General features: G+C 42.2%; 6 protein-coding genes across 6 annotated transcripts; 2 read left to right on the top strand and 4 right to left on the bottom strand.

Moving 5' to 3' along the window:
* Nucleotides 1-8,022: 8,022 nt before the first annotated feature.
* LOC139447473 (monocarboxylate transporter 3-like) lies at nucleotides 8,023-13,007 on the top strand. The gene is made up of 6 exons (XM_071228863.1): nucleotides 8,023-8,578; nucleotides 9,665-9,808; nucleotides 11,359-11,604; nucleotides 11,745-12,134; nucleotides 12,503-12,628; nucleotides 12,817-13,007. The coding sequence occupies exons 1-6, from the start codon at nucleotides 8,023-8,025 to the stop codon at nucleotides 13,005-13,007; spliced, it is 1,653 nt and encodes a 550-aa protein (XP_071084964.1).
* Nucleotides 13,008-16,882: 3,875 nt separating this feature from the next.
* LOC139448917 (uncharacterized) lies at nucleotides 16,883-56,942 on the bottom strand. The gene is made up of 33 exons (XM_071230431.1): nucleotides 56,794-56,942; nucleotides 55,228-55,387; nucleotides 54,582-54,681; nucleotides 53,515-53,624; nucleotides 52,973-53,093; nucleotides 52,685-52,754; nucleotides 51,599-51,802; nucleotides 50,789-50,924; nucleotides 50,359-50,478; nucleotides 49,600-49,743; nucleotides 48,699-48,836; nucleotides 48,207-48,359; nucleotides 47,540-47,689; nucleotides 46,816-47,004; nucleotides 46,358-46,504; nucleotides 46,030-46,124; nucleotides 38,155-38,305; nucleotides 37,618-37,720; nucleotides 31,716-31,828; nucleotides 29,651-29,771; nucleotides 29,283-29,352; nucleotides 28,934-29,137; nucleotides 28,689-28,824; nucleotides 27,860-27,982; nucleotides 27,567-27,710; nucleotides 27,184-27,258; nucleotides 25,811-25,951; nucleotides 25,148-25,312; nucleotides 24,295-24,420; nucleotides 20,071-20,346; nucleotides 19,726-19,866; nucleotides 18,646-18,768; nucleotides 16,883-17,753 (listed from the first exon to the last, which is right to left on the bottom strand). Exons 1-33 carry the CDS (start codon nucleotides 56,815-56,817, stop codon nucleotides 17,644-17,646), a joined length of 4,383 nt encoding a protein of 1,460 aa, XP_071086532.1. The 5' UTR covers nucleotides 56,818-56,942; the 3' UTR covers nucleotides 16,883-17,643.
* A 777-nt stretch (nucleotides 56,943-57,719) lies between these two features.
* LOC139448916 (uncharacterized) lies at nucleotides 57,720-59,159 on the bottom strand. Its single transcript, XM_071230430.1, has 3 exons — nucleotides 59,049-59,159; nucleotides 58,255-59,008; nucleotides 57,720-58,159 (listed from the first exon to the last, which is right to left on the bottom strand). The coding sequence occupies exons 1-3, from the start codon at nucleotides 59,157-59,159 to the stop codon at nucleotides 57,720-57,722; spliced, it is 1,305 nt and encodes a 434-aa protein (XP_071086531.1).
* Nucleotides 59,160-83,931: 24,772 nt separating this feature from the next.
* On the top strand, nucleotides 83,932-115,276 carry LOC139448038 (conserved oligomeric Golgi complex subunit 3-like). Its single transcript, XM_071229538.1, has 21 exons — nucleotides 83,932-84,093; nucleotides 86,469-86,606; nucleotides 87,044-87,105; nucleotides 87,436-87,601; nucleotides 88,135-88,209; nucleotides 88,928-89,020; nucleotides 89,350-89,478; nucleotides 90,064-90,185; nucleotides 90,501-90,627; nucleotides 90,906-90,997; nucleotides 101,716-101,855; nucleotides 102,324-102,484; nucleotides 103,030-103,180; nucleotides 104,286-104,395; nucleotides 104,484-104,694; nucleotides 107,731-107,775; nucleotides 109,974-110,056; nucleotides 110,877-111,011; nucleotides 113,075-113,281; nucleotides 113,568-113,666; nucleotides 115,055-115,276. Exons 1-21 carry the CDS (start codon nucleotides 83,932-83,934, stop codon nucleotides 115,085-115,087), a joined length of 2,541 nt encoding a protein of 846 aa, XP_071085639.1. The 3' UTR covers nucleotides 115,088-115,276.
* LOC139448915 (protein IWS1 homolog) lies at nucleotides 115,248-116,152 on the bottom strand. Its single transcript, XM_071230429.1, has 2 exons — nucleotides 116,149-116,152; nucleotides 115,248-115,882 (listed from the first exon to the last, which is right to left on the bottom strand). The coding sequence occupies exons 1-2, from the start codon at nucleotides 116,150-116,152 to the stop codon at nucleotides 115,248-115,250; spliced, it is 639 nt and encodes a 212-aa protein (XP_071086530.1).
* Nucleotides 116,153-116,586: 434 nt separating this feature from the next.
* Nucleotides 116,587-126,659, bottom strand: LOC139447410 (rhomboid-related protein 4-like). The gene is made up of 6 exons (XM_071228743.1): nucleotides 126,489-126,659; nucleotides 124,597-125,113; nucleotides 124,115-124,264; nucleotides 119,495-119,575; nucleotides 118,996-119,205; nucleotides 116,587-117,693 (listed from the first exon to the last, which is right to left on the bottom strand). Exons 2-6 carry the CDS (start codon nucleotides 125,039-125,041, stop codon nucleotides 117,629-117,631), a joined length of 951 nt encoding a protein of 316 aa, XP_071084844.1. The 5' UTR covers nucleotides 125,042-125,113; nucleotides 126,489-126,659; the 3' UTR covers nucleotides 116,587-117,628.
* Between the last annotated feature and the right edge of the window lie 4,046 nt (nucleotides 126,660-130,705).

Here is a 130,705-nt window from a genome sequence, read left to right as displayed (position 1 = left end):
TGGTTGTGTCCTGTGTGGCGGTATGTGGCATGAGTGGTTGTTTCCTGTGTGTCTCTGTGGTCGCAAAGACCACGTACCACTGCAGGAAATTACTTTCACAGTCCACTTGCCACAACATGAGTGATTGCTTCTTTCGTGGTGGTGTGTGACATGGGTGGTTGTTTCCTGTGTGGTGGTGTGTGACATGGGTGGTTGTTCCTGTGTGGTGGTGTGAGACATGGGTGGTTGTTTCCTGTGTGGTGGTGTGTGACATGGGTGGTTGTTTCATGTGTGGTGATGTGAGACATGGGTGGTTGTTTCATGTGTGGTGATGTGAGACATGGGTGGTTGTTTCCTGTGTGGTGGTGTGAGACATGAGTGGTTGTTTCCTGTGTGATGGTGTGAGACATGGGTGGTTGTTTCCTGTGTGGTGGTGTGTGACATGGGTGGTTGTTTCCTGTGTGATGGTGTGAGACATGGGTGGTTGTTTCCTGTGTGGTGGTGTGTGACATGGGTGGTTGTTTCATGTGTGATGGTGTGAGACATGGGTGGTTGTTTCCTGTGTGATGGTGTGAGACATGGGTGGTTGTTTCCTGTGTGGTGGTGTGTGACATGGGTGGTTGTTTCCTGTGTGGTGGTGTGTGACATGGGTGGTTGTTTCCTGTGTGATGGTGTGAGACATGGGTGGTTGTTTCCTGTGTGGTGGTGTGTGACATGGGTGGTTGTTTCCTGTGTAATGGTGTGAGCCATGGGTGGTTGTTTCCTGTGTGATGGTGTGAGACATGGGTGGTTGTTTCCTGTGTGGTGGTGTGTGACATGGGTGGTTGTTTCCTGTGTGGTGGTGTGTGACATGGGTGGTTGTTTCTTGTGTGATGGTGTGAGACATGGATGGTTGTTTCCTGTGTGATGGTGTGAGACATGGGTGGTTGTTTCCTGTGTGGTGGTGTGTGACATGGGTGGTTGTTTCCTGTGTGGTGGTGTGTGACATGGGTGGTTGTTTCCTGTGTGATGGTGTGAGACATGGGTGGTTGTTTCCTGTGTGGTGGTGTGTGACATGGGTGGTTGTTTCATGTGTGATGGTGTGAGACATGGGTGGTTGTTTCCTGTGTGATGGTGTGAGACATGGGTGGTTGTTTCCTGTGTGGTGGTGTGAGACATGGGTGGTTGTTTCCTGTGTGTTGGTGTGTGACATGGATGGTTGTTTCCTGTGTTATGGTTTGGGACATGAGTGGTTGTTTCCTGTGTGGTGGTGTGTGACATGAGTAGTTGTTTCCTGTGTGATTGTGTGAGACGGGTCGTTGTTTCCTGTGTGGTGGTGTGTGACATGGGTTGTTGTTTCCTGTGTGGTGGTGTGTGACATGGGTGGTTGTTTCCTGTGTTATGGTGTGTGACATAAGTGGTTGTTTCCTGTGTGTTGGTGTGTGACATGGATTGTTCTTTCCTGTGTGGTGGTGTGTGACATAGGTTGTTTCCAGTGTGTAGGTGTGTGACATGGGTTGTTGTTTCCTGTGTGGTGGTGTGTGACATGGGTTTTTGTTTCATGTGCGGTGGTGTGTGACATGGATGGTTATTTCCTGTGTGTTGGTGTGTGACATGGGTGGTTGTTTCCTGTGTGTTGGTGTGTGACATAGGTTGTTTCCGGTGCGTAGGTGTGTAACATGGGTTTTTGTTTCCTGTGCGGTGGTGTGTGACATGGGTGGTTGTTTCCTGTCTGGGTGTGTGTGACATGGATGGTTGCTTCATGTGTGTTGGTGTGTGACATGGGTGGTTGTTTCCTGTGTGGTGGTGTGTGACATGGGTTGTTTCCTGTGTGGTGGTGTGACATGGGTGGTTGTTTCCTGTGTGGTGGTGTGACATGGATGGCTGCTTCCTTAGTGGTGGTGTGTGACATGGGTGGTTGTTTCCTGTGTGGTGGTGTGTGACATGGGTGGTTGTTTCCTGTGTGGTGGTGTGTGACATGGGTGGTTGTTTCCTGTGTGGTGGTGTGTGACATGGGTGGTTGTTTCCTGTGTGGTGGTGGTGAGACATGGGTGGTTGTTTCCTGTGTGGTGGTGTGTGACATGGATGGTTGCTTCATGTGTGTTGGTGTGTGACATGGGTGGTTGTTTCCTTAGTGGTGGTGTGTGACATAGGTTGTTTCCTGTGTGGTGGTGTGACATGGGTGGTTGTGTCCTGTGTGGTGGTGTGACATGGATGGCTGCTTCCTTAGTGGTGGTGTGTGACATGGGTGGTTGTTTCCTGTGTGGTGGTGTGTGACATGGGTGGTTGTTTCCTGTGTGGTGGTGTGTGACATGGGTGGTTGTTTCCTGTGTGGTGGTGTGTGACATGGGTGGTTGTTTCCTGTGTGGTGGTGTGAGACATGGGTGGTTGTTTCCTGTGTGGTGGTGTGTGACATGGATGGTTGCTTCATGTGTGATGGTGTGTGACATGGGTGGTTGTTTCCTAAGTGGTGGTGTGTGACATAGGTTGTTTCCTGTGTGGTGGTGTGACATGGGTGGTTGTGTCCTGTGTGGTGGTGTGACATGGATGGCTGCTTCCTTAGTGGTGGTGTGTGACATGGGTGGTTGTTTCCTGTGTGGTGGTGTGTGACATGGGTGGTTGTTTCCTGTGTGGTGGTGTGTGACATGGGTGGTTGTTTCCTGTGTTATGGTGTGTGGCATAAGTGGTTGCTTCCTGTGTGTTGGTGTGTGACATAAGTGGTTGTTTCATGTGTTGTAGTGTGTGACATGAGAGGTTGCTTCTTGTGTGGTGGTATGTGAGATGAGTGGTTCTTTCCTGTGTGGCGGTGTATGATATGAGTGGTTCCTTCTCTTGTTTTGGCGTGTGGATATGAGTGGTTGTTTCCTATGTGGCGTTGTGTGTCATGACCAGTTTCTTCAAATGTGGTAGCTTCATGTATGCTTCTATGTAATATACGTGACCTCTTCCTTTTTAGTGGTCTGTTTGGGTATTTCGTCGTTTCCCAATTGCGTGGATCGATGTTCATGATGTCACTCACTGGAATGTCTGTCGCCTTTGTCCTTCAAGAATAGACTGCTGAAGGCACTCCCCATCTGTGACATGTGTGTTGAATAATTGATTAAAATTAATATATTTTATAAAAAATGGTTATTTTTTGGTTTAATTTGTTTCGAGACACAAGAATAATATATTCATAACTGATGGTGGTTGATGATGATGATGATTAATAATTTTAACAGTTTTAAAGATATCATGGAGCTTTGGTTGTGTATGTTTGTGATACACGATGTGCATTTAGTTACCTATGTTCGAATGAGACTCTCTATCCTTTACTTTGAAAATTTGAACTCCCCCTGATGAATGTAAATACTCAAATGTACCTGACAATGTAGTCTACGAAGGAAACGGACCTTATCATTTGCGTGCGTGCGTGCGTGCGTGCGTGCGTGCGTGCTTGTCTGTGTGCAGGTTATCGAATTTCAGGCGAAATATAGAGCCACAATTGTGAAACAAATGATCACATGAGAGGAGACTGAAACAGGAGAACGTACTGGATAAACAGTATATGTGTGATTCTGGTGGAAAAACGAGGAAATATTGAAGAAGTTGAGGGGGAAATACAGCCAATACAGGAACCTGCTTGACAATTGTGATGCAGAGCTTCAACATATAGCCGCAAAGAGGCATCTGTAGTATTACCAGGTCAGAAATGTTTGTAAAACAGCAAGCATATCAAAACAGTCCCTTCACTTTGCACTACACAGTACACTTCAGTATGTCAACTAATCACACTCTACTTTCTTACTGGCCGTTTAAATCGGTTGGAAGTGAAGGTGAAGTGAGTTGGTTACAATCAGTAATGGGAACCTGATCAGTTTGACATAACTGGAACTCACGCCCTCACTATTGTGTATTGTACACAAGGCGAGCTTCATTTGTTTAAATGCTGCTAAAGCAACACAAAAGGTTTTGAGTGTTATACTATTGTAATAAGACCTGCTCAAGTTCTCACCTAAGTCCAGTTCTCAAAACAAATTACGATAACTTCGTAAACATTTCTTAGAAAATCGAGTTTTGTTCCAAAAACGATCCTTACCAAATTTATATGAAGTATTGGTAACTCAAAATCTGAATTATAAATATTGAAGCAGGAAGAGAAAAAGAATGAGGTATCATTCTTTGATTACATATATCACGGAAAGAAGTTTTTATCCCTTTTACGGTAATAAAAATAACCCATTCCTCAAGCAGAGTCAGCAAGATATTGACAATTCGGTTACTCTCGGTGAATAACGTACAAAGTTCATAGTTATTCCTTTATATGATTTCATTGTCACTCTCTTTTAACAACAAAAAACAAACGTTTATAATAATTGACTTTAAAAAAATTAAATTTAAGCTAATTTAAGGTAATTGTTTCAATTCATATTAAACGATACTTCGTCTTTGTATTGAAAGAAGCGTCAATAAACGCACCATTCACTGCCCAACACATCGACGATGGAACTGGTGTAAGGTCAATACAAAAGCGTTCAATCCAATATGGCGATGCCATATAACGTCATGGAAAGTCGATTCGAAATTGACGGGCATCTGAAGCCGCTCCAGTATGCAAAATTTGAAGCCATCACACTACAGAGCAAGCTGCTGGAAAAAATCGCGTTCAGTTGTTGTACGGAAGTGTAGTAATTGTATTACATTGAGATTCAGTTGAAGTTTATAGCAATGCGTTTTGACAGTAATTAGTTGTCAGGAATGTAGTACTGTGTAATGTAAGCAGTGGTTTGGAAGTTACTATACACAGATGCTTTTGGAGTCAAGTGCAATCTCATTAAAATCATATCTAAGTTCTCGCTGCCGCTAAAACAAAGATCTGCGGACATCCCATTACGGGTCACGTCAGAACGACCTTTCGCGAACTTTGAGCGACCACTGAAACGACTAACAAGGAGTCGATATCAGCCAATTAAAAAGCAACTTTCTCGAGCTTTACGACACTCGTTTCAACCTAGCGACTTCTATTTCAGACTATGCTTGAAAAATATGTTGACACAGTTCTCGATCAACATTCCGGAATGTCTAATATATGGTTGAGATTGTATGGCACTGCTTCCCACATACTGTGCAACGCCTCCTCTATTCAAATGTTTGTCCCACGGAAGCGAGAGATAGGCGATAATGTTGACGGATCAGTCGTACGGGCCGTAACTGTCGTTCGGAATACCCCCGTGTTAACGTTTTCGAAGTTGCATGATTAGAAAACACATTCCAACTGTCACTTTCATGATCTGGTAAGCTTACTTTACTGATAACCATTTACTAAAATGTTGGCCCACTTTATTTCCATCATATACCCACACGCAAAAGAAACGCAAGTCGAGTATGCAGTATACATGTTATTTATTTTCAAGAGTAAAGACAAGAATTCTATTAGGGCAAGATTGACCAAAATTTGACTGCAGACAGTTTAATGGATTAAAAGGCAGATGACATAATTGTTTTTTTTCAAATGTTAAGGGCTAACACAGTTTCGGGTCAATACCCAAAATGTCAGTCAATACCTGGTGTGACCACCATTAGCATTGATCGCTGCCACACACCTCCTGTACATTGAGTGGATCAGACGATTTGTGAAGGCCCTAGGGATCCTCCTGCATACATCCAGAGCAGCTGTGCGTAGGTCATCGGCAGTTGTAGGGACTGGGCGCACATTGTGCAGACGCCTTTGAACCTCATCCCACAAGTGTTCGATGGGGTTCAGATCAGGGCTGAGGAATGGCAACGCTAGAACACGGATGTTGTGTTGTTGCAGAAAGGCCATGGTACCTCTGGCAACGTGTCATCAGAGAAGATGACACGCCGCAACTCGCGATGACGCCAATTGTGATGACCCTGTGCCCACTGAAGTCGTGCTTGTCGATGCCGTGGTTGGAGAACAGGACGACGTGCTGGTCAGCGACATCTGAGGTTGTTGGAATGGAGACGTCGGATCACAGTGTCCCGGCTAAAGTGTCGCTTATGTGTTCCTATAGTCTCTCGAGCAGTTTCACTTGCAGTTTGGAACGGATGTCGCTGGTGTTGACGGGTAATCTGCCGATCTTGTCGAGATGTGGTGACCCTAGGACGACCGCTCCGAGGAAGGTCATCTGTGGTCTGTGTTGCATTGTATCGAGGAGACGGTAAAATGTGGTTATGTTAACGTTGAAATGACGGGCAACATCTTGGACAGACTCTCCAGCTTCCAAACGTCCGTTAGCCTGGTTTCTCTGAATTTGAGTTAGGCATGGCATTGTTGACCAAGGAGTGGTAGGTCCAAGAATCGGCCACAGTTTTATACCCACTACAGTTCGTGAGAGTTCGTGCATTTTCGATTTCGCGAGAAATGGGTGCTTGATACCCAAATATTCATTGTAATGGTGTGTTTTGGCGATTCGTTGAATTAGTTCTGATAATCAATTTCTAAGATGTGGGCCCACTTCTTACGTCATATGGAAACAGGTGTGCCCACATTTGTAAATCGCTAGGCTTCATTGGTTTCACAAAGTCATTTAGTGGGCTCACAAAAAATATTTTGTATGGATATGTAGCAATATATTTTATTCTCATTTTGTTATATTGATTGGAAATGCCTTTTATAAATTATTGAGTGTGACGTTACCTCCACGATAGGTACACAAAGTCTATCAAGTTTGAATAACGTCATTATAGCTGATTGCAAAAATAGTTGCAACGCAAATAAAATTAAATTTGAAAGGCAACACCTTTCAATCTACATTTTCCAGTATAACACATCAATAAAATCATGAACCTGTAAATAATGTCTACATTTAAATCGAACTCGGACATGATAGAAGCCTATGACCTCAAACTTTTCCGGGAACTTGTTCCATAAAAGGAATAAATATTAATGACCCCACCTAGTTTTGCGATGTTCGTTTCTACGAATTTGTACTTTCTAATCCAATTAAAAGTCATAGGGGTTTATATGCGAAGTACTAAGTCTCTACAACAAGTGCGCTTTTGTTCGAATGTAGTCCCACCTCGAACTTTCGATTAGTCAAAGCTATATTAGCGCCCTTCTAGCTCGCTTCTCGAACCCCGAGGTAATGTAAGTCCCCATGATCTCAAACGAGGTGGCCTAGCTTTGGTTACTGGTGGCCTGTAGTCCGTGTTTTAAAACTGTTTACATGATATTGTTAAGCTCAAATATGTTTCATGAATTGTTTTTAAATATAACTTTGCATAAATGACTCAATTGTTAATATATTAACTTGGTCTCGTCGCTATATGGCTGTAATAATGCCGATGCAACGTTAAATTTTAACTGACTCGCTCACTCACCCTTCTCGAACCACTGATAATGCGGTTTCGCTGAAAATGAGAAAGGAAATCTCAAACTGCGTCGCACTCTCGTTTCCATCTATTACGTACATGTCAAAAATAAAATGCGAGGCAAAAAAATTATACACTTGAAAATTGGATTGCACAAAAGGCAACACACGTTATCGAGTTGTTACTAGGCTAAAAACAGTCGCCAATAACAATGCAAACTTAAGATCCAAATCATAACTCTGATACCATACCAAATACATCTCCATCAAATAACCACTTCTTGTTTGTTTCATTATTATTATCCCCAAACATGGGTGTATATTTCCCTTTGAACGGTAGTGTATCACCTGATATGAACCGTCAATGTGACACTGCATTTTAGCCCCGCGTTGATCGTATTTCTCTCTTAGTAAACATGTTTGTGTTTAATAGTATTAATTAATCTCTGCTCACATACTAGCATGTCTTCACATACACTATACACTAAGTACATCTACTGGGCAAGCTAAGCATAGTAACTGGTCGTGCCATTTCAGTCAGCAACTCATTTTGCAAGCAGTCCTGCCTATATAAAAGGGCAAAGCTTCGCTACGACATAGTTAAAACGCGATTTGAGGTCGAATGAGCGACAGATGCTGTAGAAACTAACAATATTGCAGTTCCTTAAGAACCCACAGAACACATTAGAGGAAACATTGGAGGAACCCATCTTGTTCTCTTCAATCTTCATCCAAACTTTCGAACGTCATCATGACCTCTGTCTACATCATCTCACTCTCATCATCACGCGACTGCTCCTACACAGAGCAAACCTCTCACACCTCAGAAGCCTCCCAGAGCTGTCAACCTCCTGCTGTAAAACATCAGCTCACAGCCAGTTCACAAGAAGAGTTTGATGTTTCTCTGGGTAACGGTTCATTTCTTGACAAAGATACTCACAGTGGCAGAGTGGCCCAGGTCGACATATATGAGGCACATCGGAACAAGTCACCATTTCAAGGTCATGACAAAACTTGTAGCCATAGACTCGAGGATGTTGACGTTTCCTCCTGTGACAACACGTTTGCCGATATTGAGAAGACAATCAGCAGCATGTCCCCCAGGAACCACCCCATTGCTCGTTTCCCCTCCATATCAATTCAGGACGTGGGGCTAGTATTTGCCGGGTTTGTGCTCCACCTTTTTCCCCAGGGGCTTGGGAACAGCTACGGCGTGGTTTACACTCACCTGAAGGAAATGGACGGGTACTCAGACTATCAGATGTCCTGGATTGGCTCGCTTATGGCAGGGATGTTGGGCGTCGGAGGTATGATCGTCAGACATGTTGCAGGCTTTCAATTTATGCTTTTATGTTGTGTTTTCTATGTGCTTGAACCAGACACACACTCTCAGATCAACTCTATTTTGCCACGTTTCTTATGCAAGTCACACCCTTATATCATATGTACAAATAAGACTATTCATCGTATTGCCAAAAGTCGTTACCATAATGCTAACCTTTGTTTATCATTAGCTCATTTATCAGCACTCGTTTCAATAATGCCAGATATAAAATATAGCACACAAATAATGACTGTCTTCTCGTGTTAGGTTTCATGTGATAGAATGTTCAGTGATAAGAGTTGAACGTAACACATGTGAAGTCTTTGTGGAGGGTTCTAAGAGTGTGTTCTGGGATTCCATCAGCGTCTGAAACAGGCGTGGAGTTTCTGAACAAAGTTTGATTATCATTTTGTTTTGCTAGAGGATGCTTCTACTTGAAATGGTGGACCACAACAACACACAACGTTTCATCGTCGTTGTAGCTATGGTGACAGTATTGATGAACTAATAACGTGATCATATAATTAAATACTTCGAATGAAAATAGACAAATTTAAATCTCGTTTACTTCTCTCGTTAATAGCTATAAAAAGTTCTTAACAAATTCAACTTCCAATTGATGTAATCATTATCAGCCGTAAGCTTTAAACTACATCTTTTAGATAATGAAACTTGCACAATATAGAACCTTAGAATTGCAAGTTAAATCTTCAATGCGTTCACAATTCACAATCCTTTATGAATTACCTATATTGTCAGTCTTCTAGAGGTATTGTCAATACAGATTTAGACAAAATATAGATTTTTCGAAAATATATTACCTTGCTTGAAGACTTGCTAAGTTCTAAAATTGTACTAATGGGGTTTAACAGGTTGGTTTGAATACTCGTAAACAGATTAATACGAGACTTCTTACGTAATATGAACATTTGTTTTGTTGATTGTGTATATATTTTTTCGTTGTAAGGATGAGCAATGTGTACGTATTGAAATAGCAGAAAGGAAACCACAATGTGTTTTATTTATTTGTCACTGTGTGTCATTTAAGAGAGATTTTTTTTATTTTTAGCTATTCTAGGTTCATACCTTATAGAGGGTGTGGGATGGCGTCTGACAAGCGTCGTTGGAGGCCTTTTTTTAACGCTAGGGATGGTCCTGAGTGCAATGGTTACGAACCTGTATCTCCTCTACCTGTGTCTCGGTGTGATGCCAGGTAAGCTTCATGGTACTCTGTGTTCCGTCATATTAACCTCTGATGCCAGGTAGGCTTGTAATGTCCCTGGGATTTCATAGGATATTCAAGTCATATTTGCTATAATATCCCAGAGATTTTATATAACGTAACTTCCGTTCAGATTGTAACATGTAATGAAATGTAAAATCAAACGACAAATGTTTTTCTTATATTCCCGAGGATCGAACTTGCAACCTTCATATCTGTAGACCAGGGAGTGTACCACGAGGCTACAGAGGTGTTGATATGCCACACTGGTTTTTAGAAAGCCTTTTCAAGATCCGTACGCCAGCAACAGATATTTTACGCGCGTTTCCAAAGGTTCATGGAAAGTATGTTCGAAACATAAAAATGTTGATAAATGTTGTTTTAAGTTTCTTTTTTTGGATGATTTTGGTAGACAGAGCATGCCCCCTTGGTTTTTCCCTCTCCCCAGGGCATGCTCTGTCTCGTAAGCGTGTTGTCTCCAATACTTAACCTCTGATGCCAGGTAGGCTTCATGGTACTCTGTGTTCTGTCATATTAAGCTCTGATGCCAGGTCGGCCTCATGGTACTCTGTGTTCCGTCATATTAACCTCTGATGCCAGGTAGGCTTCATGGGACTCTGTGTCCTGTCATATTAACCTCTGATGCCAGGTAGGCTTCATGGTACTCTGTGTTCCGTCATATTAACCTCTGATGCCATGTAGGCTTCATGGTACTCTGTGTTCCGTCATATTAACCTCTGATGCCAGGTAGGCTTCATGGTACTCTGTGTTCCGTCATATTAACCTCTGATGCCAGGTAGGCTTCATGGTACTCTGTGTTCCGTCATATTAACCTCTGATGCCAGGTAGGCTTCATGGTACTCTGTGTTCCGTCATATTAACCTCTGATGCCAGGTAGGCTTCATGGGCCTCTGTGTCCCGTAATATTAACCACTGATGCCAGGTAGGCTTCATGGTACTCTGTGTTCCGTCATATTAACCTCTGATGCCAGGTAGGCTTCATGGGCCTCTGTGTCCCGTAATATTAACCACTGATGCCAGGTAGGCTTCATGGTACTCTGTGTTCCGTCATATTAACCTCTGATGCCAGGTAGGCTTCATGGGCCTCTGTGTCCCGTAATATTAACCACTGATGCCAGGTAGGCTTCATGGTACTCTGTGTCCTGTCATATTAAACTGCGATGCCAGATAGGCTTCATGGTACTGTGTGTCCCGTCATATTAACCTGCAATATATAGCAAGCTCCTGCGTCCAAATAGATTTATTTTAGATGTCCCTTGTGTTAATGACTATCTTTGTGCAGTCAGCAATTTTGCATGTATTTACTAATGAAACAAATCTATCTCATGGATTCGATTTCAAAATTATTCGTGTTTTATTCTGTCAATAGGACGGCCACTGTCCATGTACATCTTTTCCTTATGCAGCAAACGTATGTAGTCTTTTGTGTATTAGGAGTCACTCGTTAATGGGTTAGATGATGCTGTTGATAAATGGCACAGTTATATTTCCTGTCTTGATTATTCGTCATATGTTCCCAGGTATTGGTGCAGCTCTGTGCCAGCTCGCAGCTATTGTCTGCATCAGTCATCACTTTGGAAAAGGGTTGCCACTCGCGCTGTGTTTCATGGCGACTGGTGGTGCGGTGGGAATGCTTGCTTTTCCGATTCTTTGGAGCCTCGTTCTTGAAACCTTTGGGTGGCGTCGCGCTCTGCTGATTATAGGCGCCATCGCTCTCAACAGCGTCTGGTGCTCCCTCCTCCTGCAGCCGGGTCCCTCCCTCCCAGGTACGTGTGTTCACGTCAGTCACTGCCGTCAGTTTAAATTTACATGTGCAGTATTCACATAACAATTACAATTTCAGTAGTGCATACCCTTGCCTGTTATGAATCATGTTGTAAAGAGAGATTTCATATTTTTGTTTTAGAAAAGAAAGCGATATCGGCAAGCCAAAAGAGTCGTTGCTACCCTGACCGTGCCATCTTCAAGCAGCGTCCACTCTTCGTCTTTTTTCTTCTGTCAGCCGTGTTCAGTGGCGTTAGTCTCTTCATTTATGGATCTTACATTCCGGAACACGCCATAACAGCTGTACCAGATGTCACGTCCACTGAGATCGCAATATTGGTGTCAGCCATTGGTGGGGGCAGTTTCTTTGGGCGAATCCTTTTTGGCAGCCTTTCCATGACATCGCCTAGAGCTCCACTGATTCTCTTTACTACAGCTTTGGGCTTGTGTGGAGTTTCTGACATACTTGTACCCATCTGCAGATCCTACATTAGCCTGATGTTAAACAGCACACTGCATGGTCTTTTCTTAGGTAAACCGATGATTATTAGGTCATATTTTAAATCAAGATTGTCTTTCATGTAAGGGGATTTCAACTCGTTTAGGTCGAAAACAATAAAGGAAATTCATTGTTGTACTAGCTCTTTCCCGCGTTGTTTGAAACATTTTTATAGGACTGACAAATCAGTTAATATCTTATGAGATGCCAATGAAATCTCTTCTTTTATGAAAGTTAACAGCAGCCTTGTGGTTGATTATTTTTACCTGCAATAATACAATAATTGAGGCAAATCTTGGTGTCCCCTGATCTGCTGCAATATATAATGCTAAAAGTTGTATAAACTCAACTCACACATCACGAAGATAAGCATGAATAGCAATCATAATTTGTTACCACAGGAGGATGGACAACTATTATCTCCCTTGTGACCGTGAGCTTATACGGCGCAGAGAAGCTGTCTTTAACTCTCGGGCTGATCTTCCTATGTCAAGGCCTCGGGTGTGTGGGAGGACCCCCGCTTGCGAGTGAGTCATTGTTTCACTTAATCACCCTAAAGTCATGTCATCATAGTGAATCTTCATGCAATTAATTATTATGAATCGAGGCAGAAAATATATTCCATGTGTTCATTGCACAATGTTGTTGCATAAGTTATAACATTTTGACAGCCCCCATGACATTGCTCTGTGTTATTTTTCACCTTTCCTTCCAGACATGCTTGTGCAGATGACGATGAGCACGGAGGTGTTATTCTACTTTGCTGGCTGTGGATTCCTTCTTAGTGTACTTTTTATGTTGCCTTTGTTCACCGTCAAGGCTTACACCAGTAATCACATGACCAAAGATATCAAAGAAGGGGAGACAACTGGAGAAACAAACCTTGCTTTTGTGGAAGGTGGTTAACCTTGGGTCAAATTCTGGCCTCAGTGGATGGATCTCATTACCAATGTATAGACAAATACTAATATATATTGATATACATCTTTGAATACTTTACATGTTAATAAAGGTTATCCCCTCTATGTTACATTTGTTATTTCAGCTGTGACATTCTGTCAATGTCACATTATATACATCAACAACGTACTACTAACAAGCACTACAGTGATATATGTATTTTATGGGTGTTAATGTATCTGTTTATGTGAACAGTCACTTACAATGTTTGCTGTAAAATAAACTGAATGACACTATTGTGTTAGTTGTTCGATCCATGTTCTCTCCAATACTGAGTTTCCTCAACAATTCCTACATAAGGTATGTTTTATTAAAGTGTAGGACTCAAGTTAAACGAGAAAAAAGTTGTTCTCTTAATCCAGAACGTAATAAGGGTCTGCTACTTGTCATGTTATAGGGTGCCGTGAAATTATTTCTAAGAACGCGATGCGAACAATTTCGAAGTTGTGAGTTTGCGGATAAAGAATTCAGTGGATCTTAATTACTACTTTATTCGAAAATAAAATATTATGCTACTGTGAAACCTATAAGTGAACCACAGATACACATTGCAACAGCCACATACAATATAGCTAAACATATTTCTATGTTTCTAACAACAGTTTGGGCCTTAAACAAATATAAAACATGGAATTATGTGTCACCTTCCCGCCTTGGTGGTCCTCCTATGGTTTTGAAGTTCAGTTCGATTGAAGAGGGCTTCTCAAATGTTGCTTCCTATCTGCTATTTGGCAACGGCCTTGTAGTCCCATAAGAACATGCATACATGTATATTGTAACAGAACAACTGTATAGGTGCAGCCCTACAGCGGATCTTTCATTGTGTCTAGGGCATGACATCACATACAAATGAAACATATCTCCATGTAAGTGAATACATCCTCTGCGCATGCCCTATGACCTGCAGACGTTACATGACCTCTGGCAGTGACGTAACATGTAGACTGGATTCGTAATGCAGTGATTGGCTCTACCCCAAACCGAACATAAATACTGCTCGTCTCGACAACCTGTAATTGCAATGAATAACAACATTAGGCAAGCATCAATATATCACAAACAAAATGTCACCTTTACTTAAAGGTGTGTTGTTTTGCCGCATGGACGGTAGCAGAAGTCAAATGTGTACGATCAGGGGTACATTTGTGATGATTTTTATTTTTGCCTTTTTCCATCGGCTGCTTTTGTCACATTCATAAACAGCTATAGTTCATCCACAACTAAGTCATTTAACGTTTGGCTATACTTTTATGTTTAGTTCGGTTTACAGTAACGACCGACCGAAGCCCAGGAAGTGGAAAAGAATAAATCTAAAGCACAACGCAATTGTGCCCAGATAACGGCATTACAAACAGGTGGTAACATAGTTATAGTTTGATAGCTTTCATAACAGTGTCTACTGGTTTTGCTAATTTCTTAAATCATGCATTTCCGTGGCCCAGAAAGAGGCCTTATCATTCTTTGAAAGTTTAAGAAGAATGGCAAGTTTTCCTTGATAAAAAAATAATAATACCAATTTCTCTATTATATTATCAATTATATGTTTCAAAACCGTTCGGCCCAAATATATTAAAACTTAATAAGACATAAAATATTAACATCCAACATCTGTATTTATGATCGAGTGGTGTACCCGACGACACAGTTCGTAAGATCCCATACACTGCGCCATTGACACATGTGAAAGAATTATCATGACTAGTTCACAAAGACAAAGTTCCAAAGAGTTAGGTTTGGTGAAACAGAGTTGTGTTATATCCACCTGTTCGGACTCTCAGAACTGAGTGACGTCACAAGGAGGTGACGTCATGACTTGAATGTCAGCTGACGTGAATGTTTTTTTACAAGACGGAAACAATCACGTAGCTGAGTTTACATATCACTGACATAGAGAATCTCACCCAAGTGTCTTTTGATATCAAATATATCAACACGAGTTGATAAAAGTGGAAAAAATCCGAGGCTTGCCGAGGATTTTTGCCACTTTTATAAACGAGTGTTGATATATTTGATATCAAAAGACACGAGGGTGAGATTTTATTTATCATCCAACATCATTCTTCCAACTTTTTCAATTTGTAGACAGTAATTAGCAGTGTCTTTAGTGAAAAAAGTACTGCTAACAGCTTCAGTAGCAGAGCCATTAGTGATGTCATTTGATTGTGACGTCATGGTAACCAGTGACGTCACAATGGTCTGCAAAGCATTGTGATGTAATTTCATTGCAGCGATATCTACAGTGTAGATAACGCTTGATCTCATCCAAGCGATATCTCCTGTGGGAGCCAGTTTTGGATGATAAAATTGGTTAATACTGTCCCGATGTTCTTAACACCACATGCAATATGACGCGACGTGGCTAAGTGTTCAGCGTTGATCTGCTAACCACATTTAAACTGTTACCTTAGCAGATTAAGATAGACAAAACATCCGAAAGCAATATCCTCACCGTTGCAGTTGTTGCACGACTTCTTGCAGTAGATGAGGTTGTATCCGGGGTTGCTCTCACAGAAGCCGTACTTTGCCCAGTTCGCGCATCCCCCATCTCGGTCGTTGCACTGGGCTGTTGAACATACATCAGTTAAATGATCAGACTCCGCACACGTCCCATCTATCTGAACTGAGCATTGCGAGAAACAGTGAGAGAACCCCTCGAGCTATACGGCGGATACACATCAATGGAGGATGGTATATTTACGAGTCTGTGGATGGGGGGATATCCTTGGAATAGCGAGGTGTAAGATGAAACATATATGCAATCAGGGAAGAATGTTGTTTGCAATAATTACATCTGCTCACATGATTGTCTCATTTGGCCAACATGGAGCATACTATATATCGTAAACTTGTCATATAATATATTCATTTACACTTGCATCGATCATACAATTAGTTATAGACAATAATCTATGTTATGTAAATGTGGGCCCTTGGTGAAACGTTTGTGTGTTTGTTGTTTAACGCCGCACACAGCAATATTCCAGCTGACGGCGGTCTGTAAACAATCGAGTCTGGGCCAGACAATCCACTTATTGACATCACGAGCATCAATCTGTGATGCATACTATAGTATAACACATGGGTGCTATTGTGGTATCCTGTGATGCATACTACAGTATAACACATGGGTTCTCTTGTGGTATCCTGTGATGCATACAATAGTATAACACATGGGTTTTCTTGTGGTATCCTGTGATGAATACTACAGTATAACACATAGGTGCTCTTGTGGTATCCTGTGATGCATACTATAGTATAACAAATGGGTTTTCTTGTGGTATCCTGTGATGCATACTATACAATACCACATGTGTTCTCTTGTGGTATCCTGTGATGCATACTATAGCATAACACATGGGTGCTCCTGTGGTACCCTGTGATGCATACTATAGCATAACACATGGGTGTTCTTGTGGTATCCTGTGATGCATACAATAGTATAACACATGGGTTTTCTTGTGGTATCCTGGGATGCATACAATAGTATAACACAGAGGTGCTCTTGTGGTATCCTGTGATGCATACTATAGTATAACACATGGGTTTTCTTGTGGTATCCTGTGATGCATACTATAGTATAACACATGGGTGTTCTTGTGGTATCCTGTGATGAATACTATAGTGTAACACATTGGTTCTCTTGTGGTATCCTGTGATGCATACTATAGTATAACACATGGGGTCTCTGTGGTATCCTGTGATGTATACTATAGTATAACACACGGATGCTCTGTGGGTGCAACTACCACACCCAGTTAGTCGAAGCATCACAAACACATATAAAACATCGTCATGTATTAAAAAAGTATTTATTTGCGAACTGTTAAAATCATTCAATATACATGACAAAAATTATTACATATAGTGTAAAACATGCGTCATCGCCCGCGATGAACTTCATGTTAAATACAAATAGGCAAAAGATAAATATTCAGTAACACATCAAGGATAGTTCCCCTAAAGATCGGAAAAGACTGGGTCCAACCTTTTTCAGGTGAGATACAATGGGCTTAAGGTCGCACTCAAGATTATTGCACTTATAAGGTTCAAAAGATTTACGACGACTTAACAGTGTTATTCCATTGATAAACCAAGCCGCAGCTTAGCATTGATACACCACTCAGACACAGTATACCTTGATTTAGCCCCTCAATGCCGTGTGCCAGGCAGGGTAACAACAAGTACCATCTTTAGACCTATTTTGGTGTGACGGAGACAGGGGATAGAAACGCTCTCCGGGCAGACGCTCTATCCACAAGACTACATGGCGGTTCAACCTATTTCAATAAACATTTATCTACACTATTTGTATTCAAAATAAAATATTCAAGTTGAAATTTCCTTTTGTGATGGATGTATTGTATTACATTGTTCATATTTAATTGTCACGATAACCAGTACCTAGTCAATAAACAAAATGAATTGAGTTCAGAATAAGGGAGATAATTCATACATGTAGAATGTGCAAAAGGTTTCCTTAAATCCATATTTCTTCTCATCTGTTTTAGTTGAGTGTCCCTGGAAACCCACATCTCTCACTGACGAGTCTATAATGAGTGGTGCATTTGATATGTTCAAGAACTTAGAGACATTTCAAAACGTAATGAGCAATGGCTGGCAGGACGACTGTTAGGGCTGACAGAGTTGCACATCCACTTGTAGGGCGGCCGGTTGTTGTGTCTCCTGTCTCTCCTGCAACATACACAAGTACCGTGTTTAGGTGCTGGTTTAGTTGAAGCAAAGGTAGGTGTGTGTTTGTGTTAGTCAATACCTGTAGTGGACAGTGGTGGAGTTTACCGGTCTTTATGCCTTGAAACAATACAATGTGTACAATGATAACCACTATTGCTTTTCAAAAAATAGATCCTCAGTATAAACAATCTCATTAAAATCAGATCTTAGTTCTCGCTACCGCTAAACAAAGATCTGAGGACATCCCATTACGGGTCACGTCAGCCCGACCTTGCGCGAACTTTGAACGACCAATGGAATGACCAATCAGAAGGCTGCTTTCTCGTGCTTTACGGCACTAATTTCAAATTGGCGACTACGCTTCGAAACATATTTTGACATATTCTCGATTACAAATTTGAAACCTGATCAAAAGAACATTCTGTAATGGCTAATAGATGGTCTAGATTGTATGGATTCAGTCGTTAAACCCGTAACTATCGTTCGGAATATCGTGTGTTAATGTTTTCGAGGTTGTATGATTAGAAATCACATTCCGACTGTCACTTTCATGATCTGGTAAGTGACACTCTGATTGGTCGGATGAAAGGTCGTTCTGACGTGACCCCTAATAGGATGTCTTCAGATCTTTGTTTAGCGGTAGCGAGAACTAAGGTCTGATTTTATTGAGATTGTCAGTATAAAAGGCTGCTGAATAAATCGTCTGAAATGATGATCGAGTGGAAACAATGAGTGACGTGGCTGACTATGGTATACAGTATACCGACGACGTGGATTGTCTTGAGTAATCGGGTGCAGACACTTAGTAGTCTGTTGTGATATATCTGTAACATTGCTGGATGACAACATGCCCCATCTCACAGCTACCCAGGTAACTGCGTTAATTCTGTACCTTCGTCCACAGTGCAGACTCTACACGACTTCTGGCAGTTGGTCAGCATGTACCCGGGGTTGATGTCACAGTGGCCGTGTTTAGTCCACGTGCTACACAGGAAGTTCTTGTTCACGCATGGCCCTGAAAGGGAAATAATTCCTGTTCAACTCTATCGTATGTTTTTAGTATTTGCACAACGTTAATAACAATAACAACTGTCTCGTTTGGAGGAAGAAATATACATTCACATTGACACATTTCTTTTCTCTTTCTTCTTTCAGAGAAAATAATGTAAAATCGTGAAGAGAATGATAAATATGTGCTTTATTCAAATGGGAGTTATAGGTTAAACTGCTCACAATAAAATCATTTTTCATGCAAAAATGTGAACTTAATTCCGGATTACCTTTAAGTGTCTTCGTTCGTTGACAGATGAGGCAGTGAAGCGGTGGTTTGTTAGTAGCGAGATATTATCTTGAAGCACAGTTCCCAGGAAATCAACCGCTTTTACATAAATTATTAGTATGGCATTTAAATGTTAGACGTTATCAATCTCAAGGAATTAGCAATAGACTTCAATATTGTTTGTATGTATGAGGTATGGACGTAAGGACCGGTGTACACGGTGTAAATCCGCGTAGCCAATTAGGAAACAGTAGTCCGTTTGTGGGCGTGGCCTAATCTCTCTTTTTTCGGAAACATAAATGCAAACATAACTGCTTGGTTAGCTAATCAAATGCCACGGAATCACTTGCAATTTATTTACTGTGACTTAAATGATAAGTGTGTGATGGTTTACTTTACATACTTCTTTACATACGTCATAGGCATGTGATGGTAATGAAGACGTGTGATGTCACATGCAAGACAATTCATCATGTATGTTACAGGACAATACAGAAATATAGTAGTAATGCATCAAAAGTGTAACCAGTTATATCAGGTATCCCGTGTAGCATTATTTTGCAGGAAAGACATCAGGTTGTCAAATGTATCGGTACATACTGACGAGTTAGTCGCTGTACTACTATTTTTCTGTTATGATGTGTTGGCAGCTAGTGAGTCGTGGTGATATTAACGTCCACAGTGTTGACTTACCGTCCGGGACGATTGTCTGCGTATGACAGACTTTACACGCCTTCCGACAGTTGGTGAGCATCCAGGACGGGTTGATGTCGCAGTGGCCGTTCATTGCCCAAGTCCTGCACTCCACATCATTATGACTGTTTCTACATGTCTCTGTGGAAAGATGCAACTGACGTCATCGATACTGGTACACAGTCAGTAACATTCCGTGACTTATTCAAACCTTTTTATTGTTCTTATTCTTCGCTATAGTATTAATCAATTTTCACATAAAATTAGGTGATGATACCATTGTCGCTACGTATCAAATATACCAAAGAGCATAGAGTAACTACTTGATAGATAAACTTTACTTACTGTCTGTTCCATTTGTTCCAGTTCCGGTTCCGGTTCCAGTTCCAGTTCCAGTGCCCGTACCGGTTCCAGTTCCAGTTCCAGTTCCAGTTCCGGTTCCGGTTCCGGTTCCGGTTCCGGTCCCGGTCCCGGTCCCGGTGCCTGTTCCCGAACCAGTTCCTGAACACTTGTTACACGATACGGCACAATTGTTTGCCATCCAGTTCGGATTTTTCTTACATTCGCCTTCAGACGACCAGATGTCGCATTGGCGATCCTCATACACATTTTTACACGTTCCTGCAATATAAAGTATTAGATTCGATGTAGTTTGTTTACCACATATTTTGATATTTAATGTGTGTGACATGATGACCAACTCATCCAATCATTTGTGATTTAAAAGTGCGCATGACCTGCACAAACAGCTTGAACAAATAAGACTTCCTCGACACTTACTTTCTTCCCAGAAACACTCTGTCATAGATACACTGAGGGGCAAAGGAAACTTTAACATCCAGTTGAGTTTATTATATGTTTGATTTTCAATTGCAAATATCTTAAGTTAGCGATATTTTATCCCCAAAACGAACTGTACTGGCGCTCAGTCAGCACTAAAAGACTACTTCTACAAGGTTTTAATTTTTAAGATAAAAACTTTAATTTAAAAATAAAATATTTATTCGCATAATACACAACTGCTAGCAGGTGTCTTAGACATCTTATCTTTGAAAATCAATAAATTTGCTTTTTTTCGGCATAATGTAACAACATTCGAACATGGCAGAGGTCATGTGGTTGCAAATTCATTGCTTACCCCCAGTCTTCTTTAAAACCAGTTTATGTTGACGGTGTACGTATAGTATTACATTATTGACAGCATCGTGTTTTGACATTGTATGCAATGCATGATGATTGAGGGCAGTGTGTGTTGACATTATATTTAATGCATGATGGAGGGCAGCGTTGGTTTAGATTGTATGTAATGTATTATGATTGGGGCAGTGTGTGTTGACATTGTATGTACTGTATGATTGAGGGCAGTGTGGGTTGAAATTGTATGTACTGTATTATGATTGAGGGCAATGTGTTTTGCCATTGAATGAACCGTATGATTGAGGGCAGTGTGTGTTGACATTGTATGTACAGTATTATGATTGAGGGCAGTGTGTGTTTACATTGTATGAACTGTATTTTGATTGAGGGCAATGTGTGTTGACATTGTATGAACTGTATTTTGATTGATGGCAGTGTGTGTCGACATTGTATGAACTGTATTTTGATTGAGGGCAATCTGTGTTTACATTGTATGAACAGTATTTTTATTGAGGGCAATGTGTGTTGACATTGTATGAACTGTATTTTGACTAAGGGTAGTGTGTGTTGACATTGTATCTACTGAATTTTGATTCAGGGTAGTGTGTGTTGACATTATATGTAATGCATGATTGGGGGTAGTGTGTGTTGACATTGTATGTAATGCATGATTGAGGTCAGTGTGTGTTGACATTGTATGAACTGTATTTTGATTGAGGGCAGTGTGTGTTGACATTGTATCTACTGTATTTGATTCAGGGTAGTGTGTGTTGACATTATATGTAATGCATGAGTGGGGGTAGTGTGTGTTGACATTGTATGTAATGCATGATTCAGGGTAGTGTGTGTTGACATTATATGTAATGCATGATTGAGGGCAGTGTGTGTTGACATCATATGTAATGCATGATTGAGGGCAGTGTGTGTTGACATTGTATGAACTGTATTTTGATTGAGGGCAGTGTGTGTTGACATTGTATACACTGTATTTTGATTGAGGGCAGTGTGTGTTGACATCATATGTAATGCATGATTGAGGGCAGTGTGTGTTGACATCATATGTAATGCATGATTGAGGGCAGTGTGTGTTGACATTGTATGAACTGTATTTTGATTGAGGGCAGTGTGTGTTGACATTGTATCTACTGTATTTTGATTGAGGGCAGTGTGTGTTGACATTGTATCTACTGTATTTTGATTGAGGGCAGTGTGTGTTGACATTGTATACACTGTATTTTGATTGAGGGCAGTGTGTGTTGACATCATATGTTATGCATGACTGAGGGCAATGTGTTTTGACTTGTGTCTACTGTATTTTGATTGAGGGCAGTGTGTGTTGACATTGTATCTACTGTATTTTGATTGAGGGCAGTGTGTGATGACATGTGCCTACTGTATTTTGATTGAGGGCAATGTGTGTTTACATTGTATGAACTGTATTTTGACTGAGGGGAGTGTGTGTTGACATTGTATGTAATGCAAGATTGAGAGCAGTGTGTTTTGACATTGTATGAACTTTATTTTGATTGAGGGCAGCGTGTGTTGACATTGTTTGAACTGTATTTTGATTGAGGGCTATGTGTGTTTACATTGTATGAACTGTATTTTGTTTGAGGGCAATGTGTGTTTACATTGTATAAACTGTATTTTGCCTGAGGGCGATGTGTGTTTACATTGTATGTAATGCATGATTGAGGGCAGTGTGTGTTGACATTGAATCTACTGTATTGTGATTGAGGGCAGTGTGTGTTGACATTGTTTCAACTATATTTTGATTGAGGGCAGTGTGTGTTGACATTGTATCTACTGTATTTTGATTGAGGGCAGTTTGTGTTGACCTTATATGTAATGCATGATTGAGGGCAGTGTGTGTTGACATTGAATCTACTGTATTTTGATTGAGGGCAGTTTGTGTTGACCTTATATGTAATGCATGATTGAGGGCAGTGTGTGTTGACATTGTATCTACTGTATTTTGATTGAGGGCAGTTTGTGTTGACCTTATATGTAATGCATGATTGAGGGCAGTGTGTGTTGACATTGTTTCAACTATATTTTGATTGAGGGCAGTGTTTGTTGACATTGTATGTAATGCATGGTTGAGGGCAGTTTGTGTTGACATTGTTTCTACTGTATTTTGATTGAGGGCAGTGTGTGTTGACATTGTATCTACTGTATTGTGATTGAGGGCAGTGTGTGTTGACATTATTTCTACTGTATTTTGACTGAGGGTAGTGTGTGTTGGCATTGTTTCTACTGTATTGTGACTGAGGGCAGTGTGTGTTGACATTGTATCTACTGTATTTTGATTGAGGGCAGTGTGTGTTGACATTGTTTCTACAGTATTTTGATTGAGGGCAGTGTGTGTTGACATTGTTTCTACTGTATTTTGATTGAGGGCAGTGTGTGTTGACATTGTTTCTACTGTATTTTGACTGAGGGTAGTGTGTGTTGGCATTGTATACAATGTATGATGATTGAGGGCAGTGTTTGTTGACATTGTATGTAATGCATGATTGAGGGCAGTGTGTGTTGACATTGTTTCTACTGTATTTTGATTGAGGGCAGTGTGTGTTGACATTGTATCTACTGTATTGTGATTGAGGGCAGTGTGTGTTGACATTATTTCTACTGTATTTTGACTGAGGGTAGTGTGTGTTGGCATTGTATACAATGTATGATGATTGAGGGCAGTGTTTGTTGACATTGTATGTAATGCATGATTGAGAGCAATGTGTGTTGACTTTGTATGTGATGCAAGATGATTGAGGTCAGTGTGTTTTGACTTTGTATGTGATGCAAGATGATTGAGGGCAATGTGTGTTGACATTGTATGTGATGCAAGATGATTGAGGGCAGTGTGTGTTGACTTTGTATGTGATGCAAGATGATTGAGGGCAGTGTGTTTTGACTTTGTATGTGATGCAAGATGATTGAGGGCAGTGTGTTTTGACATTGAATGTGATGCAAGATGATTGAGGGCAGTGTGTGTTGACTTTGTATGTGATGCAAGATGATTGAGGGCAGTGTGTGTTGACTTTGTATGTGATGCAAGATGATTGAGGGCAGTGTGTGTTGACTTTGTATGTGATGCAAGATGATTGAGGGCAGTGTGTTTTGACTTTGTATGTGATGCAAGATGATTGAGGGCAATGTGTGTTGACTTTGTATGTGATGCAAGATGATTGAGGGCAGTGTGTTTTGACTTTGTATGTGATGCAAGATGATTGAGGGCAGTGTGTGTTAACATTGTATTGCTGTATTATGATTAAGGGCAGTGTGTCTTGAAATTGTATGCATCGTATTGAAAGATTGAGGGCAATGTGTGTTGACATTGTTTGTATTGTATTGGACGATTCAGAGAATCATGTGTTTGCATCCTCCAGAAGGATGAGTGTTTCAAGTATAACCTGCTGCTGCGACTGTCCTCACCGTCCTCGCACTTGTTGCAGGACTTCCTGCAATTGGGGATCATCCACACTGGGTTGGCGCTGCACTCCCCCTTGCTGGCCCAGCGCTTACAGGCAGCCTTGTCACTGTGGCGGTCCAAACACACACCTGTACACCATAGTGAACGATTATAGTCGCTGTCGTACATATACCCTGACACATGTACGCACAATACCTAAGTGTCTATTTGACACATCTTTATAATCACCTTTCAATGATCGGACAACTGATCAAAGATGACAAACACATAACCGCCACAGCTTCATCAACAACTTCGGAAATCTCTCTCGTCACGTTTATCGTGTGGGCCATCTTGACTTCTTGTACTTGATGTACATGTATTAAGACGTGTTGTCACTGTGAGAGACTTATTGAGGTAGTTATTATTTAAATACTTTTCTTGGAAACAAACTACAGCAGATGTTCCTGTAAAGTAAGTTGAGCATACATACGCTCATGTCGACTCTCTATTTGGGGAACTATTTCAACCCGCGAAACAGCTGGTTGTTGCATGGCAGTCGATGTAAACATGAACTCACGTAGAACTACATCCCTCGAGATATAAAATAGTGAAAAATTAAGAATTGAGTTTCACTTTGTGTGAGTTCATTGGAGTAGGAACCTTGATTGGGTAAGTGTCAAATAGTGTATGATCGCTGACGCAAGCTCCGACGTTCATACAGCGTGGCCCTCTCCTTCTATGAAGGTTCCAACTACAGCGAACTCACACCAAGTGAAATCAATTCTAAAATAAATAACTTTGATGGTGTTTGTTTGGTAATATGTCTGACATGTAGCCTTGAAATGATAGCCGACAAAAGATGGATCTAATCACCTTCGTCTTCGTTCTCCTCCTCGTCGTCGTCGTTGTTGGTGGACGTGTGGCACACCTGACAAGATCTCTGACAATGTTTGGCCATCCATTTGGGGTTGATCTGACACTCGCCCTCCACCGCCCACTTGTCACACTCCACACTGTTGTGCTTGTTGTTACACTTAGCTGAAGAAACAACGTCATACTGTTGTATGTATGCACCTATGTCTTATGTCCACCCTGTGTTGTAACAAATGATCCATCAACACATCAAGGCGCAGAACCAAATATTTTTCTAGGCCCGGTTTCACGAAACGATCGTAGCGTAACGATTGCTTTCTGCAACGGAGCCATACTAATCAAGTACATGTTCCCTTAATCACATAACTAATCCAGACCCCACCCATTCCCCTAATCTACTTGTCTAAATCCACACCACAATATCAACCGTTCAAATTGTGTCCACTTGTGTCCATCTCTAGAACTATACGTTCACGTCGTCTCATTCCTTCTCTGAAGCCTACGCTACTGAAATAATTTGTTACTCTTTACTTAACCCCAAACCACTCAAGTCCAACCCACCTGCCCCAGTAGAAACAAGGTACCTACTCTCAGGCCGGGTCCCTTTACTCATCCCCCACCACTGGTCACACTCGCCCGTCCCAGTAGAAACAAGGTACCTACTCTCAGGGCGGGTCTCTTTATTCCCACAGGCGTTGCACGTCTTCTTGCAGTTCCGGGACATCCACCACTCGTTGGTGGCGCAGTCGCCATGTTGCCTCCACTTGGCACACTTCTCGGCAGAGTAGATATCTTTACATATACCTGGTTATGTAAAACATTCTGTTACGTATTTGCACACGAGAAATACAAGTGAGGTCAGACGAAAAGCATACAGTCCAACCACCACGTGTTTTTAGCCTTCATATGTCAGGGCTATTTACAGACATCATACTTGCATTGATCATAGAATAAGGTTATTGACAATAATCTTTATTATGTAAATGTGGGCCCTTGGTGAAACGTTTGTTTGTTTGTTGTTAAACGCCACACTCAGCAATATTCCAGCTATCTGACCGCGATCTGTAAATAATAGAGCCTGAACCAGACAATCCAGTATTTAACATCATGAGCATCGATCCACGCAATTGGGATACGATGACATGCCTCAACCAAGTCAGCGAGCCTGACCACCCGACCCCGTTAGTCGCCTCTTACGACAAGGCGTGTGGTTACCATCCAGATGTTACTGAAGTCATGTGTACAACGCAGTCTTGGTAACAGTAGTCAGGTCTTCTCAGTAATTTACTAAACTGTGCAGACAGGTATGTTTGCTGCAGGTACTTCGACAAAGGCTATCAGCAATGCAAGATATACGTTGATCTGTATCAACTGGAGATAATGACAATCTAAATGCTGATTTATTGCAATAAGTAGGCAATCAAGTTCTATTGTGTATGTAGAGAGGTGCACGGACATGTCAGTGCTGTCAAACACAGAAGAGAAAAGTATAGTTCAGACCATGCATGTATGTGTACATTCAACACGTGATGGCGGGCTAGGTGACATGCAGTCTCGCTACAAGCATGTTCAACAAGGCTACTGGGTTAGCTGCCCAGACTGTTTGCATGCATTGGAAGTGTATAGGGGTCTGCGGCAGACACGTGGCACATACATCAGTCAAGTGCGGATCCAGGATATGTTCAAAGCGGGACATTATCTTTGAATATACTGGTTTGGAGGGGTGAAGATCGGGGTGTTTGTTGTGATTTAATACCTTCTGTACCTGCATCTATCAGTTACTTTAAACTGAAACTTTCGCATAGCTATCACAGAGACACACGTTCTTCAAACACGGATGTCCCCCTGGATCCGCCATTGTCATATAACAGATTACACAAACACAGTGTACCAGGCAAGAGTAAGGATCAATCCATAGAATGCGGACGGGATTTTTATTATTAAATGTTACAAAAACCCTCCCCGAACCCTGTGGCGGGTATTGTGTGTGCGAACATGCTTGGGACACAAAACCAGGAAGTTCAGGCATAAAACACCTATGATCCAGTCCTTTGGAACAATATTTGTAAAAATCCCAAACCACTGCCACGCCCATGTGGTGAAATGGTTCTCTGAAATAAACAGCGGGTTTGTTTATTTAACGTCAATGTGTTCATACGTAATCACTGATTCCAGAAACAGATGTAAATTCTTCAAATATCAGACTGATAAGTATATATATTCATGTCATAGTTGAATCCGTTTTCTGATTCTACATCATACATGATAAAATAAATGGCATGCTTCATGGATGGATATGACCTTTAAGTGCAAATAGCTTCACCTCATTGGTGAAGACTGATTTTATCTGAACATGTTTCTCCTACACTGCGTTCTTCTTCTACCCAGACCCAGACTGCCACAGCATACATCGACCTACCTTCCTCCGCCCCGTCAGTCCTCGGCCCGCACAGTTCACAGGCTTTCTTACAGTTCTTGGTCATGAATTTGCTGTTGCGGTCACACTCCCCGGAGTTCGCCCAAATCCAACACTGCCAGTCGTCGTACACGTTGCTGCAGGTCTCTGAAATGTCCACGTCGCCTATGGTTGGTCTTCTTTATACTTATATATGGTCTATTTTTTGCAAGCTTGTAAATTTCTGTTTTTTATATTGTTATTTGCTACTATTTTCTTTCAGGCGTTTTAGATTAAATGCTGGTGGGTAGACATACCATCATTGGCAGCTTGTGTGGTCTTGCCCTCCTGGCAGTCACGTGACCCGTCGGGGCAAATACAGCGACATGTCTGGTCCAGGAAGCCGCCATCTTTACACCGGATGTTGGCCGGACACCCCTCTGGAACATAATGCAACTCGTCATAGCAAGGTAAGCCGACACTTTGAGAGACAATAGGGCACAGAGTGCATGAATGCATGTTTAAGAGGTGCATGCATTCATAACTAAATAAAGTAGTCTGTTTCACGTGTGACTTGAAGGTCACATGTAAACTTGATGTAACTACCTGTATGTCAAGAAGTAGTTATACGTGCCTGGACACAGCTTTTTACAGCTGCCTGATCGGACTGATGCGTCTTCGCAGTTATGGTCAAAATATTCACCAACAAGTACACGCTTTCTGGTAGGCATGTGCATTGTACGTTTAGAAGTTTTAAGACACGAAATAAAAAAGAGAATAAAAGTAGCAAAACCATTTCCGTAACAGCACAGTCCTCGGTACGATTCCGACTGTATGATGACCATGTGTGTATGAATCATATTTGTAACGCGTGTTAATGACGTCAATCACGTTGTCTATCACGGTGAATACAGTGCACTGCACCGATTTCCTCAGTTAATCATTGCGGCCTGTCAGTTATCGAGCCAGGCACACATGTGGTTGAAAGCATGCGCCACGATCAACGCCGTCGGGACACACACACATTGCATGGTTCCACCCGGTCCTCCCATTGTCAGCACTTACGACACGTATGGATACTGCTGATCTGTTGTCTATAAGAAGTAGCATATTGAATACTTTATGCAGTATACGAAGGCCGCCCACCTCCACACTTGTACATGAGATTGACCGTCTTGATGTCAGAGAGGGCCAACTCCTTGAGGAACACCTTGCCAATCTCCTCCTCCCTATCGGCGTCCAGAGCCTGGATAGTTTGGGCCCGCCCGTTGTACGAAAACGCCTAGAAATGCAGGGTAGAGGTGTCAGGTCAGTTGCCTTTGTAAATAATATTATATATACGTCGTGCAGCAACTCGGACATCTGAATGAAAGGCAACTGTGTGTGCTCACCGTGATACCATAGTGCATGATAGAGGAGTATTGGTAGTCGACGCCGTACAGGTTCACCTTGGCTCGAGAGTACGTGTTGAACCATACACGCATGTGCGGAGCAACGTTCTGGAAAAGGATGCGAATGTGGTCGTCTCTGTCTGGGCGCTGGTGCTCGTGGACAAGGCCGATGGCATGACCAATCTCGTGCAGGTACAGTCCTCTCTGTGGGTATAGGGAACATCAAAGTAGAAACCATGGCAACATCCGCCAGGTAATCAACGTAAGGAATCCCCCCAGGGGTTATGGTTAGTGAACACTGACCTCTTGATAGATAGTCCTAGTTTGGGCAACATTCATAAATACTTACAAATCTGCATCCTGGCGCTTCTAGATTGAGTGTCTGAACTCCTCCGACCATCCCCAGCTGGGAGCTACACCTGGAGTGGAAGGTTACATCAGATATAGTATATACATACATTATATCACTTTTGTGTTACAGCAAGATTAACTGGAATACGGTCTTCGGGGAAATATCTGAAACTAATTTCAGATTTGGCAAAAAAAGATCTTATGTCAGTTTGTTACAGATGAAGATACATGTCGAAAGACTGGCCTGTGTGAGCATAGATGTATTTAACCTACTCACAAATACCAATCATCTGGGGAAAATGTTTAGCAGAATGTATTTGGTGTAACAGCTTGTAGATCAGCCTGGTATCTTCCTGAGAGACTCACCCTTCTCCATTCTGGAAGCGGACAACGTTAGGATCTGCGGCCTGAGCGGGTCGAAACTTGAGGCACGTGTACCGCTCCCACTCTGTCATCGCCTGCTTGATCATGAACCTTTCCTTCTTATCTGGCACAGAAGAGACAGGTACTCACCGTGGATCTCATTGCAGGTGTATAAACAACGAGGTCAGGGAACTGTTCCACAAAGCGATCGTAGCAGTAAGACGATCGTAACTCCCATACTTTAACATAGACCTACGACAGTCTTAGCGCTAAGATCGCTTTGTGAACGGTACCCAGGTCTAGACACTAACCTTAAGGTTAAGATTGACATTTCAAACAAAAATTTCAATGTCTGAAACGTTGGTGCCGCAATGGAGATTAATATGAGCATTAAAGTGTATTAATTAAAAATTACGACACCTTACCAGCTTTACTGTGGTACCTTCATATTTTTTCTACTGCCGTTTTTTAGCTCTCGGGTCGCTTTCAACAAACTTCCAGTCATGTCACGACGGCTTGGAGTGCAGCGTATCCGTGGCTGATAGCATTAAGATGAATCTGCGTCCTCGTGGTATAAAGTTGCACAAATCCAACCAGGCCAGTTAAACGTTAATCTGTTTGACCATGTGAGAAGCGTAGGACGCTATAACATATATTAAATGTTGGTTGAAAAAACATTCTGGCGAGACGAAGGATGACAATTGTCAACATTCCCTAAGTCACTGTAGTCCATGTTCGCTATTGTTCCACGTCACTACTCCACAGACGTCCCGAATATGGATATGTGCAGGACGGGACACATCTGCCCGAGGCAGGCGTGCTGCTAGCCTATTTCAAAGTCCAGTTTTCACCCTTGCCATTATCTGTCCAAACATGTGAGAGTTCTATCACACATATCGATAGTCCATTCAGAGAAAGTCTTACAAAATCAAGATCCGGGTTCAGAAAACGTGGTCCCCGCTGTTATGGCCACAGCCGTCGCCTGTGGAAACTGCGCTGACATATTTCCCAAAATTAAGCGAAGACAAATATTTTCGTACTGGTTCACAGATTTCAATCAACTCGCAACTGACAACTTGTTTGTCAGCGATGAAATCTCGAATCCTTTCGTTATCTTATTGACCGCTATGGTAGTCGTCTCTGTAAAACCATACGAAATAAGGACAACAATCTGATTGGACGTCGCATTTTCATCACAAGGGACACTACTCGTGTTCTACAGGGAGTGGTGCCACGATCGAGCCAAAACAGGCTTTAAATGGCACGGGTGGAGAGCGTAGTGTCTGATGTAGTCTAGTGGACACGTTTGCCTCGGGAAGCAGGACACGACATATTCGTTTTGTCAATATAGGTTTAGTTGACTTAGTGTCAGTTACAATACACCATGCTTATGTTTGTTATTTTACAGTTAACCAGACCCTAGTTTTATCCCTGCGGCATCTTAACATTCTAGACTGCAATGATATACCAGTGACTGATATCATGAGCAATGTCCCTCACTGTCGGGGTACATTGACACGCAATCAACCAAGTCACCGAGTCTCAGCACGAGATCAATAGTCGCAACGTACGACCAGCAGCAGTGTCCTGTGTACCTATATTAACCCAGGTTCTCGTGGGGAATGTTTTATATTTCTCCCGGCTGATTTATTTTTCAATGAATAAATATTCACACGGAGTTTGTTTCTGCGATGTCCATTAGCATTCATTTTGTAGAATACGCAAACTGTTCAGTTACAAGGCGTGACAGTTACAAATGTAACACATCGGAAACAGATATCACATATCAGCTATGCTATGGCTATATCTGTTTGGGTGTTATAAGTTTGATATCGGATAGATAAAGCTTCACAGCATATGAGGACGAAATGCTTCAAATGTAGAAAATATGTGTATCAGCGACACGGACGGAAATAAGCATGAGCGCATCGGTGTGGGGTGCAGATTTCCATCCACAGATGTGCAAATTCCGTCCATTGCTCGTCCGCCCTGCATACAAAGGGCATTCTATGTGGCACAATGATGAGTACAGTGATACAAGTGTTTGGAACTCGGTATATGGCCTTACCGAAGTGACCCTGGGCAAATGTATAGGGTATCTCGGAGCTGGTCCATCGCAGTAAGACATCTCTGGCCGCCTTCCGCTTCTCCCGGCCTGATGTAGAGTGCATCTTCTTGTCACTGCAAGACACAACATAATAATCCAATACATACCAGCGTATCAGCCGACCTCGATGCGTTCAAAGATATATAGTGTTGGGTATTTGTGCGTTGGTTTTTTCTATTATACAAGTTTGTAAATATTCAGAAACTGTTTACTCGTTTAGATGACAATAACACACCAAATGCCTCCCACAAGTTTAAGAGCGTGGACCAGGGGTTCAAGGGAAAGGAGATACATGAAGAATGGACAATCTGACTCCGTTATAGAAATGATCGGACCTGCTGATATGGACGGACAACAAACCTTTCGAGAAGTTCTAACTGTGACAGAGTCAGTGATCCGGGTTGTATTGCTCTCCATGTTTGTACTTTCGTTACGTTAATAAATAATGGAGAATTCAGCCTATTTTATGTAGCTGTCTTTTGATGCGGTGATATTTATAAGTCCAAAACCAACAAGTGCTGAAAAAGTCAATCTCTAATTCTCATTCGCCCATGATAACCTTCACAACGATTTCAGGGTTTATCTTGTCTTCTGTCCTGTAGTGGATCTGCAAGGTTCTGCATTATACATCCCTCTTTGGGGACTTGTCTCAGCCAAGTCTGCTGACCTGTTGAAGTCTGCATGTGTTATTACGTTTTATGTTACAAAAACACGACCTGCAGATTGTTATGTCTTATAACAATCTCTTCTTCTAGATAGTACATTAACAGAACAAAGAGTATATTCAGTAATGTGGGCCTAATAGTTAATTAGTCCGTGGAACATGTGACGTTGTTAAGGAATATCTTAGCATATCCACAAAATAGCAAGTGTTCCCACACTGTCAAATATTTCAAAGTATTTCAAAAAGACCATTATTAGAAACAATATTTCTGACATTAACAGCGCCCAAATATATGACACGAACTGTCAAATGGTTAAAACATTTAAACCCTTTGTTTCAGAACGATGTTATGTCGAGGAGAAATAGCATTATAGGGTAGTTACAAATACCCGAACATATCCACCGTCCATTGCCAATAGAAAAACATAGCATTGTAACATTGTAAAGTTTATTTCAAATTTATACCACTGTAAGACTTTCTTAAAATCTAGGTATTCATTCATGAAATATAGTATCAATATTGATCTACACACACACCTCTGAATGACACCGGTCGAAATATTAAAATTAATGACCATATATGGAATCGCTATCATCGTCATAGTTTTCCGTAGAAGTGTGCCTTGTGTTGAATGTCCCGCATTCCACCAATCAACTCACCTGAAACGTGTGACCGACGCAGTAAGAAAGGTATTGTAAGCAACTCCTACGCTGATTGGCTGGTAACATCACACGCACTGTACATACCTGTCCTCGCGTTACAACGAGGGGTTTATTCATAGGTAGAGCCCACAAAGAGTGACATTCCTAGTCAGTTGGAAGGTTAGTGCATCCAGGTACTCAATGTCTTAACGTTTCCATATAAAAAGTGATGTCCGGCCATACCCATTTCTAGACATGTGTTTACTCACAATTTACGTTAAGGTTGGGTTTCTACAGGGGTGTCGTCTACCGCCACCAGCAAACCCATAGACATAGAAGCTGGTGAAACTTTCTCACATGCAAAGTAAAGGAGTTTCCCTTCATGTACTGACGAGTGTAGATGACAGAAGTCGTTACTTTAGTCCTTTACAGCTTTATCGTCGTTTACAAAAAGTAAGAAATAGGTTTTGTAGTAGTAGTTTGTTGTTGAGAACGCTGAAGTAAGATGAGCATACTGTAGATCACATGTTTGCAATCAAAGGAAACGTATTGGTTGTTGAAGAGACTTTAACTGTGTGTATATATAACGCGATTTGCCCGTCATTCAAGTAACAACAAATCTGCAGCCTGAAATCACGAAAGCCTGTGAATCGTGATATAAATATTCCATTTGAGTGGAGAGCGAACACTCATCAAATACACATAGAAAGGGAACGATGTTCACATCGTCGATGTCGACCTCTGTGTTGAAGCAACAACCACAAGTCGGTCTGTATAGAAACAGGCAACGTGACTCACCTATCAGGGACAATGCCAGGATGTCGGATGATACTGTAACTAAACCTACGAGCGTATCGTGGTGTCACCATTGTCCCTTCCTCGCAACGGGTAGACCTTTGTTGTGCATCCACATCAGGAAACGCAGGAGACATCGATAGAAAATCGGTTCTCACGAAACATACATTCCCCATTTCCACATCCTGACCCAGTGCGGTCATCTACGTCAAAAAGATCATCAGGCAAAATCTCAGTTACCTATACTGGCCACCAGTGTACATCCCTCAGTTACCTATACTGGGCACCAGTGTACATCCCTTAGTTACCTATACTGGGCACCAATGTACATCCCTCAGTTACCTACACTGGGCACCAGTGTACATCCCTCAGTTACCTATACTGGGCACCAGTGTACATCCCTCAGTTACCTATACTCGGCACCAGTGTACAGCCCTCAGTTACCTATACTCGGCACCAGTGTACATCTCTCAGTTACCTATACTCGGCACCAGTGTACAGCCCTCAGTTACCTATACTGGGCACCAGTGTAATTCCTCAGTTACCTATACTGGGCACCAGTGTACATCCCTTAGTTACCTATACTGGGCACCAATGTACATCCCTCAGTTACCTTTACTGGGCACCAGTGTACATCCCTCAGTTACCTACACTAGGCACCAGTGTACATCACTCATCTACATGGGCACCAATGTACATCCCTCAGTTACCTATACTGGGCACCAGTGTACATCCCTCAGTTACCTATACTGGGCACCAGTGTACATCCCTTAGTTACCTATACTGGGCACCAATGTACATCCCTCAGTTACCTTTACTGGGCACCAGTGTACATCCCTCAGTTACCTACACTAGGCACCAGTGTACATCACTCATCTACATGGGCACCAATGTACATCCCTCAGTTACCTATACTGGGCACCAGTGTACATCCCTCAGTTACCTATACTGGGCACCAGTGTACATCCCTCAGTTACTTATACTGGGCACCAGTGTACATCCCTCAGTTACCTATACTGGGCACCAGTGTACATCCCTCAGTTACCTATACTTGGCACCAGTGTGCATCCCTCAGTTACCTATACTGGGCACCAGTGTACATCCCTCAGTTACCTACACTAGGCACCAGTGTACATCACTCATCTACATGGGCACCAATGTACATCCCTCAGTTACCTATACTGGGCACCAGTGGACATCCCTCAGTTACCTATACTGGGCACCAGTGTACATCCCTTAGTTACCTATACTGGGCACCAATGTACATCCCTCAGTTAACTATACTGGGCACCAGTGTACATCCCTCAGTTACCTATACTGAGCACCAGTGTACATCCCTCAGTTACCTATACTGGGCACCAGTGTGCATCCCTCAGTTACCTATACTGGGCACCAGTGTACATCCCTCAGTTACCTATACTGGGCACCAATGTACATCCCTCAGTTACCTACACTGGGCACCAGTGTACATCCCTCAGTTACCTATACTGAGCACCAATGTACGTCCCTCAGTTACCTATACTGGGCACCAGTGTACATCCCTCAGTTACCTATACTGGTCACCAGTGTACATCCCTCCTATACTTGGCACCAGTGTACATCACACATCTACATGGGCACCAATGTACATCCCTCAGTTACCTATACTGGGCACCAGTGTACATCCCTCAGTTACCTACACTGGGCACCAGTGTACATCACTTAGTTACCTATACTGGGCACCAGTGGACATCCCTCAGTTACCTATACTGGGCACCAGTGTACATCCCTCAGTTACCTATACTGGGCACCAGTGTACATCCCTCAGTTACCTATACTGAGCACCAATGTACATCCCTCAGTTACCTATACTGGGCACCAGTGTACATCCCTCAATTACCTATACTGGGCACCAGTGTACATCCCTCAGTTACCTATACTGGGCACCAATGTACATCCCTCAGTTACCTATACTGGGCACCAGTGTACATCCCTCAGTTAACTATACTGGGCACCAGTGTACAACCCTAAGTTACCTACACTGGGTACCAGTGTGCATCCCTCAGTTACCTACACTGGTCACCAGTGTACACCCCTCAGTTACCTATACTGAGCACCAATGTACATCCCTCAGTTAACTATACTGGGCACCAATGTACATCCCTCAGTTACCTATACTGAGCACCAATGTACATCCCTCAGTTACCTACACTGGGTACCAGTGTGTATCCCTCAGTTACCTATACTGGGCACCAGTGTGCATCCCTTAGTTACCTATACTGGGCACCAGTGGACATCCCTCAGTTACCTATACTGGGCACCAGTGTGCATCCCTCCTATACTTGGCACCAATGTACATCACTCATCTACATGGGCACCAATGTACATCCCTCAGTTACTTATACTGGGCACCAGTGTAATCCCTTTGTTACCTACACTAGGCACCAGTGTATATCCCTCAGTTACCTATACTGGGCACCAGTGTACATCCCTCAGTTACCTACACTGGGCACCAGTGTACATCCCTCAGTTACCTACACTGGTCACCAGTATACATCCCTCAGTTACCTATACTGGGCACCAGTGTACATCCCTCAGTTACCTATACTGGACACCAGTGTATATCCCTAAGTTACCTACACGGGGCACCAATGTGCGTCCCTCAGTTACCTATACTGAGCACCAGTGTACATCCCTCAGTTACCTATACTGGACACCTCTCCTATACTACTTATCATTGAAGTCGTATGCTTGGCATCTGGCTTGGCCGCTATAAGACCTGCCAGCTGGGCATCTGGTAACAGTCGCTATAAAAGACCTACCCGCTGGGTATCTGGTAACAGTCGCTATAAAGAACCTACCTGCTATGCATCTGGTAACAGTCGTTATACGACCTGCTTGCTGGGAATCTGGTACAAGTCGCTATAAGACCTGCCTGCTGGGAATCTGGTAACAGTCACCATAAAGGACCTACCCGCTAGGTAACTGGCACAAATCGCAAAAAGACCTACCTGCTGAGCATCTGGTAACAGTCGCTATAAAGGACCTACCCGTTGGGCATCTGGTAACAGTCGCTATAAAGAACCTACCTGCTATGCATCTGGTAACAGTCGTTATACGACCTGCTTGCTGGGAATCTGGTACAAGTCGCTATAAGACCTGCCTGCTGGGAATCTGGTAACAGTCACCATAAAGGACCTACCCGCTAGGTAACTGGCACAAATCGCAAAAAGACCTACCTGCTGAGCATCTGGTAACAGTCGCTATAAAGGACCTACCCGTTGGGCATCTGGTAACAGTCACTATAAGGAACCTACCAGCTGGGCATCTGGTAACAGTCGCTATAAAAGACCTACCCGCTAGGTAACTGGCACAAGTCGCAATAAGACCTACCTGCTGAGCATCTGGTAACAGTCGCTATAAAGGACCTACCCGTTGGGCATCTGGTAACAGTCACTATAAGGGACCTACCTGCTGGGCATCTGGTAACAGTCGCTATAAAGGACCTACCTGCTGGGCATCTGGTAACATTCGCTAGGAAGGACCTACCAACTGGGCATCTGGTAACAGTCGCTATAAAGGACCTACCTGCTGGGCATCTGGTAACAGTCGCTATAAAGGACCTACCAACTGGGTATCTGGTAACAGTCGCTATAAATCACCTTCCTGCTGGGTAACTAGTAACAGTCGCTATAAAGGACCTACCTGCTGGGTATCTGGTAACATTCGCTAGGAAGGACCTACCAACTGGGCATCTGGTTACAGTCGGTATGAAGGACCTACCTGCTGGGCATCTGGTACAAGTTGAGGAACTGTTCCTGTGTCAGCATCATGTCTAACTCGGCAAGGATGTGCTCCCCTGGGGCGACCATCCTGTGGGCGGCAACTGTAAACATACAACAATACTTCAATATCTAGCGTCAATGATATCAACGAAACGAATCTTGTAATAATATGCTAGACTTACGATTGCCTTAGAGCTAAGTACTGTTGACAAGATCCACTCGCAGGCCTTCCTTTACATATCTGTCATTGACCTCTAAAGTATGGTAATTTAAGGACACACGATCACAACATTGATGTTTGTCATCAATGTAACAATAGCCACACAAACATTGAGAGTACTGCTGTACGTATATTATCGTCTAGGAGCCAGCAACTAGATATGGTCGTTGGGTGAGGTTTGGTCAGGCGTTTGGACATGTTTGGCTAGGGTTACTTCAAAACTATATCTGATGAATCCCTAACTATATACATCTGCTCTAAATAATGTTCAACACTAATAGAGTGTAGGGCAGTCACTGCCCGTGCACCACTCACCGTCAATGCCACCCAACTGTTTGGTCAGAATCTGGTCTATGGTGAGGTTTGTCGGGGGGTCGAGGGTCTTGAAGCTCCCAGGAGGTGGGTACTTCTTCTTTGGGGGTGTTTCTTGCCGGGGACGGGCGTGTGTTGCGACCCCCAGACATACCTGACAACAGTGTACACGTGATTAGCTCGCGGGATGATGACGGTACGAAATGTAACACAAAGGTGTTTCCAGTTTTAAGAACAAGGAGGGGATCTCTCGACAACATTGTGATACAGCTGTAACTTTTACAAAGAGAGTCAGGCAACATGTGCAGGATCGCTGATTGCTGGAGCTTCCTGTCAGCACATAAATACAATACTGTGATCCGATCATCATAAAGTTGCAATTCACATGGTAATACATAAATAAATAATGTATAATAATAAATAAATGACAATCATTATTTGATGTAAATCTTTCATTCCACGACTGTTGATGTTACATCATAGTAAGGAAATGAAAGACAAGTGCTTACTCTCAGTGATTTCAGGGAGCCATTGAAAGATCGCAGAGAAGGATTAACGACTGTTGCTATGGTTATTGAGGGAAGGAAGTTGGGATTTTATGAAACACCTAGACATTTTCGAGGGTTTTTCATAAGACCATGTATATTGTTAACAGAAGCATGACCTGTCTGCCTGCTCGGTACGCTGTGTCAGATACTACAGTTTCAAAGTATTACATAATGGCCTGGACTACTTAATATCATGGAATCGGATAAGAAAGGTCAGCGTTTCTTTCAAGACTGAACGTAACTCTTTAATGAAATATTATACCCCATCATACTTGCATTGTAGGCCGAAGCAAAGCCGTACTTTAACATTTTGCACAATGGTATCGTATTTGATTTCAATTACACACTAGAGTTGAAACCGAGTTCATTATGAGGGGATATTTCCCGGCAGCAGACCTGCTCAGCTCGAAGTATGCCCGACAATGTTATGTATGTCCTTTTTGTCTCGAGGTCAAGTCTGTGTCCTATTTGTGTGTATTTGTGTTGCTAGACTTTAATGTGTAATTGATTTACTTATATTCGGATTCCGAAGCAAAATGTGCCCCAGTTTCACATCCTTCTCGTAAAAGTCGACAGTGATCTGTCTGAGTTTGTCTTATCCTACTCCAACAACACAATTCGTTGCCCATCCTGACTGTATCGTCTTCCCAATCTTTACATAAGTCAGAACCCACTATCGTATTGATTACAACCTCCAGTCGAGCCTGCCTGATATAAACATTCAAATAACTGAAGCGTGTTGATATACATATTACGTATAATATATACAGATGATGTGAATATACAAAACAACCATTTAAGGGCCGATATGTCACACGATTAAGGCAATAGTCGAGTGGTAGAGGCTTGTCGTATGGAGGCTTGACGTGAACGGCAGTTTGCTTCCCAACATTGACAGTCAACACCAGGCGCATCTGCAGTCAGCACCTGCAGCGACTACTATCCTATTGACCGTTACGTCATGAATGTGTACACATGCAGTGCGTTAGTGAAGCTAACTAGTGATACCCGTGTGCCCGTTACCGTATATAACTTCCTGGTCACTGTTCCTATTCTGTTGTACACACGATTCATGCATTGTCTTCAGCATGTCTATTGTTGTTGTTGTTTTAATATTGAAACTGTCGCATTTACGTGGCCGTTCAAGGGAATCGGAGCAACCTTTTTAAGGGGCATTTTGTTTTGAGATGAGCATTTTTGTTAAAAGTCTAGGAGCTCGTTTTTTTCGAACAGAAACAAGTGCTCTTTTTTTAAATAATCAAAATACCGAACGGTATTCTTTTTAGACCCTTGACTGAAATAGACGAACACATCATGATGATCTATAACTTTACATAGTAACTCACTTACTTATATACAAACACAGCATGTTAACTACGTATGGCTCGATCCTCTTACGTCCAGTTCTACAACCGCAGCATATGTGGGATAACTGTGTTTGTTTGCAACAGAACCTGCCTACATGTTATTGTAAAACTACATGGCCTACCATGAGGCGAGTTTCACGAAGAAAACATGAATTCTATACATGAATGAATTTCCAATTGAATCATATTATATATTGGCAACATTGATCACTGTGGAATTGTAGGCGCGCCATATACCCGTCTCAAGAAACTGTTTCGTATGAAACTGCATGAAATAACAAGAAAACAAGTGAACATTAAATTGAAAACACGGTATGTTGTTCTAAAGCGTGGAGAAAAACAGTCGCCACTTAATACTGTATACTACACGTGACCTCGCCGGCCAGACCATTTCCGTGCTGGCTCTGCTGGCCTCTTAAATACCTCGCGTATAACTGATACAAACCTAGCACGGGCTCCAGTACATATAATATTCCTACCAATCAGCATTATGTTGTATATCTTAAACCACAGCTCAACCTTGTGCCCTTGCCTTGACAATGTTAACATATCAACACATATAAGTTCAAACCAACTTTGACGTCACTCATATATCCATGGACGACACGTGTTTTTATATTGCAGTACCACTGTAGTCAGTTGAATTTGTATAAAAAATTAAAATACAATTTGAAAATACAAGCGGGAAAACTGGTATACATTGTTTTCTTCCATTTTTCGCACACGGTGACAAGTCTACAATCAATGTCATGCCTAGCATCGTGAGAGTTCTCTTAATAGATAAAGCATAGTTATGACAGAGTTTTGTGATAATTACTATAACATGCAGATGTCACTGACCACATTTTGAAAAATGAACTCCCCAGTACTTACCACCAGCGCGATCGAGACCAACAACTTGCTCCGCATGTTAAAACTTTTAAAAGCCAATTTCGTCTGTTTCCGTGTTATGTTTTAATGTTTACAGTGTGTGTCGTGGTGTGAATGAAGACTCCGACATAACGCCACCTATTTATCCCAGTGAGGAGGTGCGTCAACAATGACCTGTTTTCCTCAACCCATGGAGCGGAACAACGAGTCATCGTGGGCACATCGCGTTATAACAGGGCAAGCAGTGTGACGTCACTCACGGGGTTTTCATTCATGATCATTTAAGCACAGGACATTGAGAACAAAACCTTCACATCAACCTACATATGTTTTATTTTGGACGACGAAAGAATCTCTTCATTACATGTACATGATACGTCTACAAACAAACTAGAATTCTTCTTCCTGGCGATGAACTGTGGTTGTATTTTCTGCCGTCTCCATGACAGTACATCTGAAATTTTCGTTTTTAGTAAGAAAGAAAGAAGAAATGGAGTGGCTCGATGATTTTATTACCGTCTTCGCCATACTTGTGGTCCTGCGCAGATACCAATCCATGGTACGACAAAGAATATGTAGAAGGCATAATCGAAAAGAATGATAAATACAAAATTCTTTGGAATAGGCCCGTATACAGCCTTGGACCTATCCAGGCCAACAAACCTCATCTTGTCCTTTTTTGATAAATTCAATGAAATCATTTATATCATTGAACTTTCTGTACCTTTGGACGTTTATGTGATTGACAAGATTCAGGAAAAAATGTGCGGACCTCGCTTTCGAATTGTCACGCTTGCATCCAAAGTACCAAGTTGTCTGACTCCCCATTGTTCTCGGTGCCTTAGGTTTGGTACCTCCCAATCTGTTGACTGACATTGGCTGGAGGCTGAAGGCTCGAGTCTACATATTCTCCGAAAAGTTGTGGGTGGGTTCCATTAGACAGTACTTCCTGGGAGAAGTGCCATTCGCTGTCCGGGTTGTGTGTAATAAACATAATAATAATAATGTGTGCATTTATAATGCGCCAAATCCTCACGTTAGGCTTTGCTAGGCTACCCTCCTGCAAAGCCTACCAGAGATATTGAAAAACAGTGAAACAAAGTACTGACATCCACTGATACAAGGACGTATGTTCCTGAGATCCATTTCTTCACCCGAGTGTCAGGCCCCATTGCCATGTGATATGTAGAACAACGTATGCAAAAGAGACCTCAGTACAAACAACTTCATTTTTACGCTAATCAACACGAGAATTAAATTTTAAGCAAAATATACGTATTATCCTGGCATTGTTATTCATATATTCATATATATATATATATATATATATACTTATTACGTTGATTGGCTCAAACGTGGTCGAGTACATAAACAACAGAGCCATTCCTCCATAAACTCCCACAACATTTATTTAGTCACATCATACGCCCACAATTAATTATCCTCACAGTCTAAATTTATTAACTGTGAAGGATGTTCTTCAACTATTACAACACTTCACCCATCTGCACTTCGGTTGGCAGTGCGCATGACGTAACGCCACGACCTCTGACCCTGACCCTCGACATCAGTCAGTGCACAGACACCGCCAAAGGGGAAGAACAGACACCGCCACAGCAGGACAGACACCGCCACAGCAGAAGGACAGACACCGCCACAGCAGAAGGACAGACACTGCCACAGCGGAAGAACAGACCACGAGACCATGCTCTGTAGTCGTTACTGGGAGACAGTCTCAAAACACCTGTAGATGTAAATGCCAACAAAATCATCGGTAATGAATCAAATATACTCGTAAACTCTCCACATTTCCCCTCTACAGCGTCTGTGGAGAGTTTACGATTATATTTGATTCATTACCGATATGTTGTTGGCAGTGTATACAGACACCACGAGGCTGCTGTGTACAGACACCACGAGACAGCTGTGTACAGACACCACGAGGCTGCTGTGTACAGACACCACGAGACAGCTGTGTACAGACACCACGAGACAGCTGTGTACAGACACCACGAGACAGCTGTGTACAGACACCACGAGACAGCTGTGTACAGACACCACGAGACAGCTGTGTACAGACACCATGAGGCAGCTGTGTACAGACACCACGAGACAGCTGTGTACAGACACCATGAGTCAGCTGTGTACAGACACCATGAGGCTGCTGTGTACAGACACCACGAGACAGCTGTGTACAGACACCACGAGGCAGCTGTGTACAGACACCACGAGGCAGCTGTGTACAGACACCACGAGACTGCAGTGTGTACAAACACCACGAGGTAGCTGTGTACAGACACGAGGAGGCAGCTGTGTACAGACACGAGGAGGCAGCTGTGTACAGACACCACGAGGCAGCTGTGTACAGACACCACGAGACTGCAGTGTGTACAGACACCACGAGGCAGCTGTGTACAGACACCACGAGGCAGCTGTGTACAGACACCACGAGGCAGCTGTGTACAGACACCACGAGGCTGCTGTGTACAGACACCATGAGTCAGCTGTATACAGACACCACGAGGCTGCTGTGTACAGACACCACGAGACAGCTGTGTACAGACACCACGAGACAGCTGTGTACAGACACCACGAGACAGCTGTGTACAGACACCACGAGACAGCTGTGTACAGACACCACGAGACAGCTGTGTACAGACACCACGAGGCAGCTGTGTACAGACACCACGAGACAGCTGTGTACAGACACCATGAGTCAGCTGTGTACAGACACGAGGAGGCTGCTGTGTACAGACACCACGAGACAGCTGTGTACAGACACCACGAGACAGCTGTGTACAGACACCACGAGGCAGCTGTGTACAGACACCACGAGACTGCAGTGTGTACAAACACCACGAGGTAGCTGTGTACAGACACGAGGAGGCAGCTGTGTACAGACACGAGGAGGCAGCTGTGTACAGACACCACGAGACTGCAGTGTGTACAGACACCACGAGGCAGCTGTGTACAGACACCACGAGGCAGCTGTGTACAGACACCACGAGGTAGCTGTGTACAGACACTATGAGGCAGCTGTGTACAGACACCACGAGGCTGCAGTGTGTACAGACACCACGAGGCTGCAGTGTGTACAGACACCACGAGGCTGCAGTGTGTACAGACACCACGAGACTGCAGTGTGTACAGACACCACGAGACTGCAGTGTGTACAGACACCACGAGGCTGCAGTGTGTACAGACACCACGAGCCAGCTGTGTACAGACACCACGAGGCAGTGTGTACAGACACGAGGAGGCAGCTGTGTACAGACACCACGAGACTGCAGTGTGTACAGACACCACAAGGCTGCAGTGTGTACAGACACCACGAGCCAGCTGTGTACAGACACTATAAGGCAGCTGTGTACAGACACCACGAGGCAGCAGTGTGTACAGACACCACGAGGCAGCTGTGTACAGACACGAGGAGGCAGCTGTGTACAGACACCACGAGGCAGCTGTGTACAGACATCACGAAGCAGCAGCTGTGTACAGACACTACGAGGCAGCAGTGTACAGACATCACGAGGCAGCTGTGTACAGACACCACGAGACAGCTGTGTAGACACCACGAGGCAGCTGTGTACAGACACCACGAGGCAGCTGTGTATAGACACCACGAGGCAGCTGTATACAGACACCACGAGGCAGCTGTATACAGACACCACGAGGCAGCTGTGTACAGACACCACGAGGCAGCTGTGTACAGACACCACGAGCCTGCAGTGTATAGACACCACGAAGCAGCAGCTGTGTACAGACACCACGAGGCAGCAGTGTACAGACATCACGAGGCAGCTGTGTACAGACACCACGAGCCTGCAGTGTACAGACATCACGAGGCAGCTGTGTACAGACATCACGAAGCAGCAGTGTGTACAGACACTACGAGGCAGCAGTGTACATACATCACGAGGTAACTTTGTCTACAAACACCGTGAGGCAGCTGTGTACAGATATCACGAGGCAGCTGTGCACAGACACCACGAGGCATCTGTGAACAGACATCACGAGGCATCTGTGAACAGACATCACGAGGCAGCTGTGCACAGACACCACGAGGCATCTGTGAACAGACACCACGAGGCTGCAGTGTGTACAGACACCACGAGCCAGCTGTGTACAGACACCACGAGACTGCAGTGTGTACAGAGACCACGGGCCAGCTGTGTACAGACACTATAAGGCAGCTGTGTATAGACACTACGAGGCAGCTGTGTACAGACACCACGAGACTGCAGTGTGTACAGACACCACGAGGCTGCAGTGTGTACAGACACCACGAGCCTGCAGTGTACAGACACTATAAGGCAGCTGTGTACAGACACCACGAGGCAGCTGTGTACAGACACCACGAGGCAGCTGTGTACAGACACCACGAGGCAGCAGGGTACAGACATCACGATGCAGCTGTGTACAGACATCACGATGCAGCTGTGTGTACATACATCACGAGGCAGCTTTGTACAGACACCACGAGGCAGCAGTGTACAGACATCACGAGGCAGCTGTGTACAGACATCACGAGGCAGCTGTGTACAGACATCACGAGGCAGTTATGTATACAGACATCACGAGGTGTCTTCACGACGCACTCGGTACACCTTACACAGTTGTTCTTCTCGCAGAATGCAATTTTATCATTAACACTATCTTAATACTAGGTTCATGAATAACAAAAAAATCTTAATATATCAAAATAATTTATTTTTTGAAATATAGAAAATATTGAACATCCCACATACACATTTTCAATAATGTATATTATCGGTGAAATACATCAAGTTGCAATAAATACAGTTTCCTGGTGGGACAAAAGTATAAAATATCACAGGCATTTTTTCTCACATTAACAATATAACATCCACCAGGGGTGCACACGTACACACTAAAGGTATATTGACCGTAGTAAAAACACCAACGGTGAACAGACCGACAGACAGAATCTCCCTTCGGTGCCAGTATAAAACTTGTATGTATAAGAACACTTGTATTGGACACTAATATGATAATGACGTTTGGTAAGTCTTGTTACAATTATTCGACCTGTAGACTGTATAAAATCTTCGCTTCTTAGTTTCTCAGAGATGACTGGACGCGAGGACGAATAGAAGTGTGAAACACGTCAGTAGCGTGAAGGTCGGTGGTCGCATGACTCCAGATCCACTGTTTTTACATGTGCAATCTGAAATGAAAAATAACTTCTGCTAGTGATTGGAAAATCAACAGTACATGTTTGTGATGTAATAGTATAAACCCTCAAGCATGGCTGCAGCAACATCTCAAAGTCGATCACAGACGTAGTACAATGCGCTGATGTTTGTACCTTGTGCGTCCAGTTTGAATACCAAAAAGGTCTTCATGTTAAAACCTATCTATATCACTTAAGCGATTAATAAACGTTTATTCTATGCCCACCTGGTGGTGACGGTGTGGCCTTGACCTCAACACACAACCGACATGCTTTGCGGCAGTTATGGTGCATCCAATCTGGGTTTATCTCGCAGTGTCCCGTGCTGGCCCACACTCCACACTCAGAGTCGTCGTGAAGATTAGTGCAGGGAACTGAACAAAAACATGCTTACTCGTACATTTTTCATAACATAATTGTTATACATCATACGTTAAGATGAAATACCGGACAACCCATTAAACATAAGACCATACCAACTGTTTCCAAATAACAACCGAACCTAAAGAACAGCCCGAATGTTTTTAATGAAGTATGTCGCGCATCTTTTTGTTTAACTTCTTGTGCACTTTGGCGTGTATACGTAAAGATATATTGTTATACAACACATTTAATTAATGTACTATATGACATGCGTTAACAAATATCTCGACCAGATATATCATTAGTAACAAGCAATGTTTACCTTGCGGGCCAACGGTAGGGTGGGTGATGTCGGGGGTGAAGGGCGGGGTGAAGGGCGTGGTGACGGAGTCGGGTACACAGACGTCGCAAGACACGGCACAGTTGTCAAGCATCCAGTTGGGGTTCTTCAGACATTCGCCAGTGGCAGCCCACGACGAGCAGCGGAGGTCGGTGTCCACACACTTCACAGCTTAAATACCAACACACACACCTTGGTCACAGAACACCACTTCACGTCAATTCCTCATTGCACAAAGGATGAGGAAGGTTTTGTCGACCTTTATCAAGATTAATGCTAGCCAATGTGTAGTTCCTACTTGCCCACCCTCTGACGCCATGACTGAGACGGCTGTACGAATGTCGTTTTAGCATAGACCTACGGTAGTCGTAGTATTTAAATCTCCTATTTCAACGGAGCTTGAGTTTCAATATTTTCTTCTTGGGACAACCCGATTCCGGCATGGGTGCAATAAAGCACTATGGCATGTGAATACTGGTTTCCCCTTCTATAGTTTAAGCGCCAGCGTGAGTAGCAATATCAAAGGTTCGAGTCATACCAGCAACTACTGTTTTCAACTGACACAAACAAGTGTGTTACATTATGGTCGACTGTTTCATTACTTGCAATCGTGATAGGTTCAAGCTAGTTCCACGTCACATTGCTATAATAGGTATAGGCGTGTTGCTTTACACTGCTCGGGTGTGAGGACAGAAGAGCTACTCACGTTTGGTCGTGACGACAGATCCACCACCGCTACAGATGCCACACGACTTCTTACAGTTGACTTGCATCCACGTGGGGTTCGCCTTGCACTCCCCGGCCCTAGCCCAGTCAGCACACGCCTGCTTGTCAGTGTGGATGTCCACACAGTTTCCTGGCAATACATAAGTGTGGTTGTGAACTATCTCGTCAGTAACAGGAACAGCAGAAATATTTCTCTAAGATATTCTCCATATTGTTGGAAATAGAGATCACGTTAGTTATACATTCATCTAGAATGGTGGGATTCTGTAGAGCCAGTTGCTCTCATGTCAGTCAATCATGATGTATCTGTAGGAGACAGTCTTCAATGGATTTTTTGGACGTAGCATCGGGTGTTTTCCCATTATAAGAATTGATCTTCAGCAGCTCATACTTGTCGTAAGAGGCGCCTAACGGGATCGGGTGGTTAGGCTCGCTGACTTGGTTGATGCATGTTATCATATCCCAATTGGGTAGATCGATGCTCATGATGCCAATTACTAGAGTGTCTAGTCTAGACTCGAATATTTACAGACCACCGTTACTTAGCTGAAATATTGCTGAGTGCGGCGTTACACAACAAACAAACAACAATCTCCCAATGTAAACACCCTGACATGTGGCAATTCATTTTATGGGGAATATCCTACCTTTAGTTTCGTCAACGACTGGAGGGGTTTGGTCACATGTCTGACATGACTTGCGGCAGTTGATGAGCATCCATGCAGGGTTGATCTTACACTCGCCGTCAGCCGCCCACTTGTCACACTCGGAGGAATCACTGAACTTATTCTCACACTGAGCTGCAGGGGAAACAAAATAGTGCCATCAGAATCAAACACGTCAGCGACAGGTTGCAGCTCCGCGTGTGATTTGACATATATGATTATGTACCCCAATACTGCCTCTGATATAAACTACTACTACTACTACTACTACTACTACTACTACTACTACTACTACTACTACTACTACTACTACTACTACTACTACTACTACGTTAAACGTTAAAACATGTATGGTTGTGCAAGACGCCGATATAATGGGCGAGTGGAGTTTAAATAATATAAGGATTTGAGATGGATTTGAAGGATTTTAGTAAAGGATGATGAAGAATTTACATTAAGAAGGCGTTTTCTTACTCTCTGATCTCTGGCTTTTGTCAACACAGGCGTTGCACGTCTTTCGGCAGTTCAGGGACATCCACCACTCGTTGGCAACACAGTCGCCATTCTTCTTCCACTTGGCACATTTCTTGGGATACAGATCTTCACAGCCCACTGTAATCAACATGTGTATGTGTGACGAAGTGTACTCACACTAAATACGTCTCTGATGAAGTGTACTTACAATACATACGTATTTGATGAAGTGTACTTACAGTAGATACGTCTTGGATTAAGTGTACTCACAATATATATATATGTCTCTGATGAAGTGTACTCACAATAGATACGTCTCTGATGAAGTGTACTTACAATAAATACGTCTCTGATAAGTGTATTTACAATAAATACGTCTCTGATGAAGTGTACTTATAATAAATACGTCTCTGATGAAGTGTACTCACAATAAATACGTCTCTGATGAAGTGTACTTACAATTAGTACGTCAGTAACGAAGTGTATTTACAATAAGTACGTGTGTGTCGAAGTGTATTTACAATAAGCACGTCAGTGACGAAATGTGTTTACAATAAATACGTCAGTGACGAAGTGTATTTACAATAAGTACATCAATGACGAAGTGTATTTACAATAAGTACGTCACCCGTGAATGTAGATTCGCATGCATGCCGTAAAAGGCGACTATGCCTGTCGTAATGCATGTAAGGGTTGATGCATGTCATCGTATACCTATTGCGTAAATCGATGCTCATGATGTCAGTCACAGGATTGACTGGTCCAGCCGTGTCGGTGGTTTTTTTTAGCAAGGTACCTGTTATATATCTGAAACATTTTCCTTGATTGATTTCCGACTTAGAGTCAGTTAGGAGTATCACTCTGAACCTTTTGCTTTACAGCAATCTATGTAACTACTTACCACTTGCAGTCGGCGCCACGGTGTAGGAGCACAACTGGCACGCCCTCATGCAGCCCGTTCTCATGAACTTGTTGTTTCTGGTGCACTGGCCGGAGTTGGCCCACACGGCGCATTGCCAGTCGTCATAGGCGTTGCTGCAGTCACCTACAACATGCACTGTGTTGAATTCCCGTCTGAACGTGTTTCTACTCAAATGACAGTCGATGAAATTAGAATAATAGTGATTGATAACCTTGACTGGTGTGTTGACGTAACATAATCTCACACATTTGATAAATTCTCCTTCCCGAGAAATGGAATACAACCGAATTTACTGCAATACATCAAAGTGATAATCTGACATAAAAACATGTTCTAACCAACACATGCTAAGATGCAAGATACACCTGCTAATTATTTAAAGTATCAGAATGACTCCAATCGCTTCAGTTTAATGATGTGTGGATGCCATGGGTTCTGATTGGGTGAGTGAGTGAGTGAGTTGGGTTAAACGCCGCTTTTAACAGTATTACAGTTATATGAAGCAGATGTCAGATTACCACTTCAGTGAAACCCACGAGCACAGGTAAGGTGCTGATAGACCTAGAAACATAATCGGGGCGAACGAGGATTCGAACCCACAAGCATAGGTTTCTGGCGGGCCCAAGGGACACAGCTTAGACGACTGGGCCACCCATGGACATCTCCCATAAGGTATAATCCTAGCCTTGTAACAGTTATACTACTCGACTGTGAAAACAAGCGGGAGTTGGGCCCCACCATCAGTCTCGGGTGCCTTGTAGCCCACTTCACAGTCACGTGTTCCGTCCGGGCACACACAGCGGCAGGTCTGGTCAACGAAGCCGCCATCTTCACACTTGACTGTGGCGGGACAATTTCCTGTAATGCACAGTGAGGTCATGTGAGCCAACGTTAGAAATTACTGCACACTGATTTGATTTATTAGGGCTAAATCAAACGAATCACTATTCAGTGACACCTGTTATGATGGTTTTGTTCAGGCGATACTTTTTAACATGGAAGCAATTTCTTTGAGAAGACTTCTTTGATAATCTTACAGTTTAATCAGAACCCCCTGTGAGAGTTGCACCCCGCTGAATGATCCGACACGCCATTTAAGGATCCATTGATTAAGATCTGGTCGTGAAGTAAATGGTATGATGCTTTAACAGAAATTCCACCGTTTTACCTGCACAGTTGTACATGTTGTTGACGGCCAGCACATCATTGAAGGAGAGCTCCTTCAGATATACTTTCCCAATCTCCTCCTCTCGAGCTGGATCCTTGGGACGAAGCGTCTTCAGTTTACCATCTCTAGAGAACGCCTGAGGATTGAAAAAAAACATCATAATTGGAAATGGAATATAAGAAGTGAGGCTTTATGAAAAATAGGACAGAGCGTGTTTATGCATGTTTACAATCGGAATATGGAAGGTTCATGGAAACCTTAATTAGGATTGACAATAAACAAGTAGTCCAGCAAGATGTTGCATAGATAAGCGGCACTGTCCAATTGGAATTTGTAGCAAGTTTAGGTCAACTCCGTAAATCCACTGTGATAGTCTACGAACTCAAAATGTATTGTATAGATCAATTTAGGAGAGACAAAATCTCAGATTCATACCTGGTACTTATTACAATATCTAAATTTATTTGTTTGTTGTTTAACGCCGCACTGAGCAATATTCCAGCTTAAGGACGGCGGTCTGTAAATAATCGAGTATGGACCAGATAATCCAGGGATTGACATCATGAGCATCGATCCACGCAATTAGAATACGATGACATGCATCAACCAAGTCAGTGAGACTGACCACCCGATTCCGTTAGTAGCATCATACGACAAGCATAGTCGCCTTTTACGGCAAGCATGGGTTGCTGAAGATCTATTCTACCCCGGATCTTCACGTGTAACAATGTCTAGGCATTGAATGGCAATGGGCACGACACTGATCGTAGTGTCCCGCTTGTTCCCGGGAGCCCCTGTCTGTGTGCTCACCGTGACACCGTAGTGCATGATGGAGGAGTACTCGTACTCGGTGTTGACAAGGTCAACCTTATCCCTGGGGTACTTCGTGAAGGAGAATCGGAGACTCGGGGCGACGTTCTGCAGGGAGATGTCCACGTAGCTATCCCTGTCTGGACGCTGGTGTTCGTGGATCAGGCCGATAGCGTGGCCGATCTCGTGCAGGTACAAGCCTCTCTGTCAACACAGAGGTCAAAGTGAGGTCAAAGTGAGGTCAAAGTGAGGTCAATATGAGGTCAAGGTGAGGTCAAGGTGTGTGTGTGTGTGTGTGTGTGTGTCTGTGTGTCTGTGTGTGCGTGTGTGTGTGTGTGTGTGTGTGTGTGTGTGTGTGTGTGTGTGTGTGTGTGTTTTAACTTCTTTGGTATGACGCGGCCGAGGATCGAACTCGTTTTCCCGGCAGACGCACAATCCACTAGACCACGGATGCGGTTCACAGAGGTCAAGGTTAGGGGTAGCACGCAACAAAGGAGTATATAGAGGTAATGTGGAGGCAGCATCACCTTCACTTGAATGTATATGCAGGCACGTCGGCTGAGCTGCAATTTACTTGACCTCTTGGTAACTTACACCGACGGAAATGCAGGGGCACTTGTTTTGAGCGGAAAACACGGAAGTGCTCTTGTTCTGTCTTAGGAATTACGTCCGGGGGGGGGGGGGGGGGGGGGATGGATGGGGTATGTATGTTCACGTTATCTATGCTATTATATGTATCTTCACATAAAACAACAGATGTGCTGCGGCGTGTGACTGGAATTTGAGTGAGTGAGTGAGTGAGTATGGTTTTACGCCGCTTTAAGCACTATTCCAGCAATATCACGGCGGGGGACACCATAAATGGGCTTTACGCATTGTACCCATGTCGGGAATCGAAACCGGGTCTTCGGCGTGACGAGCGAACGCTTTAACCACTAGGCTACCCGACCGCCCCTTGAATTTGAGGACTGAACGACAGACAAAAACTACCAATGTATTTGGTAACAAGAATGCGATCTTAAACATTATTACATACATATTACAACGTATAACATACATAGGAAGCAACACACAATTTCTACTTACGAATCTACACCCGGGTGCATTCAACATGAGCGCCTGCCTGCCCCCGACCATACCCAACTGGGAGCTGCACCTGTAGCACACAATCACGTGAGTCACACTTGCTGTGTAACGGTTAATTACGGAAGTAAATTAACAATAATTTCTTTAGTTTATTCGTACCAAGACCGACTGTACATATCAGGTACCTGTCCAGCTTAGATACATAATAAGGTTTTGTAAGAATCCACCTGATTTACGTATGAACTTGTAGTTTCATCCGACGTCATTAACTGATGAAATCCTACTCACGAGTCTCCGTTAATGAAGTCCACGACGTTGGTATGAGAGGGCGTAGCTGCCTTGAAGTTGAGACACGTGTATCTCTCCCACTCCGTCATGGCCTCCTTGATCAACACCGTGTCTTTAGCATCTGGAAAACAAAACATTTCAAAATCATTTGTCATATACTCAGCGTATTTATACAACGACTGAGTGCTCCATTTCATTTTTAATAGGAAATATTGAACATGATCAGGTGTCAGGCAACTGCAGTCGAGTTGTAAGGGGCCTACCATTTAATATTCGGGGTGGGGGTAGGGGGGTTTGAGGGGTAGGGGGGCTTTCCCTGACAATTCTAGAAAAAATATAATTATGCTGCAGAGTCTTGAAAGGAAAAGGAAATTGTCTGCAAAATTTACATTATTGCAAGGTGTTATTTTTACAACAAAAATACTCAGGCTCATGGTATTAATTTTAAACATATCTGGTTTTGCAGTTCCATCTACAGAGAAAATCCAGGTATAGCATTACAGTCTAGATATGTACTAATGACATTAAAAGTATAAACTTACCGAAGGTGTTTTCCGCGAACGTGTACGGGATCTCTCCATGGAACCATCTTAACATGGGGTCTTTGACCGCCTTCCGCTTGGAGCGTCCTCGCGAGCCAGCTGTCACAACACTGCAGTGGAGAACAGTTGATGCACCACTAAACAACCACGTCACATCATATTTACAAGAACAATATGCAGAGAAATTGAAAGTTTCCCCGATACAGAATATTTACTTGGCGTGGTCCTGGTATGAGATACACTGTCTGTAGATAGATCACTGATCGTACGTTCCAGGAGCTTACAGAAGATATAAATACAGCCCAGTTGTCAAGCCTCGTATCCACTACAATAGAGTTTATACCACCTAGTAATGTCACAGCTAAAGCTGTACAACATAGCAGTTGGTGCCTTATTATGTCATCGCACGCGTCATCACACATTAAGCACTGTCAACATCTGTCAAACAGGTTTTATAGATAAATTTTCTGTTTGTACACAGGTGGAACAATGGTGTATGAATGAATATGTTACCCGTTGGAGTGATATGTTAAGAAAGGAAGAGGGGAGAAATGGGCTTAATAAATTGAGAATGTACCGATGCTACAAACAAGTATATGGGACAGAATACTATGTTCCAAATAAGATGGCCAGAAACTATAGATCGGCACTAGCCAAGTTTAGATGTGGCGTGGCTCCTATTCGAGTGGAAACCGGTCGGTACGTAGGTGTACCTGTCCACAATAGAAAATGTTTTCACTGTAATGACAGCGTAGAAGACGAGGTCCATGTTTTGTTCAACTCATTCATGGAAGGAAAATGGTAGTTTATGTGGTTTATTCTCCCATCAGTGTTCATGTACGATACACAACGACCACGAGGCGTATATTTCTCTTCAGACTCTTCAGGTATAATGAAAACTTTAACGTAGTGATAGGAAAATTATGTCGCTTATGTCTGCGTTAAAGGTTTCACGTTAAAGGCTTAGACCTGAAGAGCCGTTGAGCGGCGAAAGATCTTGTGTGCATAAAGGAGTTTTGACAAGTGGAATCGTGTACTCGGCGAATACGTAGTGAAAGTGTATGTACCTGTCTGTGCCGTAGAATGCAGCATACTGCTCTGGGGTGAGTCGAAGGTCTAATTCTGCGAGAATCAGGCCGCCAGAGTCCATCATTTTGTTTCCAACGTCTGAAATAGACACACCGCTGTTCAATGAAGGTAGCCACATCCTCTGTAAGTATCAGCTTATCTACATCCAGGTTTGAGTTTACTAGAGACGATGATTACATATTCTACCACTATGTAGTGACAGGAACTACAAGTTCTGTTTTTAGCCGAACTTTCTAAATCATAGGATATTATTAAATTTCTAAGAATGAATCACGATCCCTTATAGTTCATTAAATTATCAGACATGAACAGATCATATATGCTACAGCAGTGAGGGGGGCGGTATACTTGAAATCCACCCCGTGAAGATCCGGGGAGAGAATAAGGCTTCAGCAACCCATGCTTGCCGTAAGAGGCGACTATGCTTGTCGTAAGAGGCGACTAATGGGATCGGGCGGTCAGGCTCGCTGACTTGGTCAATGCATGTCATCATATCCCAACTGTGTGGATCGATGCTCATGATATTAATCACTGGATTGTCTGGTCCATACTCTATTATTTACAGACCGCCGTTACTAAGCTGGAATATTGCTGAGTGCGTCGTTAAACAACGAACAAACAAACCTGAAATCCCCCCGAGTTGCTGGGTCATTATCTGGTCCATCGTCAAGTTGGTCTCGGGGTCAAGTGATCTAAACCCGCTTCCATGAAGGGGAAACTTCCTCTTCGGTAGCCCTCCAGATCCGGGGTTAGGACGCGCCAGGGTCAGCACCACACACCATGTCTGAACAGACATTGACATTTAAGCCATGAAACATCAGTATATTTAACTAACGAACATACAGGGTCAGTTGGATGATATCACAAAGTACAGTTAATGAGTGAGTTTGGTTTAACGCCGCCTTGGGCAGTATTCCAGTTATATCACGACGTGTCAGCTTGATGGGGGAGGAATGCCCGAAGTGATGCAGTTCTCAGACGTTTACCACTTCGGTGAAACCAACGAGCACGGGTATATGGTGTAAGTTGCCATACACAGACACACATGATGTTATGTGAGTAAGGTTTTAAGCAATATTTCAGCCACATCCTATTTGGGTTTCATATATATTGTACCAGTAGCCAACGCTTTTATCACATGGCTAGCCATACAGACAGACAGATAGATAGATTGATTGTCATCTTGCAGTTCACAATTTATGCCGATAATGCCAACGAATGGAACAACGCCAAAATGTCGCCAACATATCGCTGGCCAGTCAAATGTCCATTCAAAATAACCAAATCAGTTCGTCTGACATGTTTAATACCATCCCACACCATGACACCACCGCCACCATAACGATCTTAGCCAAGAATTGTTGCCCTGGCATACATCTCGCCGCTACGTTGCCGAGAAAGTTTTCTGCCATATCTGAATCGCAAACTAAACCTTGATTCGTCCGGAAACATGGTGAAACGCCATTGGCGCACAGTCCGTGCTGGTCCTGGTTAGCCAACTCCAATCTTTGAGGCCTATGGTAAGCTGTTAGGGTCACAACTTTCACAGGGTACAATTTTCTTCCTGTTATTGTACGGAATTCTCTATTGATAACAGGAGCAGATTTGCATCTATTGCGTAGTGCAATTAATGTAATGAAACAATGTCGTTTATTAGGCCTGCCATACCCGGGTCTCATTGTGAACCCGGCCGTTTCACGGTACTTGTCCCACAGTCGAAAAATAACACTTTTTGATTTGTCAAACATTTGGTCCACTTGGGATATTGACGTCTCCACTCTATCGTGCCCACAATTCAACTTTTGTCTGTTCACTGAGGTAGTCTCGGAATTATCTTTAAGCGTGTTCGTAGTTCAACTGCATTACTTGTTGTCAGAATACATTACAACAGACGCACACGCTTTGGCTTCTATGTGCACGCGCACCACGTGCTATTCACTCATGACGTGAAATTTCATTGTGATAAGATGTTGCGTTCAGATGCAACGCTACGGTATTACAAATGTACACCTCAACAAATACCTACATTCAAATCATAAGTTCCCTTATTTTATGTGTCGATGGTATATATAGTACATACATGAATATATATAGACATATATACTGACACATTGTAGTATTTGTACATATATTGTAACTTGCAAATAAAGTATAGATAGATTAAGCCAGAATATATAAGTGGAGACTTACCAATATACCAATAGCTTTGATCATGGTTGAATCTCTCTTGGATATAAGATAGTCAACAAATACCAACACGTAATGTAAATTACACAATAAATAAGTAGTTACGGCTAGATTCGTTGGTTGTCGGTGGCCAGTATTTCATTGACATGACAAGTTCGCGTCAGGTTTTATATAACACGAGCACGGAAATGGGAGCAACGGTGACTTGGTGACTGTTAGTCAGAACTCCGGAAGCTATGGCCAGAACAAGTCCGGAATATACATCGCCGTGTAATGAACGCCGTGCGTGTCACTGAAGTTGATTGTATCAATGAATGAAGTGAACTCGTGAGCCACGGTACACAGCTGAAAGGTCAACATAATGCGATTTGTATACATTTATTTTCAGATGGCCACTGTCAGAAACAATCGCCGACAATGCCTGCATGTTATAATTATACTCATCGATTTAATGGTACTTAGTTCGTGATTCACAGATATATATAAAGACTCACTGAGTATTCTGATACCCAATGTATGCACCACTTTTGCTATAAACATTTAAGGTGGTGTAATCAACTGAATTGGGTTCAACTGTGCGATATAAATCGATGCATTACAGAATACTGGACACCACAAAACAAATCATTGCCAGAGAAACTCTTTGAGTTAAATATTGGACAAAAACAGAATGACCCTTTTTAATTGTGTCGTTGACTGACGAAAAGTAGACATGAGTCATATAGGCCGATGTGTAGTGAAGAAACGGCCTCCTCTTACTCTCCTTTTCCCGCTTGCTTATCTCTGCTTTGCCCGCAGCGGCTGTCAGTGTTCCTATTTCCTCTCCTCTAGACCAGTTCGATGTTCTTCACTCTCTTCTCGCATCTCGCCACTTGCATCTCTGCTGTCATCACTGTTGACTTCTCACTGCTGTCATCTCTTCCCCTTTTCTAGCTGTGCCCGCTGCTCCCTGTCCGCCTCTCGCTGCTTTCCTCGCTGTGCCCGCTGCTCCCTGCCCGCCTCTCGTCGCTTTCCTCGTTATGCCCACTGCTCACTGTCCGCCTCTCGTCGCTTTCCTCGCTGTGCCCGCTGCTCCCTGTCCGCCTCTCGCCGCTTTCCTCGCTGTGCCCACTGCTCACTGCCCGCCTCTCGTCGCTTTCCTCGCTGTGCCCACTGCTCCCTGCCCGCCTCTCGTCGCTTTCCTCGCTGTGCCCGCTGCTCCCTGCCCGCCTCTCGTCGCTTTCCTCGCTGTGCCCACTGCTCACTGCCCGCCTCTCGTCGCTTTCCTCGCTGTGCCCGCTGCTCCCTGCCCGCCTCTCGCCGCTTTCCTCGCTGTGCCCGCTGCTCCCTGCCCGCCTCTCGTCGCTTTCCTCGCTGTGCCCGCTGCTCCCTGCCCGCCTCTCGTCGCTTTCCTCGCACTCGCTGATCCTTCCCGCCTCTCGACGCTTTTTTCGCACTCGCTGCTTCCTGCCCGCCTCTCGTTACTTTCTTCGCACTCGCTGCTCCCTGCCCGCTTCTCGTCGCTTTCTTCGCACTCGCTGCTCCCTGCCCGAGGCTCCCCGCTTTCTTCGCACTCGCTGGTCCATTCCCGCCTCTCGCCGCTTTCTTCGCACTCGCTGCTCCCTGCCCGCCTCTCGTCACTTTCTTCGCACTCCCTGTTCCCTGCCCGCCCCTCGTCGCTTTCTTCGCACTCGCTGCTACCTGCCCGCCTCTCGTCGCTTTCTTCGCACTCGCTGCTCCCTGCCCGAGGCTCGCCGCTTTCTTCGCACTCGCAAGTCCATGCCCGCCTCTCGCCGCTTTCTTCGCACTCCCTGCTCCCTGCCCGCCTCTCGCCGCTTTCTTCGCACTCCCTGCTCCCTGCCCGCCTCTCGTCACTTTCTTCGCACTCGCTGCTCCCTGCCCGAGGCTCGCCTTTTTTTTCGCACTCGCTGCTCCCTGCCCGAGGCTCGCCGCTTTCTTCGCACTCGCTGCTCCCTGTCCGCCTCTCGTCGCTTTCTTCGCACTCGCTGCTTCCTGTCCGCCTCTCGTCGCTTTCTTCGCATTCGCTGCTCCCTGCCCGAGGCTCGCCGCTTTCTTCAAACTCCCTGCTCCCTGCCCGCCTCTCGTCGCTTTCTTCGCACTCGCTGGTCCCTGCCCGCCGCTCGTCGCTTTCTTCGCACTCGCTGTTCCCTGCCCGCTTCTCGCCGCTTCGCACTCGCTGATCCCTGCCCGCCTCTCGCCGCTTCGCACTCGCTGATCCCTGCCCGAGGTTCGCTGCTTTCTTCACACTCCCTGCTCACTTCCCGCCTCTCGCCGCATTCTTCGCACTCGCTGATCTCCGATCTCTTCTTGTCGCTTGTACTTCTCCCCTTAAAGAACCTTTCTCTAAGATCAGAGTATAGCTTCGTCATTTTTATCAATAAATACACTATTTGGCTCGAACTCTGCTCTGGAAGTTTTGTTCATTGATAAACTGAAAATAGATATATCTCAAGACATGCTTATCTTTCTCTGGTATTGAATAACTGCTCTGAAGTCATACGGAAGTGATCGTTTGTTTGCTGTTTCTTGATGCATTTGTCCACAATAAAAATGTCATTTTGCTTGGCTTTATTTTTGTCACCTATTCCTTTGATACACGGAATAAAAAATATGAAACCTTTATTAAATAATACACCTGCCTTTAACACAGGGCAAATAACCTCAAGCAGTGTAATATGAACAAGATGGACACATGTTATGTAACTCAACGTTGATATTTTGTTGCACATTTTTACTGGAAGATATGAACCATGTGTGTGACAACGTTCATGTAAGAAACATGTTTAATATTTATACACGTTGCAAAACAAGTCTTACCACAAGTTACATGTTTAATACGTTTGCACAGCACATTGAAGTTGCATACTTCTACTCCATCTACACTGTAAAACTTTAACACGCTTCTTGTCCCATAGTTTTGACATGTTTTTTCTTGTCCCACAATTTTGACATGTTTAAGTCTATATGCCTATACACCCTTGAAATTCATTGTAGGTAATTTGAAAAAGAGGTCCATATACCCTCGTTTGGAGTCCACAATCCTCTCTGAGGGCTGATTTATGTAAAGTAGATATAGACGGCGTATTTCGGCGACACCTGCCTGTCTCGTATCATGCCTTCGTGGAACATCCTATGTCACCACTAATACAATACAGATCTCAGTCTACTCTGATTGTGTGTCTAGGTTTCTTAGCACCATGTCTGCGGGTTTTACAAAACTTTCAAATGTTCAACACTTGTACCTCTTCGAGCTTTGCTGCCACATCAACCTGACACGCCATGACATGTCTGAAAGAATATTCAAACGGACATTAAATCAGTCAACCACTCTCTCCCACACTGTAACAATGTGTTTAGAACACAAATCTTAACACGTTCCATTTCCCATAATGTTTACGAGTTTAAGTGTGACCATATTTAGGAGCAAACGTGTTTTTGGTCTAAATGTGGAAAAACAACTGTGACCCCCCATCCCGACCCTACTCCAAAAGGGTCTCCTTCTTTAAAAAAATAATTTTCGCGTTTAGTGGGGATATAGAAGTACCAGGGGTCGTTCAAAAGGGTTAAGGACTATCTTATTAATCATACCTACTTTTCGTATTTATTATTAAATCCCCAATCATCATGATACGGCAACCGGAAAGTGCATGTTGTACCAAGATGCTGCCGTCGGTTGATATAGTCAGTCGCTCATCGTGACAGTGAATATGAGTATCATATTTGTCTGTGAAACAACTGAACCAGTTCTTGGTGGGAAATGACTACAAGACTGATCGGGTTGCCCAAATACACGTCAACATGCAGGATTCGCCCGATCCGGTCCTTTGTTGATGGACTGAAGGGAATCGTGTGGTTTTTTGACTGTCAACATCATGTAATTAGTTATGAACATGATGTTTCATCCATATATAGTAATGTTGAATGGAGCAAGTCTTCAGACTGTCGCATCATATCCTTGTCGTGTGTGTACAGCTACCACGGTTGGTGAATCACGGGGATCTGTCTCATCAGGTCTCTCCTAACATGGAAACTCTTCCTAAACTTGACATCCCCCTACGTCACAATACTAAAATAATCAATGTCTCATCACCCTTCTCAATGGGATACTATGAGAACATGGTGGCCCATAACATGTTGAATGTAATCAGGGTTTTTTCCAAGACCTCAGTGACGATTATTTCTGCGCCGAGACCATAACCAGACACGATATATATGTGGTCGTGGTAGGGATTAGGTTTTTGTTTGTTGTTTAACCTCGCACTCAGCAATATTCCGGCTACACTGTAAAAATGTGTTTAAATCTAAACACAAACTCTTGCCCCATGATTTTGACATGTTTTCCTTGTCCCATAAGTTGGATATATTTAGGTCTAAATGCGTAAACCCCCTTGAAATTCATTGTAGGTAATTTGAAGAAGGGGCTCATGGACCCTCGTTTGGAGTCCCCAATGTTATCTAAGAGCTGGTTTATGTAAAGTGGATATATGACGTGCTGACAGCACACACCCTCGGCGTATTCCTTGTTGTAAACCAGCGAGAGTGTATACCCCCTACTTAATCGAGCCCTCCATGTCCTGATACAGATTGTCAATAACAGTACACAGATTTCCCCTCACGCCGCCATTAAACTGCTTCTTCTACGACCATCATGTGAGACATTATCAAAGGCACTATCAGACATTACCCACTTCAGTATAGTGGTACACACTTTCTTGTAGACTACACAAAAGCCTTCTTTGTATGCCATCAGTGTTGCCAGGTGTGGAGTATTATCATGTCATCACTTTTCTATTACATGGCTCAAAGATATTCATCTGTATGCGTCCGTGTCTTGTCTAGAGTGTCACATCCTTCATGAATAGGCAGCATTTCACTTCGTTTTCATTCTCGTTTACCTGGTGAGATGCACGTAGTCTGTAAGTAGGTTCATCTATCGGGGTGATGCACGTAGTCTGTGCGTAGTTTCATCTATCGGGGTGATGCACGTAGTCTGTACGTAGTTTCATATATCTGGTGTGATGCACTTAGTCTGTGCGTAGTTTCATATATCTGGTGTGATGCACGTAGTCTGTACGTAGTTTCATCTACCTGTAGTGAACAAGTGGGGTCATCTGAATCCAAACCCGCAACATTACCGTAGTTGCCTCAAGTGTTTACCGTTGTTGTCTCAAGTGTTTTGTGTCTGCGCAGTTTCCAATCTGAATCTCAGATTTTTTGGGCGGATTACTCCACACGAAATGCAGTTGCATGCCAAGTGAACTGTATAATTAGCATACTATCTACAGCTTAAAATAGTTGGCTAAACACGAAAAGAGAAACAAATAAGTTTGATCTGAACGTAGATGGTTTCATACCTATCCTTAGGTCCCATGGCGTGAGTGGCGTTGTAGCCAAATCTGGCACCCAATATATTTAACGCGCTTACTAACATCAGGAGGAATGAATAGGAATGAGCTAATGTCAAGGACTGGTAGGATTGGTAATCACCTAACGTCGTGGATTCGTATAATCAGCAATGAGCTAGTTCTGGACTAGTAAGAATAGGAATGAGCTATTCATGCACTAGTAGCCAGTGGTAGGTTTAGCTATGAGCTAGCCAATGGACCAGTAGGGTTGGCAATGGGCTAATATATTGGACTAGTCGGGTTAGCAATTTGTTAATGTCATGCACTAGTAGGAGAAATCATTGTTCTCATTGAATCAAGAAGGTGTGAACTTCTACTCCATTGAATGATAGCTGGGTAATCTCGGTCACTGGGACACCGCGTGCACTTGATGGTTATCAATTGAACCAGAAGTAAACACGGTAGGACGTGCGTTAGGACTGTGGTCATTCATGACTTGTCAACAAATCCTTGTGGAAACCCTGAGTCACAACCCCTTTCCTATGACGCTGGGGTTCGTCTAGAACGTTTCAATGTGATTTCATACTTTCAACATGCTCTCGGTTACATGCGTTAAGGAAGCGAAATATAGACATTTCATTAGTCACTAATGATCTGCAAAACAGAGAATACTTAGAAACATATCTTACATAGCACATTGAATATCAACATGAAAATTTCTTCACCGCATTTGAGACGACCCCTGCGAAACTTAAAAGAAAGTAGTAAATGCGTAATTCCTGTATACTATGAACTCGCGGTAGAAAGGCATCCTCTTGTGAATGGGTTACTGGAGCGGGGGTCCTATCAATGACCGGAAAGTGTGCAATAATTGTACAATTTGGAAGAGATCAGGTTCTTGCACTAAATGTTAATTCAAAAACTAAAAATGAACGCAGTGACATCTTGAGAGTGCAGAGCACTAGCAAGGAGCTGTGCAGACATATAACAAGACGGAGCCAAACTGTATTACAACACACGGCCAATTCAAATAGTATATTGAAAACAAAATTCTTAATCTTAACGAATATTCATATTCAATAAAGGAGTTAATATCTGAACTGAACACAAAGCGTTAACGATCATGAATAGTTTTTTTTAATTTTCTTTATGACATTATGTCTTCACAACAAATAACATCCCCAAATATATGCACGATCCTTAAACAATTGTTCAGTTTATACTACAAAGTAATTCATTTTATAAGACACACATGTTCATTATTTCAGCCATGTAGTTCGCTAACTCAAATCGAGGCCAGTTTAATCTGTTATTGTGATTCATTCTTTGAAAGTGTTTTACATTATTTCCTCGAATGTCATAATTCCAAATATGACATAATATTTAATCAGAAGAATATTCAATTTATCGCCCCAAACTCAGATGACAGTTTCCACAAATTCCCTTTTAAAGCTGTGCCTGTTTATCCTCTGTCGATTGAAAGATTTAACAAATTTATCCTTTTATCCTTGCAATGTGTGTTGTAAATATAACATGTTGATCGCATGTAGGTAACCATTTCTCAGTCTGTACTTGTGAAAGGAAAGGATCAGTAAAGTGGGCCCCGTTCCGATCTTAGCTCCAAGTTGATTGTAAGTTCCATACATTAACATAAGCTTCCAATACTACTGATTGTCAGAAAAATAGCAAATAGAAACACATACATGTGAAGCATTATTCTATATCGGGTAATATGGTGGCATAAAGCGACAGTGGATTAAACAAACATTAGATTTACCACACATTATATTCTAATCGCCAGCATATCGTTATTGTTCCAAAATGCTAATGCCTTGTTTAGGTAAATAAACACGGATTTCAAAGTCTAGTTGTTATCCTCAGATTCGTGTTGATGTTAGCAGTAACCAGGTACAACAGACTTCACATAAGCCATGTAAGCAGTATACATATTGAATTAAGCTGGAGTTGGATATATTCCTAAAGACAAGCCCATAACACTGGGAGTCTTATTGTCCAGTTTAAGTTCACGGTGAATATCTTTCTTCCAGCAAACAACTTTTATACATTGGAATGTTTTATAACTATGTTAGACAATATTTCACACTAGTCACTGGTGTAATAAGAGGAATGTGTGTGTGTTGACACAAATATACAGCGTCAACGCCAGAGAATAACAAGTTTTGATTATCCGGCGAAACATGTTCCATTGGGCAAAGTACGCGGTGAAAGATATAGGAGTGGATCGCTGAAAATCAGTGATGACAACAGGAGTTCGCGAAACAGAAAGCTTCACCCGCCACCCGCACATACTAGCAATCGTGGTGAGAGGTGTCTGCGCCCCTATTTCGTCATGTTCTTCATATGAGTCAAGTAGTTCCTCCAGAAAAACATGACAAACATGCCTATATACTCCAACATCTATTTATACAGTGATTAAATTGTTGAAGTTGACAAAGAAGTTAGTTGTCACCCGAGAGTGCCAGAAAGTTTGTTACAACTAAATATAGTTAGTATTTCAATCAGAATGAATATACAATATCAGAGCTCCAGATAAGCTGCGTATCTGCGTAAAATACGTATCAGAAATGCAGAAATACCCAGTAAAATAAAATCCAAACGTATCAAATACGCAACGAACATTACAGATAGGCTACAAAAATAAAACTTGTGCGTATCATCAAAATATTGTGAAGTAACCCTGCGTATTCGAATAGCAAATCAGCAACTTATTTTGAAATTATAAACGTGCATTCCGTCAACCTTGCCAAACTTCACGATGACAGTTACATCATGATCATTTGCCATCACACTTTCTTGTGGAAGTATCGTGATATTTTTTAGTCCTATAGAGCTCTCGAACACACACGACACCAGTTTGCAGGGAATAGATGAATAGTGTTTTTAAATATTTAACTTAAATACCCACATGTGTAAAAACTAGTGGGTAACAGAAATTTGAATACCCAGATAGAATTACTGATACCCAATGATTTTGAAATGCATGGGTAAAATACCCACAACACCGAAAGCTTATCTGGAGCTCTGATACTAATTGGTTACTAAACCAGGAACTTGGCCAATCAGAAATAATCTGAGCAGTGGTAATTGGTTACTATATCAGTACGTAGGCCAACCAGAAATAATCTGATTAGAACAGAACTGAAATAATCGTGTTTGTAATACGACCCCTTTAGGTTGAATGCAGGAATTTACCCGACAGCGGTATTCCGGTTCACTGGTGGCGTCTTCAAAAATAGTCTTCAGAAATTCACCACCAACAAGGGAGCAGAATTATCTGACTTACTTGTCGGTGAACCTAATGCTGACATGTATTATCTGAATATAAAGGACCGACCATTCGCTTTACGCTTCCGATAAAGAATTATCTGACATATCACATGTATCTTTTATGTCAATAGCTAAACAAGGATGAGACTATCATTTACAAACCGCTGTTTTATTGCTGGAATATTTACTGTTGCTGAGTGATCATCGCTGGAAAAAAGCTCAACTTTTGTTTGTTTATTGTTAAACGCCACACTCTGCAATATTCAAGCTCTATGGCGGCGGTCTGCAAATGATCCAGTCTGGACCAACTGGCTAATCCAGTTATTGACATCATGAGCATCCATCTACGCAGTTGGGATACGAGGACATGCATCAACAAAGTAATGCGACAAACATGCATGGGTTGGTGAAGATCTATTCTCACCCTCATGGTCTGTGTGGAATTAGGAATCCATCAACACATGGGTTTCGGGTTTTGAATGGTTAGACTGAGAGAAGGGTATATGGTTTCTGCTTGCTCTACTTGTCAGGACTGCCGAGTGACCTGGCCTATCACAGTGTCATGGTTGTATAAATAAATTGAAAGTGATTCTAGAGGACTCGATTGACTAACCAAGCATTTGTTTGGCTGTTTATGTTTCTAAAAAGTCGTCAATTTACTCGGATTTACACAGTGTGCACATTTGATTTTACGTTTAAACGTAATTAACATGTTGCAGTCAATTTTCACACGTTTACATTTCACGCAAGTTTTCACGGATATGAGTCTTGCTAAGTGTGGTAACTCTATCTCTGGCTGCTCCCTGTCAACAATTTTGATTTCGACTTGTGGCTACACGGTGTAGGAACAAGTCAAAATCAGAATCGTTTAAAGGGCAAGTTCACACGAAAGTAAACCTATTTTTCTTTCTACATCATGAAAAGTATTTGGTTAGTAGTTTCAGAGGGGCGGTCGGGTAGCCTAGTGGTTAAAGCGATCGCTCGTCACGCCGAACACCCGGTTCGATTCTCGACATGGGTACATTGTGTGGAGCCCATTTCTGGTGTCCCCGGCCGTGATATTGCTGGAATATTGCTAAAAGCGGCTTAAAACCATACTCACTCACTCACTCACAAGTAATTTCAGAGGCAAAACAATAACAAATATCTATTTAATTTTATTCATTAAATCGGTTCATATTTTTCGCATTTACCGAGAGTTCTATTTCCATAATAAACATACCATGGCTTATGCCCCTTGCAATTTGATGTCATTGGTGCCAGTTGATAAAGGAATGACGTCATAAGATTTTATTGTATTCGTTTCACGTGGTGTAGGTACAGGTGTGTGATTCTATCTTCTCAGATGCGCAGCCTATTTTTCTGTTCTGTTCGGTGCCGTGCTGTTCAAAATACAACGCTAAGCACAATTACTCTAAAATTATTTCGTTTTCCAAAAATCGCGACTGAGAAGACAACAACGCATGGATAACGAACTGTAAGATTCGCGGTGATGGTTGGAAGGGTCCGTTGTCTGAATTGCGCTTCTTCGTTCATTTGTGTTGCGCATATTGACACTTGCCGAGTTGCTGTTGTGTTCCGTGAGAGTTTATACCTGCTGGTTCTAAAACTGATCTGAAGCGGATGGTGTACCATCCTTATATGGAAACGGGCTTAACGGACAGCACTCTCATGAAGACCTCGCTGACTGTGCTGTTTTTATAATCGAATGAAGCGCTTCATGGTAAATTTGCTCACGTGAGGCACTGTCTTCATCAGCTGATGAACGTCACCAAATATAACTTCAATCCTTACATTGAAATATACATAAATCATAACAAAACAATCCTTTAAACATCAAACTTATTTATAGCGAACTATATCAACGCGGAGATTCGTGACGTCGTGACGTCATCCGTCCAACCATTCCATTTGGAGGGACATCCCTCGGTTCACAGGACCATGTCGACGATTTATTTGCGAGTTTCTTTATTGTTATTATTATTAGTTACATAGTCCTGTTCTTGGTTTTATAAACGGCAGAAAATGGCAGCTACGGCAATGTCATTCGCTTGAAATGAAAGTTGCACCCAGTAAAGTTTGTGTTGGAAACAAGTCCAGACCCGGTTGATGCTGAAAATGCATTGTTATTAACGTTCGGTGAACTTTGGGTGTGTGTTTGAGTCATACTACAGCAGCGCGGTTGGATTTCCCGAAGCAATACACGACAGTGTGGAGCTTAGTGATTACTTTTGCTAAGTCGTAATACGTTATGATAGGTTTATACTATTTTGACAATTTACGCCAGTTAGTAATCGGCCAGTTAGTAATTCCAGCTGTCTTCCTTATAGGACGGCGGTCTGTAAATAATCGAGTCTGAACCAGAATACCCAATGACTGACCCGTGAAGATCCGGGGTAGAATAGGTCTTCAGCAACCCTTGCTTGCCATAAAAGGCGACTATGCTTCGCAACCCGATACCGTTAGTCGCCTCTTACGACAAGCATAGTCACCTTTTACGTCAAGCATGGGTTACTGAAAACGTATTCTACCCCGGATCTTCACGGCTCTTATGAAGCGGTGCGTCACAACTGCAGCTGAAACAATAGAGACCAACGCATTATACGAAGTGGCGAGTCACAACTGTAGCTGAAACATTAGAGACCAACTCATTATAAGAAGTGGTGCTCACAACTTGAGATGAAACTAAAGAGACCAACTCATTGTATGAAGTGGTCCGTGACAACTGCAACTGAAACATTAGAGGCCAACTCATCATATGAAGGGGCGTGTCACAACTGGAGCTGAAACAATAGAGACCAACACTTTATATTAAATGGTGCTCGCAACTGCAGCTGAAACATTAGAGACCAAGTCATTATACGAAATGGCGAGTCACAACTGTAGCTGAAACAATAGAGACCAACCCATTATATCAAATGGTGCTCACAACTGGAGATGAAACATTAGAGACCAACTCTTTATATGAAGTGGCCCATGACAACTGCATCTGAAACATTAGAGACCAACTCATTATATGAGGTGACGTGTCACAACTGGAACTGAAACATAAGATACCAACTCTTTATATGAAGAGGGGAATGACAACTGGAGCTGAAACATTAGAGACCAACTCTTTATATGAAGAGGGGAATGACAACCGGAGCTGAAACATGAGAGACCAACTCTTTACATGAAGTAGCGCGTCGCAGTTGGCGGTACAGCACAAGAGACCGACTCATATGAAGTGATGCGTCATAAACCGAGCTGAAACATGTGAGACCATCGCATTATATGAAGTGGTGCTCATATCTGGAGCTGAAACATTAGAGACCAACTCATAATATGAAGTGACGTGTCACAACTGGAACTGAAACATAAGAGACCAACTCTTTATATGAAGAGGTGCATGACAACTGGAGCTGAAACATGAGAGACCAATTCATTACATGAAGAGGCGCATCACAATTGCAGCTACAACACTAGAGACCAGGTCATTATAACAGGAGGGGGCACTTCTCAAATGGTTCTGAAACATTGAAAGACCAACTCATTAAAATAGGATTTTGCACGTCTGAACTGGATCTTAAACATAAAAGACTAATTCATCGTTACTGGAGGTGGTACATTTCAGTATAACCTATAGTCTTGATTTTGTTTTCGAAATGATCCTTTGGTAGTGATACGCAAATCGTTATATACCTCTACAAAAGTTACTTGCCGGAACGTGTATGCACAACCGAAGTCCATAACACGAAATCTTTGCATTGGTTATTGTGCTAAATAATGGCCAAACGGAGTCAATGTATCTGTTCATTTGAACCTGAAGCTGAGAGCTTTTAAATATCTATCAGTATATGTGCTCTGAAGATCAGACTTCCAGACGACCTCAGCTGATACTACAACTGCCTTTCTGCGGTAACTGGGGTATCATTGGGTGTGGACAGCACCCGCAACTCATTCTTACACTTCACCATGAATGCGGAAGGTTATACTTTCCCTACTACTCGGAACATTCGGACCAGCAAAATACACCCCTATATCTACTGACCACATTCTTCACAGAGAAAGTCCAGCATAGCATGGCTTTCTCAGAATGGAGCCCACATGACCACGGACAGTTGCAATGTGTAACCCATGTCCAGGCACCTTGGTCGTCTAGGTATAACCTACAATTGTAGAAGGACATGTTTACATTCAGTCAAAGTCACTGTGAAACATTAGAGACCAAGTCATTTTTGAAGTGGTGCTCAAAAGTGTAGCTGAAACAGTAGTGACCAACTAATATGAAGTCGAGCATCACAACTGGAGCTGAAACATTAGAGACGAAATCATTATATGAATTAGAGCATCACAACTGGAGCTGATACATTAGAGACCGACTAATATGAAGTGGTGCTCACAACTGGAGTTGAAACATTAGAGACCAAGTCATTATACGAAGTGGTGAGTCACAACTGTAGCTGAAACATTAGATACAAACTCAGTATATGAAGTGGTGCATCAAAGCTGGAGCTGAAACAAAAGAGACCAACCCATTATATGAAATGGTGCTCCCAACTGGAGCTGAAACATTTGAGACCAACTCAGTATATGAGGTGGCGTGTCACAACTGGAGTTGAAACATGTGAGACCAACTCATCGTATGAAGTGGCGTGTCACAACTGGAGTTGAAACATGTGAGACCAACTCATTATATGAAGTGGTGCATCGAAACTGGAGATGAAACTAAAGAGACCAATGTCAATGTATCTGTTCATCTGAACCTGAAGCTGAGAGCTTTTAAATATCTATCAGTATATGTGCTCTGAAGATCAGACTTCCAGACGACCTCAGCTGATACTACAACTGCCTTTCTACGGTAACTGGGGTATCATTGGGTGTGGACAGCACCCGCAACTCATTCTTACACTTCACCATGAATGCGGAAGGTTATACTTTCCCTACTACTCGGAACATGCAGACCAGCAAAATACACCCCTATATCTACTGACCACATTCTTCACAGAGAAAGTCCAGCATAGCATGGCTTTCTCAGAATGGAGCCCACATGACCACGGACAGTTGCAATGTGTAACCCATGTCCAGGCACCTTGGTCGTCTAGGTATAACCTACAATTGTAGAAGGACATGTTTACATTCAGTCAAAGTCACTGTGGCTATAAAAACTATATGCAGCTAAAGCAGCACCGAGTTTGCACCATACTATTGAACAAATGATTCTGTCTGGAAATTTAATCTGCTTCGTCTCTATAATGCGTCTCAACTGGATATGAAACATTATATGAAGTGGCGTGTCACTACTGGCACTAAAATACTAGAGACCAACTAATTATATGAAGTGGCACGTCACAACTGGAGCTGAAACATTAGAGATCATCTCATTATATGAAGTGGTGCGTCACAACTGGAGCTACATCGCTTGAGACCAACTCATATTTTCACATGTAAAGGTGCGTCACAACTGGAGCTGAAACATTAGAGACCAACTAATATGAGGTGGAGCATCAGAACTGTAGCTGAAACATTAGAGAACAAATTATTCCATGAAGTGGTGCTCGCAACTGGAGCTGAAACTTTAGAGACCAACTAATATGAATTAGAGCATCACAACTGGAGCTGATACATTAGAGACCGACTAATAAGAATTGGTGCTCACAACTGGAGCTGAAACATTAGAGACCAAGTCATTATACGAAGTGGCGAGTCACAACAGTAGCTGAAACAATAGAGACCAACTCATTATATGAAGTGGTGCTCACAACTGGAGATGAAACTAAAGAGACCAACTCATTGTATGAAGTGGTCCGTGACAACTGCAACTGAAACATTAGAGGCCAACTCATCATATGAAGGGGAGTGTCACAACTGGAGCTGAAACAATAGAGACCAACACTTTATATTAAATGGTGCTCGCAACTGCAGCTGAAACATTAGAGACCAAGTCATTATACGAAGTGCCGAGTCACAACTGTAGCTGAAACAATAGAGACCAACCCATTATTTAAATGGTGCTCACAACTGGAGATGAAACATTAGAGACCAACTCTTTATATGAAGTGGCCCATGACAACTGCATCTGAAACATTAGAGACCAACTCATAATATGAAGTGACGTGTCACAACTGGAACTGAAACATAAGATACCAACTCTTTATATGAAGAGGGGAATGACAACTGGAGCTGAAACATTAGAGACCAACTCTTTATATGAAGAGGGAAATGACAACTGGAGCTGAAACATGAGAGACCAACTCTTTACATGAAGTAGCGCGTCGCAGTTGGCGGTACAACACAAGAGACCGACTCATATGAAGTGTGGCGTCATAAACCGAGCTGAAACATGTGAGACCATCGCATTATATGAAGTGGTGCTCATATCTGGAGCTGAAACATTAGAGACCAACTCATAATATGAAGTGACGTGTCACAACTGGAACTGAAACATAAGAGACCAACTCTTTATATGAAGAGGTGCATGACAACTGGAGCTGAAACATGAGAGACCAATTCATTACATGAAGAGGCGCATCACAATTGCAGCTACAACACTAGAGACCAGGTCATTATAACAGGAAGTGGCACTTCTCAAATGGTTCTGAAACATTGAAAGACCAACTCATTAAAATAGGATTTTGCACGTCTGAACTGGATCTTAAACATAAAAGACTAATTCATCGTTACTGGAGGTGGTACATTTCAGTATAACCTATAGTCTTGATTTTGTTTTCGAAATGATCCTTTGGTAGTGATACGCAAATCGTTATATACCTCTACAAAAGTTACTTGCCGGAACGTGTATGCACAACCGAAGTCCATAACACGAAATCTTTGCATTGGCTATTGTGCTAAATAATGGCCAAACGGAGTCAATGTATCTGTTCATTTGAACCTGAAGCTGAGAGCTTTTAAATATCTATCAGTATATGTGCTCTGAAGATCAGACTTCCAGACGACCTCAGCTGACACTACAACTGCCTTTCTGCGGTAACTGGGGTATCATTGGGTGTGGACAGCACCCGCAACTCATTCTTACACTTCACCATGAATGCGGAAGGTTATACTTTCCCTACTACTCGGAACATTCGGACCAGCAAAATACACCCCTATATCTACTGACCACATTCTTCACATGGCTTTCTCAGAATGGAGCCCACATGACCACGGACAGTTGCAATGTGTAACCCATGTCCAGGCACCTTGGTCGTCTAGGTATAACCTACAATTGTAGAAGGACATGTTTACATTCAGTCAAAGTCACTGTGAAACATTAGAGACCAAGTCATTTTTGAAGTGGTGCTCAAAAGTGTAGCTGAAACAGTAGTGACCAACTAATATGAAGTCGAGCATCACAACTGGAGCTGAAACATTAGAGACGAAATCATTATATGAATTAGAGCATCACAACTGGAGCTGATACATTAGAGACCGACTAATATGAAGTGGTGCTCACAACTGGAGTTGAAACATTAGAGACCAAGTCATTATACGAAGTGGTGAGTCACAACTGTAGCTGAAACATTAGATACAAACTCAGTATATGAAGTGGTGCATCAAAGCTGGAGCTGAAACAAAAGAGAACAACCCATCATATGAAGTGGTGCTCACAACTGGAGTTGAAACATTGGAGACCAACTCAGAAAATGAAGTGGTGCATCAAAGTTGGAGCTGAAACAAAAGAGACCAACCCATTATATGAAATGGTGCTCCCAACTGGAGCTGAAACATTAGAGACCAACTCAGTATATGAAGTGGCGTGTCACAACTGGAGTTGAAACATGTGAGACCAACTCATCGTATGAAGTGGCGTGTCACAACTGGAGTTGAAACATGTGAGACCAACTCATTATATGAAGTGGTGCATCGAAACTGGAGATGAAACTAAAGAGACCAATGTCAATGTATCTGTTCATTTGAACCTGAAGCTGAGAGCTTTTAAATATCTATCAGTATATGTGCTCTGAAGATCAGACTTCCAGACGACCTCAGCTGATACTACAACTGCCTTTCTGCGGTAACTGGGGTATCATTGGGTGTGGACAGCACCCGCAACTCATTCTTACACTTCACCATGAATGCGGAAGGTTATACTTTCCCTACTACTCGGAACATTCGGACCAGCAAAATACACCCCTATATCTACTGACCACATTCTTCACAGAGAAAGTCCAGCATAGCATGGCTTTCTCAGAATGGAGCCCACATGACCACGGACAGTTGCAATGTGTAACCCATGTCCAGGCACCTTGGTCGTCTAGGTATAACCTACAATTGTAGAAGGACATGTTTACATTCAGTCAAAGTCACTGTGGCTATAAAAACTATATGCAGCTAAAGTAGCACCGAGTTTGCACCATACTATTGAACAAATGATTCTGTCTGGGAAAATAATCTGCTTCGTCTCTTGCGTGTTTCCATGTTGATGGTGTAGTGCCTTTTGTCCATATTTTGTTTTATAATTGTAAAAGTAAATTTTGATGGGGATATTATTTAAAATAATGTAGCTTATGTTGCCGAGACCTGTGGGTGAGGCTGTGTTCTTGTTTTTAGGGCTGTTTGTAATTAATTTTTCCACAATTTCCTTGTATTATTATTGCCAATTTTCAAGGGATTACAAAAGGATTGCCAGTAACCTTTTTGCTTTGTTTTGAGTTGTTTTGTTTTTTGTTTCTAAGATTTATTAATAAAATAGTTTAGAACGGCCCCTCTTTGCGTTATGGGTGTGGTTTGTCGATCTAGTGGGGATGCATTTTAAGGCTATTTCATGTAATTTATTAGTTAGATTTGTTTTAAATGGGTCAATACCGCTCCATTACACAGAAGACAAATACAATAAATTCATCAATGGAGGTTAGATGTAACAAATGATTTGTGTCATGTATCTGGTCTATGTCTGTTTGATTGCATAGTTTTGTAAATAGTTGCCAGTTAGCTTTTTTAAAATGAAATTATATATGCGTCCGAGGGGGGTTCAGTTGGGGTGGGTTTGTGGCTTATATTTAATGAATTTTTCATGGGGCAGTGGTCGCTGCCCCAGGTGTCATTATAAACTTCCCAGCTAGTTCTTTTTTAAAAGATTACCAGTAGTTACTGTTATGTCTACTGCTGTTGGATTCTGAAGATGACTTTTGGGGTTACCGGGTGGGTTGGTTGTCATTTAATGAAATAAGGTTGCCACTATCTATCCAGTCTACCAATAGACTTTCATATTTATCTGTGTAATTTTTTGTGCCCCACAATGGATAGTGTGCATTAAGGTCCCCGAGGATAATGGTATTGGGTTCCATAACAAATGTTAGAATTTCTGAGTAATCGTTATTATTCGTAGAAATCATTCGATCAAGTAAAAATGACTGCGTGACGAATCAACTATTTATACCCGATAAAAGAAACTGCCTTATTTTAGCAACAGTGCTATTACATGACATTTGAATTGTCTAATTAGCAGACACATTAGAGTAAGTGACTACATGTACGTAATCCCTATCAATCAAAGCTGTCAAAAAAACTGAAAATTATATGGTTTAAACATATTTATTTTCACAAAAATGTGAAAATGGATTGGTAAACAAGCGACGCGCTTATGTCAATACCTCTCCATTACACAGAAGACATAATACAATAAATACATCAATGGAGGTTAGATGTAACAAATGCATTGTATATGCCAAGCTAGATGTGTATATATAATGAACATATCTGCAGTTTATGTTAAACCATTCATTTAATTTAAAATCTGCCAGTTTTCAATATAAAGTATTGAATAGAATCTAATGTTTGGATTTGCTCTTCCTTACTCAAATACGAATTTCCGCATATCACTGTTTGTAAAGAATAACCATGTTGGTAAAGATACATCTCATTTCGAAGAACATAGTAATTTGTACAAACAAAAAAGAAGTGTAAAGCATCTTCGGTATGATATCCAAAATATATCTATCATTTTGATCTGCGTTAAGATCGCTGCAGCCAAGACTGAGGCGACTGTGAATAATTTGACATAATTTGTTTCCATAATTTAAATCCCACTGTATACCATTATCTCCCATTACGTGAAGCAAATTCTTCAATTGTGTAACGATCTCTGGCCCCGTTAGGTTTTCTGGTAACATATTCCAAAGTTGTGTTGTATAGCATAAATGAATCTGCATAAGCATTTGTTTTACACTTAACTGTATGGAGAATAAGTCTACAAAGATATTTCGGGGAGAAATTGTTATCCATTTTGTATAACATTACCAATTTTGAATTGTATCTTCTGTCTTTTAATGATTTACTATTTGTTTCATTGTAAATCTTCTGATGACTCCATATATGGTTCTAAGGGCATCTAATTTTAATGTTTCCGATAAACTAGCTTGTCCCAAATATGACAACAATAATCAAAAATTGGTAAAATAAATTATTTGTACAGTTTCACAGGTAGATCGGGATAGACGATATTTATAACATTTCCTTGCAATATCATCAATGTGCATTTTTCATGTCATCTGAAAATCATATCTATCGGAGACACACCAAATTACCAAGTTTCATTCATTACTATATTTATTTCAATATAAATACTTTAGAGATACCTTTTTCAGAGGAGAGGCATACACACAAGAATTATATTGCTTCCGTGTGTGAATACAGGTTATACTTGGCATGTCAGTTCTCAGCTTCATACCGGTGTTATATCTGAAGTTGTATATGGAAGCATGCGTATAGCATGACAATTACTTGCTATTGGTCAGCACACAAAATACGGCCAAACAATTTTGGGCACCGCTTTTGCAAGTTGTTTAGTACAATAATGTTTTATCAAAATCTATATCAATTTGTTTTCAAAATTTTCCCTATACCATTTTATGCATGTTTATGTCGCTTAATCGTATTGCATTAGTATTATAATAGTATTATGTTTCTCCTTCCTAATCTAACGTTATAACATTTCAGATCATTACCATCATCTAATACCCTCTTGGTGCCACGGGACCATAAATGGTCCCTCATTTTTCACACCCTCTTAGTGCCACGAGGGATCATATATTGTCCCGTGAAAATGTCCCTTTTCAACTATACATTAAGATGTCAAAGACTGAGTGCGCATAATTAAAGTTATAACCATCATCACCCTAATCATCTCAGCTTTAACATCGTGTAACTCATATTTTATACAGTGCTACGGATTGCGAAATATGGCGAGATTAGCAAAGTGGTTACCGCGCTTCTCGTTCTTTTTCTGCCATGTTGACGCATTTTTTTTATTATGGTCCCATGTCACATACACGTAACTATTATTATATCAGAAAGCCAATATGAAAAGGGAATATATCAAACTGGCCGGAAAGATTTACTGTTACCCACTGTTCAGTTATTGGCGTGAGACTACCATCGTTTAGTCCGCAACGGAAGTTATCTACTCTGTCATGGCGATTTACACGGCGCTAGAGACGAAACAATAGTGCAGATTGTCTTTCTGTTTATGATGCTGATTTACAGAAAATATTCAAACCTAAGATGTGGAAATATAGCTAAGATCGTTAATATTACGGTCGTACAGAGTATATTTATGGGCAGCAAGTCCATGATCAAAACGAAAACGTTGAATGGACAAGCACGAAGTGACCGACAGGGAACGTTCGCATCATATCTGTGCCGCGATTTCTTGTCTACCGGTTGCCCTACATGCTCGCCTGTTTCTACAAATAACTGCTGCCTTTTTACATGAAATGACTAATGGTCATGTGTTAATGCTCTGAGTACCTGACCGTGTGAATGAATTGCCCTAACCGTTTCACATTTTGTCGCAAAAAGTGAATTCAAGAGTGTGGCCACGGCATCTAATGTTGCTATATTGTAAACAAATTGTGTCAAGGTCGGTTTCACATGTGATAGCTCGCCCTCGTTTCTGTCGACGGTACAAGCGATACAAACATCAAACAACTATTGAATACATCGTAACAACTAAAACGATGTTTGTTTGTTTGTTGTTTAACGCCGCACTCAGCAATATTCCAGCTATATGACCGCGGTCTGTGAATAATCGAGCCTGGACTAGACAATCAAGTGGTTGATATCATGAGCATCGATCCCCACAATTGGGATACGATGACATGTATCAACCAAGTCAGCGAGCCTGACCACCCGATCCCGTTAGTCGCCTCTTACAAGCAGTCACCTTTTACGGCAAACATGAGTTGCTGAAGACCTATTCTACATCGGATCTTCACGGGTTCTAAAATGATGACAGCAACACTTTTTTTTTGCATTTGTTCCGTTCTATTATTTTTGTGTGTGTAGGCTAAATAGACGATCGGTGATTTCCCGCCGCTGTGGACAGGTGCGCGTGATTTGACCTCGCATCTTGTGACGTGGATGACGTCATTGCAAACAGCTGATCTAATGTTGTGGTCGTATAATGGATACACGTGGTTTCGGTTTCCAAATGATGATGTTATCTCTTTGACAAAACTGAAAGTAGACTAGTACATCACGAATGGGAAGATTACCACGGCGACCGACGAATGAATGAGACCGTTTATCACTAGACTAACACTGTTAGAATATTTGGGGCCTTTTCTAATTTTGGTATGTTGACGAATGTGCTTTTCATATCTATTTAAATGTTTGATATTCCAAGAAAATAATGTGCATTTAGTTGAGTAAGTGAATGGAATGTTTTACAGTGAGAAAGCTGTCAAAATGGACCCAATATTAAACAACCTTTTTATTTTTTTAGACTCATATATTAGAATCTCGCTTGGTTCATTTTATAACATAAACAGTAAATAAAATTATATACACGCAATATATAGGTAAATTCATAATCGACTTCTGAATGACAAAATGATTTCAGTGCATGTGTAGACTAACTGTGATTTCGTTTTGATGTTTTAAATAGTTTTCATTTTGTTTTTTTCACTGTGCATTGTATAAATTATCAAATACTTCGATCAGTGACATACGTAATTAATAATAATTACTTTGTTTTGCATCCTTAGTAAGAAATAGAATTTGCATAAGGAAAAATCTTGTCTGAGAGCAAAATGAATGCATCCTTCTGATTCTTTTTTCACAATTTTAAATTGTGTATGTTCCCCCCATGATGTAGTTTAGCTAGGCCAAAAGAAATAGGGAAAGACATAACAACTGAAAACCATTAATATCAAAGATTGTGTTAGTTATATTTTCAAAGTTCAATACAAAGAATATATGACAAATAATTCCATTACTTTCATTCACCAAGGATCATTATCTATTTCAAACTTTTCCTTTCATAGAGTGGGATGAAATGGAAAACGGTACTGGAAATATACTATCATGAATGTCTTTCAATGTGCATGTACATACCTAGGTGTAAAATACACTTCTAAAGTCGTATTTATAAAACAATATGAAGGAAAAAGTTGTAATTCAAGGACTGACCATACAAGTATATTTTGAGCAAAGGTCTAAGTGAGGCAGCCAAGTTCGAAATACATGATGAGACGAGGATGTATGTTAGTGGTCATTGTGAAACAAATTAGTTCAGAGTTTTGAGCACATGAACTGTATATACATTGAACACTACTTTAATCGAAGTAATTGATATTTTCGTTATTGTCTCTTTCACTTGATCTAGGTATTACTTATGATTGTTCCGCAAAAACAATAATATTGCCTCCTTTCACCTGTGCAAGTTGACGTTTCCTTGTATTAAATCTAGCCTACTCCACGCTTCTTGAGCTTTCAAATTCAAGTATTAAAATTGTCCAATTACATCTCGTTTCATGCTTTTTGTAAGGTACAATTAAACCATTAACAACACATCATAACACCCGAAGTATAATTAATCGGTCTGTGTAATTTCACAACGAAGCAATATGCTTGTAAGACATACAGCGCCCAGGATACGAGTGATCGAAAATAGGTTTGTTGAATAGATTTCAACCCATGAAACGTTTCAACGATCTTGATTGAATTTGCATGTACTTACTCTGGTTGGTAGTACGTTATAACCTTGTTAATTATTAAGAAATGATAATGATGTCAGATATTAAGCGATGTCAATTTGAGTATTGTTAGGGCTGTTTAGCGATCTTTCACTTTTTGTCCTTTCTGTCCGATGTCAATTACCTCGAAGTCACTAATGATAGAGCACGGACATGGAAACCTATATGGACGTAACCGGGATTTCTTCAAGATATACATTCCAAACTTTCATTCGTATTGTAACATTCTCTTTGACAGTCTGCAAACGAACTAATCACGACCACTTCCGTCAATTATGTTTTGATGTAAAAAACACTAACAATTTCATCGGGATTTTATATCGGTACTGACCACTGAGAACCACTTATCGCCAGTTCCCCGTTATAGCGCGCACGTGATTGCATCTCATTTTACTTTTGCTCGTTTTCATTAGAAGAGAGAAATATTTATTCGAAAATGATGAATAAAATGGACTCTTGTGAGGAAATAATTAGAAAAAATACCATAATCACCTTGCTGAAATACAACTTTAGAAAAAAGATTGTTTAATTACATATTGCTGCACTTACCATGTCGTTTTGTTCAACGTCCTCTCCAGAGTGAAAACATACGGCAGGGCAGGAAATCAAGCTGAAAAATGTTTCTGTTTCTTCGTGAAAAGTCTTCATAAAGTAGCGCGTGAATAATGTAAACGTGAGAAATAGGGGTCTTAGCCCATTGTAATCTCGATTTTAAATGAGTTACAAACAGCTTGTTGAACTTAATTTAACATGCACCGGTGCATTTGATAAAGTTAGCGTCGTCTGCTTCAATCCATAGAGTCTGGATTACGCGCAGGAAAAACTCATGCAACGGAAGTGTTTCCCGATTGGCTAAGCTCGTAACCATGACGTCACGTGACGATTCTTGTGAACACCTGCATGAAATATACATCACTTCTCACCTAATTTGACATTTGTTTATATAAATAATCAGTGGACGATCGACCATGAGTTGCCAAGTGCCTTAACATTTTAAAGCATTTTAATCATAATGATGATTGTGAAAAACAATAGCACAGAATTATGAACAATATGTATAAAGTACCACACGAGCAAAAACGTATTAACTGATGGTCAAAGGAGACTGAGTATACCGAGTTTGTTTTTTATGTAATGGAAAATTATTGAAAGAACTGTTGTTAAATTTGATTATGTCTATTTAACCATCACTCATTCCTGCAACAGTTTGTGAAAAGTAATCTGTGGCTGAATATATATTGGTGGAAAATATATTGGTTCGATAAAGACTAGGATAGGAAATGAACTTGCAAGGTAGTCTTGTGGTGGTTAAAGCGTTTGGTCGTCACGCCGAATGCCCGGGTTCGATTCCCCACATGTGTACAACACATGCTTGCCGTAAAAGGTGACTACTGGGATCGGGAGGTCAGGCTCGCTGATGCATGTCATCGTATCCCAATTGAGTGGATCGATGCAGGGACACCAGGGTTTTACCGGGGGCAAAATATTGCGCCCTGTACGCATAACAATTATGAGTGGACGCAAATAATATCCATTGGACACACAGGGATATGGATGCTGGGATGATTAAATTGAAATAACAAGTTTGATTTGTTTGATATCTCTGAATCAACGTTCGGACATTCCATATCAGATTTCTTTACTCAGTCATTAAAATCCGTTTCAAACAAGAAATACTTCTCCGAAAGAAGCAAAAGGCCTCACACATAATTTGTACATTTGTTTGCTGTGATCGATGTTGTCATCACGCCGTCGGAGTACGATGACACGCAATTAACCAAGTATTCGAGTCTGACCACCCGATCCACTAAGTCGACTGTACGACCACCATAGGTAACTGGGGTCCTACATGTATTCTAACCCGGAATCCCACGGGGCGTTGAGAGTGGTAGGGTGAAAGGGGGCGAAACAGCTTCAGGTGTATGACGGCTATGGGGTACCAATGCCACATGCAAAAATGATTGGGTGTTTTGGTGTATACGTATGAATAGTGTTGGGGGGGGGGGGGGAGAGAGAGAGAGAGAGAGAGAGAGAGAGAGAGAGAGAGAGAGAGAGAGAGAGAGAGAGAGAGAGAGATTAGAATAATTTTAGGTCGTCGGATTTATCAGTACACCATAGAAGGCAGGTCAACAAAAGCCCAATATTAGACATTAGACCCGACACAGACGGGGCTTTGGGGTGACCCAGGCGTCTTAGTAGAGGCGCCACAAAGATCCGGGGTAGAATAGGTCTTCGACAAGACGAATAAGAGGTGACTCACGGGATCGGGTGATCAGGCTCGCTGACTTGGTTGACGCATGTCATCGATCCCAATTGCGTGGATCGATGCTCATGATATCAATCACTGGATTGTCTGGTCCAGACTCGATTATTTACAGACCGCGGTCATATAGCTGGAATATTGCTGAGTGCGGAGTTAAACAAACAAACAAAAAACCTTAGGCGCCTCAATTGGCTGTGCAGAGTTGCGTTCATTGGGCACGCCAGAAACCTATGATCGTGGGTTCAAATCTCGGTTCGCCTCGATTATGTTTCTTGGTTTGTCAGCTCCATACTCGTGGGTTTCACGTCTGACTTCTGCGACGTTGGCGTGCCAAAGGGATGCTACTTTGCTTAGCGAATTGCGGCGTCAGACGAATTGTTTGTATTTGTTTCTTGATATTCCCAAGTAGCACTGATCTGTAGCCTTTGGGAATAGTTATATCTAATATTGAAAACTTAGATTGACGACAATGCCGATACCGGCGATAGGGTCGTAACAGGGTGGGACAGGATCACAGTTTTTCAGTTGATCGCAGATAACTATTCACATAGAAACAGTTTTCATCTTCATCACAGTTTACAATATCGGCCGATGTACCACCGAGCATTGAGATAGTAGCTGACTCAGGGGGCTGACTTCTAATGTAAACTTGTTTTAACATTTCACAATTATTGGTGTTTGTAAGAAACGATGTGAGTTTAATTTCATTTATTTTACTTCAAAGCATATAATGTTTTCACAATAAGTTAGTTGCGCGAGTCGGCGAGTAAATTGGATTAGGGGGCTAATTTCTAATGTAAACTTGTTTTAACATTTCACTATCATTGTTGTTGTAAGAGACGATGTGAGTTTAATTTCATTTATTATTCTTACACTGACACTGGTAGGCCTAATTGTGTAGATGTCGAGTCGGGGTCGGGTGACACATCAGATGATGTGGGTCTTCTCTTGTTTCCACTTGATTTTCCTCGTTTCCATACTTGCTCTGCGTATGGTTTTGCAATTTCTTGATGGGTCAAGGGAACTTCTTCGGATCAGGCAATATATCGGATGCCATATTGTATCACCATAAACGGGTACATAATATCTTTTGCGTTGTAACAAGACAGGGACCCAGTTAAATTGGCACCAATTACGTCATAATCTAAGGGGGATAAAAAACCTCAGACCTTTTAGCTCAGAAAACGAAGGCCTCATAACGGCATGACATTTTCACACTTACTGAGAGCTTCCTACTCTCACTGTGAGAAAAATGAGGGTATATTTTCAAACACTGATACCAACTAATTCTAAAATTTCGTTTAGTTTAAAATAAGAAAGAAAGTGATTTTTGCATGTACACTTCCCCTTCAAATACCATCCATTTTCGGGGGAAAACGTTCAATACGTATCAAGTAAAGTCTACATATTCAATATATTACTGAGGCTTAAAGTTCATGTTATTTGATGATGCATGGATACCCCTAAAAGAACAAATACTTTTCAAAATGATAGATTATCATTACGATATTGTTAAAAAAATCAGCCAGAATTAAAGAATAATATTGGAATTAATCACATATATTTAGAAACTTCAAAATGTAGAAAATTTGAAAGTGATTCTAGAGCACTAGATTGACTAACCAAGCACTTGTTTGGCTGTTTATGTTTCTAAAAAGTCGTCAATTTAATCGGATTTACACAGTGTGCACATTTGATTTTACGTTTAAACGTAATTAACATGTTGCAGTCAATTTTCACACATGTTTACATTTCACGCAAGGTGTGGTAACTCTATCTCTGGCTGCTCCCTGTCAACAATTTTGATTTCGACTTGTGGCTACACGGTGTAAGAACAAGTCGTGTATAGGGAGAAGCACAGTGATACGGTTACCAGCTAGGTTCCTGTTATTTCCTACGCTGAGGCAACACTAAGCACGTCATGTCCCGCTGCTAGTGACCGATATACCAGTATTACCCAATGTCCAGACAGATCCTCTCAAACATTTCCTGGAAGCAACAACATTTCTAAGTATGTACTGGTGCGCACTGAATACAACTAGAAGAATGACACGGTACAGAGGTTGTGGTCAGATACTAGATAATCACACTGTTTTACAATTTCACAACCAACTATTATCGATTAAACAGCCCAAGTGTTTTCATGGAAAAAAATACCAAAAATTACAGCTTTCCTCTGTCGAATAATTGTAACGTTTCACGAATCTTGATCCGTTTCTATCTTTGTTAGCTTTTCAATCTAATTCTCGATTCGTTGTTGAATCCTACTTTTCAATTGCTTTGCATCAAAATGGCTGACACGTTGCAGTCTGCTAGCCGTCAAAAGTTGATCAGAGAGAAATTATCACAATGGGAAGCAAAGACAAATCCGAAAGCTCCTCTAACAACGAAACAAAAAGATGCCGTTATTGAACTAACGTCGTTTGTAACAGAACGGCCACTTCCACAAGGAGTAAGCATGACGCTTCCTCATTGTAAAACTCACAGTTGAAAGTACCCTCCGTTTTCGCGCACTCTGTTGACTACAAGTTCAGCAGAAATGTATTTATCGTAACTTGTAATTCACAGTTTTGTTTAGATCATATGAAATAAAACGTCATTTAGCGTAGGTGTTGTTTGTAAGTGTCGTAAAAATGAACGTCGAGGGAGCAGCTTAGGTATGATACAAATATGCCTTCGAATTTAGCTTTTGTAGATGAAATCATCAACCGTCGGTATCAGGTTTCAGATGTAGGACAGGATTGGCTTGGACCAACCTTCATTTTTCACCTTAACTAAGGCTACCTTAGCGTAAGGTAGTTTCATGCAACAGGTTAAAGGCCTAAGGTTAAAACTATGAATAAAAGGTAACATTTGTGCTCAGGTCGTTTTGTACAATGACACCCAGGACTCCAAATTGGTCGCCAAATTACCTATCCAAGGTAACGTTGTACAAAGCGATCTTTGCGCTAAGGTGATCACAACTCCCATACCGTAACATATACTTTCGACAGTCGTAGCGCTAAGGTTGTTTTGTACAGCGTGCCCAGATATCTAGTAGAATGTCAGGCTTTGTTGCAAATGCCCTTATCATGCATTTGTGCTATCACAATTCAGGCAAGTAAATGTTTCATATTAAGTTGCTTCCCAGTAAGGAAGACTTCTGACAAGAACACCAACCTTAACTATACGGGGATTATAACTTTCACATAGAAAACACAGATGCAAGCCAAATTGAAACTAGAATCAAATCAAATCATGGCTTAACATATCAAACTCATAATTTTCAATGCTAATGTTTTCTGTGCCATTTGTAAAAGTTGTTATGGTTGTTTTGCGCATACTATGATGTTGATGAAATCAGCCATAACCTAGCATGCCTAGATCAGTAGATAGTATATTGCTGATTTTAGCTATTGTACTTCATGGCTCACTTTCAAGTTTTTACAGGTAGATGAAGACAAAAGCAAAAAGCTAAATGCAGGAAATTGTAAAAGTTACTTTGTCTTGACCATGCATGTGTTGCTGTTGCAGAAATATAGGGTTATGACAAGTAGTTTACCAGGTGCATGCTAATGGTTTCTCTGATCTAATTTCATTTGTTGTAGCATTGTACAGTTTGGGTCTCTCTTTTCTAGATTCGTCCATTCCTATACTATCTTAGACCATACATCTCTTTCATTCATTATTAAAATTTTTGTCCTGAGAACCAAGATACTATTTCCAGGATTAACCATTTTTCACCCTGAACATGGCGTGTGTTACACTTAGATGTAAACAATTTCTTTTCCCAAGTTGACAATTCTTATTACAATGAAGCTTCAGCGAATCAGCATACAAATTTCAAAGGTATTTTATTTGATCCCCGATCACATTGGTTTTATTAGTGATCTACAAGGTCAATGTGACTCTTTCATTTTGTATACGATAGGATAATTGACAATTTTATTGAAAAGATGTATAATTGCAGGTACTCGAGCACGAGCCGAGTCTTAACCCTCGGGTACTCATGTCCATATTTTTGGACCCGTTGAAGCCCTAGTTTTCCGAGCTTGTTATAAGATCTATTTTATGAAAATTGAATCACATCCTGCTCTGATGGCTTGGATCATTGCTCAGGCTTTTGGTCACTCTTTTGTCTGGCCCAGACTTGATTATTATCCCCTGAGAGACGTATCTTAACAAAACTTTGCACATAGATATCTCTAGTGGTGAACTGATGCCTCTTGATAGTTTGGCATTTTTTTGTTTTTCGAGTTTCCATGGCAGCAACTTTGACTTAGACTGAAAATGGCGATAGACGGGGGATATGAGTATTTCATGCTTGTTCACAATGCTCATGATTGTTCATGATATCCTTCTTGATTATTGTATGACTATTACATGGATTTACTCGGACCTCTCTAGTTTTGACTCCAGGGGACTCTCAGGGTTGAGTCTCAGTAATAAATATTGGGGACAATGGGTGTCCAAGTCATGAACATGGAGGTCCCAGGCTGGGGATATGTGATACACTTCATCTGATTTCAATGATTTTGTTGATGCCATATCATTGCTCATCCCTTAAACCTATTATCGATTGGCATTTCTTTCTTAACAGAATAGATATGTCACTTACATGTCACATGCAATCTACTATTTTGATGAATTTGATGATGTAAGTTTAACAAACATGATCTTTTGCTTCTGAAAAGACTTAGTATGTAATCATGCTAATGGAGAGGCTTGCAAAGACGGTACTTGTAGAGACAGATGGTGAATAATCATCTTCTGTCACATTCCTGCTCTTGTTTTGAGTTGAGAAAAGGTTGTGAATGATGTGACAATCCTGCTAATTGTGTGCTCCAGTTGCCATGTGATGATGTGCTGGTTGTGTCTCCTCCCCCGGTGAGTGTATCAAGCAGCAGCACCAGTGAGGCCAGTCTGCTGCAGATGTTCCTCCAGTCCAACCCGCCAGAAGGGGGCAAGATTGAGAACGCTCAACAGGTGGGCATCCGATATCTGTGGCGTCACTGTTACACAGTACTCTCATACTTCAGGGTCCAACTTGATTTTCAATAAACACTGTCAGTGATAGTAAATAGATGTCTCAGAAATCAGTGTTCTTTCAGTTGTTACATGCTGTTATTCTTACACCGTGAAAATACTTATTGACTTAAAATGAATATGTTGTAGGAATTTATTTATCTATCTTTCGAATATCAAATTTGAAAAAAATGTCGATTATAAAATCAAAGCTTACAAGGCTTACAAAGCTGCATGTTTATTTACATGATTATTGATTATCATGACATATTATTCTTCATTCTACAATTTCATTATAACCCATGTACTAATAAAGACTCTGTCCGTAGTTAATGCATTATGGTTTGGCTTTTGACTTGTGTGAGAATTATTTACATTTGAAGGTTTGACTTTTCCAGTTCTTTTCCTGGTTCTCGGAACTGGAGGATGGCATTGATCAAGAGGATGAAAGCCATTACAGGTACTGCAGTGACAGATGCCATTTACCTGTTGAAAGCTAAATGTTTTTAACTGATGGCATCATTTGTCTAGGTTTCACCATGTTTTTACACGTTTTGGTTACGCTTTTTAGTGGAACAGAAATACCTATAAATTTAGAGGGCACAAGTGTTTACTCATTCTAATAACAATCACCTAAGCAACAAATGACAGAAGTTGATAAATAATATTGCATATTGAAGTAAAGCTGTTAACTATATTGAAAACTGCTTAGAGACAGCATAATGTATTTGCGGAGCCATGAAAGCAAATATTTAGGCAAGTTTTAAGTGTACTAAATACTTGTACACAGAGACTACATGGATGGGTTGATGGGTCATCGTGACCAGTGTGACGGTGTCCTAGGGGAGGTAACTCAGGCACTAAACCACCTGCAGGAGCTACAGAAGCAGTATGTCAACGTCTCCACCAAGACTAACGCTCTGCATGATGCTTGTGAACATCTCCTGGCCGAACAGGTACGTGATCTCACACATTTCTTGAGCTCAGGATAAAAAGAAAGCCATAATGTTATTTTCAGTGTATTTCTTGCATTAATAGCTACTCTTGTCATGTGTGTAGTTGACAAAATATTTTGTAATGTCCATATTTTCTCCATTTTTTTCTCAGTTTTCTGAAATTGCTCACTCATTCGAATACAAGAGTAAAATGCAACCTATTTTGTTGTCCATTTTTTGTGAGGTTAATCAGGAATGTCATTATTAAAATCACTTTCAGGGATTATGAAACCTAAATAGAGTCCCGTCAAAGAAGAGGCTACCGAAGCAATAGCAATATATTAAGTTCTTAGTTTTATAAACTCTCTGTTTTTGCTTGAAATAAACGACATCAGGCAAGGAATATGATAGTCAATAATAACATAAGTGTCTGGTACTGGACTTACTGGAAGTGGCTTTAGTATGTGCAAGGAAAACCTAGCACTCTGCAACACCCTTAGTGAGAGGAAATGTTAGTACGGATGTCCTCATGGTACATTGTGTTTCTCTTGCAGACCAAACTGATGAACACAGCAGAGAGCCTCACAAACAAGCTGTCCTACTTTAATGAGTTAGAGAGAATATCCAGTGTAAGTATCCAACATGATGTACCTGCTCAGATGCTTAATGCACAACAGACATAGATAGTGGAGGAGTACTTCAGTCTCGACTATAGATAATCACATGCTTGTAGAGTCTTCTATCCACTTTTAAATCTTTAAAGACTATGGGCATGATTAAAAAATAACTTTTAGCTCACCTGACTGAAATTTCATCAAGCTTATGGCATGGCGAGTTGTCCGTCGTCAGTGGTTCGAGCCCTGGCCACATCATTCCAAAAGATGAGAAAAGATTGTACCAGGTGATGGTCAAGTCAGCATTACACCTACTTTTGTAAATCTTTGTGATTGCATTGTTCCATGAACGGGTTCCACATTACTCAGCTGCTTCCAAAGTTATTGCTCTAAGGGACAGTATGTGTGTAACCTCCATTTACTTACACAACTGATAACTGAACCTCCATTTACATACACAACTGATAACTGAACCTCCATTTACGTACACAACTGATAACTGAACCTCCATTTACATACACAACTGATAACGGAACCCCCATTTACGTACACAACTGATAACTGAACATAATGAAATAAAGGAATTAGTTAACTCTGATGTGATGAAGTTACCTGCAGCCAAAAATAACAGTTACCACGGTTACGAGTAGCAAGTACATGTTTACTGAAGAAAAAATTTAGTGATGATCTGTGACATGTTGATAAATTCTGATCATCCATCATTGTATTTCAGAAACTTGGATCCCCTACACTGACAGTTACAAATGAGTCTTTTGTTCCGATGTTGTCCCGTATGGATGAATGTATTCATTACCTTAAAAATAATGTGAGTTAGATACATTCGCAGGCAAATTACCTCACCATGAAAATATGTCAGCATACAATCAACCATGCTATTTAAGAGAGATACAAAGGTAACCATGGTCACCATATCTTTCCCTAATGTTTATCATTAATAAACAATAATTATGTATACCCAACATCTTGTAATGTACAAGAATTTAAATATTACTTGCATAACAATATTACCTGAATACTCAGTATATGATTATATATTGGTTTCTGTATACGAAAGTACATGGCTGTGACATCAACCCAGTTTTGTTCTGATCCTTTGCCAGTGATTCACAATAAAATTTTTGGTGTTTATTCTAGCCTAGGTACAAAGAGTCCGCAGTGTATTTAGCCAGGTTCCGGCAGAGTTTGTCCAGAGCACTTAATCTTATAAAGTCGCATGTGACAACACTTCTGCAGAATGCGACACAACAGGTGCAACCTAAAAAGGTATTCCTCCATCTGTGCATAGCGTTATGACCTTCATTACCAATTTAGCGACCGGTCACTTTGGCTATTAAAAAAAAGCGGTCTTGGTTCTCAGGCACCGCCTGCATCATCATAAAGCCTGCTGTACGTTTCATTTTATTTATTTTTTATAAAATTCTAATACTTAAAAACAATGCGATCCAATTTAGCACTTTTCTTCAGCCTCATTGAGGTGGCCAGAGGGAAGCAGGGAAGGGTCATTACAACTATGACAATCACTAGGGGATGGTCATACAAAACTAATACACAAACTTGGCGTGGGTTATGAATAAATGCACATTTTTATGATAAAATATGGACATGAGTAGGGTCATCAATAATATGACAAGCATTAGGGGAGGGTGATTATTTTCACTATGTTAGTGCATCTAAAACCTCTGGCCCACATATTATCAAACATTGAATCTTCAGTGAGCAATTGTAGCATATACATCTGGGTTAAAGACTATTTGTCAGTTACAGAGATTGTCTGTGTTCTTAACTATATTGATTTAGGTAACCAGCAACATATGAGACCTGATGAGATGAAATACTCTTCATTTTCAGCAGGATGTTCCAAACATGGCCGACAATGCATTTACACTGTTCTACGGCAAATTCCGAGCCAATGCTCCTCGTATTAAATCCCTCACAGAACAACTTGAGATAAGAGTGGATAAGACACCAGAGTAAGTGCAGTTCATACATCAGTTTTTACTTAATCAAGTAGGAAATCTCAAACAAATGTAATGACATAAGTGTGAGGTGAACTTAGACCTCTACATGCATATTAAGTCCAGCCCTAAAGTGCTGTGGCCCCTGTCGAGATCCCCAGGAACTCTGTGGGGAGTTCAGACAGTGACTTGGATGTGATCATGCCTCAGTGGCATTGATTGTTGCTCATGCTTTCAGACACCTGCTTGCCAACTTTATTACTTACAAGCCACTGTCATAAAGCTGGAACATTGTTGACTTCACTGCACTGTTGCTATTTGTGCCTCCAGGTATGCCGACGTCCTGGCAGACTGCCACCACTGCTACTTCGTACAGAGGGAGACGCTTCTTGGACCCAGTATTGCTTCCACCATCACAGACCTGGCCACCAGACATGTCCGTGATCACTGTGCACTGGTATGTGCTTACACTGTTGTTTAAGTATGTTAGGGAATCATACTGTATAGATAATAACTTAGGGTTTTAACCAGAGAATTTCCGTTTTCCAGCCACAGTAATTTCCTTTCATTAGTTGAAACTAAACAAATAAAAGATTTCATCTTGTATACTCAGCATTACTTTAAGAGATGAGGCACTGAAAGCTGTTTACCTCTGACTGTTGCTTCAAACAATGAAGTAAATTCTCCGACACTGGGTGAGCTCCCTGCTGAAACCTGTGTGTTTGTGTTCTGCAGATGCGGAGTGGCTGCGCCTTCATGGTGCATGTATGTGAGGATGAATACCAGCTCTTCTTCAACTTCTTTTCTAAAGCAACGCCCATGTTAGAGTGAGTGTTTATATTTTTATTACCTGATGAAAGCTGGTTATGGCTTGTTGAAAACACAAAGATTATCCCAGCAAGAAAAACAATTCATGAATCACCCGTAGAAGATATCACTGTTTGCATCTGAATTACACATTGTGTAATAACAACACGGGTGATCAGGACTATTTTGTGTCATCACTGATCATTTGAATGAAGGCATCAGTAGCACATTGTAACTGTACACAAAGTTTACCTTGCTCACAGACGTATTGACCTTTTTCACACTTTCACCATCTTGGAGCGAAAACGAGGCTTGGAGATCATAGCTCCATGCAATGTGAGTCTCATCAGCTGATAGGGAACAGACAGCATGTTGTGCATTTCACTGATGGACATTTCAGACAAACAAAAAATGGTATCCTCTGTATCTAATACAGAAGATATTCACATGCATTTAATTTTCCACCATGGGGTTAAAAATTCAATAATATGCAAGTCCGTTAAATTGCAAAGTCAGAGGTTGGTCCAGTACCGCGCGACCGCAATTCTCAAACAGCGTTGATTTTTCAAAGCTCTGCGTCTGAATATTAACTTGGCAATCAAAATTCCAGCAATAATGTAGTGATCACAAGCTTTTTGTCGGAGATCTCGCGAGACCCAAGTTGTATGCAACTCACCGCCGTGTGAATGCCGAGTTGTATACAACTTCAGTTTGTGCAACTAATTGCATACAACAAGTTGTATACCACTAGTTGTACCGTGTGAATGCCCTTTAAGGTACATTCGAAGAAGAAATGGAATGAATTTTCACAAGGAGCATGCTATACAAGAAGCATGAGATAAATTCATGCTATCATTGTTATTTGACAAGGACAACAAATTTCTTCTATGTATTTATATTTTAATTTTTTTCTTGTTTTGATTGAATTATAAAAAAATATCAAAACGATCACACCATTTGACTTGATTGAAATAAACTAAAGTTCTAAAGATTGTTTACAATAGTAAAATATTACATCATAACAATATAATTATTGCAAAATGACACAGTAAGCACAACTATATTCTTATATATAAATTGATATAATTAATAATCAATAATACATGGCAATTGCTTGCACAAAAGAAATCTTTTTGTTTTAAAAGTTTCAAAACATGTTTGTTGACATAAAACCAGATGGGTTTCACAATTAAACAAAGGGAATAAATGAGTTATGATTGCAATACGCATGGGAATTAAAAATAATTCTTTTTATACTTTAAGTTTTTAGTAATATCAATATCAATTTATGCATTTGAAATATTTGAATACAAACTGTTAAAGAGTTATCTGTTTGTGTAAATTATATGAAGATCACATGTAGATTGAACATTTGCTGGACATTAATTAGTTGGGTTTTTGTTCATTTCATGACATGATTAAATTGGTACAGTAAGTAAATATCATTTTGGTAGAAATATTGATTGTTACCAAAATTGCAGATCAAACTGTACTTTACTTTAAATATTTACACACCCTTTATGTAATAATTCAGTTGAAATATTACACCTCATGCTATCTAATCTGTCAACATTGACAATCAAAATAACAACTGTTCACAATCACAACAGCACAAGTAGATCTAGAGGTCTAATATTTTATTGGAATGCATTTGAGTCCATTACAATTTACATCAAATACGCAACTGATGCAAACTTCTGATTTGTTACGATTGTAAATTCTCAGTAGGTTACAATTTGATACATTATATCAACATATCAATTTAGTTAGTTTCTGACATATATCTAGATATGGTCAAAAGGTCAATATTTCGACTTCAAATACAACCCGCAAAGTTATTCAAACTCACAATAAATAGTTTGGCTTAATGGTGTGTAAAGAATGAATTATTCTTTACAAGATTTCAGTAGCATTGGTATTAAGTCCAGGTGGTCATGGATATTTTAAATTGAAATCACAACAGAACGGCCAGACTCAAATTTATATCGGTAAGGAGACCAGATAAAAGTAGAATAGTTTGTCAATAAGAATAATGTTCAATACTTACGATAAATGTACCGGGATGGATAAATTGTCACAGTTTGTCCCAATTGCGTGCCTTGTTGACATCTCCATGTGTTTCATGTGCTATCCAGCCTTCACCTTCTGCTCTCCTGGCCTCGCTTTCAAACCGGAAGTAGCGAAGTGTGAAAAAGGTCAATAATCTACTCCTAATGGACACCAAAATTTTCACCAAACTCCAGATGACCATAGACCTAATATATACCTGCATCTCAAAACTCATATTATTGTATATTTGTATACGTATCCTGCATTACTCCATAATGCATATAACTGCTTGTTCTTGACAGAGAAAAGAGCTATGTTGAAGTCTTTGCTTGTTCGAACTAGCTGAGAGACCAACCCTGTCACACAGCTCCCACGTGACCAAAGGAAGTGACGTCACGGATCCACACGTTACTCTTGTCACTTGCTGAGTGAAGACGTTTTTTTCATCCGCAGCATAAACTTGTTCAAACCCTCACGTGTTTGCTCCTTGAGTTATTGTATTTTGTCTTTGTGAGTTATGAACTGGTTTGCGTTCTATATTCTTCTTGCTTGGTACCTCACCATTGTCGTACCCTTGCAAGTATTTGTCTTCGTTTTGTACGTTTGTCATAATAATTGTTTCAGCACCTGTACAGTCCACCGGACAGACACACAAGTTCCAACAGACGCCTATAATAGACGTCTCTTCTCCAGTACATCCAGTACTTTCGGGCCATGCAGACGCTGACGCCTATTGCCCCAGTGCCTACAGATGCCACTACAAGCACCACCCATAACACCACTGCAGACACCTCTCCTAGCGCCTATGCAGTCAGCGTCTATCCATCAAACAGTGCCTATACAGATGCCCGAACCCTTGCCAGCGCCTCGTCGAACGCCTATACAGATGCCATCTCTGCCATGGGTCATTGATGTCCCATCTACCTCTCGTTACTCCTTTGACTTGGCTTCCCTAAGTACGTCCTCACATCAGAGTGACAGTCTGTTGTCTCGTTTGGGTCTGCGATCTAGGAGCTGCTTCCCGGTATGCAGACGCTCTAGGGGCTACCGTTCCAAATCCTCAGAGAATGCCTTCATCCCTTGTTATGACATCACCCCCACAAACGGCCAGGTATTTTTTGGCTGATAGACTCGAGACAGTCACTCCCTCTCCTGGCCTAGAGGTTGATAGCAAGACAGCCATCCGTTCGGACCTGACTTCGCTCCCACCGGACCCGCTGATCAAGGACATGATCTCGGCCCAGGATGAGGACAGCAAATTCTCCCTGACTCCGTTCTTCAGACCCCCTCACTATAAACGAGGCAACTACTCCAAGACTCACTCTTGAGTCTTAGCCTTCACTTAGCCTAGACCAGACGGCTTTCAAGGCCCTGGCTAGGATGTCACAGCCAGCCTCCTTTAAGGCATCCTGGTCTGGCTCCTACCAGCCGTGATGCAACACCCTCCAGCCCCGGGGGCGGGACTTCACCTCAACCTTTCGAGCAGAGGCAGAGGTAAAGGAAAGTCACCAGACACGCACAACTGGGACCTCCCACCCCAAGTCGTCCAAGCTGTTGACACTCCAGTAGATGGGAGACTGGGTCGATTCTGGCAAAACTACAAAATACCAACCTACATATCACCAGTTCTGGATCCCCTGGCTTGGGCAGTCGACACCTTCACCTGTACTCCTTCCCAGGGTCGTCCAGAAGGTCGGAACAACACAACCTCGATCTGACTTAAGTCACGCCCTGTTGGCCGGCGAGGGCTTGGTTCGTCGACCTAAGAGAGCTAGCTGATTCCAACCAACTGCCACTCCCGGATTGGCTGAGGGATCAGAGCTCTGAGATGAAAGTCCACATCTGAAGGTATGCCCTCCACCGATTCCTTCAGATAAAGATGCATAAAGGAGTAATTACATTAAGTAATACGTTACCACTGTTATACCGAGGCTGTTGTCTTGTGACGGCTCTCCTGCGTTTCTACTACGGTCCTGTTTTTCGCCTCCTGCCAATCCTAAGTAAACTGTAATTTACGGGGCGTTCGTTATAAGGTGCTGGGAAAATTTTCCCGCCTTTTTTCACTACTAACCGGGTGTGGCGTCGGCACTTCGTGTCTTCCGTCCATCTTTAGTGGTATATATTGCGTTTTTTTTGCATCACCTATTAATATATATATAATTCTATTATATGTATTTTATGTATTCACATTTATCGTTTGTTTTTCTTTGGAAAATATCCGTTTTGTAAATATGTTTGGTGTGTGTGTTGTAACCATGTTTTGTTTTTTTTTTCAAATGGAACAATGTCGGTCATGGAATTGGACATTTTGTCCAGCACCCCTGCTACTCCTGTAAACAGGCGCTGTGTGGCCTGTCAGAAGTTTCTGTCTTCTCGAGATCCTCACAATCGTTGTCTGTGGTGTCGGGTTCCTTGCAAGGCGATACAGGCGCTACGTGTGCAGTGCTATCACCCCTGAGGTGGCCGGTTCGTCCATCGGGCGCCCCTTGCGAGCACTACCTCCACGGCGGCGGCTCTTGGGCTGTCCGTCACGGCCTTATTGTCTCAACTGGTGGGTCTGGATTTCATGTTGGATCTCTGCACAGACGCTGGGTGGTGCCCAGGGAGTGCCCATCAGGATGCTGCGACCTGGAAGTCCAAGGGGTCGGTGGCTTCTTCCAATGGGAAGGTAAGGGCAACCTGCCACCAATTCGGGGGAAGAAGGGACACTGGGGGAAGCCTAAGCCGTCTCAGGACAGTAAGGGCTCCTCTAAATGACTCTCTTGCAGGGTTAGCCCTTAGGCGAACCCGAGTCATTCGGCCCTGGACAGTCGCGCCTGCCGCAGCCTGTCAGGCCTCCCTTTCCTTCCGCTGTCGGAGCCAGACTCCAGACTTATTGTGAGAATTGGGAACAAGTGTTCGACACCCGTGGGTGGTCAACGCGATCCGGTACGGCTATCGGCTAGATCTCTAGGCAGATCCGCCGCTCACCGCTGCCCCGTTGACAGGTTTCTATTCGGAAACCGATCTTCCGATCCTCGCAGATGCCATCGGCAGGTTGGTGGAGTAGAGGGCGGTACGGGAGTTAGCCCTACCAGAAATAACACCGGGGTTTTACTCCAGGATATTTTTCGTTCCCAAGAAGGACAGTGCCGAACTCAGAATGATTCACAATCTAAAATTGTTCAACAAATTTTACCTGCACAAGCCGCCCAAGTTCAGAATGTTGACCTTGGCGGACCTGAAAGCTCTGATCATGCCGGCCGACTGGCTCTCTTCGATCGACCTGAAGGATGCTTATCTGCATGTTCTGATTCACCCGGACCATCACAAGTATCTTAGGTTTGTCTTTCAAAGCAGGCATTACGAATGGGTTGCACTCCCATTTGGCCTATCCTCCGCTGCCTGGCTGTTCACCCAGTTAACCACCCCATAGTAGGGTTCCTCCACAAGAGGAGTTTCAGGTACTTCGCGTACCTGGACAACTCGCCAGTTGCAAATCGAATGACAAATGTGCTGTCTCGTCAGCTTGATTTCGCACATCGGCTCTTGGAGCAATTGGGATGGATTGTCAATCAATTAACCCCCCCCCAACTTGAAGTTCATCGGAGGTCGGTTCGACAGGGTGACCCATCGCCTCTTTGTACCCCCAGACCGATGGCACAAGATTCAGGCAATGATTGCCAAAGTCTTAGCGGTGCAACAGACTGTTCACTTTTGGGCTACTTGCGTCAGCCCAGTACTGCACCGATCGGGGTCGTCTCCAACACGGCTCGATGCAACGATTTCTAATCCAGTTGTGAGCACAGGAGGAGAACAGTGCGACCGTCACCCTCCCGGATCGGCTCCGACCTCATCTGGAGTGGTGGACGGTCCCTTGCAACGTCTTATCAGGAGTCTAGAGGGGGAGGTGAGCTCGGGGCTGTGGTGCGTAGACAAACTAGGTCTTCACATCAATTGCCTCGAGTTCAAGGCAGTGATCAACGCAGTTTCTCACTGGAAGCATCCTCTCGTCGACGCCCAGGTCATGCTGGCGACCTACAACACGACGGTAGTGTCCTATGTGAACAAACTGGGGGGAACCCACAGTCACTCGCTACTTGATCTCATATTCGAGTATTACGCTCTGGTGGACAGTGTCCCGTGCCAGGTACGCGCCCGTCACTTCCCCGGTGTGAGGAACGTACTAACCGGTGCTCTATCGAGGCCTCGGGATCCGAGCCCCACAGAGTGGATGCTCAACCTAGTACTGTTTCAGTGGCTGTGCGAATGTTTGGGTCGTCCGATGGTCGACCTGTTCGCAACCAGGTTAAAAAATCAACTCCCGTTGTTTGTATCACCAGTCCCGGACCCGAGGGCCATCGATCACGATGCTCTCGCGTTAGACTGGACGGGCATGGACGCTTATGCTTACCCGCCGACAGCGTTAATACCACTCATTCTAAGCCGGCTCTGAGGAGTTCACTGTCGAATGTTACTGATCGCACCCATGTGGCCGAACAGATCGTGGTACCCCAACTTGCTGGCCCAGGTCACGCAGTCGCCACTTCCACTGCCTGTGAGACCGGATCTCCTGATCCACCCTCACACCCAGCAGCTTCATCCAAACGCATTTCAATCTGCACGCGTGGATGTTGTCACCGAGCGGCTGAGGAGTAAAAGTTTTTCTCATCGGGCGTCTCGGGCATACGTTAGTATGCCTCATGATTCTACCCAGAAGGTGTATAATGCACGCTGGGCTATTTTTACGAAGTGGTGTTGTAAACATCACATTCATTCACCAGATAAGGTATCTGTGCAGAATATTGCTCGTTTCATGTCTCACTTACGAGAGACCCGGAAATTCTCGTGGGGTTCCATTGCCAACTATGTCTCCTCCGTTGCTACGGTACGGGACGCTGCTATGGGTACCAGTCTCTCAAAAGAGCTGCTGATTCGGGGTATTATCAAGGGTTTCAAACAGCAAGATCTTAAGAAAGGTCGCCTTCGGGCTCCTGCGTGGGATCTATCAGCAGTGATATGTTGGCACATCTGTGATGCATTGACTATCGGCAGTGATATGTTGGCTCATCTGTGTTGTATTGACTATCAGCAGTGATATATCATGATATATTGGCTCATGTGTGATGTATTAACTGTATTGACAGTGATATGTTGGAGTGTCTGTGATGTTTCAACTGTATTGACAGTGATATGTTGGCACATCTGTGATGTATTGACTATCAGCAGTGATATGTTGGCTCATCTGTGATGTATTGATTATCGGCAGTGATATGTTGGCACATCTGTGATGTATTAACTGTTTTGACAGTAATATGTTGGAGTGTCTGTGATGTTTCAACTGTATTGACAGTGATATGTTGGCACATCTGTGATGTATTGACTATTGGCAGTGATATGTTGGCTCATCTGTGTTGTATTGACTATCGACAGTGATATATTGGCTCATGTGTGATGTATTAACTGTATTGACAGTAATTTGTTGGAGTGTCTGTGATGTTTTGACTGTTATGACAGTTATATGTAAGCCCATCTGTGATGTATTAACTGTGTTGACAGTGATATGTTGGCACATCTGTGATGTATTAACTCTGTTGACAGTGATATTTTGGAGCGTCTGTGATGTTTCGACTGTTATGACAGTTATATGTAAGCCCATCTGTGATGTATTAACTGTGTTGACAGTGATATGTTGGAGCGGTTGTGTAACAACCTGTACGACGTGCTGCGTCCCCTCATTATCCATGTCAACTACGAGAGACCCGGAAATTCTCGGGGGGTTCCATTGCCAACTATGTCTCCTCCGTTGCTACGGTACGGGACGCTGCTATGGGCACAAGTCTCTCAAAAGAGCTGCTGATTCGGGGTATTATCAAGGGTTTCAAACAGCAAGATCTTAAGAAAGGTCGCCTTCGGGCTCCTGCGTGGGATCTTTCCCTGGTGTTAAAATCGCTTACGGAAGCTCCGTATGAACCCTTGAAAAATTCTTCGTTTCGGCATGTGACTTGGAAAACAGCATTTCTTCTCTCCTTTGCCACGGTGGGACGTGTGTCTAAAATTCACGAACTCGATGTCACCAAGGTACGATTCGATAGATGCGACGAAGGAGCGGTCCGCCTTGGCCTGCTCATGGGCTTCGTCGCTAAGAATCAGAAATTTGACCAAACGGAGAGAGAATTCACTGTAAGATCACTCAAAGAAATCTTACACCCTGCTGATACCGAGGACAGATCGCTGTGTCTGTTTAGTGCCCTTAAGTATTATCTTAAGACTTCGATTGTACGCAGACAAGGGCGTGACCGTCTGTTCATATCGTGTAACCCTAATCAGACTGCTGACATAACTCGCAACTCGATTGCGTTATGGCTTCGTTCCGTTATCAATCTGGCATACCGGTCTCGGGGGTTACCGGTTGCGGGGTCAAACCCGCATGAGATCAGGGCGCTAGCAGCAACATTTTCCCTACACTCCAATATATCTGTTCACAGAATATTGTGAGGTTGTTACTGGCGTTCTGACTCGGTTTTTGCCAATCATTACCTCAGAAAGGTCTCTGATGAAGACGTGGAGGGTGTGCACTGTCTTGGGCCGCTGACCACGGCACAAGCGGTCATCTAAAGGGTGTGCCCAGCGCAATTCCCAACTCCTCAGGCTTCAGACCTTGCACGGTGGTCAATCTGGGTCGAATCCAATGTTCCCACAGCCGTGGGTACGGGAGTGGGGGTCCCGCAAGCCTGCCTGTGGATGAGCGCGGCTTTCTGTGTGTTTCCTTATTTGAATTGACAATTATGTACTTAATTGTCTGTCGTGTATGCAACCTTGTAATACATGCTTTCAGATATTGAATTTAGGTCACGCGCCTATTACATATGCTTAAGTAGGCTTGTTCTTGGGATATACGGTCCGAATGAAATTAATTTCCCTCTTTCCGACTGTTTCACCTGATCTAAGATTTAGCTCACACGGATACTGTGTTTTCTTCCGCTGTGGCGACAAAATACCTATCCAGTGGGGCCGTTTGGAGTCACCAATCGTTGGCAAGACAATTGAGCCTTACGGTATGCGCTTGACAGTGCTTTGGTATCCCTATATGGTAACGCCAAGCTGGGAGCATGCGCATCGAGTGCTTCCGCCTTGTTGTATACTTCTGCTGGCCAGAAGGAACACGAGCAGTCAGGTTCGGATTGTGGTAGTCAGCCTTGGTATAACAGTGGTAATGTATTACTTAAATGTAAATTGTAGAATTTTCCTATTCGGAATATTCTATAAGTAATGCCATTCTTTTGGGACAGATGAATGAATTCTTTGAAACTAATCACAATGCAAGATTGGGAGGAAATCCATTTCGCTGCTGACACAAAATGACATATTTTCTGTTTAATCAGAAGGTAGTGCATAGTACAATCAACAAAAGTTTTAACAATCTTTTCATTAATGTATTTGAGAATAAATAGACAAGGTACAGTAACAATTAATCATGAGAGTGTATAGTATTGTTTGGCCACATATTTGATATGGTTTTAAATTTGCAATCTGTCCATATTTATCTAGTTTTCATACATAAAATATCCCGATACAACATCTACCTGGAGCACTGTTGGTACATCTGTGATGTATTGACTGTATTGACTGTGATATGTTGGTACATCTGTGATGTATTGACTATCGGCAGTGTTATGTTGGCACATCTGTGATGTATTAACTGTATTGACAGTAATATGTTGGCTCATCTGTGTTGTATTGACTATTGGCAGTGATATGTTGGCACATCTGTGATGTATTAACTGTATTGACAGTGATATGTTGGCACATCTGTGATGTATTGATTATCTGCAGTGATGTGTTGGCACATCTGTGATGTATTAACTGTATTGACAGTGATATGTTGGAGTGTCTGTGATGTTTCGACTGTATTGACAGTGATATGTTGGCACATCTGTGACGTATTGACTATAGGCAGTGATATGTTGGCACATCTGTGATGTATTGACTATCGGCAGTGATCTGTTGGCACATCTTTGATGTATTGACTATCAGCAGTGATATGTTGGCACATCTGTGATGCATTGACTATCGGCAGTGATATGTTGGCTCATCTGTGTTGTATTGACTATCAGCAGTGATATATCATGATATATTGGCTCATGTGTGATGTATTAACTGTATTGACAGTGATATGTTGGAGTGTCTGTGATGTTTCAACTGTATTGACAGTGATATGTTGGCACATCTGTGATGTATTGACTATCAGCAGTGATATGTTGGCTCATCTGTGATGTATTGATTATCGGCAGTGATATGTTGGCACATCTGTGATGTATTAACTGTTTTGACAGTAATATGTTGGAGTGTCTGTGATGTTTCAACTGTATTGACAGTGATATGTTGGCACATCTGTGATGTATTGACTATTGGCAGTGATATGTTGGCTCATCTGTGTTGTATTGACTATCGACAGTGATATATTGGCTCATGTGTGATGTATTAACTGTATTGACAGTAATTTGTTGGAGTGTCTGTGATGTTTTGACTGTTATGACAGTTATATGTAAGCCCATCTGTGATGTATTAACTGTGTTGACAGTGATATGTTGGCACATCTGTGATGTATTAACTCTGTTGACAGTGATATTTTGGAGCGTCTGTGATGTTTCGACTGTTATGACAGTTATATGTAAGCCCATCTGTGATGTATTAACTGTGTTGACAGTGATATGTTGGAGCGGTTGTGTAACAACCTGTACGACGTGCTGCGTCCCCTCATTATCCATGTCAACCATCTGGAGACTCTGTCTGAGCTTTGCAGCATCCTCAAGTTGGAGATGATGGAAGAACATGTCATGAACAACCGTGAGTCCAAACAGGAACACTTTCCTCTGCCAGGGTTAACTTCATACAGTCACTAAACAGGACTAAGAGGTGCCCCCAGGATTGATTGTAGTCTTGATTAGGTGGTCACACCTGCTGTTTGGAATGTGTGGTGATTGGATCTCTTAGCCTGAATCTGTCTGATAATCATTGTATTGTATTCCTATAAGGATTGTTGTGCTGTGATTGTCACTGGGGGCACAGGTGGTCTTGCTTCCCTTAGGCATGCCAGGATCGGCTGGCTGAGATTTTGAGTCCCACATTCACCCTAATAAAGGCTATTTAATTTGGCACTATCATGCCCGTGTTCATTCATTTCACCATAGTGGTAAACAACTATGATCGGTGTAATTTGGGGGCTAGTCCGACATTAGCATGCAGTGATGTAACCTAAATGAGAGACTATTCACACACAGACGTATATTGCCATGCTGTGATGGTGTATTTCAGCCCAGGAGCTGGGGGCGTTTGAGTGTATTTGTAAGCAGATGTTGATGGACGTGCAGGAGAGACTGGTGTACCGGTCGTACATCTATGTGAAGGCGGACATCTTCCAGTACTCCGCTGCATCAGGGGACCTGGCCTACCCCGAGAAGCTGGAGATGATGGAGGTAGGTCAACTCCAGGACTGTTAATGTGGACTGTATGCATAGTATGTGGACAACCTACACATTACAATGTTCAAACAGAAGGGAAAGCGTTTTCTTTCCAGGTTATCTCTTATTGACTGTACTCTCATAGTGAGTTTAGCAAGTTTTACAAGTTGAAAAATTCAGTGGCCTAAAGAGACACTAGGTTAGCATGATTCATACCAGTTCAGACAATTGTAGCCATTCATATCTGCTGACCCAAAGGTTTAGCTCATCTGACCTGACATTTTATGATGTATTATATATCAATCTCTCAGTTAATGATTAACCTATTTCCACTGCAAATGTACATTAGAAAATTTTGTTTTTGTTTCATATTATTATAATTATTAATTTTAACTATTCATGAAGTAAGTGGTATGAGAGAAGATGTCAGGTTATGTGTGTAATTGTTACCGTTCCTCAATGGTTGACACAGCAGATATCTTGGCTAATGATGGTGACAGGATCACCACACTATAGGCAACACTATGGTATGTGTACGAGCTAATATCATTGTTGTCCAGAGTATTGCTGAGAGTATCAAGAAGGGACAGCAGAGTAACAAGACCCATTCGCGCACCCCGTCTAATGCCTCCAGCACCAGCCAGGAGGTAGCACAGCTAACAGCCACCGAGACTGAGATGCAGACAGTGCCCCTCAATGAGCCCAGTAGAGGTAGGGACTTAAACAGTACACATTATCTCACCTTACATAAAAATACTGATTGGTTAGGGAGTGGGCTGTTATTTTCCATGTAGCCTGCTCATGTAGCCCGCTGAGAAATCAGTAGAAACACACCTTAGGTAACTTGCATATCCCAAATAAGTATTGTTGAGTTTAACTGAACCAATGTGCATTGGGTAAAGTGAAGTAACTCGGTTCGTTTGCATCATTTGCTTCAAGTTTTGCTAACTCTGTGAAACTGTGGGCGTATATTCTAGACCTGTATGATGAATGTGTTTAAGATAAATTCGTTGTCAACCGATCCCTGGTTGCTGGGGGTACATAGGCTCACGCACAGGGTACATCACACCATATACCCCTTGAGATTGGTTGACAACTTATAGTGTTCATTCTAGGCTGTGCCGCACTGTGCTTAAATTAATTCCAGTCTAATTAAACAAATAAAGTATCCTGATGCCGAAACAATGTGAGTTTGTTTTGATTGTAACCTTCAATAAAACTCCAAATCAAGCACTTACAAATACAAGTGAAACTCCTCGTTTTTGCTTGAAAATGTTCAACCATGATCAAGGGCTATAGGTTTATAAACATGGTTAGAGCACTCCATATGTTGCTTTGTATGGTGCCATATCACAGTTTTTTACTCTGCACCCTGTGTAAGCAATGATTATACACAATATGGTGCCCATGAAAACTGTCAGGTGTCTGCGCCAAAATGATTGGTACATATCACCATTGGTAGCCAATCGTATTTCAAGGAACTGGCGAAACATGGCCAATAAAGAAACGAAGGACAAATGATCATAATAGAACAAATAGTGCTGAGTACATGCCAGCTGATATTTTGCAAGCTAATCTGTCAAGACCCCAAAACTAAGTGTGCATGTTGCTTGTTTCAAAGGAATTTGCTTGAACTTTACCCGTGGCTTAGACAGTTGGACGAAAAATCAAGTCTAGAATGATCTCCTGAGCACATGACCTATATATCTATGTTATATGTAGATGAGATGTAGGTGTCATATCCAAAATCTGAATGAAGACATTTCTTTTGTAAACTTACCAATCCCTGATAAGAGCAACTATCTCTGTATTCCAGACAACCCAACAAGCAACATGCCCATGTCTCCAGCGGATCTGCACGGGATGTGGTACCCAACTGTCCGTCGTACGTTGGTCACGCTGTCCAAGTTATACAGATGCATTGATGTGAGTAGAGCATGACATACCTGTGTTAGCCTATATATGCACTCACACTGCACAGACAGTTTGTATATACATCTTTGCTTATCCACAGAGGACCACATTCCAGGGCTTGTCTCAGGAGGCGCTGTCAGCCTGCATACACTCACTCTCTGCAGCCAAGGATGGAATCATCAAGAGAAAGACCGTTATGGATGGAGAGTTGTTTCTTATCAAGCACTTGTTGATACTACGGGAACAGATAGCTCCATTTCATGCTGACTTTGCCATTAGAGAAACACATTTGGACTTCAGCAAGTTTAAAGGTAGGTACTTAAACTTACATTGATGCCAGTCGAATGTAAGCCTTTGGCAAGGTATGTGACAGTAAATTTTGTTTGTCTTGTTTCAAAGAGTTGCCACCAGTCTTGACTAATATAGGTATACGCATTGATGCCCCTTTGCATGCAGTACAAGAGCTGTTTGCTTTGCTACAACACTTACTTTTGTGTGGAGCTTGGTTTTGGATCTCGATCATTACATTTTACGTTAAGAATACTTAATTTTCAATTTTGCAATTTTATTTGTGTAACAGTTTATCATTGACATAGTGAAGATGTTTGCATTGTGTTCTCGTTTGTAGACACTGTTAGTTGTCTCGTGACAGTCACCTTTAGATCATATAACCCTGGTTCACCAGTGTCTGTCCTTCCTAAACCAACTTAAATAGATGAGGTAGATAAAAATATAAGTTCAACCCCAAGGAAGAGTACTTTTTGCCCACTAAAGAAAGTAGGTTCCCCTGCATCCTGCAGCAATATTTCAACAAGTAGGGACGGAAGTGTGTGTCAACAAGTAGGGACGGAAGTCTGTGTCAACAAGTAGGGACGGAAGTCAGTGTCAACAAGTAGGGACGGAAGTCAGTGTCAACAAGTAGGGATGGAAGTCTGTGTCAACAAGTAGGGATGGAAGTCAGTGTCAACAAGTAGGGACGGAAGTCTGTGTCAACAAGTAGGGACAGAAGTCAGTGTCAACAAGTAGGGATGGAAGTCAGTGTCAACAAGTAGGGACGGAAGTGTGTGTCAACAAGTAGGGATGGAAGTCAGTGTCAACAAATGGGGACGGAAGTCAGTGTCAACAAGTAGGGAAGGAAGTCAGTGTCAACAAGTGGGGACGGAAGTCTGTGTCAACAAGCAGGGACGGAAGTCTGTGTCAACAAGTAGGGACGGAAGTCAGTGTCAACAAGTAGGGAAGGAAGTCAGTGTCAACAAGTGGGGACGGAAGTCTGTGTCAACAAATAGGGACGGAAGTCTGTGTCAACAAGTAGGGACGGAAGTCTGTGTCAACAAGTAGGGACGGAAGTCAGTGTCAACAAGTAGGGACGGAAGTCTGTGTCAACAAGTAGGGATGGAAGTCAGTGTCAACAAGTAGGGATGGAAGTCAGTGTCAACAAGTAGGGACGGAAGTCTGTGTCAACAAGTAGGGACGGAAGTCAGTGTCAACAAGTAGGGTTAAAGTCTGTGTCAACAAGTAGGGACGGAAGTCTGTGTCAACAAGTAGGGACGGAAGTCTGTGTCAACAAGTAGGGATGGAAGTCAGTGTCAACAAGTAGGGATGGAAGTCAGTGTCAACAAGTAGGGACGGAAGTCTGTGTCAACAAGTAGGGTTAAAGTCTGTGTCAACAAGTAGGGAAGGAAGTCAGTGTCAACAAGTAGGGATGGAAGTCAGTGTCAACAAGTAGGGACGGAAGTCAGTGTCAACAAGTAGGGATGGAAGTCAGTGTCAACAAGTGGGGACGGAAGTCTGTGTCAACAAGTAGGGACGGAAGTCTGTGTCAACAAGCAGGGATGGAAGTCAGTGTCAACAAGTAGGGACGGAAGTCAGTGTCAACAAGTAGGGACGGAAGTGTGTGTCAACAAGTAGGGACGGAAGTCTGTGTCAACAAGTAGGGACGGAAGTCTGTGTCAACAAGTAGGGAAGGAAGTCAGTGTCAACAAGCAGGGACGGAAGTCTGTGTCAACAAGTAGGGACGGAAGTCAGTGTCAACAAGTAGGGAAGGAAGTCTGTGTCAACAAGTGGGGACGGAAGTCTGTGTCAACAAATAGGGACGGAAGTCTGTGTCAACAAGTAGGGACGGAAGTCTGTGTCAACAAGTAGGGACGGAAGTCAGTGTCAACAAGTAGGGACGGAAGTCTGTGTCAACAAGTAGGGATGGAAGTCAGTGTCAACAAGTAGGGATGGAAGTCAGTGTCAACAAGTAGGGACGGAAGTCTGTGTCAACAAGTAGGGACGGAAGTCAGTGTCAACAAGTAGGGTTAAAGTCTGTGTCAACAAGTAGGGACGGAAGTCTGTGTCAACAAGTAGGGTTAAAGTCTGTGTCAACAAGTAGGGACGGAAGTCTGTGTCAACAAGTAGGGATGGAAGTCAGTGTCAACAAGTAGGGACGGAAGTCAGTGTCAACAAGTAGGGATGGAAGTCAGTGTCAACAAGTAGGGACGGAAGTCAGTGTCAACAAGTAGGGATGGAAGTCAGTGTCAACAAGTGGGGACGGAAGTCTGTGTCAACAAGTAGGGACGGAAGTCTGTGTCAACAAGCAGGGATGGAAGTCAGTGTCAACAAGTAGGGACGGAAGTGTGTGTCAACAAGTAGGGCCGGAAGTCTGTGTCAACAAGTAGGGACGGAAGTCTGTGTCAACAAGTAGGGAAGGAAGTCAGTGTCAACAAGTGGGGACGGAAGTCTGTGTCAACAAGTAGGGACGGAAGTCAGTGTCAACAAGTAGGGAAGGAAGTCAGTGTCAACAAGTAGGGACGGAAGTCTGTGTCAACAAGTAGGGACGGAAGTCTGTGTCATCAAGTAGGGATGGAAGTCAGTGTCAACAAGTAGGGACGGAAGTCTGTGTCAACAAGTAGGGTTAAAGTCAGTGTCAACAAGTAGGGATGGAAGTCATTGTCAACAAGCAGGGACGGAAGTCTGTGTCAACAAGTAGGGACGGAAGTCAGTGTCAACAAGTAGGGAAGGAAGTCTGTGTCAACAAGTAGGGATAGAAGTCAGTGTCAACAAGTAGGGACGGAAGTCTGTGTCAACAAGTAGGGACGGAAGTCTGTGTCAACAAGTAGGGATGGAAGTCAGTGTCAACAAGTAGGGATAGAAGTCAGTGTCAACAAGTAGGGATAGAAGTCAGTGTCAACAAGTCGGGATGGAAGTCAACAAGTAAGGATGATCGTCAAGGTCTCCATGTCATGACAATAATGCTAAGGCCTGAATATGTAGGGGCACATAGATCGGGATTCTTTAGCTGAATATCTCATCAAGGATCCTGGGACCTTCTTTAGTTTCTAACACTGCCGTTGTATTCCCTGCAGACATGGCCAGTAAAGATGGGAGCCTAGGACTTGGGGTATTTGTAGGTATGTCAGCTGGGTTGGTCAGTTACCTCCCTTTGTTGTGCCTGTGCCTTTGTAATGATGTAACAAAACATCATCCAATGTATGCCATGGAATAATCTCTGACATAACCTGGTCATGTTACATTATTCCATGATGTCTTTTGAATGCTTTGTCTTCATTCAAATGTTGTCATTTATTTTCAAAATATGTAGTAATAACACACTGCATATTTACTGTACATTTAATGCTCTGAGCACCATGCATTTAATAAATCAGTTTGGGAATCAAGAAATTCCTAATAATGCAGTTTTAAAGATTCATTAGGTTTGGAACAGGTGTTTTAGAACAGCTAGCGTGTTATTTTGGTTTTTAACCATGTTTACATGTCAGACTTTATGTCAGAATTATTTCACATAGCAAGTAACTCATTTGTTATTTGTTTGCTTTCTTTGTGTTTTTGGAAACACATGCATGATATGACAGCAGTAGAAAATTTTTAGTCCACTAGTCCTAAAATTTCTGCTACCAGTAGTCCTTGTGATGCTTTAACTATTGGGCAATTTAGGCCTAGTGCCAATTTCTATTGCTGATCATGACAATAATCTGAATTAAGACAAGCAGTAATCACTGACTGCCGTCCTTCTCTAGCTGGGGAACTCAGCATGTGCATGTCCTTCATGCTAAGCTCTCCACTCTGGGAATATGTATAGTTAATGTATATCTATGTGACAAGTAAGGCTCAACATTTTAATCAAAGGAATTCCCATGGGGATTTCTTATCAGAAAGTTGCAAAATGTGTATAGTACTAATACTAGAATTGTGAAAGTAACCTAGTCAGGCCCACTTCCCCGGAACTGATGACCAGACATGGGTTGCATGCTCTGCACCAGGCTCAGTCAGCTCAAGCCTGCACTTCACTGAGCTCCGTTGTAAAAACTGCAGAATTACTCCACTTCCTCAAACTCACTGCATGTAGCCACATACACCCTGTTTTGCAAAGTTTGCATACCTACCATTTGTCTCGGTGGGGAAAGGGGGACACAATGTCTTTGTCTGCATGTACAATGTAGGTATAATATGCACCTTTCTTTACACAGCTGTATATTTTTGGGGAAAATGTGCATTATACACACACAAATATAGTAAACAAGCTTTACATTTGGTGGAGTAAACGTGATAGATAAGCTTAAGTTTGGGGACAGATCATACTTTCATTTAAGTTGGGTGCTTTTTCAACCTTTCTCATGCAGGCTGTTTGAAACATTGCATGTGGTGCCCTCAGATAAAACTCTTGAAGCTTTGTGCTAAAATCAATCAGTTCCGAATAAGAACAAAAGGTATCTAATCTACAGTAAGACAAAATCAAAATTCCAAACAGAATAGGTTTATATCTAATTTAATGGTTTTAAATTGGATTTTCAGTCAAGATGTAGGTTAACACCTCTCAGGATATAACAAGGCAGCTTTAATCAAACTTGTTTATTTAGTAATGACACATTCTAGCTGATTTAAAGCAGTGTTTATTCACTATGTTGTTCTGCTTGTAGTAAGTATCACCACACCAGGAGGATGTTGTGACTGGTAGTATTAACACACCACATACATTTGCAGCAGGGCCGTACTAACACGGATAGTGTATTCTAGACATACTAACCAGTGTCAGGGGTTGGTCAAAATGTCAGTAACACTTGTTTGGTTGTTTGCTCAGTGAATATGTTGTCTATTTGAATGATTTGAGCTGATATGCTATGTAAAGGCCTGTGGTGAAAGATGCATGTGTCTGCAGTCCTGTCTGTGTTGGGTCTTCCAAAGGGGCATCCATGTTGCCTGTGTCATGTCACTGTAAAGAAGTATTGTATGTGTATTGTGTTCATGGTAGTCTGTGCCAATAATGTTTGAGCCTACGAGCCCGAGCATGGCTCTTTCAATAATTTTAGTGTTCATGTATAGACTGTTATAAGCTGAGCTTACAAGACCAGGCTGAATTTTACTATTTTTGTGGCTAAGTTCACAGACTTTCATAGTATTGTATCATGTCGTTCACTACAAATTACAATTTAGCCCTCGTAGCTTGCTCTTCAAAGAGGCTATTGCAAATCCCTGTACAAGTTATACAAGAAATAGTTGTACAAGAACTTGAGAACTGACCCCCACATGATGTATTAAGACCGCTCTGCTGTGGCAGCAGAGAACTGTATGACTTGTCCCTGTATTGCAGATGCAGCCTACAGTCTCATTCAGAAGAAAGGACAACTGTTTGCTCTCAACAGCAACAATGCCTTGCTGCAGTTTGTTCTCAGCGTGAGTGCTGCCTTTGGTGTATATACATCATACATAGGTTTCACATATACTAGTGAAAACATGTTGTGGCCCTTGAAAATAGGGATCCTAGATACAGTTGACTCAAGGACTAGGAATAGCCTTTGACATAACCAGGTTTGAATTGACTCAGACTCAACTGTAGGCAGAAAAGGAATTCGTCAGATTCAGGAAGCAGTAATAAGATCATGGTTGATGATAATGTTAGTTGGTGCTGTCATGGTATGTGGTAAACCGAATCCTATGGACCAGAGTAAACAAAAGCTGTAAGTATTGGAGGGACATACAATTTAGTCAAAATTAATGGGAACATTATTGAATGACATTTTGAATTAAATAAATATATTAAAAACATATATCCAGATATACACTAAACACTTTTTATTACCAGAGAGTAACGAGGATTGCATGCAGGTTTGTTGATATTCTATATGTAATAATGGATCATGAGATGTAGGTTGGTTGATGGTCCGGCTAAGGTACAAACATACCATTTTGATACAGACTTAAGGATGAAGTTAATTCTCTCTCTCTCTCTCTCTCTCTCTCTCTCTCTCTCTCTCAAACACACACTCACACACACACACAATCACAATCACAGAGACTTCTCTCTGTCACACAATAGAAGGAACCAACAATTAAACATCCAACACTTGAAAAGGATATTGTGGACAGCCTATGATCTTAGAATTGTGTTAAATATTTTTTTCTTTCTCTGTGAATATTCATAGATAGCTGTTTGTTTAGTTTCAATTACATAATTACAAGCAAGTTTAGTAATACTTTTCTCTCTACTGTGCAGGGTACGCCCCAGGTTACTGAGTACTTTGTGGACTCCAAGCGTGACGTGGATCAGCATCTGAAGAAAACATGTGAAGATTTCATCCACCATGTCTCCGAGACGTTCACAGGACCTCTCCAGACCTTCCTGTCAAGGGTGAGACTATGTATCCCCATTACATCTTGCCATTTCATAATTTCTGCTAGGATTGTGATTATGACACAACAGTGGCCATGACTTGCTGTTAAACTTAAAGTGTGGGGGAAGTGGCACCAATAATGCTTTGAGGGATGGAGCATGTCTCTATGTTTCCTGTAGTTTACACATCGCCAAGTGAACTGCTTCAGTATGGGCAAACCCCTACTCACTACATATAACACGACCACCACAGCCTGTTACCTATGTTCTGACTGTAGAACTAATCAGGGTTATGCCACATGTTCTGGTGCTTCTTCTAGGTATGATGATGCTTAAAATTCTACGAAATGTACATAAAATACCGAAAGGAAGGTTATAAAGTTCTGCTGACATGCAACAGTTCTTTCGTAGAGCATAAATCCTGCGAGGATAACCTTTGCTATCAATTCAGTAGCTTCATTTTTGATTGATTCTAATTTGAGTGCAACATCATTGAAATCGGGATCAGAGTTTTTCATATGCCAGTGGACTACAATGTCAACTGTTACTGTATGTCCTCTAGCTATTGGAAGCCATACACTACAACCTGCTGTTACAGCATGTCCTCTAGCTATTGGAAGCCACACACTACAACTTGTTGTTACAGCATGTCCTCTAGCTATTGGAAGCCTAGTCTGTCTTGCAGACCCTGATACAAATATATATCAAATACAGCCCATGCAAGTCTATAATGTTTGGCAAGTCTAGATCACTGCAGTATCTGAAAATGAAGAGAGTCACTGGGCTCCTTTTTATTATATTTTTATTAAGATAACTGAACAACTGTTTTTTTATGTACGATATGTTCATTTCAGAAACTATATGTTACTCTATTGGAAGCCATACACTACAACTTGTTGTTACAGCATGTCCTCTAGCTATTTTAGGCCATACACTACGACTTGCTGTTGAAGTATGTTCTTTACCCTTAAAAGCCATACACTACAACTTGTTGTTACAGCATGTCCTTTAGCTATTTGAAGCCATACACTACAAGTTGCTGTTGAAGTGTGTTCTTTACCTATTTGAAGCCATAAGCTGCAACTTGCTATGACAGCATGTCCTTCTGCTATTTGAAGCCATACATTACAAGTTGCTGTGTTCCTGTATGTCCTCTATTTGAAGTCATACACTACAAGTTGCTGTATTCCTCTATGTCCTCTAGCTATTTGAACCCATACACAACTTTCCTGCGTTCCTGTATGTCCTCTAGCTATTTGAAGTCATACACTACAAGTTGCTGTATTCCTCTATGTCCTCTAGCTATTTGAACCCATACACAACTTTCCTGCGTTCCTGTATGTCCTCTAGCTATTTGAAGCCATACACTACAAGTTGCTGTGCTCCTGTATGTCCTCTAGCTATTGCTATTTGAAGCCATACACTACAAGTTGCTGTGTTTCTGTATGTCCTCTAGCTATTGCTATTTGAAGCCATACACTACAAGTTGCTGTGCTCCTGAATGTCCTCTAGCTATTGCTATTTGAAGCCATACACTACAAGTTGCTGTGCTCCTGTATGTCCTCTAGCTATTGCTATTTGAAGCCATACACTACAAGTTGCTGTGCTCCTGTATGTCCTCTAGCTATTTGAAGCCATACACTACAAGTTGCTGTGCTCCTGAATGTCCTCTAGCTATTGCTATTTGAAGCCATACACTACAAGTTGCTGTGCTCCTGTATGTCCTCTAGCTATTGCTATTTGAAGCCATACACTACAAGTTGCTGTGCTCCTGTATGTCCTCTAGCTATTTGAAGCCATACACTACAAGTTGCTGTGCTCCTGAATGTCCTCTAGCTATTGCTATTTGAAGCCATACACTACAAGTTGCTGTGCTCCTGTATGTCCTCTAGCTATTGCTATTTGAAGCCATACACTACAAGTTGCTGTGTTTTTGTATGTCCTCTAGCTATTGCTATTTGAAGCCATACACTACAAGTTGCTGTGTTTTTGTATGTCCTCTAGCTGTTGCTATTTGAAGCCATACACTACAAGTTGCTGTGTTTCTGTATGTCCTCTAACTATTTGAAGCTGTGTTACAGGCCGAGGTGATTGTGAAGATGAAGCAGGAACAAGTTGGACAGAATGTGAAACTGAGACAGCAGCCGTTTGCCACCCCAGAAAAGGTTCATGATGTGGTGGCCGAGACATACAAGAATGTGAAGACCAAACTGCCCTCTGTCCATCGCAGTATGTCCCTATATCTGGCCAACAGGGACACAGAGTCAATCCTGTTTAGGCCCATAAAGGTAACACTAGCTGATCTAGCATGTCATATTTTACACCTGTTGGCATGCACTGCCTCATAATGTTTTACAGGCCAACAATGGTATTACCGATACTACATTGCTTGCCCACTTCTTTGATTAAGCCATTTGTGAATGAGTTTCAGAGGAAGTATAAGGAGTAACAGTAAGAGTTCACTTGAAGTTGATAAAAGTTTTGTCAAGGAATTCAGGATTGATTTGATGCTTTCATTGAAAATTACGAAGATGAAGTATTTGTAGATGGCAACAATCATTGTCCATATTTTAGGTGAATGTACAACAGAGTTTCCAGCAGCTCACCCAGCTTCTCACAGACAACTACACAGAAGAGGACGTACAGATCATTGGCTGTCCCAGTGCAGAACAGGTGAGTTGGACATAGGATCATTAGCTGTCCCAGTGCAGAACAGGTGAGTTGGACATAGGATCATTAGCTGTCCCAGTGCAGAACAGGTGAGTTGGACATAGGATCATTAGCTGTCCCAGTGCAGAACAGGTGAGTTGGACAAAGATCATAGTCTGTCCCAGTGCAGAACAGGTGAGTTGGACATAGGATCATTAGCTGTCCCAGTGCAGAACAGGTGAGTTGGACAAAGATCATAGTCTGTCCCAGTGCAGAACAGGTGAGTTGGACATAGGATCATTAGCTGTCCCAGTGCAGAACAGGTGAGTTGGACATAGGATCATTAGCTGTCCCAGTGCAGAACAGGTGAGTTGGACATAGGATCATTAGCTGTCCCAGTGCAGAACAGGTGAGTTGGACATAGGATCATTAGCTGTCCCAGTGCAGAACAGGTGAGTTGGACATAGGATCATTAGCTGTCCCAGTGCAGAACAGGTGAGTTGGACATAGATCATAGTCTGTCCCAGTGCAGAACAGGTGAGTTGGACATAGATCATAGTCTGTCCCAGTGCAGAACAGGTGAGTTGGACATAGATCATAGTCTGTCCCAGTGCAGAACAGGTGAGTTGGACATAGGATCATAGTCTGTCCCAGTGCAGAACAGGTGAGTTGGACATAGGATCATAGCCTGTCCCAGTGCAGAACAGGTGAGTTGGACATAGATCATAGTCTGTCCCAGTGCAGAACAGGTGAGTTGGACATGGGATCATAGCCTGTCCCAGTGCAGAACAGGTGAGTTGGACATGGAATCATTGCCTGTCCCAGTGCAGAACAGGTGAGTTGGACATGGAATCATTGCCTGTCCCAGTGCAGAACAGGTGAGTTGGACATGGAATCATTGCCTGTCCCAGTGCAGAACAGGTGAGTTGGACATAGGATCATTGCCTGTCCCAGTGCAGAACAGGTGAGTTGGACATAGGGTCATTAAGAATACAGACTGTATCATGCCCCATGTGTCCTGATATGATTTTCAAACCACAGCCTGTGTGCAGACACACATACATATCACAGCCAGTCAATATCAAGGTCCGTAAAGGCTTGCAAAGGCCTTGAATTCTAAGGTCCCTTTTAAAAACCCTTCATTTTTTTGTCAACCTTGAAAATCACCAAATAGCTTGAAAAGCCTTGAATTTGTACGCAGTGACATATACTTGTGTTCATATTGCTTTTAGGTCTTAAGACTAATGCTGGATTTAAAAAGATATTGACAGACTAACGCTAAAAACCAAACTAAATACAATAAACTATGTTTATAATGAACACGCATTGAGTTTGTTATAACCATAGTTTACTGAAGCCTTGAATTTTAGTGTTCCCTATCTGTATGAACCTTGAATATATTGTGTTTGCAGGTGAATCTGCTGCTTTCAACAGGCCCTAAGTGATGCATTGGAGATTTCAAACATGGGACAAGATTTAGGGATAAATGTGTAAATGAGGATTCAGCAAGACAGATGTGATCTAAAGTCTGTGATAGTAGGGAGATTTCTCCTTCTCCATTGACTGAACAACCTTCAACACAAGTGTGGTAAAGCAACAGTCATTTCACCCAATTGCCAGCTGCTGTACATGAACACTGCTTGTGTTGGAGGCTCCTGGGTGGGACAGACGGACACTACTTGTGTTGGAGGCTCCTGGGTGGGACAGACGGATACTGCTTGTGTTGGAGGCTCCTGGGTGGGACAGACGAACACTGCTTGTGTTGGAGGCTCCTGGGTGGGACAGACGAACACTGCTTGTGTTGGAGGCTCCTGGGTGGGACAGACGGACACTGCTTGTGTTGGAGGCTCCTGGGTGGGACAGACGGACACTGCTTGTGTTGGAGGCTCCTGGGTGGGACAGACGGACACTGCTCGTGTTGGAGGCTCCTGGGTGGGACAGACGGACTTTACTCGTGTTGGAGGCTCCTGGGTGGGACAGACGGACACTGCTCGTGTTGGAGGCTCCTGGGTGGGACAGACGGACACTGCTCGTGTTGGAGGCTCCTGGGTGGGACAGACGGACACTGCTTGTGTTGGAGGCTCCTGGGTGGGACAGACGGACACTGCTTGTGTTGGAGGCTCCTGGGTGGGACAGACGGACACTGCTCGTGTTGGAGGCTCCTGGGTGGGACAGACGGACACTGCTCGTGTTGGAGGCTCCTGGGTGGGACAGACGGACACTACTCGTGTTGGAGGCTCCTGGGTGGGACAGACGGACACTGCTTCACATGGCAGGACAGTGGCAGCAGGCTGGTTCAGCAGTACATTCTGCCATCAGAGTGCTGTTTCAAGCTGAGATTACTGTTACCTTGGGAAGCTTAGTTTTTGTGGTATTATAGGTGATATATTTATTCTAGATGTCGCAAATGTCGGCTAACATGTTGGTATGACCATGTATGTGTGGGAGGTTAGATTTGCTTGTTCAATATTAGGGCACATAGTTCCCATTGAGGATATGTTATTACCCATTGCAGCAGTATTTCAGGACAGCTGCTTCTGTAGAGATATGAGAATACAAGGTCTCAGCGTTTCTGAAACAGGTATCTGTAGAAGTGATGTCTCCTCATCAGACAGAGAGGGAATATCTAGGCAAGAGAACCGGCCTTAACCTACAGCATTAGATGAATTACTTTACCTAGGCTCACTTGCACTAGGAGAGCGCTCCCTGCCAGGTCTATGTTAATGAAAGTCAGTTATTTGTCAGCAAGTGAACCCTGGACTCGATCACTTAGTTATCAAGCTGCTGCCTTGGCTTCTTTGCAGTGTCTTCAACATTGGAGGAAATATTTATTGTTACTGTGTGCTGTTGTTTTCAAGAGATATTAGAAATCATATTTTTATACTTGTTATGTATATATGTAATATATGGGGTAAACAAATAAATCATAACAAAAACAAGAGAGTACTGTTGGTATTTTTACTAGGAAAGTTGTCTGTTGGTTGTATGTTAATACATGTACATATAACAGTTTTATGTCAAAGATGAAACCTTGTTATTGCTGGTACTGTTGGTCTTCAGTTCATTCTTATTACAAAGATTTGAAAGTTATTTTTCTTATATGATGTCTACAAATGGTTAATGTAATTTTCTAATTTACAAAATAATAGTATCAATACAAAGTTTTCACTTTCAGCTTCATGTCATGGGTCATGAATAAATGTGTTCAGAAATGTCCTTAACTATTAAATCTATTCTGTACAAATGTTCCATAGATGAATCAGGCAAAAGGCTCTCCATTAATGGCTCACATTGGTATATACATAAACATTGCCAACACCACAGTTATACTGAAAATGTAGTTTTAATCTGACCATTTCTCCATACATCCTTGGAATATCTGATAAGCAGCATACATGTGCAGCAGTGGGCTACTGATAGAAGTCATGTAAATGAATAAAACCCAGCATGAAATACTCATATCCTCTGCCAATATGACAAGTTTGGTTGTGTGCAAGACAAGAAACGATTGTACCGTTTTCAAGATCTTCTCTGGAAAGGAGCATTACCGCCATTTTCAACCTAATTCAAAGTCATTGCCATGGAAACCAAAAAAATATTTTTTTCAAAAATCCCAAAATATTAAAAGGCACAAGTTCACCTCTAGACCTATCTATGTGCCAAGTTTGGTAAAGATAACTCTCAAAGTTTTTTAGTTCTGCAAAATGTGACGGATGGCCGGACAGCACCCATTCCTATATATATGCCCCTTCAACTTTGTGGCAGGGGATAAATATAATCAACATGAATTGGAGAAATTATCACAAATGTCAAGACTCGTTTGGACACAAAAGCCAGAGGCAGAAAGTGGACAATTATCACAGACATTTCCTTGTGTCATAAGAACTAGATTTCCAGTGATGTTGATTGAACACAGTGCAGCTAGTCCTGGACCAACCCTGATGGAACATTCTGTGTATGACTTGCAGCACGTGGTGATGGGTGGGTCACCTGTACCGGTTGTAGTGCTGGCTGCGCCTGGTCCTCAGTTCATCCAAGTCAGGGTATAATCCTGAAACAGGGTAGTTTAATACTACATTATCCCTTATTCAGGAGGAAAAGGTAGGCCTTCATTCACATGAATACCACAGAAACACAATGCACTGTTAACCTTAATTATATCTGCCATAATTATTCTCTCAATAACATGAATATAACATGAAAGTAGAAAGACATATAACAAGAAAAACAAGCGTATAGTTGACAAAGTCATCTATATCCCCCGCCCATTTTAACACGTTATGGTCCCAAACCAGGTAACTGACCCAACATTTCTGTTAGCCCATGTCAGAATGCGCTTTATATATAGACATGCAATGTTTGGCAAGGAAATATTTAACAGTTTATTTGTTATACTACTTAAGTAAACCAATCCTATATTAAAACTTAAATCCAACTTGTTGTCATGGAAACATAAACAATAAAAATTTCTAAAAGTGCTATATATCAAAAGGCACCAGTTCAGTATGTGCCTGGTAGACATGCCAAGTTTTGTAAGAAAGTATTTAACGTTTTTTGAGTTACACTCTGGAAACGAACACCACCCCTGTAGAACCAAGTCAAACTTGTTGCAATGGAAACTAAAAATAAAAATTTATAAAATTCCTAAATAGCAAAAGGCACCAGTTCAGTATGTGTCTGGTAAACATGCAAAGTTTTGTAAGAAAGTATTTAATGGTTTTTGAGTTACGCTCCGGAAACGAACACCACCCTTATAGAACCTAAGTCCAAACCGTTGCCATGGAAACGTAAAAAATACATTTTTATAGAATTCCTAAATAGCAAAAGGCACCAGTTCAGCATGAGTCTGATAGACATGCAAAGTTTCATAGAAAAATATTTAACGGTTTCTGAGTTATGCTCCGGAAACGATTTCGGGACGCACACATGCACACACACATGCGCACACGCACACGCACACACACACACACACACACACGCACGGAACCCATTTCTATATCCCCCGCCAACTTCATTGGGGCGGGGGATAATTAAAAAATCCTGCCACTAGACATGCTAGAGGTACTATGCAACACATTTGCACTGCGAGATACATATTTGACATTAAAATAAATGAAAGCATGTACCAAGTATAATGGTATAAATTCATACAAAAAGGTACTGTCATCAATATGAGTTTTTCCTTTCCAAAGTCTTTAATCGCTACCCGCTACAACATGTATATAGAGCTTTGTTGTTGCCTAAGGCACAAAGAAACGGGACAGCAAAGTACAACCTGGAGCGTAGTTTACAAGTCCTGCTTGTATCTAACTTTGTGTTCAGACAAACAAGATACAAATGTGTCATTCCTTACTGTTTGACTGACTTGCAGCCCGCTGTTGTTGTAAACTCTCCTCTCGAGCATGTGCATATTGTTCCTCTTCACTCATCCCCCCTGTGTATGCCGACTGGTCAGGGTAACTGGGTTGACTGTACTGTTGCTGTGGAGACGCCCATGACCTTCCTGTTGTGTATCCTGCTGACCGATACCCACTGTTCCTGGCAGTGTATGTGTAGGATGGGCCTGCAGTGACAGGTTGAGGCGACTCACAAAGTTTGTCCATGTTTATTGAAATAAGAAGAACCTTAATACATCAGAATAAATACATGTCATTTCTTGAAATTATAGGAGCAGGATACAATATTATATGAAAGTTTGGATACGAGATATTGAGGGAGACTATTGTTATTTACTCTTAGCACTGGACTATAGGGTGCACAGATAGCAGTGATTATTTGTGTAAATACACAAACACAGTGTTTACTGTTTATGTTTTCTGAAGTTTTCCAAGTGGGAAGTGAAGACAACCTACCAGGGGGAACAAAGCCGTCCATGATTGGCTTGAGGGGGCCTTTGATGTACAGCTGCCCCACCAGGATCCCTGCCAGGTGACCTGCAGACATGGGGGAGGGGGGAGGAATAATACACCAACTGTAAACAAAACACTTCACAGAACCAATATTTACACAACAAATGTAAAAAACTAATTACTAAAAGTGAGATCATCATCCTAAGATGGCTGTATTGAACATTGACGGAATGTCTGTCTACATGTTCATGAAGGGGTCACAGTTGTACACACACAGCAGAGACTACAAGAGCTTACCATCAGATACCTCTAACCACTGGAAACAGTTTATGTGATCTTGTCTGAACAATAACATTTCTATGAGCAAAAAAAACTAAAATTCTACATGCATGAAGGGTGGTCAGAAACCTATTTCAACCAAGGAGAGCCGGGTTTGAATATGTCTTCAGCAACCCATGATTATTGTAAGAGGTGACTGACAGAATCGGGTAGTCAGGATCACTGACTTTGTTGATGCATGTCAATGTATCCCAATTGTGTGTATCGATATTCATGATATCAATCACTGGATCAAGACTTGATTGGTTACAGACTGCTGTCATAAAGCTGGAATATTGCTGAGTGTGTTAAACAGCAAACAAACACAGAAACAGAAATCTAATTTCAACTTCTAGAAGTTAAGAGTGTAGATCAGCCCAGCCCAGTAGCTGCATTCTGCCCGTCACCCTAACACTAGCTGTGTTTCTGTCTCCTTGGACGTCAATCTGCCCATCACCCTAACACTAGCTGTGTCTCCATCTCCTTGGACGTCAATCTACCCATCACCCTAACACTAGCTGTGTCTCCGTCTCCTTGGACGTCAATCTGCCCATCACCCTAACACTAGCTGTGTCTCCATCTCCTTGGACGTCAATCTACCCATCACCCTAACACTAGCTGTGTCTCCATCTCCTTGGACGTCAATCTACCCATCACCCTAACACTAGCTGTGTTTCTGTCTCCTTGGACGTCAATCTGCCCGTCACCCTAACACTAGCTGTGTCTCCGTCTTCATGGACGTCAATCTGCCCATCACCCTAACACTAGCTGTGTTTCTGTCTCCTTGGACGTCAATCTGCCCGTCACCCTAACACTAGCTGTGTCTCCGTCTTCATGGACGTCAATCTGCCCATCACCCTAACACTAGCTGTGTCTCCGTCTCCTTGGATGTCAATCTACCCATCACCCTAACACTAGCTGTGTCTCCGTCTCCTTGGACGTCACCCTAACACTCTGTCTCCATCTCCTTGGACGTCAATCTGCCCGTCACCCTAACACTAGCTGTGTCTCCGTCTCCTTGGATGTCAATCTACCCATCACCCTAACACTAGCTGTGTCTCCGTCTCCTTGGACGTCACCCTAACACTCTGTCTCCATCTCCTTGGACGTCAATCTGCCCGTCACCCTAACACTAGCTGTGTCTCCGTCTCCTTGGACGTCACCCTAACACTCTGTCTCCATCTCCTTGGACGTCAATCTGCCCGTCACCCTAACACTAGCTGTGTCTCCGTCTCCTTGGACGTCACCCTAACACTCTGTCTCCATCTCCTTGGACGTCAATCTGCCCATCACCCTAACACTAGCTGTGTCTCCGTCTCCTTGGACGTCACCCTAACACTCTGTCTCCATCTCCTTGGACGTCAATCTACCCATCACCCTAACACTAGCTGTGTCTCCGTCTCCATGGACGTCAATCTGCCCGTCACCCTAACACTAGCTGTGTCTCCGTCTCCTTGGACGTCAATCTGCCCGTCACCCTAACACTAGCTGTGTCTCCGTCTCCTTGGACGTCAATCTGCCCATCACCCTAACACTAGCTGTGTCTCCGCCTCCTTGGATGTCAATCTGCCCATCACCCTAACACTAGCTGTGTCTCCGTCTCCTTGGACATCAATCTGCCCGTCACCCTAACACTAGCTGTGTCTCCGTCTCCTTGGACGTCACCCTAACACTCTGTCTCCATCTCCTTGGACGTCAATCTGCCCGTCACCCTAACACTAGCTGTGTCTCCGTCTCCTTGGATGTCAATCTACCCATCACCCTAACACTAGCTGTGTCTCCGTCTCCTTGGACGTCACCCTAACTCTGTCTCCATCTCCTTGGACGTCAATCTGCCCGTCACCCTAACACTAGCTGTGTCTCCGTCTCCTTGGACGTCAATCTGCCCGTCACCCTAACACTAGCTGTGTCTCCGTCTCCTTGGATGTCAATCTACCCATCACCCTAACACTAGCTGTGTATCCGTCTCCTTGGACGTCACCCTAACACTCTGTCTCCATCTTCTTGGACGTCAATCTGCCCGTCACCCTAACACTAGCTGTGTCTCCGTCTCCTTGGACGTCAATCTGCCCGTCACCCTAACACTAGCTGTGTCTCCGTCTCCTTGGACGTCAATCTGCCCGTCACCCTAACACTAGCTGTGTCTCCGTCTTCTTGGACGTCAATCTGCCCATCACCCTAACACTAGCTGTGTCTCCGTCTCCTTGGACGTCAATCTGCCCATCACCCTAACACTAGCTGTGTCTCCGTCTCCTTGGACGTCAATCTGCCCATCACCCTAACACTAGCTGTGTCTCCGTCTCCTTGGACGTCAATCTGACCGTCACCCTAACACTAGCTGTGTCTCCGTCTCCTTGGACGCAATCTACCCATCACCCTAACACTAGCTGTGTCTCCGTCTCCTTGGACGTCACCCTAACACTCTGTCTCCATCTCCTTGGACGTCAATCTGCCCGTCACCCTAACACTAGCTGTGTCTCCATCTCCTTGGATGTCAATCTGCCCATCACCCTAACACTAGCTGTATCTCCGTCTCCTTGGACGTCACCCTAACACTCTGTCTCCATCTCCTTGGACGTCAATCTACCCATCACCCTAACACTAGCTGTGTCTCCGTCTCCTTGGACGTCACCCTAACACTGTGTCTCCGTCTCCTTGGATGTCAATCTGCCCATCACCCTAACACTAGCTGTGTCTCCGTCTCCTTGGACGTCACCCTAACACTGTGTCTCCATCTCCTTGGATGTCAATCTGCCCATCACCCTAACACTAGCTGTGTCTCCATCTCCTTGGACGTCACCCTAACAGTGTGTCACCATCTCCTTGGATGTCAATCTGCCCGTCACCCTAACACTAGCTGTGTCTCCATCTCCTTGGATGTCAATCTGCCCGTCACCCTAACACTGTGTCTCCGTCTCCTTGGATGTCAATCTACCCATCACCCTAACACTAGCTGTGTCTCCGTCTCCTTGGACGTCACCCTAACACTGTGTCTCCGTCTCCTTGAATGTCAATCTGCCCGTCACCCTAACACTAGCTGTGTCTCCGTCTCCTTGGATGTCAATCAGCCCATCACCCTAACACTGTGTCTCCGTCTCCTTGGACGTCAATCTGCCCATCAGCCTAACACTAGATGTGACTCCGTCTCCTTGGACATCAATATGCCCGTCACCCTTACACTAGCTGTGTCTCCGTCTTCATGGACGTCAATCTGCCCATCACCCTAACACTAGATGTGTCTCCGTCTCCTTGGACGTCAATCTGCCCGTCACCCTAACACTAGCTGTGTCTCCGTCTTCTTGGACGTCAATCTGCCCATCACCCTAACACTAGCTGTGTCTCCGTCTCCTTGGACGTCAATCTGCCCATCACCCTAACACTAGCTGTGTCTCCGTCTCCTTGGACGTCAATCTGCCCATCACCCTAACACTAGCTGTGTCTCCGCCTCCTTGGACGTCAATCTGCCCATCACCCTAACACTAGCTGTGTCTCTGCCTCCTTGGACGTCAATCTTCATAATCATGGTTACCATGCTGCACTCATCAGAATATTGTCTGGTGCCTATTTTACCTGTAAAGTTGATTTTCTAACAATGGAATTTCTCGCTAGTATGTCCTGGTTATGAAACAATTTCTTTCAACTGCCTGTAATTGTGTATCGGGATAATTTGCAAAAGTTGTATCAATCTATCTGACAACATCTTCAAAACTAGGCTGGAATTCCTGGGCTCGATCGTAGCGCCACCAGTGACTATTACGAGTTATGTCCATTCTATGCCTATCCCATATGGACCAATCAGATTCCGCCTCTCGTATCAAATGCATTTGCTTCAAACAAAATGGTGGCGCCCAGTCAAGACAATCTGATCGACCATCAAGATCTATTTTGGGATAAAACGGTTCTTACTTCGCGAAGTACATCAAATCATGTAAGCACCTTGATTAAAAACATGAAAAGATTTGGAAAATATCTGTTGACAACAAGTTGGCGATGCACATGTGTTGCAAATCCTGCAATTGACTGAACTCTGCATGACAGTTTACGAACCGGATTTTGATTTCGGTGCGCGATTTTGATTGGACTATGCATAGAATCTTTAGTCCAGCCAAAATGTAACTCCATAGTCCCAGCCTAGTTCGGCAAGGGTGGAAACTGGACTTTTATAGTCAGTTAACTCTCTTGCCTCGGGAAGATGATCTGACAAAAGCTGCTGTTACTTTGACAACTGCCATTGCTACCATGAACTAATGGGGCTAGTTGTTTCCTGCCCCTATATCCCATCATGCATCAGTGTTGCTACATTACCAACAAAGGAGGCGTTAGGTGTGACCATCTGTATGAGCACCAGCTCCGCCCAGTAGATGTAGCGGGAGGGCACGGGGATGAGGCCAAGGGCGTAGTGGAGACCGGGCGGGGTGTAGTGGGTTGTCAGCACCTTCAGGCCAAACAGAACACCTGCAGCATAAGGACAGATTGGTACTACCGAGTATACTCTACAGAGATGCATTAATCACATAATTACCAGTTAACAGTTAATCTCATTGGTTGGCACTTGGATAAAATACAACTAAAGCTTAAAGGATGCTGGCAAAATGATAAATTGTGAAATATTTACACTGTTAAAATTGTACCATGACTGTCATATCACACCTTACCCACAGTGTAATGTCACTCATCCATTAATGTTATAGTTATCATTGGTGAGGACATCTGGCATGATGCTTGTGCAATGTATCAACATGAATAAGGATAAGACTAATAACAGATGGAGAAGATCCAGCTATTACCTGAGAATCCAACAGCACATGAAGTAGAATAAGTGTGGTCCTCCATGGCATTCTCCAAAAGCATGTTTAACCCCACATAGGTGAGACTTGTTAACCCAGTAAACACGGCCACCAGGTAGGCGAAGTAGACACTGCCAAACTTTTTCTCTAGCGTCAAACCCTTCATCAACAAGGAGGACATATTGAAATATAAGTGCATGTCATCAGCATGAAAAAATGTCCCAAGAATCAACCTTTTCCACTGCTTGTGATAATACACCAAGTATGTGCTCAAGCACACAGCTGAGGCCGAGGGAAAGTACTGGGGCACAAAGTTGAGGAATATGGCAGTCTGTGCTGCTATGAGAGCCAGAGTGACAGGGGGGATTCTGTGAACCCCAACATTCATGATCTGGCCAGCTAGTAGCATGACTCCCAGCCCACCGCGACGGTTGCGGTTCCACATCTTGGCAAGTGGACCTAAGTTGTGGTATTTCTTGTCACCTTTCAGTCAAGAGAGTATCACCATCTTCAATACCTGGGGATAGAAATCTTCCCTATAAAAACATGTACATTCTAGTGCATGCTAGTAATCTTAGAGTCCATGTCCTACACCTAAAAACAGGGATGTGGTTCTGACTACCTGACATTTCATGACCCACATCATGCACATAAGGAAACATCATAATGTTACAGAATTTCTCCAGCCTAGTTGTAGGATTTAACAAACTACCCAACTTCTTGCCATGCTTAACACATTATATTTGTTAGTACTCATCTTTGAAGCTCAGGTGCATCTTTTTGAATCAGAGTTCCAGGTAACTTTTTGAGCGATTGAGTTTTTACTTGAAGGTTTCTATTTTAATTTGGCTTTCACATTTTTCATTGGGTAACCAATATTTTTTCACTTATCTATTTATCACTCTATTGGTTTTTCCCACAATGAGTAAGCATTTTGAGATTTAAAAAAACAACTAAAAAATGTTTTGGATGTATATAACAGTTCTAAATATAACCAAACACAATTGTTTTGTGGGATATAATGGGCAGAGTGGATGATGCAGGCGGGGGCGATTAGCAAGGTCCTACCACAGACTAGAAATTGCATACAGACCCTATCACGGGTCAAGTTGTCCCTCCACCGTGCTTGGCAGACAGGGACCTAGATACTGTTACTCCCCCTGCAGAAACAGCAGGCAGAAGAATTGGGGCTCCAACTGTAGTTAGCAGACAGCCAATGTATTGTACAACACCAGCATGGTGTTAAACTAAAGCCCCTGTTTGCTGCATACAAAACAGCAGCGCACAAAATGTCTAAATACATTATGCACACTCTGACATAGATGGATCACCAGGAACGTTAGCTCGGGATGGCGGACAACAAGTGTATCCACTGCCTTGCAAAAGCCCCCCTACACTTCATTCCGCCCTTCACATGCCAGCGGGTACCCGTCAGTCGGGAGTCCGAGGTAGTGGCCAGATGGTTGTGGAATCAGACCATATAACTGGTTCAGATAGCACCGACACTATCTCTGCAGTGGGTCCTGCCTGCCAAGCACAGCAGAGGGACAATTGACCGGTGATAGGGTCTGTATGCTATTTCTAGTCAAGGTAGGACCTTGCTTATCGCCCCTGCCTGCATCACACTCTGTCCATAATATCTCACAAAACATTGTTGTTGGGTCAATCTTTCCTTCTAAGGTAATCTGAATATAGATCTAAATATAATTTTATATTCTAACAGGATAACACTTATATACCAGAGTTTATATAAGTTTTATCTCTATCCATCAAGAAAGCACTAAAAGGACAACAATTTGAAATTAATAACATTAATAATCGTTGAATAGATTCTATAGTATAGGAAATGAGTCAGACCACTGATGCCGTGATTAGGCCTACTTGTCACTTACCAGCTGGAACACTCTAAAGCTTGAACTGAAGAGCTACAGTGCACTCATCAAAGGACGACGTGGAATCCAATGTCAGCAAACAATCTATGCAATAGTTACCACTTGTTTCGACAGTTAGTTATACCTACGCGCCAACCATCGCTCCACACGTGGACATTGAAAGTACCTAAACACGGAAGAAACCGCAATCATAACATCCGGTAAATTTATAATCCGGAAAAACAGATATTTGTTTTAATATTATTCAACTTTCTTACAATAGTACATTTCTTTATAAATACATGAACATGCTTATGTGCCATATCGTATGGCCCGTTTGAGTACCTAATTAATTAAGAAAAGTACAAAAGTAAGCATTTTCTGGACTGGTTGCGAGTACATTTACAGATTGTCCCGGTTTCTGAATCCAGGTTTGTGGTGTTTGTTCATTACCGGGAGGACCTAACATATACAGATTTCTGGTCGCGATCGAACCCATGACATGACATTTCGTAATGTAAGAAACACCTCACGTCACTCAAAAGTTGTGTTTTATGCACCGAGATCACAGTGACAGCTGTGAAAAAATGACAACGAAGAGCAGGGGATTGCTAAAATCTGAACAATTATATGGGGAGGGGCATGAGTGAGTGAGTGAGTGAGTGAGTGAGTATGGTTTTACGGCGCTTTTAGCAATATTCCAGCAATATCACGGCGGGGGACACCAGAAATGGGCTTCACACATTGTACCCATGTTCGTGACGAGCGAACGCTATAACCACTAGGCTACCCGACCGCCCCGGGAGGGGCATGAAGAAATGACCGTTCTATTTTTTCAAACCCCCAAAATATAGGCCTTTCTTTTCACGTTATTTAGGGACTGGTCATTTATTGAAAACACTTTTATGGATAACAAGTTCTTTTATTCGTACCCACAAAAGTGTCAGGTATTTATGTTCTTCCAACTCATAAATACAAATTTTTCAACATAATCGCCCATCTTTTTAATACACTTACAATATCGGTTTTCTGATGCCACCGTGAGTATAGTATAGGGAATGACAGTTCTGGCTCGCTTCTACTGGAGCTATGTTTATACCCTTCTACTTCTACTACAGAGGGAATTTTTTATCAAAAACGATGATGCACACAACTAATCGTCATGAGACTCACCACCATGATATGAAGTTTTATAGGCAATGACAGTTCTAGCTCACTTCCACTGGAGTTAGCTATAGATTTATACCACATAGGTAATTTTTATGCAAAAATGATGATGTGATTCTATGAGACGAAGCTAAATTGTAATGAAAATATTTTTTATTATTTTTACTCATACACATACCATTATTTTGAACAAAGTGATATTCAACATTTTTACTAAGTTCTTCGTTCATTTTACTAGGAGACCAGACTGTACATACACTTCTTCGAAATTGGAAAGAAACAATTGATGACCGTATTTGGTTGGTTTGACATCACTGATATAATATATACCTTGTGGTAATTCTCGCCATTTGATAGGCTTATAATTCTCCATTATTATAGACTTATGTAGGCATTCATCTAAATGTGATCCAACGATGTATCCAGGAAACAATCTATTCTTAATCTCCAACCAGTTTTTTGGTTTTGGCACAGAATAATTGACGCGCTTGCTCAATGCTATTCAACTTGCTTCGGCGAGTATACGAATACTATCATGTTTTAATGCTTTCTTTTATGGCTATTCCCGCCAGTCCAGAGACTCCGGCTGCTATTTCCATGCTAAGTACGATAGGTGCAGCGATTATAGTTTATAATAAACCAACACCGGCTATGCCAAGTCCCATGCCAGCTGTTACAAGCGCAGTGTCAACTCCGTCGGGAGCATTCACAGCTTTGCGATACTTTTTATACAATCCAAGTCGCAACTCCCTATCCTTCTCTATGCAATGTTTTATGTCGCTTATTTCATGTAAACGAAATCCACCAACAGTATCCATCTTTTCAGATGCTTCATTGAGCTCCGTATATATAAACCCACGAGTATGATCCCAATATTCATTATCTTAGTTAATTGATGTCCCTTACCCATCATCACATAAGGTGGGGCAATGATGATATTCAGTAGCCATTCATTTTTTGCGTCGACCATAGACCAATTATTATGATCATTGCAAAAAGATTGTATGAAGTGTTTTTATGGAGTATACTAACGATAACACCATTTAAATCTCGATCCTAGATTAGGCACAGGTGCCCTGTATACAACTTCTTTCCGCTTGTATACATTATCTTGTAAGCGTAAAGCGTATAACTTACCATCGGTACCGAGTTTACCGAATCCTTCTGTGTCTCCGAGATCCGAAAGCCAATTGTATTACATTGTCTAAGGTTATGGGTTCCAGGACCTGAAGAATCAACCATTATTTATAATATGGGATGTCACACTCAAATATCCCATATGTTTTACATCTAATACAGAAAATTTGAGATCTGTAATAATACCCCGCTTTAACTTTTTACATTGTAATGATGAGAAAGATTGAGTTCTACCACTATTGTATTTTTCATCTTTGGCTGGAATAGCTCTTTGCAGAGTTGAAGGACTTTCGAGTTTAATATTATCCGTTGTACTGATCTGATCAAGATGGATGCATAACTCTTTATAGGGAACTATATTGGGCAATTTAACCCCATGCACTGTTGTGTCGAATGTTACTTATCTTCTTATAAATCCAAGCGTATTTGCTAAGTCCCTATCAAGTTTAATAGAATGTGCGCCGCTGCTTAAAATCAGCACCCCATTCGACTCATTTTGTGTGAGACTAGCCCCCAAAGGCTTTAAAATTTCATCATTGTGTTAGCATACACTGTAATACCCATCAGATATAGTGCGATGGTCTTTATCTAGTAATAACTTATTATTACCTCTCGCAGTACTTATATTGGTCCACCATGGGTAATACGTGTTATATCGTAGAGAGCAACTTCAAGTTGCCCAGCCGAGTTGTTGATAGCGTGAAGCAGTTGAATAGACTGACCATTTGTTATTCCCTGGAGTGTAACATACATATTAAATGTACAAAGATACTATATCATAACTTGAATATGAAATCAACTTACATTACGAATCAGTCGATTTTAGTAAGAGCCTCTGGTGCTAAGTTTTTTGTTCATTTCCCTGATATCTTTGAAAAATACAGGGTCACGGCAACATTACTAGTAACAAAATGGTGCATGATTGGTTCCACAAGTAGAAGAATGTAAAATAGTGTGTATTTTAACTTACGTATTTTAAACTTCGGTAAATAATTGAGTTAAGTATGGTAATAGCTCCTTAAACCAACCTGAACACTCTCTACTAATCCTCAGGTAAAGTACGGGGTAGAGTTATGTAAGGTCTTTAGTGATCTGGTCCAGCCACAGCTTGGCCAGTGATTGCCTATTCTATTGTTTCTGTAGCATGTGACCAGGTTTTTAGTTTTAAACACTTCAATATTTCTCTTCTCTGGTCACTGCTGCGTTACAACCCTGCATGATTCACTGCACTGCACTGATTGGGGTAAGTTAATTTAGACTTCTTTAGTATTTATATTCATCATAAGGAGGTTAGGATCTGATATTTTAGTCTTGTTGAGTACACTTTTATCATTTTAATTGCATATTTCTTATATAGTATAATTTTCAGTATGATCCACATGATACGCAATGTTGTAAATACATTACTTATTCTTCAAAGTCATGATACATTAGTGTGCATTGTGATATTAAGTCATGGCTAGAGTAACCAGTTAGAATATAGTGTAATTAATGTTGAGCAACCATATTGTTATAAGGTGCTTTCAGTAATTTATATAGTTTATAGCTTGAAACTGTATCTGTTAGAATACATTTACCATTAGCAATAATTTATAGCTTACAGCTATAAATGTAATAATATATTGTACAGTATTTTAGTATACTAAGTCTTGTATGAGTTAGTTGATGATTATGTACATAGTTCTATGGAAGTATTAGTAAATATGTACTGATGTAGTGCATATAAATATTAGGTTTATATTACTGTGTGTGTGTGTGTGAATATGTGAGAGAGAGAGAGACAGCATGTCTGTGTGCTTATTATATACATTTTACTTAATTGTGTCATTTCATTATGAGGCATAGAGGCACATATAAAGCCATACTGTTGGCACTGACGTGATGAGCCTGCGTCCCTGAGACGAGGTTGGTATTTATGTGCTAATAGTTGTAAG

Source organism: Haliotis cracherodii, unplaced genomic scaffold, assembly GCF_022045235.1.
Source record: "Haliotis cracherodii isolate W230 unplaced genomic scaffold, xgHalCrac1.p SCAF_7, whole genome shotgun sequence".
NCBI lineage: Eukaryota > Metazoa > Mollusca > Gastropoda > Lepetellida > Haliotidae > Haliotis > Haliotis cracherodii.
The sequence above is the reverse complement of the archived record's forward strand: the minus strand, read 5'-3'. Positions and strand labels throughout refer to the sequence as shown.

What these genes read in the sequence shown, in the direction of transcription:
- LOC139448916 (XM_071230430.1), bottom strand. Translation starts at nt 59,159, where the DNA reads ATGACGAAGCTATACTCTGATCTTAGAGAAAGGTTCTTTAAGGGGAGA. An exon ending in AATGCGGCGAGAGGCGGGAA is followed by an intron (nt 59,009 to 59,048) that starts GTGAGCAGGGAG and finishes AACCTCGGGCAG; the next exon opens with GGATCAGCGAGTGCGAAGCG. An exon ending in GAGCAGCGAGTGCGAAGAAA is followed by an intron (nt 58,160 to 58,254) that starts GTAACGAGAGGC and finishes AGAGGCGGGCAG; the next exon opens with GGAGCAGCGGGCACAGCGAG.
- LOC139448917 (XM_071230431.1), bottom strand. Translation starts at nt 56,817, where the DNA reads ATGATCAAAGCTATTGGTATATTG. An exon ending in CAAAAGCCAGAGATCAGAGA is followed by an intron (nt 48,360 to 48,698) that starts GTAAGAAAACGC and finishes TTTCCCCTGCAG; the next exon opens with CTCAGTGTGAGAATAAGTTC. An exon ending in CCCTACCGTTGGCCCGCAAG is followed by an intron (nt 46,505 to 46,815) that starts GTAAACATTGCT and finishes GTTTTTGTTCAG; the next exon opens with TTCCCTGCACTAATCTTCAC.
- LOC139447410 (XM_071228743.1), bottom strand. Translation starts at nt 125,041, where the DNA reads ATGTGGAACCGCAACCGTCGCGGTGGGCTGGGAGTCATGCTACTAGCT. An exon ending in GGACGGCTTTGTTCCCCCTG is followed by an intron (nt 119,206 to 119,494) that starts GTAGGTTGTCTT and finishes CTGTCACTGCAG; the next exon opens with GCCCATCCTACACATACACT. An exon ending in GGCTGCAAGTCAGTCAAACA is followed by an intron (nt 117,694 to 118,995) that starts GTAAGGAATGAC and finishes ACCCTGTTTCAG; the next exon opens with GATTATACCCTGACTTGGAT.
- LOC139447473 (XM_071228863.1), top strand. Translation starts at nt 8,023, where the DNA reads ATGACCTCTGTCTACATCATCTCACTCTCATCATCACGCGACTGCTCC. An exon ending in AGGGATGTTGGGCGTCGGAG is followed by an intron (nt 8,579 to 9,664) that starts GTATGATCGTCA and finishes TTTTATTTTTAG; the next exon opens with CTATTCTAGGTTCATACCTT. An exon ending in GGGAGGACCCCCGCTTGCGA is followed by an intron (nt 12,629 to 12,816) that starts GTGAGTCATTGT and finishes CTTTCCTTCCAG; the next exon opens with ACATGCTTGTGCAGATGACG.
- LOC139448038 (XM_071229538.1), top strand. Translation starts at nt 83,932, where the DNA reads ATGGCTGACACGTTGCAGTCTGCTAGCCGTCAAAAGTTGATCAGAGAG. An exon ending in AAAGCAACGCCCATGTTAGA is followed by an intron (nt 90,998 to 101,715) that starts GTGAGTGTTTAT and finishes CTGTGTTGACAG; the next exon opens with TGATATGTTGGAGCGGTTGT. An exon ending in TCCTGTTTAGGCCCATAAAG is followed by an intron (nt 113,282 to 113,567) that starts GTAACACTAGCT and finishes TCCATATTTTAG; the next exon opens with GTGAATGTACAACAGAGTTT.